Source organism: Uloborus diversus, chromosome 1 (assembly GCF_026930045.1).
Source record: "Uloborus diversus isolate 005 chromosome 1, Udiv.v.3.1, whole genome shotgun sequence".
In the NCBI taxonomy this organism is placed as follows: Eukaryota; Metazoa; Arthropoda; class Arachnida; order Araneae; family Uloboridae; genus Uloborus; species Uloborus diversus.
Window position 1 is genome coordinate 249462842 of NC_072731.1, and position 144179 is coordinate 249607020.

At 33.6% G+C, this 144179-nt stretch overlaps 1 protein-coding gene across 1 annotated transcript; it reads left to right on the forward strand.

Moving 5' to 3' along the window:
• Positions 1-2521: 2521 nt before the first annotated feature.
• On the forward strand, positions 2522-96117 carry LOC129234232 (endosome/lysosome-associated apoptosis and autophagy regulator family member 2-like). The gene is made up of 21 exons (XM_054868166.1): positions 2522-2788; positions 38379-38502; positions 39778-39985; positions 45313-45460; positions 59251-59340; positions 59462-59576; positions 64579-64728; positions 68366-68635; positions 69879-69983; positions 70547-70764; positions 71751-71818; positions 73706-73894; positions 74895-75128; positions 76190-76319; positions 79190-79299; positions 83278-83354; positions 83916-83958; positions 86730-86916; positions 88992-89206; positions 92047-92227; positions 95393-96117. Exons 1-21 carry the CDS (start codon positions 2684-2686, stop codon positions 95447-95449), a joined length of 3024 nt encoding a protein of 1007 aa, XP_054724141.1. The 5' UTR covers positions 2522-2683; the 3' UTR covers positions 95450-96117.
• Positions 96118-144179: the final 48062 nt, after the last annotated feature.

Below are 144179 nucleotides of genomic sequence, written 5' to 3' on the forward strand. Positions count from 1 at the left end.
CAATTTTATTGGGTCAACATCTAATCATTTAGAATAAACATAGTTCTTTTAAAAATTTGCAAAAAATTTTTACATTGCACTAGAAAACGTAGACGCATGTTTTTTGCACATGCTAAGTCTTTTCTGCAACCTCGCACATTTAGAGCCAGAAGAAAAACACCGAATGAAATTTTTGAAAACTGTTACTGGATTTATGTACTAGAAAGTATGCTGAATGAAATGATAGGTCACAATTAAGGCTTTGTGGAAAAAAAATTTCTGAGGTTGAGGTTGACATTTCTATGGAATGACCCTACTCTGAAAAACAAACTTTGGATGAAGAAAACACAAAAACTAGAGAAAGAAAGAAAAAAAAAACTTGTCAGAAATACAGAAAAAATGTAGGCTTATTTGATGATGAGGTAGAAAAAATTAAATGGGGAATCTGATATTTTATCACACCATGTATTGACATGTGCGAATATCTACCTACTGGGTTAGAAGAGTTACATCGGGGGGCCCTTGAACTTCCGATAAAATTTGCCGACAATCGTAATTTTTTTTATGTTGGATATGTTCGAATGGTGCTGATAACTTGTACACAGTAGCGGATCCAGACGATCCTGTTGGGAGGGCAATTGAGTAATGTATTATGGAGGGGGGGGGGGGGGTACTAATGAAAATAATTTTTAAAAAAAGTTTAAGAAATGAAGATGATATATTTTCTTTCGAATAATGTATATCGTTCAAAGAGTTGGAATGAAAATTAAAAGTGTTTCGAGTACCAAGAATAAAAAATTGAAAAAAAAAAAAAAAATCTACTAATATTCTGGATTTATTATCCAAATTAAACCCTTCAACTTTTGATTCGTTTGAGGGCTCGTCAAATATTTTCAGTAGCCATTTAGGTCCTCAACTGTACTCTTTTCCTTATAAAAGAATTGTTGCAGTATCAAAATGGCACCTCTTTTTACCAATTTTCGTTCCGAACCTAATGAAATACTAAAATTGCATTTGTAAATAAAATTTGAAGATAGTTATGGATTTGTTTGTTGATTCAGTTGTTTAATATTCGCGCATAAGTAGGAGTGTTTACAAGATCTCCCTCGAAAATGTTTGTTAGAAACGCCTTTTTAGACTATTTGATGGTTAATAAGAGAGGCTTGAAGATCCCCTTTTGAAACATTTTTGAAATTTAAGGGCATATTTTCGAAAACACAATTGTTTACTATCTTCGGTTTCTTGAAGGAAAAGGATGAGATTTAGGAATGCTCTCCAGTCGTTTTTTGATATTAGAGCTTCAAAAATGTAATTTTAGATATCTTTAGTGATGTTAAAAAGCTTTGGGTTCGGGGGAGTTTCCCCCGAAAAAAAATCGGAATTGAAGTCCTAAAAACGCAATTGTATGCCACCTTTATGACGTAGCAAAAGACATGGGGTTCAAAACTCCCCCCCCCCCCCGAAACTTTTCGATATTGGAGTTACAAGAAGGCTATTTTAGACGATCTTTCAATGATGTTGAAATATGAGGAAAGAAGAACATTGGAGCTCCTCTCCGGAATTTTTTCAAAATTGAAGTCCTGAAAACGCAGTTGTCAACCATTCCAACTTTTATGACGTAGTGGAAGAAACGGGATTTGCAACTTTACATCGAATAATTTAGCTTCAGAAATGTAATTTTAGTGGATCTTCATTCATGTTAGGGGAAGGGCTCGGGATCGGGGGCTCTCCCCCGGAATTGTTTCGGAATTGAAGTTCTAAAGACATAATTGAAGGCCCTTGTTACGACATTTTCGAAAAAGTTTTCGATTCCATTGATGTTTTCAAAATTAAAGCTCTAAAAATTCACAGTTTGGTGGAAGGGGGGTTGAGGGACTCTCCCCTGGAAAATCTTTGGAATTGAAGTCGTAAAAATACAATTGTAGGTGATTTTTTGTGATGTGTTGGGGGAGGGAGAGTTTGGTGACCTTTTCCTGGAATTTTTTCGAATTTACACACCTTTTTTTTGGGGGGGGCGACCGCCCCCCTCCCTTGTGGATGCGCCACAGCTTGTACATTAGTTTTTTGCGCAAAAGTAACACCATTTTGCCTGTTTTTATTTGTCCATCTTTACAACATGTTGCATCCGTTCCGAATAAAACTATTAAATTTTTGATAACAGCTCCTATACGAAAAGAAATGATATAACACGAAATCAATCTTTTTTGTGATCTGAAAATTATTATTTTTTAGATCATTTATTTATTTATTTATTTATTCATTCTTTTTTTTTTTTGCTTATTCTATCTATTTTAGTGACTAAAAGTAGTACTTTTGACTGAAGGAAACAACCCCAAACGAGAGATGCTTGTTAACGAATTGCTAAACGCGCAATTTATCTTTCCTTATCTGGGAGAAATGCAACAAAAACCCTCAATTTTAAATACAACATTTTCTCTTGCCAAAGCGCTCACGAGCCAAAAAGTCTTCCTCTCAACGCAGCAACTCCCTTTCACGGCAACCCTAACGGCCAATCTATGGCTCGAAACCATCGGTGTTCTCCACACACGGTCGGGGTTTCTCTCAAAACGGAACCGTGTGTCTTCTTTGCTCTCACAGTTTTATTTTATAAATATATCTCCCATTTTAGTAATCAAACTATCAAATATAAAGCGATGAATGATAAAATTGTCTTCATCGTATTTGTTTAAAAGAATCGTTTAAAATGTATCGCCTCTCGCAACGACCGAAAGAGCTGAATATCTTCTGTTGGCTTCTGTGCTTATTTCTGAAGCTTTGCAGTGCAGACGAATTGCCGACTTGTTTGCCGGTGAGTGGTATTTCTCCTAACATCTGCTTGGCTGTTAACACAATATTTTACTTCATAAACTCACAATTACTTTACTTTAATTATGATGTTGATGTATGGTTGCACACTATTGAAGTTCTTTCACCTTATGGTGGGTGTGCTATGGTGGCATTGCAGTTTAAATATTTTCCGTTTGAGTTAATATTTAAAAAAATTGACAATATGAAAGTATTAAATTGTACAGTATTTAAGAAAATATTCGCGGGGAAATTATCATAGCGAGGAGCATTTGATATGCTTTCAAAAGTTTTCGCCAAATAGTGAAAAAGAATCGCTCATCTGCTAGTCAAACGTTGCCAAAATCGATATTTTTGAAATTTAAAATGTAATTTTTTAACAAACCAAGCCATTGAACAAGACTGAAAGTTGCATTAAACTTGTTGAAATCCAAAAAATAATTTAATTATGCGATTAAAATGCAAAATAATGCGCCAAATTAAAAAAAAATCATTAACTAAGATATAACGTTCCATTAAAATGTAAATTTAAAGTATGAAAAGCGAAACATGCAGCAGGTATTTTATCGATGGAATTTTTTTCCGTCAATTTGGCATGTTCCATATTGCGATAATTTCTTCAAAGATATGGAGGAAAAAAAACTTTTATAACACCTTAAATCTGTCAGAAATATTTAGTTAGAAATATTAATCCAGAAGTCGACGTTCAGAATTTCATTTTGTAAACATAAATAATAATAGTACAAAAAAATGCGATTTTATGTATTTTAGTTTAAGTTATTTTCCCAATTATTAATTGCCACTATTTTTTCTGAAAAGGATACATACGTTTTATTTATGCTCTCATGAAAATTGAATGTCTCGAACGAATATTAATAATTACTGACGATTATTTTGAATTTTAATTTACACCATTGTACTTGTACTTTAAGTTAAGTAAACAAAATATTCTGATAGTGTTCTAATAAATTGTAATGAATTCATTTAGTGAGAGTATCAATTTTTAACTAATTTGAAGTTACATAAAATCAGGTTATTCATAAAATTTGCCAGTTTAGTTTGCAGTTCTGTTCAATTAAAACTTAAGTTTGAATTTTTCAACTTATTTACTTTACATATAGCAATTTCTATTTAAGGTAGTCACCAAAAATGAATCCAGCTCATAATCGTTAAAAAACCATGCATAATCTATAGTACTTAAAATCAGATAAAATTTAAGCCCATTACATAGTGATTAAAATACTGGAAAGCTTGCATCAAAGATAAACAATAATAACGATTTTATCACAATTTCGACAAAAATTACTGTTCAAAATTTTATTTGATACAGTTATTGATTTTTTAATCACTTCAAGCTTCATTCCCGTTTTAAAATTAAACTTATAAAGTAAACAAATATATTAATTTTATTTAGAAATTTTAAAAATTTTATATATTGCTCGTTTGGAAAAAAAGTGCCACAGTACGAAACTTTTATTTATTTATTTTTTTTGGGGGGGGGGGGGGCTTAAATAAGGCCTTTAAATGATGATATCTTCATTATAAAATAACAACAGATTTTTTGTTCTAATATTAACCACTGGAGAGCACGGCAAACTTACTTTTCTTAATGCAAATTGCCTGAAGAGTCCAACTTCAAATGCTTCTCCTGTAAAATTTCATTTCTTCCTATTGTGGCACTCTTCTTCCAAATGAGCGAAAAATGGAATCATTGGCATATAAAAATCCCTTTGATGACTACTTAGATTATAATGCTAGGCTTTATCGGAAATAAATAAGCGGGGGAGTTATCATGACCTTGAATATTTGGCGCATTTTTAAAACAATTCACAAAACTAGTTATAACAAGCTCGAAAAACGTTGCCAAAATCGATATTGCTGAAATGTAGAGTTTGATGTTGAAGCTTTGAGCGAAAAAAAGCCATTAAACAAGACTAAAAGCAACAGTAAAATCAAAAACGTTCCGTCTAACGGCTAAACTAAGCTATTCGCAACTCCAGAGCTCGAATACGCAACCTTGCGGTGATTAACAATACTACCGAAAAAGGTAAAACAGTCCACATTCCACCTGTTTTCTTTGAGGTAAATTACAGGCTTCAGACAGTTTGTGGTGTAATGTAATTTCAGAAGAATCGAAGAGAAAGCTTCCCAAAAAAACAATTAAAAAAATTGCTGTCATTCACAAAACATCAAAGCAAGTTATAAGTTACGGCATTTGTTTGTTTTACCTTTTTCATCCGCCATTAGACAGTGGCTGCAGCGCCCCCTATAGTTTATTGGAGTTGCGAATTAAAATGTAAAATGATGCAACAAATAAACAATTTAAAAAAAGAAAAGTCATTAACTCACAATGAAAAAATTTATAAAATGTACAGTTAGTATGAGGGGGTAGGCAATAATAGCCACAGCTTTTTCGGGCAATGGGCTTTTCGCCTATTTAGCACATTCCAAGTTATGATAAAACCTCCAAATAAACGCCTTAAACATGGCAGAAAACATAAATTAAAATTGGCTTTTGGCAGAATCCTTTTTATCGCCAAAATCTGAGACAGAAATGACTGAAATCAACTTTTTTAGTGGAGACGATACAATGAAAATCCAAACAATGGATTCTGTTGAGGCAATCCGAATCAAGGGAATGTACGTGCCAAAATAAAAGGAAGGATATAATAAGTACAAATGATATGAGAACCCCTCCCTTCCTCTCTGCTTAGGGGCAAGAGATAGTACGGTACTTTTCCGTTAAAAGTACGCCACTTGGTTTTTCGACTCGTTTATTTTCTACCTTGGCAACTATAGAAAAGTTGCTAATGCGGCTGGTGATAGCTATAAGTATATGGCAACCCATAGAATTTAGAAATTAAAGTTGTTGAATGCACCAACTGTGAAATTTTCAGTTTTCAATTTATATCGATAAATAAATTAAAATCACCAGAAATTAAAAAAAGAAAATTAATTTGAATTCTGAAATTTTGAATTCAAATTATGTTTTTCGCAATCACGAACTGAGACAGGACCCTACTCATTGAAGTTATTGTTTCTAGAAACGGCTCCTGTCCCCCCCAAGTCTGCCTCTCCTCCGGGGCGGTCACTTGTGCATAGTTGTGTGTGTGCGTAGACCTGTGTGTATGCACGTAGGCATGTGTGAGTGTATGTGTGTGAAGTCGTGTGTGTGTATGTGTGTGAGCGTGCGTATGTGTAGGACATGGACACATGACGCCTCCGACCAATAGAAGCGGATAGCTCAAAACCGGAGCAGCCGCGCCGCGCCGCCAGCAGAGGACGGTGGGTGGTGGTGCTGCAAAGGCTTCTGGTCCAAGTTGAAAAAGGCACGGACACCAAAAACGGTCATATGAGAACAATAAGCTATCGTGATTGCTCAAAAAAAAAAAAATGCCCTATGTGACGTAACTTTGACTGAAAAATACCGATAGTTCTACGCTAGTTCTAGTAACCCTCGTAGGTGATGATGCTATACAGAATGATTTAAAAAAAAAAATCAATGAAAGCCTATCCGGGATCTGAACTTTAAACGCATTTTACTCAAAACTATAAAAAGTCCTCCCTTTGCTTCTCACTGTCTCAATTTTACTATTTTTTAAAGTCATGTGCATAGGTCATCATTGGATGTCACTTATTCCGTTACTAAGGAATATATTTTAAGAAATGAGCTAAAGTTTCATACATGCTTAATGATTGACGCAATTTTACTTGTCATACTTCATTAATGTTCATCTTTCTTTGTTCTCATAGATATTTTGTCTACCTTGGAGAAATTACCAATTAAAGAGTGCAACACTTAACTAGTTTTCAGAATTTTTCTCTCTTCTAGCCAAAACAAAGCGCTTATCTGCTTTCAAAACCTTGCCAGAAACAACTTGATTTTAAATTAAATCTTAAACTTTTGAAGAAAACACGCTGATAAACAAGATTTAAAGCTACACTAAAATGGATAATAATTAGACAAATTATTAATTCGTTAATTATCAAAAGAAACCTTTATTTAATGCGAAAAGTATTCCATTCAAATGCAGAATAATCCGCCAACTTCAGATATCACGTCATTAAAAAACAAAAATACAACTCTTCCTCCCTTCAGTGGGTCGGTAAAATGAGAACCAAGCGTTCTTGGGAACTAAACACTAAAGGTTCCACGTTCGACCGATCACCTAACCGGAAACATCTGCTTTGCACCCCAGAATACTCGGTCACAAAAACAGAGATGACTCAACTGGCCTTGGCAACCATGGGCTGTTGCACCACTGAATTTAGTTTTAAAAACAAAAGAATTTCATTAAAATATTATGTATTAAAATCCAACTTCTCAAACGCAGAATGATAACAGCTACCTGTACGTATGTATGCATCTGTGTCATTCTAACTTCTTAAAAACGGTAGCAATTTGAGGTTCGAACCAGGTATCGAAAGATTCGTAATTTTTCGGGTTTCATGTTTAACTAACTTGCATCTTTGTAAGACTTTAATTAGCGGATTAATTAAAAACGTCGATTGTAGTAGCGTTTTCTCCCTTTCCAATTGACGGAAATTATTTCACCAAGAGGTTGCGGCATTTTCCTTCTCAGTTCTTCCTTTCTGTGAGACTGCTGGTATGTTCCCAATAACGAAAGGGAATTAAGTAGTGCAAGACCACATTGCTCAAAGCAAAAGCTTAAAATAATAATAATAATAATGAACTGTCGTGAGCTGATTCACCCTCAAACTCACCTGACATTGCACCATTTGGTTTCCCTTTATTCCGATCTACATGTGACGGGAAAAAAAAATTGAAAATTTGTCCGATATCCAAAATGTCATCTCCAGAGTTTTGTTGCTCAGAAACAGATTAATTTCTATCTAGCCAGGATTAAATATTTGTGCACTACACGACAAAAGCAGACGAGCGTAACTACATCGTTGATTAAAAATAAAAAATTTAGAAATGTATTTGCTTGAAAAAACGATATTACCTTTTAATCCCCCTAATAATAATATTTGTAATAATTAGTTTAATATTCCCATTCTGTATGATTTATTCATGCACCTTTTTTCTCCCCTTTTCGTCACCTGACACATAAGACGAGAAAACCTCACAAATTGATAAACAGGTGTACGGGTGCACGAGAACAGACAGACGAAATCACCTGCGTTTTTCTCATACGAGCCACACCCTTCGGCCCATTAGGAAGTTTTCCTAATGTTTAGCTTTTGTAGTAATTTGATTGCTGTCCATTGAAGTTTTATAAAAATGTCATGAAGAATTTTGTTTCTTGGCAGGAGATCAAAGAAAATCTCAAAAATATGCTTAGTCCTCTTTTTTTTTTTGAAATCCTTAAGAAAATCAGTTCCAAATTCAAATAAATCAATAAGTCAGTAAAAAATAATAAAAGCAACTTTAAAACATAATTAAGGGGAGAAATCTTAACTACCTTTGATAAAAAATAGCGAATTGTACAGAAAGTGCAAATTATTTTCATTCTCTCAACATAAGTTCTTTTGAAAAACATAATACATATTTTAAATCAGCGCAAAACGTAATATTTAAGTTGTGACAAAGTACTTGTACATAAATATTTTGTCGTATTGTACTCGAATCTTACACACATAATTCTACATAATACCAAAAAAAAGTGAATTTTTTATAGTCTATGGACAAGAAAGGGTATACTATAATTCTCTATTGGGTTACAAAATGATATGGACACCAAATTTTCCTCTCATTAAAAGCAATTAAAAGAAAACAATGCTACAAAGTAAGGTTTTCTTTCATGGAAAGCAATAATAGTGCAAAATGTTTGACTATAAATTTTATTTTTTCGAATATGTATTATCAGGGAAGCTAGAGTTCTTTTTACATAAAAGAGTAAAAATGCTCTTTGAAAACAGCGTTAAAAGTTGCAAACTTGCATGAAACTACATCCACGTGTTTCGTGGTTACAAGGAACTTCTTTTTCAATGCAAAATAAGTGAGCTTATGGATGAAAAGATAACACCTAAAAATATGTACAAATCATAAAATATTATTAAATTACAACAAGGACATGAAAATGACCGTTTCTGTGAAAATGTGACCCATTAAATATTTTAATTACAAAGAAATTTAAGTCTGTAATCGTGTGAGATGAGTACTGTGTCTTGGGCAGGAACAGGGCAAAGTTTTCTTTTGCTTTTTTTGTATTTTTTTTGTACAATCTTGCTCATTTGGTTTCCGCTGAAAAGAAAGCGAGAAAAAACGTCTACTTCCAACATTTCCCTATCGTTGGTATGAAGTCCCAAACGCGTTTCCTCAAATATCTCGGAAACTCATTTCTGCGCAGGAGTGCTCCCCTCCCCCCAAGCTCAATGGCGCGGATTGCTCCCCCCCCACACACAAAAGAAATTTCTCGATCCTCCTTCCCTTTTTTAGTTTTTATTTTATTTATTTTTTAAAATATTTTTATTTATTTATTTAATTTTTATTGTTGATATTATTTAATTAGAAAAGTTCTGTGCTACGCCAATGACATGCACACACACACACACAAACTAAAGAAATAAATGAAATAAAATAAAAACAGAATAAAAAATAATTTAAATTAAAAATAAATCAATCAATAATTTAAATCAATAATAAATCAATCAATAATTTAAATTAATAATAAATCAATCAATAATTTAAATTAAAAATAAATTAATAAATAAATTTGAATAAAGAATTAAAAATACCCATTCCCCCCCCCCCCAAAAAAAAAAAAACAAATTGATAGCACAACTTGCACCATAATCCCCCTCCCTCGTCGGCACCCCTGTTTTTGCAGATACTGCTGTTTACCTGCCCACGGCAGTAATGCTTAAGACCGGATAGTTTTAAATAATACGTAAGGTCTAGAAGAGTGGACTAGACTAAGGCCCCTATATATACGAGCCGACGCATCAGCTTAAGATTAGCCATTTTGGATCGGAGCGCGTGCTGGAATGGTTGTCTTCCTGGCGAGTTATCGCGTTTGGTGATTGTTCACTGTGAGCAATTATTAGCGGCAGGTGAATTGTTATTAAATAAAATATTATTTTCGTTAAATTTGGCGAAATCTGAAACTTTGCTGTAGTAACCCTAACATTGCAACAATGGAAAGTCCGATCCAAAATGGCTAAACTTAAGCTGATGCGTCGGCCTATCTATATAGCGGGGCTCTAGACTAGACTAAGACCCCTATATATACGAGCCGACGCATCATCTTAAGATTAGCTATTTTGGATCGGAACGCGTGCTGGAATGGTTGTCTTCCTGGCGAGTTATCGCGTTTGGTGATTGTTCACTGTGAGCAATTATTAGCGGCAGGTGAATTGTTATTAAATAAAATATTATTTTCGTTAAATTTGGCGAAATCTGAAACTTTGCTGTAGTAACCCTAACATTGCAACAATGGAAAGTCCGATCCAAAATGGCTAAACTTAAGCTGATGCGTCGGCCTATCTATATAGCGGGGCTCTAGACTAGACTAAGACCCCTATATATACGAGCCGACGCATCATCTTAAGATTAGCTATTTTGGATCGGAACGCGTGCTGGAATGGTTGTCTTCCTGGCGAGTTATCGCGTTTGGTGATTGTTCACTGTGAGCAATTATTAGCGGCAGGTGAATTGTTATTAAATAAAATATTAGTTTCGTTAAATTTGGCGAAATCTGAAACTTTGCTGTAGTAACCCTAACATTGCAACAATGGAAAGTCCGATCCAAAATGGCTAAACTTAAGCTGATGCGTCGGCCTATCTATATAGCGGGGCTCTAGACTAGACTAAGACCCCTATATATACGAGCCGACGCATCAGCTTAAGATTAGCCATTTTGGATCGGAGCGCGTGCTGGAATGGTTGTCTTCCTGGCGAGTTATCGCGTTTGGTGATTGTTCACTGTGAGCAATTATTAGCGGCAGGTGAATTGTTATTAAATAAAATATTAGTTTCGTTAAATTTGGCGAAATCTGGAACTTTGCTGTAGTAACCCTAACATTGCAACAATGGAAAGTCCGATCCAAAATGGCTAAACTTAAGCTGATGCGTCGGCCTATCTATATAGCGGGGCTCTAGACTAGACTAAGACCCCTATATATACGAGCCGACGCATCAGCTTAAGATTAGCCATTTTGGATCGGAGCGCGTGCTGGAATGGTTGTCTTCCTGGCGAGTTATCGCGTTTGGTGATTGTTCACTGTGAGCAATTATTAGCGGCAGGTGAATTGTTATTAAATAAAATATTAGTTTCGTTAAATTTGGCGAAATCTGGAACTTTGCTGTAGTAACCCTAACATTGCAACAATGGAAAGTCCGATCCAAAATGGCTAAACTTAACCTGATGCGTCGGCAAACGAAACGATCCCGGAAGACTGATTTTTCCTCTTTTCACATATAAACTAACACTTTTATGTACTTTACATGGAGTTTTGTCGCTGCGTAATGAGTGAAGAGGTTTTCGAACCGAATTTTTTTTATAGTCATGTTTTATGCGCCCTGTTACATATTTGTTCTATCAGCAGCTGTGGAAGTCGCGGAAGTAGCGACTCGAGCGACACATGCAAAGAAAAACCCTTGTCTGTGTGCACAGCTGTTTGTTCCAATTTATCGCCCATTGCAACGGGTGCTTTATCAGCCTCCGAGAGAGACGGGGGTGTGTTTTTGTCCCCAAACGATCAGTTAATGACTGGTAACTACAGGTGGTTCAGAGATAGGAAAATTAATGAGATGTTTTTATTGTTGAAATAAGGGCGTTTTTGTTATGAGGGTGATCTGCGAAAGCATGTTTTCAGGAGAGAAAAAAACATATGTGAGGAATTAGATTCACTATACAAGTAAAATGCTTAGAGGAAATGGTTTTTAGTAGATGACAAAATGCTGCTTTGACTTCGGCTATTGTAAAGTAAATTTAGTTTGCAATGTATTTATTTCTGAAATTGATATTTTGAACCGAACCTTTTGTTTCTTAACGTATACTTAACGTATACTTCTAACGTAAGACCATTTCCGCCACATATTGCACTGCCAAAAAAAAAAAAAAAAAATCAGATACTTTCCTGGAAAATAATGGACAGCTAATTTGCTTTTTACTTTCTTCTATATCTAATATATAGAAGAAAGTATTGGATTCGTGCAAATTTTCGAATTTCGAATTTTGACGAATTCGAACGTTTTGAGGTGTGCTGAGTCCATTTCGACTATTTTTGGAAAATGTCTGTCTGTCTGTGTGTGTGTATGTATGTGTGTGTGTCACGTCTGTGTGTGACCAGTTTTTTGTGGCCACTCTACAGCAAAAACTACCGCATGAAATCGAACGAAATTCGGTACACATATGTGCCGCTATGTGAACTTGTGCCCATTGGTTTTTGGCGCGAATTCCTCCAAGGGGGGGTGGAGCAATGGGACGTTTTTTGAGTTACGCGTGCTTGCTATTCCTCAGGAAGTAACTGGCGGAATCAAACAAAATTTGGTCCATATGTTGCCACTAACAGGAGCAGGTGCTGATTCAATTTTGGTGTCAATAGCTCAAACGGGGGTTGAGTTATAGAACGTTTTTTGTCGTCAATTGTGACTGCTGTATCTCAAGAAATAATAAACGGAATCAAACAAAAATTTTTTGACAAGTAGCCCTTAGTGGGGATAAGAGCTGAATTTATTTTGGTGTCAACAGCTAAAAAGGGGGGTAGCGCAATCGCCCGTTCTTTTTTTCCATTGTGAGTGCCCTATCTCGAGAAGTAATGCTACGTTCTGGTTGAAATTTGGAATATATGTGAGTCCATACGTAAACAGGCTTTGGTTCAATTTTGACACCAATCGCTCCAAGGGGTGTTTATTTATTTATTTATTTATTTTTTTGCGAATAAAAATAGTTTTATTAATGCAACAATAAGAAAGATAAATCGTAATAGATTGTCGTCTGCGTATTTCTCGTGATTTTAATTGTATGGAAATGATCGGAAATATTATCTCAATGATTTAAAATTTTTAATTGTTGCCATCTTATGTTTGTTAATAAATAAAATATTTGTAATTAATTCAAGTAAGGCTTTTAAAGTAACTTTCAATTTTCGCTCTTTGTTTTGTTTTTACAATAATTCAGACACTGGGATGGTCGTCAAGTTTTTGCATGTGTAATTTTGTTTTTGTTAGGAATATTGCTTCCTCGTCAAGCATGGGGAGGGATCAGAAAAAGGAAAAATATAGAAGAAAGTTTCGTGATGGCCACAACATACTAGTTTTTTAAATAGTAACATATCTGATAAAACAGGGGTGCCCCCCTAAGAACAAGGGCGCACATCCTCTAAATATTGTGAAGACCCCCCCCCCCCCCCCGATAACAAAAATAGCCCTCAAAATAACCCCCGTAAAAATTTCAATGGCGCAGTCTGCGACATGACCCCTCCCCCTAGGTAGGCACACCTGGATAAAAAAAAGGAAAGATTCTCAACAAAAGTCAAATGTTTCTGGAATGAACGAAAAAGCTCCCAAGAAAACTTAAACACGTCTATTGTAATAGCTTGGAACTTTCCTGACTTACCATGAAGGCTCCTCAGCAAATATGGCCGAAGCTAAGACAGAATTGCAAGCCTAACACTTTATGGGCCGGCGATTTTAGAAAAGCTGCAATGTCCAGTTCACCCTCATTTGGAGCTCAGTTAATCTGGAAAGGCCGTAGTTGAGCTGAAGGCAACACACTTAATAAAGACGCTGAGTATATTATGACACTGGTAGCTAAAAATATATTTCCCTAAATGAGGAGTCTGCATTAATGCAACTTGTAGGAATTCAGGAAACCTTTTCGCAAATATACTTGATTTTCAACTGGTGCTGGAGACCACGGAAATCTCGGAACGTTGCTCGGAAATAATCTGTGTTGTTTATGGAATTTTCTTATATGGTAAGCGCAGTAAATATAAACAATCACGTTTTCTTAAAAAAATATGTTGCTGATGTCTGAAATTTGAAATATCAATAACAGAAACTAAATGGCACCTGTAAAAGTAACAAAATTTTAGTGCAAAAAATGCCCAAGAGTGAGAAGAACATTTTAAATGTTCTAATCTCTTAATCTCTTTTTTGTTTCGAACCGATGCAAGATAGTTTTTTACAGAGATTGACGATGTAGAAAGAAATATCAAACTTGGTCCAACATTGGGTTTATGGAAATCTCGCCAAGTTCTGGCAGTATCGCCAAGCTGACACTGTATTGGTGGTTCACTTTCAATGCTAAGTTTGGCAAGATATCGCCAAGTGGTCGGCCACGTATGAAGTCAATTCCGCTTAATTACTTGCGCTTTATGATGGAAATTTACCTTCATCGCTCGAAATGAAATGTAACTTTAAAAAAATCTTAAGTTATTTAGCAAAAATGTAATCGCATTCATAATTTAAATAAAAATATTTGGGAAGATTTCGATAATTGTGAATCTGGCGATCTTTCTTCCTTGGCGTCAATTTTTGGCTCCAGCGCCTGCGCGAGAAGCATTTTTCTTTGCAAATCTAAACAAAGAAACCGGAAACATCTATTCTCATAGGGTTACAAAAAATCAGCAGGGTTACCAAAATAAAATTATTTACGCCAAAAATGAGACGACCGCGGCAGATTCCCAATTATCGAAATATCCCCAAATATTTAAATTATGGACAAACCTGTAATTCACTATTTTGACATAGGCGAAACGGCTCGCCACCGAGAAAATTCCGTAGCTGGTAATATACACAGAATTCATTCCCGATTCAATTTGAATGTTCAGAAATAAATAAATTCTATTAATTAAGAGTATTTGTAACTTGTGGCAAATGGAATAAATTGTGCTAGTTATATGATTTAGATTGAGGAAAGTATTTTAAAAATGGTTAAAAACATTTATAGCTCATGTTCAGAATATTTGAACAAATTTCAACTCGCGCAGAAAAATCAAGGCTTTTGATTAAGATATACAATAGTAATTTATGCAAATTCCTTTTGTCAGGAACAGTTTAAGAAAAAGAAATAAGGAAAAAAAAAAACTAAAACAAAAAAAAAATTTTATTTATAAAAGAAATTATATTTTTTATTATTTTTTCAAATTATATTGATTAAAAAAAAATTATATATTGTTCTTTTATAAAAAGATATATATTTTATTTTGCATTAAAATAAAACATATTTTCGTGTGGTCCACCCCTAATGTTATTTCATTCTTTGAAAACTCAAATTTTTTATTTTGCTGGTTTTTTACATAGAATTATATTTACTAATGGATAAAATTGAGGTGTTCCGAAGTGATAATTTGTTATTCGTTGTCTCATGGCGCCCACATACTTGTAATTACGATGATCTGAGCCTTTCCTCTATTTCCAGAAAGAAAAATGCTCTCTATAGCTTTTGTGTTTTTAACACCTGTTTTTATATGTAAAGAAATAGAGTAAAAGAAAAAGTATTTATGCGGGTTTCATCCCAATTAAAGTCACCTGTTCTCTTATCATGCTAAATACATGCTCCAATCTGTTGTATAATGGCGAAATCAAGGTTTAGGCCTAATGATTTTTTTCCCCTCTAGACAGGGGCGGCATTTCAGCATTTCATTTGGGGGGTCGAGTTTCTTAAATGTGTATTACCACAGTGTGGTACCAAACACACACATAAGCTAACAGGAAGTGGTCATAAAATCGCTTTAATATAAATAAAAATTAGTGTTTAGAAACAATCAAAATTTTGATTCATTTTCTAATAAGTTATCATGCAAAACATCTCGATACTAAAGTTTTTATAGCTTTTGGAAAAGTTTTAATACATGATTTTTGGAATTCGGAAGAGCAGGGAACATGTTACTAATCTATCAGTGCCCAGTGTCGTGCTGTTTTACCATTACAGCTAAATAGAAAAGTTTTTTTTTTTTTTGCCCATTGTGCTTCGAAATTAACCTCCTGAGAAATAAAAAAATCTTTCTCTACTGGCTGAGCTGATTGGAATAGTTAAAAAATAATTGAAGTAACTAAATTATGTATGAAAACACTTTTATATATTGCTCTTCAAAACCACCTAAGGCAACTTCAAAAATTGTGAGGGGCTTAATTTTTCATCATAGAATAATCTAGTCTCGTCGGCGGTTGCAGCTTCAATGAGATGTCATCTGCCTCCAGGTCTGTTCTTCACTATTCCAGACTGACGAAACTGCAGTCTCTGGATGTGATAACCGGTCAGTCGGTATATTGCTTGCAATTTTTCTTGCCTCATACTAAAAATTTTACTCATAATTGAAACATTTTATTTTACGTTTTCAAAATCCAATTCAGATAATATAGAGCCAACCATACAGAAAAATAATTATCATCAAATCTTGTGTTAATTTCATTCAAACTGAATCTATTACTTTATACAAAATATTAAAAATCAATCTTTGACTTCACATCATCATGTGGATTTTTGTCACCTTTTTTTTCCCCTCGCCTTTTTAAAATTAGCACGAAGGAAGAATGTTTTTTTTTTTTAAAGTTTCACGCTTGATTGAAATATACATCTACGTAAAATCTATTTTCAGTTTCAATTGTTTATTGAACTATGGTAGTATGGTGTACAGATCAATTGTAGATTGAACTGTGGCTTGAATAGTTCGAAAATTAAGGGTAGCGGATTGAAGATGTTTTGATAGAGTAAAGCATTTTTCAAAAACTTTCCTCAATACAAACAAATTGAATAAAAATTCAAACGAAGTCATGCATGCCAAAAAGGCATGAGCTTTTTCACCATCCAAAGAATCATTTTGCAATAATTCTTCCAGTTGTCAAATCACTGCTTTGAAGCTATAGAGAAATGTTTTTATGGTTTTACTCTTGAAGACCATCTTGCGTCACTCCAAGCGTGCATAATTATAGAGCCCCATAAAAGATATTTGTTGAAATGTTTTTTTTTATTTTTAAATTCAATAATTAAATGAATTTTTAAGAAGTTTCTATAAATGCATTGAGCAACTGAAACTTGTTTCTTCTAGCAGAAGAAAGCGATGAACACTCATTAAATGAATATACACTCAAAAGTGAGCGTTAAAGTGAATGTAAAATATCAAGGAATTTTCTTGTGAAAACCATAGAGCCATATCACTTTGCATGAGCTCCTCATATTGGACATACCATCGTTACACTGGGCACACAAGTATGAAATATTTAGCCTATATGAGGAAATGTCTTCTCCAGTTAAAATTAATTATGTTCCTTTATCAGTTTTCTATGTTCTGAAAAGGCCGGAAAATACTTGATGAATTTTTAAATCATCGTCCAAATAACGAAAAGGCAGTGGTTGCAGACCCGACTGCCGGAAATTTAATGAAGCACCGACCAACGAAAACACTTTTTCTAGTCTGAGAATGTGTCGAGTTTCATCAAATAGTTACTGAGAACAAGCAAGATTTTTTTTAAGGAACATTGATTTCCGACTTACATAAATTGAATTCACCCATTTTCTATCATTCAGCTGAAAAAATTTGGGGGTGCAACCGCCCCCTCTTGACCCCTCTATTTGCCGCCTCTGCCTCTAGACAAGGGGGCTCCGAAGCTCACCGACACCAGAAGATGAAGATTTTTTTCGCACTTATTTGGTTCACGAAGATTTAAATCGTCTGTCAGGGAGAGCCAGATAAAAATGCGCGTTACGAGTAAAAGAAAATGAAAATCCGAACCCTCCTTCCGCAGAATATTTAATTTAAGCGAACATCGCGTATTATAATTAAAACAATATAAAAACCCCACTCCCATTCGAAGAATTGATCAAAATACGCATAACAAAATAATTATTAAAAAAAAAAAAACGCTTGGTGGAGTGGTGTACCCCTCCCCGTAGTCCAAACTAACTTGCACTAAATTTCAGTGCGGCGAAGAAAAGTGCGCTCAAGTCATTTTAAACTACACTTTCCCATTTAGAAAAATGTTTCAACACTCAAATTTGTGAATGAAAGCTATATAATGATAAAAGATTCTCTACATGACTAATGATGAAAGATTCTCTACATTTTTCTTCATTTGAGAAGTCTTTTTCTTGGAATAATTGAAAACTACAGGAATACTTAAATTGTTCTTTCTGACCCATAAAAGTTATTTTGTCATTTTGAGTACATTATGAAAAGTGCTTAGTTTTTTTTTTTTTTTTTTTTTAATTCTGTTATTTAGCATTAAGGCAGTGCATCTTATGGCACTGAAACAGACATTAATATTTTCAAAAGATTTTTAAATCACGCAATTTGCTGCCTCCAAAATTAAATTGAATTTTTATTAAAATTAGTTTTTCATATCCGAGCACTGGTACACACTTTAAATTATCTTTTTTAGCATTAAAAGCACTAAAAGAGATATTCACACTTAAAAAAAATCTTTAATTTCAACTTCGGAAATTTGCCGCCCCTTAAATTTCTCGCCGTCGTAGGCTGACGCCTAGGTCGACTACCCCAGGAGCCATGCCGGGTCACAATACCTGCTTTTTAATTGTTACCAAATACAATGAAAGTGTTAGTAATTATAAAATTAATTTTGTTAATGAAGTCAACAAAGTAGTTTCAAGGCTAAACTTAAGTAATAGATTTGGGGATTTCGGGCGTTTGAAACTTGAGCAGAAAAAAAAAAAGTACAGGTTTCGAAACTTCATTCGAATGTACATTTCCTTGATTCAAGTCAATTCATCGGTTTAAAAAAGACTTTTAAAAACCTTTTTTCCCCCCACTATTATTCATGTTGAAAATTGTTTTGAAATTCAAGCATAAAACCTTGCAAATATTGAGAGTAGATTAGAGGTAAAAATACGCTATTATATCTTTATGCATTATACTTTTAACATCGAAGGTGAATACCGTTTCCTTTTTGTTTGTTTGTTTTTTAATAAGAATAGCTAAGATATAAATATGATTTAAATTTCAAAAAGTTTCACCTCAAATAAAGTTCAAATCTAAAAAAACTAAAATTATATATATATATATATATATATATATATATATATATATATATATATATATATATATATATATATATATATATATATATATATATATATATATATATATATATATATATATATATATATATATATATATATATATATATATATATATATATATATATAGTTTTTTTTTTTGAAATTTAACGGATATTTCTATAAGTTTTAGAATTAACCTCAATATATAAAGGTATTAAGATTAACTGCAATTTTTGAGTGTTATAATCAAGAAACCATAAACTAATTTTATTTCATGCTTTTTAATGCAAATCAAGCTTATAGAAAAATTCTTCAGATTTAAAAACCATTTTGATATTTCGAATGTTTTATACATTGAAACTTATTTTTGTTTTGTACTATGATGTACGTATATAAAACTATTGGTGCAATGTTTAAAAAAAAAGATGTTGTTAATTGAAGTACTTGCACTTCGGATCATACCTCTAAAATGCTTTGTACATAAAATAATTTATAAATAAAAATTCACAGAAATGTTCATTCCAATGGAACATCATTGTAAAAAAAAAAGGTATAATAACGTAATAACGTTTTTAAAAATTCTGACAAGGGGGTAAAAAAACAAATGTTTAGTGTAAACTATCTTTGAGCATGGTTAAAAATTATGGTTTTAGCGACAATAAGTCAATTCATCTTCTCCAAGTTTAGTTCCGAACCGGGGATAGGGAGAACGAAAGAAAGAAAAAGAATAACAGCAACTTGTTCCTGTTTCCTTGACGAGGGTTTCCTTATCAGCATCGCCGCAGACGACAATTTTGCTCAGGAAACTACTAAAAGAGAGAGGGGAAAAAATTTGGGTGCTGCCCGTGCTGCTCATATTTACTTCTAAGAAGCAGAGGAAAACTCTCACGTTTTATAACGGACACCTGTTAAAACGTAAAATTATTAATTTAGTCTTTTAATTCTGTTAGAATTATGCTTGAGAACATTTTTCACTTCAAGGAAAACATCTAAGAAACATTGAAATGTTTAAATAAAATCAAACTTACATTCTAAATTACGCTTTTTTTGTGGAGGGGGAGGGGGTGGGGGGAGGTCCGTGAACCAAGTTGCACCAACAGCAACAATAGATTTCCTTGACTTTTACACCATTTATTACACTTAAAATCAACTTGTCCTTCTAGCATGCCCAGTCGTTTATATTGTGACTAGCAAAAATACCCGGCGTTGCCTGGGTCAGTAATAATTGTTAGAAACAATCGCTACATTCATTCGTGATTAAAAATCGAGCTTCTTCCTTACCCATTAAAGTAAAATAAGTATAAAGAACGAAATAGTATTCAGTTAGAAACAAAAGCACGACATTTAAACATATAAAAATTTGAAGAATTTCCAAAATATTAACTAACAAAAACAAAGATCACTAAAAAAAACCGTGCACTTTATTTATTTAATTTAATAGTACACACAAAAAACAAAACACACACACAAAAAAAAAAAAAAAGGGAAACAAAAAAGAAAAAAAAACCCCTCTCTAATATGTTTTTCTAAGTGCAAAAAATAGTTTCCAAATATTTAAATGACTTTAAATTCATGTTTTCTCCAGAGAAACCTTGATTCAAAATTTTCATTATGATTACCATTAATATTGCTGTTGTAAGGCAACGAATTTTTGTAACAATGGATTTTATATTTCATCATTAATGGGGAAATGACATGAAATTTACTGTTTTCCATCATAACTTTTTAAAACTAAGTTTTTAGAAATAAATTATAGCCTAAGTTGCTTCCCGATAACTTAGCTATCTGTGGTGAAAAAATGGTTAAAATCGGTCAAGTAGCTTTGAAGATTACCCCGGACATCCTTACATACAGAAGTAGCCATTTATGTATATAGATTAAGCTCATTGATTTTTCACATTTAAGAGGGTTTTAAAGTTTAGTTAAACAAAAATTTGTGCCTGTGTATGTGCTGCTGATGTCTGGTTTTACTTAAGGTAAAAACAACTCGGTGAAAGTTAGAAAATATGTCCAAAAAATGTGAAGTAATTAATGTTTATGTAGTACTTAAATATTAAGATTGGTTGGTTGTATTAGATTTAATGGCGCAAGAGTCTTAATAGGCTATACTGTGCCAAATGGCGAAACATTAAGAAGTAAAGTTAGAAGCAGTAAAAGTTAATTATAATTGTTATAATTTTTTTAATTTAAAAAACAATCGAGTACATAATTGCCCCTCATGCATTGGTTAATATTAAAGTATCTTTTGCTATGGACATTTAATACTGCCAGCAAATTAAATATGCATACAGATGTGCCCCCCCTCCTTTTTTTTTTTGAGTTTTAGAAACGCGAAGTTCCATGCATAGAATTGATGTTCCTCATATCACTAATTAAAATTTATGAGCCCACTGTGGAAGTAGCGATATCAGGAGCAGAAAGCTTCTTCCATTTTCATGTAGAACTATGGGTGTAAACAATAAAGATAAAGTTCTTGCTCTTTAGTACGAGGCTGAAAATGCCTCTGCTATAAATAGCGAGATAAGGGAAAAGACGCAGTTTGTAAAAAGCAAGGTAAATTAAATTATTAACAGAAGTAAAAGCAACTAGCTTTTCCATCATCTTTTTCCAAGAGAACCTTTTTAAAGAAAACTAGGGGATGAGACAACATATGCATAATAGGGTGGTCCTTATTTATAAGGAAAAAAATTTTTTTTCGAATTTTTTAGAAATTATTTGCCAGAATGTACCTTTATATAAGACATGAAAATATAACAAATTTCAGCTCAATCGGTTAATATTAACACGTGCCGCATCGACGCTGAAGTTGTGAGATTCAATGTAAGGCAGTTATTACCTATAAGAACGACAATGTACGCTCGACTGTAAACATAAAATTACGCATTTTTTTTTAAATTTTAGTATAAAAACATACTAATTAAAATGAAAACGTAAAATAAAGATATAGTTTATCCTAATACTATATTTTTTATTTATTGAAATGATACATCCACTTCAGATACATATTTTGGATTTAAGTAAGCCTCCTTTTGTGGCGACTGGGAACTCTCTCCGGTACTCCTGAACAACCTGAATAAAAAAAATAATATTGAATGTGTTTTCTAAACCTAGCCTATATAATGTGTTCAAGAAAAAAATAACAAAAAATTAAATTTGTTTATACATACCTGTATCAAAAATTGTTTTTGATGTTCATTTTTCGTCATTTTTTCATTGTAATCCTCAATCAACTTGACTCCTCTTTCTGCAATATCATTTGTACATTTTAAGGTTGAAATGATATTTTTTCCTGTGCGATAATCCTCTCTGTTTTCCCAATTCAGCGGATCGTCCTGAAGAAATTCAACACAAATACCGAATCGTTTAAATAACTGAAGTGAATTGGCGGACAATAATTCAGTTGGTAGATCTTTTTAAACAAAATTTTGGACATCTCGGATTTGCAACGATAGTTTTTTCTCAATGACTTCTGTCTCTTCATTTTCTTCTTCTTTTTCATTCACAGTTTCTATGTTTTTACTTGCACATTCCATAATTTTTTGAGCCATTCTAATTTTTTCAACTCTCTCAATTCTATCGTCAAATATTGCCATGGCAGCACACTCTTCACTTAGATACCATAAATGGTTTAAAAATTTTGTTATTGCAATGGTTGCAATGTTTTCATTAATATTTTTAAATTTAACCAATTTTCTCAAAAAATATATATCATTTAGGGGAGCTCCTGTAGTATTCGTTGCTGAAAACCAGGCCTCTACATAACAGTATACAACGAAAACGCAAATTTCTGCATTCAGTTTGGAATTATCCTTTCTCATTTTCATTTGATCGCGAAATAAAAAAAGTTTTAAACAATAAATCGCTTTAGACATCCATCTCGCTAAATGATATGCACCGGGGGCCCTAAAACTCACATTTGTTTTATCTCCCAAAAAAATGAGCGTCAATTGCAAAAACTCTTTGTAGTCATCACGTGGTTGCTCTTCTGCAAGTTTCTGTTTCACAAAATAAATAATTTCGGGCGCTACATCTTTCAGTGCATTATAAACGGCTTCATCGCTGGTATAATCTAAAAATTTCATTTTATCAATATTCATCCAGTTTTCTTTAAGTGCTTTGAATTGAGCAATTTCAGGGCCGGATGTTACAATTGCTTTTGTCCTCGTGAATACACCAGCCAAAACGACCTCAAATATATGGTGTCGGCATGGAAGCCACAAAATATCTCGCCCTAACCTTTGTTGAAGCAGAACTGCAGCTCCTTTTATACGTCCAGTGTTTGATGCTGTAGTATCAAAACAAAAGGCTTGAATTTTTTCGGTTAAATTCCATTCATCAGTGATATGGAACACAGCAGAGCAAACTTCCGATCCTCCTGATGATGCAATTCCAGGTACTCCTAATAATTGTTCAAAATCTAAACCAACCGCGATCACAGGAAGCCGATCAATTTTCTCATTTTTTGTGATATCAGGCAATAATTTGGAATCCCAATGCACTTTAATAAAATTTGCATCATTTCCTACCGATTTTATTGATGAATATTTTATTTTCCGCAAAATCTCTCTATTTCTTTTGATAGACGATCTATTGAGAACAAACTCGGTGATATCTATATTAAGAGCTTCTAGGACGGCAGAAATAATATGCATTGCATCCCTGTCACTCACTTTACATTTGTCCAAGGCAGCGGCCAGGCGAGGTGTCATTAACATCTTTCGTCCTCTCTTGTTTGAAGATGGACCCTGTTGAGATTCCGATATGAAATATATGTCATCTTCACTGTTGTCTTGATTTATCACTTTTTTCTGTGAATCTTCGTGTTCTTTATCTTCCATTTCAAAATGTCCAATCGAACAACTAGAATTTTCCAACAAATCTTCTTTTCTTTTCAACTCTGCAGCTGTGCGTTCTTCTTTCCGCTTTTCCTTACGTAATAATTTGATATCTACTCCCAGCATACAACCTACTCTACCTTTCTCCCTTTGCTTAATTAAAAATTCTCTATCTTCGGCGATTTTAATCTCATTTAACGCATTTAAGGTGGCAATATCGAAAAGGTTGTCTAAAGCTTCTTTAAAATCATTTTCTTTTTCTCTCTGCCGTTCAGTATCTCTATTTTTAGATTTTTCTAAATTTCTGACATTATCGTACAAAGATTTTAATTTCGAAATACAGTTTGAACGGTTTTGAACTGGGATTCTTGCTTTTTTCCAAAAAACGACCACTTCATCAATAACTAAAGCACTGCTGTCATTAAGATTTAAATTTACCACTCTCATGTTATAAAAAAGTACACTCAAAACATCTCGTTTACATGGTAATTTACTACCGCAGATTTGATTTTTCATCACTCCAACTAGATAAATATTATTCCGCAAAGTGGACATTTCAGCACTTTTATCAATTACTTATATAGCACGTCTTTTCTTATGCACTTCAAGTACGAAACTAAAACGAATGTAGCATTGAACAAATAATATGTAAAAACAAAATTGACTTGTCGAGACTTGTAGTCGCGCTTGTAGCGAATTCGAACGCACTTGGCGCCGACTCGTCGTAGCATGTTAGACAGTCAGATGCATGAAACTTCAAGGCCAATGCGGCACGTGTTAATATTATCGGATTGAGCTGAAATTTTGTATTTTTAATGTTTTGGTGTAACTGAACAAAATTACAAATAATTTTGAAAAAATATGAACTTTCGAAAATAAGGACCACCCTAATGCATAATTATTACACTCTATCCCCTTTTAATTATTTTATTGAACTCAGTTAAATATGTTTTAATATCGCAAAAGCTTTCGGTTTGCAAATTTAAACGGTAATAATTTTTATTAGTCATCAAAAATTATGTGATATAAATGAAGTACTGTGCAATTGAAGTCGATTCTCTCATGTCAAGCTATTTTCTTTGAGGGACTCATGCACTTTTATTTCGTGCCATTTGGCGAGCATTGGCGACACATACCTTTCGATTAGCTTTAAATGCAATGCAGGGAGGGGACTTGAGGACAATATAAAAAGTTAGCTTTCAGATTTCTTCCCTAAATCCCCCCCCCCCTTCAAGCTTTCAATATCTAAACTCTGCACCTCATTTTGAATGTTTTTGCAATTGGAAGTAGGGGAGGGTGGCCCAAAGCGGGTAGGCCTTCGTATGCCCCCCCCCCATGGTGTGTAAACAGTGATGCATATATATGTCGTGTTTAGATGAACATCCACGAGTTTTAATCAGTACCAGCAAAGCAGCGGTGTAGCTGCATGGCGCAACCAGGCTTAAAATTTAAAAAATGATACATTTCTAAAAAAACATGAAGTTTTTTAACTTATGATTAGTCGAAGACCAGCTTTTTTTTTTTTTTTTGATTGTCAATAACATTACGTTATTCTGACACCATCCACCTACAAACTACGCTTGTCATTTCCATAGTTTCTTTTTTAAATTTAAGGTTATAATTATTGAAATAAAAAACGTGATTTCGGGCAAAGCGGATATAGGATTTAATCATGTACTTATTTACAATTTCTTGACACATGTGCTGATTTCGATTTTCTATTTCAATAGGATAAGTATGACATTAAAAAACTATTTTTTAGGATGGCAATTAATTAGTATATTAATTTAATCAGTTATTTCTTTATGTTTTATAAACAAATGTGCCGACTTTAAACTAGATAAGTACAACTTTTTTGTATATTTTTTTTTATAATGGCAGGTAGTTAGTCAATTATTTTAATAATTTATAACTTCGTATTTGATTGGCAAATGTAACAAATCACAATTAGTTAAGCTTACCCGCTTTGGGCTCCTTGATAGGTCAAAGCAGGTTTTTCAAATGTTTGTAAAGTTTGATAATATATAAATATAGGGTTTGAAATAATACAAAAGTCACTTTTTATTTTCAAGTTCAAGAATACCGCTCGGAAATAAATTATTTATTTCAAGAGATTTCTTAATTTTCACCATTTAGAGCAATAAAATACCAATACCAAAGTTCATATTTCTGTATTCTTTAGCAGCTGGTCCGAAACAAATATTTAAAGCTATCAAAGCAAAAATTAGTGCGAACTTCAATCGAAAATAGACTTTTTGAGCTAAGATTTTGTTCAATGAGAGAGGAAATTATGATAGAGATTATTAATTCTCTAATTTCGTGGTTTTAATTCTTAACGCGAAAACAAAAAACACACATTTTGGACCAAAGCCGTATATTTGAAGCAAGTTATCTACAGCGTCGGTCTTATTTACTTACTCTGATATTGGTCACGAGATATTATGGTAGAGAGGAATTTATCCTCCTGGATGTTTGCTGATAATAACAACCCTGTATTCGCGTGTGAAAATTTACAATAGCTACCTTACGCTTGCTAATCCAAACCTTAGGCTTCGTCTCGGAGAGTTCATATCTGAGGACATGAGAGTTGAACCAGATATCACCACAGAGTTGGTGTTTACTGCCGTGTGCAAGTAAACGGCAGTATCTGCAGAAATGAGTTTTCGAGATATTTGAAGAAACGCGTTTTGGGTTCAATACTAACAACAGGGACATGTTGGAATCGGACGTTTTTTTCGCGCCTTTTTTTAATCGGAAACCAAATAAGCGAGCTTGTACAATGAAGATAACGTACAATAGATGATAAAAATGCAAAAAATGAAAAATGGAAAGCAGTTACTGCTCTTTACCTGCACACGGCAGTTTAACACAAAGGGGGCTGTTGTGTATAGACCTGCGGAGTCGGAGTCGATCATTTTCCTCCGATTCCACAACTCTGCCCGGACGGCGTAGTGAGAGTCGGAGTTGGACTGAATTTGGGTGAATGAGTTGGAATCGGAATCATGATCGGATTCGAATGTTCTACAATTCCAGTACTTGAAGTCGGATTCGGTCATTTTTTCTCCGACTCCACAATTCTGCCAGGGCTGCGGAGTGCGAGTCGGAGTTAGACTGAGTTTGGGGTGAAGGAGTTGGAATCGGAATCAGGATCGCATTCGAATGCTCTACGATTTCAGTATCTGAAGTCGGAGTTGGTCATTTTTTCTCCGACTCCGCAATTCTGCCAGGGCTGCGGAGTGAGAGTCGGAGTTAGACTGACTTTGGGGTGAAGGAGTTGGAATCGGAATCAAGATCGGTTTCGAATGCTCTACAATTCCAGTATTTGAAGTCCCATTCGGTCATTTTTTCCCCGACTCCGCAACTCTGCCAGGGCTGCCGAGAGTTGGAGTTGAACTGAATTTGGGGGAAAGGAATCAGAACCGGAATCGAAATCGATTGCTCTAAAATTCCAGGAATTGGAACCTGTAATTTTTTTTCTCCAACTCCACAGCGCCCTGGTTATATATGTGCGCCCTGTATTAAATTGCTACATCAATAGAGCAACGCGAATACTATAGGCATTTTAATTTTCATTCATGGACACAGAGTAAAGAAATTTCTTTGCTCTATGTTCATGGATGCCATTTTCAGATTGTGTCATTAGCGTCACCTAATGTTTTTTTGGCAATATTGTATTAATGGATTAAAAGAAGTTGCTAAGATAAAAATAAATATAAATTTTGAATAGTTTTTTTTTTAATAATTTTTTCTTTATGTATAATTTCATTTTTGAGGGAGTGGATGAGAAGTATATATAAATCTAAGACAGCATGAAAAGTTTGCTCCTATGGAATAAATCTGCTGAGTGTTTCAGTAAATAATGCTTTTTTAGTGCTTTAAGATTAATTAAAACTAAAAAAAAAAAGGAAACATAGTTTTAATTACAAAATATACATTTTTATCTGCTTAGACAAAGAAGTTATCGGTTTTAAGCTTAAAATATTTGTGAGAATAAAAATAAAAAGCAATAAAACAACACAAATCCACAAACTAAGGTAAATCTAAATTATTTCTACTGAAGTACTGCAGTTGGCATAATTGTTGTTAGATGATGAAAGTTATAAATTGCTATCCTTCGCGCATGCACAGCGATAAATTAATTGCTTTAAGCCGTATTTTATCAAATTTTCAACATTTCAATTTCAAATTTTAGTATTATGCTTCTCTTGTATGCTGTCAAATTTTCTGAAAGTTTCGTAAGTTTTGATGAAAAACTTTGCGTGTTATGAGTCAAAACCTTTCGAGGAAAATTTGTAGTTTTGAAAGAAATGCTTATATTTTCATGAATATCAGTGATACCTTTTCAAAAGTGTGAAAAATGATTGTACATAGTAAGCTAACTATTTCCTGAAATTTACAGCTAATTTTGAGCTATTTCTTATGAATGATGACCAAAAAAACATTTTTGTTTTCCTCAATTTGTTACTGAGCCCCGAAACGCAAGGGTGGTTTAATTTTTATTGGAAGTTGACAGCTGGAGCATACCTGTTATGTGACAAAAGTTACAAAGCAATTTGTCTTTTATTTCTTGAGAAATCTTTAAAAATGTGAATTTTTGAAAGTGTCCCAATAATTTTGGTCATATAGTGTTCATGCAATAGAACGTCAAAAATCCGAACGTCGAAAATCCGAACGTCAAAAATCCGAAACGTCAAAAATCCATACGCACTTCCATGAAGTTTTAATGAATTTTTCTTTGTGCATATTCAGTAAACAGTGAGAGGTTTTTTTTTAAAACTTTTGCTAAAAAATGTAATTACTTATTGTAGCGTTATGTACTGTATTGTATTTTATGTACATACTTATTGTGTAATTTATTTGAGTAAATAATTTACAAAAGGTGCTTTTATGGTTATTTTCGAAAATTTGAACAGTTTGAAAGTCCGAAATACCTATGATGTCAATAAGTTCGGATTTTGGGCGTTGTACTGTGTATATATATTACAAAAAAACTTTTTTAAACATAAATAAGATATTCTTTGTGAGTATTAGTATTTTATGACTAAAGGTGACATAAGTTGAAGAAAAAGCGGCATGAGAGAGTAGGAATTACTTTACTCCTTCATAGATTTGAAGTTCTGATACAAGAGAAAAATCTTCGAAATCTTATTAAATCAGTGTTGGGAAACTAAGGGATAATAAAAGTTGGGAAAGTATCGGTCGAACGAAAAGAACATCTTTTACCTGGGCAAATGGACTCCGCTGCTGCAGCATATCGATTTTGGCAGGACCATACATTTTTACGGATTGTTGAACATAGCCAGATTTCTGCTTTCCTTTTCTATTTTAAGCCACCATGTCTGAGCTGGTGCCATAAAACATAAAGTGCCAAAAGATTGTTGAACCAATAATTTCTGTTTTATTTTAATATTTAATTGAAAATCCTCAGAGTTTCCGCTGCTATTTCCAACGAACCATAAACGAACTCTGTTAATAAATTTTATGACGTAAATGTTTTACGATGGTTTATACTTCAAGTAATAGATCATTTGTATCAATAAGAAAAAAACAATTAATGAAATAAAAATTTGTTACAGTGCCATGTTTTAAAAATGAATTAAAAAGTATAAAATAATTTCTATAAGCTTCATGCAGATTTAAAGCCCTATACACTTTCAGAATTTCTTATAGCTTGTCTGGAGAATTTGTGATTATAAGTTTTTAATAACTATCAAAATACTTGTGAGCATCAAAAGGAAAAAATGTGGGTTGAACGTAATAGACAATGGGGTTGTTTCCTTTAGTCAAAAGTAGTACTTTTAGTCACTAAAGTTGATAGAATGAGCGAAAAAAATAAAAATAAAATAAAATAAAATAAATACTTTCATTTTCTCAACATTTATTTTTAATTAATTTTGTAAAATGTCCGATTTTTCAGACAAGGAGTGGTCTTTATGACGTCACAAATGATGTACTTTGGCGCGCTTTCCACTGGGGCCCTGAATGTTTACGCTTGCTGTCTACCGCGATTCCAGGTTATGATAATTCAGAAGCGAATTGACTATTGTGCTCTTCGCTAATGGCATGAGTGAATGGGTTTCATCACTTGTAATGTCATGAGCAGAAACGTAAAAAAATGAAATTGAATCTCCGTACTTATTAAAATAATGGTTAAAAAAATAAAATAATAGTTTAAAAAACTAAAAAAACACGCTTTCGTAGCAAAATGAACTAAAAAGTGAAAAATAATTTTTGGATGATAGTACTTGACCAATCACTTAATTTTAATGTTATACAAAAAAGCGTGGGGTGCTGTCTATTTACATTTTTGTTTGGACAACAAATGGAAGAAATTCAAGACAACTGATAAGAAGCCCCCCCCCCCCACGCTCTTTTGTATTACATTAAGATTAAGTGATTGGTCAACTACTATCATCCAAAGATTATTTTTCACTTTTTAGTTCATTTTGATACGAAAGCGTGTTTTTTTAGTTTTTTGAACTATTATATTATTTTTCTGTTTTTTAGTCTTATTCTGGAGAAATATCAGGCGACGAAATTATTTATAAAACGAGTGCGAGGTAATATCTTAAAATTAAGACAAGGGCACCTCGATGGGAAGCTACTGTGAGTCATCGATGTATGTTTGCGGAAATCATATTTATATTACTTTGAAAATTTGAGATGCATTTGAATAAAAGTTTTGTTCAACAATGGTCTGATCAGCAATGAATTTCCAATTGAAGGCTCACCTAAATTTTGGCATGAAATTAGTTAAAAACAATTATATTTCATGTTCTAATTACCTTGGAACATTGGAACAAATTTTATCTGAAGCAGAAAAATTGAAGGTTTTTATAGATATTTTAAAATAATTTTTGCGAGCATTTTTTAATGTAATTTTTTTAATTTTTCCTTTCTCACATTGTTGGATTTATGCCAAAATATTGATTAAAATTGGAGGAAACTAACAATTAAAAGAGTTAATTAATTAATTTGATTATAGAATATTGCATTGTCATCGGGTCTGAGGTCGCGTGCCAAATTTCAAAAGAATCCGATCGCAGAAAGTGGGCGAAATTTGAGCTGCAAGATTCCGTTACAAGATACATACATACATACATACATACATTCATACATACATACATACATACATACAGGTGAAGCTAATAAAAACGTGTTAAAAAATATTAAACTTTGTCAAATTATTTAAAAATGGTCAAGTCCTATGTTTTTAAGCATGCTCTTTCGGGGAAAAAATATTTTTAAAATTTCGGAAACAACCCCATTGATGAATTTATAATTTAACTAACGATTTTATCGCTCTGCAAATAGTATAAACTTAGGTGTAAGATTTTTCATTGATAACCTGTCTTTATACTTATAGTTATACATTGTACATGCTTCTCATGTTGCCCAAGTGGAGTATTTTTAATGTGGAAATTTTAAAAAATGCCATTTATTTCTATGCGAATGAACTGGGAATACATAGATGATACCAGAGATGAGCTAAGCAGAAACAAAAAACACATATCTGCTAAAAAGTTGCCGTTCGATCTAACATTATATTTACGTACACAACCGTACACAATTTCCATCATTTACATTGAAAGTTTGCCACAATATTGAAATACGTATTGCATATGCAAATTGCTATAATGGGGTCGTTTCCAATATTTTAAAAGTATTTCTTTCTGAAAGAACATGCTTAAAAACATAGGATCTAACCATTTTAAAAATAATTTGTTTAAGTTTAGTATCTTAAAAAATTACTTAAATCGGTGATCTTGCATTGTTTACATTTCTTGCTGATGACATCATAAATGATGAAATGCCATTCTGCGTTGCAATTCACAGAGCGGGTATTCCCTCGTTGGGTATAGCTGATACATTTCTACTTTATTAATATGAAAAAACTTATGTGAACAAATGTGTTGAAATCATTATTTGATAAGAAAATAGTATTAGTATTACATGAAATTTTATTTTGGTACGCATTACTAATAACAGGTTTGCCAGACGTCTCAGTTTGACCTGGACGGTCCAGGTTTTCAGGCAAAACCACGGTGGCCCGACTGGTTTAGCTCAGTGTCCAGTAAATGATAAATTTGATTACATGCAACCAAAAAAGTCTAAAAATAATTAACTGCGATGGATTATTTAGAATAACAACTTATTCATTTATAGCATTGATTAGTAAAATTAGTATCGAAATAGTTCGTGAGAACTTTTACAACAAGATTAAAACCAAAAAAGACATTCTAAAAAATCCTAGCCAATGAAAAGTACATGTAAATATTGTTCTCCTATTTATTCCTCATTCAAAGTGTTTCTTTTTAATAAAGTAACTTATAAATATTAACGTGTAAGAAATAAAATGATGAAAATTTTCTGCTTATGTCATATATTATTGCCAATGGTTTAGGTTCATAATTGGTCGCGATTTACTCATAGCATTAAGAATAAACTTTGCTCTAAAACACTAAAAAACCAACAATCAGGGGCGAGCATCCTTCTGAATACTCGTGACGTTGGGGGGGGGGGGGTCATTTTGGTGGTCCTCGTTGAACATTTTAGGACACCAGCCGGCACGCCTAACTAATTACGAAAATGAGAAAAATCAAAATGTAAACTGTGTATCAACTATACCAATTTTTCCCTATGTTCTTCACTGTTCTCGTATATTACACTTCTTTGAAATAAATTTCACGTCTCTAATAAATGTCAAGGAGTGTTTTCTCGCTTTGAATGAAATCTCTAGCAATATTTCTGATTATAAGTATTACAAATATTCCGATCCACATTTATTTTCGGCAAAGACGAATGAATCGTGCCTAGGGCAAACACAACTTTGTATGAATCCGAAAGCAAAGCGGCGATCATTGTTTTGAATTCGAATGCTAGTAAACAGTAAACAGTTGGCGATGATCGTCTGACTCACATCCTTAGCGCACGTTCCACAAATATTCTTTTGTTTTCCATTGGTGCCATTTAAGGTTATCTCCCGTTTGAAGAACCTGGAAAGGATTTCAAACATGGGATTGGCCGTTTAAATCTTAGACCATGATCTTAGGTTTGAATTGCTCTTGACCTCCACACCGATTCTTCTTAAAACGTGCCACAAGTGACCAGTGGGCTGAAGGGAGGGGGGTTCTATTTGACTGTTGATCCAGAAACTTAACTACAAGGGTGATACATTACTTGTGCTAATACGTATATATAGCATTAACGCTGCTTCCCAAACTAAATGTTTCTTAAGTAAATGATTCGATAAAACTCGAATAAGGGTCCTTTTTCTTTTTTTTTTTCGAAAAAAAGAGCAAACTAAAAGAAAAACAGAGAGAGAGAGAGAGAGAAGAGGAATGTTCATATATATAATAGCGAATTCACTGATGGATTAACGCTAATGACGTCATCAGCAATGCAACTCGCGCCACGGCATGATAATTTGATATTATTTTTTGGTAATGTTTAACATGCAGGGAAAGGCTTTATTATGACAAGGCTGAACTCGATCCGGTAACTTAACTGTTTTACTGGTAAGACTGTCATTTCAGGGGAATGAAGAAACGAAAAAGTCGTGAACAATGAACGCTATCTGCTTGAGTTTAGGGTTAATCCATTGAAGTTAAGGCTAAAATTTCAACTATCAAAATATCACCAAACGGGCAATGGCTTCGTTCAAATGTAGAAACAATTTTCACCCGTTATACCTTGACGGGCGATTTTATAGTAATTAAATAATGGCCATTATTTTTACTATAAATAATACATGAAAAGAATATGTAATTTAAAAGGGAGTTTGTGCAACTCAACTATTTTAAGAAATATGACTTCACAGCGTCACAATATGTATCACAAGCTTTTAGTTTTTACTGTGCAATGAAATCATAACAATATTATTAATTATTTTCGTATAAATTATTTCTTGCAAAATTCAGCGTAAGCCATTTATATAAACCACGTAGTCAACTCAGTAAACGTAACTTCTGTAAAAGAAAAAGAAAAAGCAACGTCAGTTTATAAACTCATAGATCATATTGTTACCAACGTTCGTAAATTTTACAAGTTGTTATTTGTTATCGAAATTACTAGTGGTTATCAATTTCGCATCTTCCACGCATAGACGAAAATGTAGTCAAAATCATTCTTAAATTTCTTCTTACCCCCCCCCCACTCATGTTTACCTGAGGGAGTATTTTCACATATGAGTTATTAATCTTCGGTTAACCCAGTAGAGTAACCAAAATGGGGTCGTTTCCAAAATTTTAAAAGTATTTTTTTCTGAAAGAGCATGCTTAAAAACATAGAATCTGACCATTTTTTAAATAATTTCTTTAAGTTTAATATTTTAAAAAATTACTTAAATCGGTGCTCTTTTATCGTTTAACGCTTCTGCAGGTGACATCACAAATGATGAAATGCCATTCAATGTTGCCATTCACGGTCTAAAATATTTAATTCGTATCTTTACTCACGTGTATTGGCAACGATAGGGTTGATATCAAGCGTAGAGCGCAATTTTAATTCGCTGCTTGATTATCATAACGTGGAAACGCGATAGAAAGATGCGCCAAAGAGCATCATTTGTGACGTGATAAAGATCACGCTTTGTTTGAAGAATCGGACATTAAAAAAAATGATTAAAAAAATAACTGTTGGGAAAATGAAAGTATTTTCTGAGTCCATGTTTTTTTTTTTTTTGCTTATCCTATCAATTTCAGTGACAAAAAGTACTGCTTTTGACTGAAGAAAACAACCCCCTTATCTATTGAGTGGGGTTTATAAAAATTATACGTAGATATCGTATGCCAGACTGGCAATATAGCTCAAAATCAAGGGTCCAAAACATAAGCTCTTGAACCGTTGGTTTTAAGCTACTGGGTGTATCTCGCTGGTAATTAAGATAATTAGTAATGGATATAAATAGAATACATTGCAGTTAATTGCATCAATGGTAATTGGATCCATTCGGTCAGGGGTGCAATGAGAAGATGGGAGGTGAGGGAAAGCCCCCCCCCCCCTAGGGTTTTGGTTTTAACGGGTATCACCAATCCTGATACTTTATATTCATCAATAGAAAGTAAATGCTGATAGCTCTTGTGTATAGCATTGATAAGTAGTGAAGCTTGTAAACAATGTGAAAAGTAAAAGTTATTTGTCGCCAGTATTATTAACAATGTCTTCCCTTCAAGGAGCTTGAAATAGTATTTTTTGAGACACAACTTTTTTTTTCGATTTTGTATGTGATTGAAAAACTGAATCTTTTTGGTTTAAATTTAGAAAATTCACAGGAACAAGTCCCCGATCCCCCCCCCCCTTCCTGCATCCTCACCTGCGAAGAAAGCAGGCCCACAGGTAACCCCAGCCCTACCAAAGGTCACCAGGGCAGAGACTATCGCTTCTAAAAACTTTACAGGAAGCAGGACCTTTAGTTGGCGGTTTCCGTTCCTGACTTCTTCCCTCCCTCGAAGGGAAGAACGGAAGTTCTCTCTCTCAGCTTCCTCCGGCGCGCTGAGATCCTATTTCTTGGCGCGAGTCAGCCAGCTTGGCGACATTTCACGGAGGCCTTGCCCATTGAGAGTTGGCGGGGTTGTGCATGGAAATCGATTTATTAGTTTGTGACCAAGTGGTTTTCTAGCATGGCTGATACATAGTGAGGGGTGGTTGAAGCATTTGGAGGGGAGGAGCGGCGCTCCCTTTTGAGTATTGAAGTAAGTGATGTTGATTTTTCGCTGAGTGTATCATTTGCTCGTAGGCTACCAGCAAGTTGCTTGGCTTCGATTGAGCTCTGCTGACGATGAATTTATCGTTTTCTTGGAAGTTTTATTTTTGTTTTGAGTACATTTTTTTGGATAATTTCTCCTTGCTGAAGAAAAAACGCTGATAGTGGGGTCGTTTCCAAAATTTTAAAAAAATATTTTTTTTGAAAGAACATGCTTAAAAACATAGGATCTGACCATTTTTTAAATAATTTGTTTAAGTTTAATATTTAAAAAAAAAAAAAAAAACTTAAATCGGTGCGCTTTCATTGTTTAAAATGAAATCCGATGACATCACAAATGATGAAATGCCATTCAGCGTTGCCATTCACAGAGCAAAATATTTAATTCGCATCTTTACTCACGTGTATTGGCAACAATATGGTTGATAGCAAGCGTAGAGCGCAATTTTAATTCGCTTCTTGATTATCATAACGTGAAAACGCAGTAGAAAGATGCGCCAAAGAGCATCATTTGTGACGTCACCAAGACCACGCCTTGTTTGAAAAATCGGACGGTTTAAAAAATTAATTAAAAAATAACTGTTGGGAAAATGAAAGTATTTTATGGGTCCATGTTATTTTTTTTTGCTTAGTTTATTGATTTCAGTGACAAAAAGCACTACTTTTGACTGAAGGAAACAACCCCATTAATAATTTTCAATAAAAGATAAGAACTGGTCTTTGTTTTGATAAGACAGTCAAGAATAATAAATATCCGAAATTTATAGGCTTTAAACTATTTTTAAAAAAGAATTTTCCGAAGCAATATATTTAATCATTGAAAATTATAATTTTTTTGAAAATTTCCAAAAGGAGAAAATTTTTTTTATTTTTGGAAATGACTTGAAAAAAAAAAAAAAAAAAACCCTCGGGGAAAAAAAATACAAAAAGTACAATGCTTTTATTAAGTTTCGAGCAGTCAAGACATTCAGGACACACAATATCCGAAATGCATAGACTTAAATTATACTTTTTTAAGTACACTTTCTAAAACAATATGCTCCAACATTGAATGTTCTAAATTTTTTGAATGTTTCAAAATGAGAGAGAGAAAGAGAGAAACTCCTTGAATTTTAGGTGGAAACGTTTCTTTTCAAAGATTTCTATACTAGTGAAGAAGTTCATGTAGAACTTCTTATGCTTTTATTAAAGTTTCGACCAGTCAAAGAAATTGCTTCACTCTAAAAACGAGCTCAGAACTGTTATCTTTTCATTACTTGCAGCGAAAAACTGCCAACCAAAACAGCTTCATTAAATTTCAAAAACCTTCAACCTTTATCTCATCATGTTCATTTTTGATTTTTTCTTGTCTTAAGAGGGAAAAAATTGTGAAAATATTATTTGAAGTAACACATATCACGCATTTATTTTTGTAGGAAACATCAAATCATTCATATTTATAATTATATTGCGCATGTAAACAAGTTTAGACTTTATTAAGTGTGCATAAATTTTCTTATTATATGCATATCTGATATCAAAAAGGTAAATTTTGACAAAAAAAAAAAAGAAAGAAAACAATGAAATACCTCCTCAGTATGCATAAATTTGATTTTTACGAAGGAGTGCAAAGATCGCTTGCTACATATCTAAATCCGATTAGTAGTTAATGAAAATGTACTACAGGAAAAAAAAATAATTTAGAAAGAAACCATTAAACTGAAAATGCACTAAATCCTGTTTTTCCACCCCAAAATGATATATTTTCCCATTTCAATTATGTTTATGATAAAGCTTAAATCATACCACTGATGTATTCAGACGTGTATAACAATCCACAAAATTTGAAATTATATATCTTTTATATCGAATTTTTTGTGTTGAATCATTACTTGGAGAACAGCCGGCTTTGTTAACTCAGTTATACTTCAGAAATAAATTCTTTTGTCTTAAAAAGTCAAAATATAAAGAACTTAAAAACGCGGTCCCTCATAATACAATATGTTACGTCAAAGTTACAGGGACGTCCGTTCGAATCAAAACGGTCACAGTCATAAAGTGACATAATTTTAACGTCTCACAGGAGTCACGCTGTGACACATTTGCGACATATTTCTTGTGACGTCACTAAAACAATTAATTATTTGTAAATGGTCACTTTATGACGTTGCGAAAACGGTCCTGCAACTTCAGACCTGTGACGTCGCTACACACTGACATTTGTAAGTTGCTGCAACCTGTTCATGACTTAACAGTGACTTTTAATAACCGTCAGGTGACTGGGAACCTAATGTAACTGTGCTGCGGGTCACATTTTAGACACTGTTATTGTGGCGAAAAATTAAAAAAAAAAAGAAAAGAAAAAGCATGTGTTTTTAGGAAAGGAACAGTGTGCACAAATTTGCAGGTAACTGCAGACACGTGTTTCGGTGTTAAAGGAACCCTTTTTTTTAAAGCAAAAAGAATTGAGCTTAGGGGTGAAAAGATATCTGACAGAAGCCAAACAACTTTTCATCGTAGCTCACTTCTTCTGCTTTGCAAAAGGGATTAATTATAACCCCTAAACACGGTCTGCTGCTACTTGCAAATTTGGGCCCACTAATGTTGTATTGTTATCTTTTTCGTTTAAAGGTATTTGTTAAATTTTTACGTGCTTTTGGGATTTTTCATCCGATGCCTTTTCACCCATAAGTACGTAGACTCCTGGGGGGGGGGAGTCTAGTTGTGCACCTCCCCTTTTGGTTGAATTCGGATGTTTCTGAAGGGGTCTTTTGCCCCTTTTGGGGGGGAAATCATTGTTAATTTCGATGTAAACTCAAGTGGTCTTACAATTTGGCGGACACTTGGCGATATATCGCCAGTCTTTTGGTCGCCAAGTTTTGTCGACAAATTTGGCGATCTTTTTTTTTAATATCCGGTTTCAATTTGGCCACTGTTGGTGATATTTAGAGAGTAAACTATTGAACCACATTAAAATTGCCAATAATGGGGAAATGACATTTAATTAGAGTAAAAAGAAGTCATGTGATGCACACATCAGCTCGTTTAAAGACATTTTTTGCTTTTTTATCATCGTTGTCTTTGTTTTTACTTGGTGATGCTGGTTTGAATCGATAATTGCATTAACTCTACCTCATTTCTTTGCAGCGTGACTACCACTATGAATTCACAGAATGTGATGAAAGTGGCGGAAGGTGGCGTGTCTCGGTGCCTAAGCCCCTGACTTGTGTGGGAGGAGCTCCCAACCCCCCGACCAGAGTCAACGATTGCCGTAAGTACTAACATTAGTCTGCAGTTTACATTCAAGGAATATTTATTCATACTATCAATCACTGTAAAAATAATTCAGAAACGTTCCTGGGAAAATAATGGGCAGCTAATGTGCCCAATTCCTTCCAGTTTAACATATCTTGTAAAATAAAAGAACCTTTTCCGCTAAGAGTGTCTGTAATGTTCCTGAAATTATCCTTGAATTTTTCTAAGTGAAACAGATATATATCCGGTTAAAGGCTGTCATGTTTCTGGAACCTTCAGAGAAAACTGAAGTTGTAACTTAACTTGAGTTTTCTTTGAAGTAAGTGAGTATGAAATAACTTAAACTTGAGTTTAGTTAAGTTAGTATTAAATAATAGCTTGGCGCCTTCCTCATTTACCAAGAAAGCTCCACAAGCATTATTACAACCATGGCCAAAGTTAAGGCAGAATTGCAAGTAAGAGCCAATCATCTCACTTGCTTGCAATTTCGATAGAAAGACCTTATCTCAAGCTAGGTGACCCCTAAGAATCATCCCCTTTTTGGGGGGAGGATCTACTAAGCTAGGGAAAAAGGCTCATTATTAATTTGATTGATTTACTAATTTTTTGAGCCGCCTGCCTTGTCTAGTGGTCAGAGAAGTCTGACTGCGATGAGGTGGTCCCGGGTTCAAATCCCGGCTCGAGCATGGATGTACTTTCTCTCTCTTGTCCTTTCTTCGTGTGAATGTGTTGTTATGCTGTGAATGGTTGCCTATAAACGGGTCCCTCTGACATATGTGTACTGTGGAAGTTAGACTTCACACCAAATTACGGTACAGTTGGAAAAGTGAAGCAGCGCACCCCAAATTGCCAGCCTAGCTGGCACACAACAACAACAACTTATGTTTTCAAGATGTTATCCACTTCTGGTGTACGTACGAGTATATCCACTATAGATGCACTGACCTTATAGTAATCAGAGATATTTATTACTCATCTTTCCCTGCCTGCAATCAACTATTATTATTATTATCTTTACCGGTTTGCTGATTTCGTATATTTAACTCCTCAAAAAATGTCAAGTAGAGTTTTCACTCTTTGAAAAAAATCCCTAGCTATATCTCTGACTGAAATTGTATTTTCTATCTTATTACTCGTAACACCATTTTAGGTTTCAACCACTTTTCTCTTTTACTACAATCTGTCTTCTCATCTCCCGCTCTTATTTCCCCGAGAACCATATATCTACTGCCTTATCAAACCCGAAAAAAAAAAAAAAAAAGTTAATGAAAGTGTATTTTCTTTTTTTCAGGAATATCATGTGATGCGGGTACTTATTTCAATCGTTCCACCCTAGAGTGTGTGTCATGTCCTCCAGGAACTTATTCCTTGGGTGGTGGCGTCAAGTTCGATTCCTGGGACCGATTGCCCCTCGGATTTCATGTCAATCTCGAGTCCTTCGAGAGCAGCTTTCGATTGCTACATAATTATGTTACGGAAGCTGGTGCCAACTGTTCCGAGTGAGTATCCATCCACTATATATATATATAATATTAAAATCTGTTCGCGTCCGTCCGTCTGTCTGTCTGTCTGAAGATCGGTCTTCTCGAGAATCGCTGCGAATCGAGAGTCAAACGAGATACCGATCAATTCGTTTTACCGAAATTTTCCAAAGAAAACAATAGGACCAATCTCGTAATTGTGCGACTTTAATTAGCGAAGATATTAATTAAAACGTTAATTAACATAACGTTATTCAGGAATTTTTATTTTTTTCCTGTTGCCATTTTGCATATGTGTGAGCAAGTAAAATTCTAATAATTGTTTTAAAAGAGATTTTTTTGGCTGCTGTCCAAATCTTAAAACAACGTTTCCATCTAGAATTTCATTTTAAATTAGTTTAAAATTGGTTGCCCTTTTCAGACATAGCCTTTATTTTATCGTCTGTCCTTTTTTTTATTTTTTACATTCAACGTTCTTAACTCTTTTCAGCATATGAAAGTTGTTTCTTTAGCTATGTTTATTGATTGTATTTTGGTACACTTAGGATGTGCGACTAATTATGTTTATTTTGTTGGACTTTTTCCCGTCACATGGGTGAATTTTCGAATTGTAGTAACTCTCTTTTTCCTTCCTGTTTCTATTTTTAAAATACAGTTTATATCGTTAAAAGAACATGTTAAATTAAGATTGTTTGGATTTCTTTGTGAAACAGAGTTGAACAAAAAAGATTGTTTTTAATAATTTTAACTAAAGCTAAATTGGAATCTGATGACTTGGTATTGAATTAATGCTTATTGGTAGTTATTTAGTCTTGGTGCTTTAGTTTCACGTAATCAACCAAAAAGTATGTGTCATTCTATGTAAAAAGCTGATTGTAATTGTACATAAATAGTTCAGGTATAGTCTATCAGATGTAATTCATTTTAACGTGAGCACAGATTATAGTTGATAATGCATATATTTTCATCCTTTGTGCTAATTGAAAATGCTCATAACTTGTATCATTGATAACTATGATTAACGTTAAAGAGATTTTTGACAAAAATATGCTCTACTGGTGTTTTGCAAACCTTGCATTACGCTTATTTATTTACTACTTAGCGCTTTAGAAACTGATGTCAGAGTAATACAAAAACATCAGTTGGACATCTCTTTCATTTTTTAAGTAGCCCTTGCAACGCCGGGCACGCAGCTAGTAATTAATAAAATTCGACGTAGTTACTAATTATTTATGATATATCTAGGCAAATGTATTTGAAGTATATAATGAGCACTGTCAGAAAATAAAAGTAAAAAATCTAAACTTTGTTTTCAACAAATTCGTGCTTGACTAAAATAATTGTCTGAACTAAAGAAGAGGACTTACACACTGGGGAGCAGCCAGAATGTTTTGTGACCGGGGGAGGAGGTCACAACATACCAGAACTTTCTTATTGTGGGGGTTGGAATTTTACGATTTCTACATGTACCTAATTAAAATACGTACTAGGATTGTCAACATGGCATAAAACCAAAAGAGGTGGTTTAACCCCTAATCGGCCTTTTCTCGGTGCTCACCTGGTACTAAATGCTATTTACGATCAAATGAGCTTTCACGAACATAAAATGCAGTTTTCAATTTTTTAAAATAAATTATTTAAGTAATGGAAAATTTATAAAAGCGAAGAAATGTTTGCTCATTACAGACCGAAAAACGATTACACCCATGAAATAATTTTGCTCTTTTGTGATCGATTTCTATGTTTTCAAATTTAGGTTATGAAAAAATTCCTATTTATCAGATTCCAAATTCTTTTCATATGAGCTTAATCTTATATATTAAACTAGCTGCGTTGCCCGGCTTTGCCCGGTCTACCTTGAAAATAAAAATTGCGTCAAGTGACATATATTCAACAGTCAGCGTAAAAAATAAATAAAAAAAAACATCATGATTTCTCTTCCAAACAATGACGACATATATTAAATACTTTTAAGAAATTAAATCCAGAGACGGTTTAAAATGCGTAACCATGGAAACACAAAATGAAATAAGTTTAAGGAATTAAAATGCGAAAGAAAATTGTTCAGAATTTGAATGGAATCGAAATTTCTTAAACTTGATGTAAAAAGGCTTGTAACTTTTTTTCCTTTCGAGATAAAAGCTTATTTTTTCGACCATAGGTCGAGTTAGATCTGAAGTAAAAAAAGTCGCTTTTTCCAATGGCGTCAAAAAGAAAGCTCTGGGACAATTCCTTCCCTTTTTATTGATTTATTTAATGGAGAAAGTAGTGCCTAAATTTCAGCTAAGCCTGAAATAATTCTAGCCAAAAACGCAAATAACTTCCACCGTAATGAAGTTAGAGCATTGAAACAAATTGCGTAGAACGCGGAAAATTCTACCCTTTCTAACGATATGTAATATTAATATGTGCATGTAATTTTTCACCCCCATATTTGAGAATTTAAATGAAAATTGGACGTAAATTGGAATAAAAAAAAGAACTATTCATCGAATTTTATTCGAACTGGTCTGCAAGCCTTTTCAGGACTTAAAGGAACTGTGAAAATTTCAGCGCAATCGGCCGGGTAGTTCTCGAGTTTTGCGAGTTCAAACACACAGACGCTTTTTGGGGACTTTATTTTATACTATGTAGAGATTTTCATTAACGCACTAGCTGTACCCGACGCGTGTTACTACGCCAACGAAAAAATACATCAATATACTGATTTTCATGACAATCGGTTGAACGGGGCAGAAGTTGCTACTCTGCAGTGCCACCTGGTGGCGAGTGGCTTCAATGAGCATATTATGCACCTTCTCCGTGGAAAAATACATATATATAGCAATTTTCATAATAATCGGTCCAGGTATCAAGTGAAGCCGTGACTATACTCAAATTTTGTACTCACGCAGTTTGCAAGATCAATCAATGGCTGAAAATATCAAATAGAAAAAGTTTTAAATCCCACCGTTGCATGAAAAGCCATAAAACAATAAAGAAAGAACTTATTTGTTCAAACTCAAGAAAAATGGCAACAGCTAACTTCTTATCAATGAGATCTTTCACGCGAATTAATTTCTGCAGCCGATAATTTTATTCGTATTTATCCAATGGATTGTGACTTAAATTGAAATAAAAAAGGAACTATCGATCGGATTTTTTCCGAACTGGTCTATAAACATTCCCAGTACCAAAAATAACAAACGGTGAAAGTTTCAGCCAAATCTGCCGGGTAGTTTTTGAGTTCATGGCTGACATACAGACAAATATATATAGATGATACATTCCGATCGTTCTGGAATTTTCTACGGTTTTAAGAACAACAAAATGAAGTTTATTTATCTGGATTTCTGTAACTAGATTCGTAACTGTAAATCTTTTGAAAAATCGCACCTTCTTCATAAATATAGCATAACTAAAGCTTTGACACGGGAAAGAAAATAAGTCAAAAATTCCGAATTTTTTAAGAGATATAAAAATATTCAAAACAATCCTTCCATAAATTGTTTGTTGATGGAAAAAATACTCTAAAAATGTTTCATAAGTAAGGTTGAATTCAGCCAGTATATAATTTTCATAGATTTCAAGACACAAAATGCATGTGCTATTAGGAAGAAGCAAACAAGAAGAAAACGTTTTTTGACTTACTCTTCTTTCCATGTCAAGGCCTAAATTTTTTTCTAGTATCTACCTTTTCTTATAGGAGTTACAGTTACTGTGGTTGTAAAAGACCTATTCCGCTGTCAGTAGAAGTCAAATGATTCTTTCATTTACAGTGCTGGTAAAATAATTGCATCACCCTCGCATTTTCACAACAATGGGATTATGTGAGAAGTTTTGGTCGACTGATTAATGATGAATGTATGTGAAATTCTGCAAAACTGAAACAAACATTTAACAGCAGGAATCCGATCATTGTTTACGTAGATCGGGGCTGTTTCCGGGCCAAGGCAAACTGCTGACCCCATGCTCATTTTTCCATCTCTGAACCTGCGTGTGAGTTTAGAGAAAAAAATTACTTAACCCCCTGTCAATTTAAGTCTAACGGCAGGATAAAAGATTTAAATTGTTACTTGCCAGTTTTGCCTTATGGCCACGGAGCAGAATCATCCAGGAAAATGAAGTTTGGAACTGAAGTAAAGTGATCCCAGATATTAGGAAGCAATTTCTCCTCCAAAATGCCAACATACACCTGAGCGTTTACTGTTCCTTGCACAAAGTGAAGCCCACCAACTCCTTGATCAGAAATCCATCCCCAAATCTTCTGGGATACGGGATGCTTGACTGTGTGTTGAATGCAGTTGGGATGATATTCCTCTCCTTTGCGGTGCGGGTGATGCAATTTTTTTTTTACCACCACTGTATTTGTACTTCATTTCGCAGTTGCCAGGGAGCTATTCCGTCGTCAGTATGGCATCGTTTCATTACTGACATAGTTCATTCGTTTAACAAAATACTGACATAATTCAATTCAATTTTTGACAATATACTGACATAATTCATTCGTTAATGCGATCCAGTTATTAAGAAGCTACTCCGCTGTCAGTAGAAATCGAATGATACTGATGTTCATTCATTTGTAACATATTTCGCATAGTTGTCAAGGGGTTATTCCTCTGTCAGTAGAACTAGAACGTTTCTTTCATTCCTTTGTGATACATTTTGCAGTTGTTTAGGAGTTATTCCGCTGTCAGTAGAAGTTGAATGCTATTGACGTTCATTTGTGGTACATTTTGCAGTTGTTAAGGAGCTACTCCGCTATCAGTAGAAGTCAAATAATACTGAAGTTCATTCAGTTGTAAGAAGTTTCGCAGTTCTAACGGTTGGTGAGTAATCTGTTGTTGCTTTGCCAATATGGTAACAGTCAAGACTTGTTCATAAACGAAAAAAAAAAAAAAAAAACCCCACTAATATAAAAGAAACATTAGTATATAAATTAAAGTTTCCTCACGAATTGCATCATCTCAGAAACAATCATACTTACTTTTATGGAGTTGATAGAATAACTATTTTTACTAAAATAATTACTTACCACAGGGGTGCCGCCCCCCTAAGGGCAAAGCCGCACCCCCCTCAATATCGTGGAGACCCCCCAAAAGCAAGAGCCCTCCCGAAAGATAAAATACCCGTCAAAACTCCCCTCTAAAAATTTCAATGGCGCTGTCTGCGCTATGACCCCCCCCCTAGGGGGCACCCCTGCTTACCATACATGAGAAATCTAGATTTCTATTTATCACAAAGCTTTTGTGAAGCATTTGTCTTAGATCTGTTTTTGCTATTACCAGTTATCTCTACGATTTCTGTAACTCATTTTTCTTTGTTGACGCTTAAACATGTTTAACAACAAAACTCTTTCATTCTAGATATGGTTGGAAGTCACAGAAATCCTTCATTTCCTCTCGCGGAGGTCCCTGTGCAGCGACTTTGACATACTCGGTCAAGTTAGTGAAACCTGGAGTGCTGTCTTATACTTACCAATATACAGATCCGTCTATTTTGTTCAACTTCGAGGTAAAAGAAAATTTTGCTTTGCGAAAAAAAAAAAAAAATTTCGATTTTTAACCAGATCTTGTCTTCAAAAATTCTAACTTCAGAAAAACTTGCAAATTCTTTCACTAATTTTTACTTTCTTCTATATCTAATATATAGAAGAAAGTATTGGATTCGTGCAAATTTTCGAATTTCGAATTTTGACGGATTTGAACGTTTTGAGGTGTGCTGAGTCCATTTCGACTATTTTTGGAAAATGTCTGTGTGTGTGTGTGTGTGTATGTGTGTGTGTGTGTGTGTGTGTGTGTGTGTGTGTGTGTCACGTCTGTGTGTGACCAGTTTTTTGTGGCCGCTCTACAGCAAAAACTACCACATGAAATCAAACGAAATTTGGTACACATATGTGCCCCTATGTGAACTTGTGCCCATTGGTTTTTGGCGCGAATTCCTCCAAGGGGGGTGGAGCAATGGGACGTTTTTTGAGTTACGTGTGCTTGCTATTCCTCAGGAAGTAACTGACGGAATCAAACAAAATTTGGTCCATATGTTGCCATTAATAGGAACAGGTGCTGATTCAATTTTGGTGTCAATAAATCAAACGGGGGTTGAGCTATAGAACGTTTTTTGTCGTCAATTGTGACTGCTGTATCTCAAAAAATAATGAACGGAATGAAAGAAAAATTTATCGGCAAGTAGCCCTTAGTGGGTATAAGAGCTGATTTTATTTTAGTGTCAACAGCTAAAAAGGGGATAGCGCAATAACCCGTTCTTTTTTTCCATTGTGAGTGCCCTATCTCAAGAAGTAATGCTACGTTCTGGTTGAAATTTGGAATTTTTGTGAATCCATATGTAAACAGGCTTTGGCTCAATTTTGACGCCAATCGCTACAAGAGGTGTTGATTTTTTTTGAGCAATCACGATTGCTTATTGTTCTCACTTGACCGTCCTTGATGTTCCGGTTCCTTTTTCTGCTTGGACCAGGGCCTCTTCAGCACCACCGCCCGCCGTCCTCCAGGCGCGGCTGTCCCCCGGTCCTGAGCTATCGGTTTCTCCTGGTCGGAGGCGTCCATGTCCTACACACACACATACACACACTCATGCCTGCACACAGACACAAACACACATGCCTACATACACACACAAACGAACGCCTACAAGCACACGCGCGTACACAACACTCACTCACACACATGCATACATACACTTACACACGCACCCACAAACACACACATGCGCCTACACAAACACACACGCGCATACACACGCTCGTGATTGCGAAAAACATAACTTGAATTTAAGATGCCAAAAATTCAAATTAATATAATTTTTTTTAAATTTATTTTTTTCTTTCTTTTTTTTTTGAACAATCACGATTGCTTGTTGCTTTTATTTGACGGTTTTTGGCTTGCTATCATTTTATTTTCCCACTAGCACCCGCCGCACCATCACCGTCGACCGGCTCCTCACGATGCTGCTCCTATAGCGAAAGCCGTCTCCAGGTTGCATCCATGTCCTACACACACGCGCATACATACACAACTACACACACGCACATACATACACAACTACACACACGCACACATACACACACACAAACACACACATCTACACACACATACACACACACGCATATATACAGACACCTACACATACATACACATACACACAACTATCCACACATTCATGCCTGAACACAGACACAAACACATATGCCTACACACACATACACATACCCCCCCCCACACACACATTCATATACACAACTACCCACACACTTATGCCAGCACACAGACACATACACATACCGCCTACACACAAACACACATACCCCCCCACACACAAACACACATACAACCCACCACAAACACACACGCCTACATACACACACTCGTGATTGCGAAAAATATAATTTGAATTCAAGATGTCAAAATTCAATTTTTTTTTTTAATTTTTTTTTTTTTTTTTTGCGAATAAAAATAGCTTTATTAATGCAACAATAAGAAAGATAAATCGTAATAGATTGTCGTCTGCGTATTTCTCGTGATTTTAATTGTATGGAAATGATCATTGAGAAGGAATACTAATGGAGGGAGCCATAGCAAATGTCTCAGTGATATAAGCTTGGGACCCAATGTTTCCCAGGTCAGGTGACTTGTTTGGCTGGGAAGTTGTCGCGTTTTGGCACGCAATCGCTCTTTTGGCATTAAATAATAAACGACGCGACGGCGCTTATTATGAAGTCGGGGCTACAAATCAGAGCAACTCTGGCTCCAACTCCTTTACCGCATAATAATAAATAATAAATAATTAACGGATACAAATACAGACCTATCATTAAAACTCCCTCTCCCCACTTCTTTCCGGATTTTAAGATATAATGTAACTGCATTTTTCATTTATTTTGATGTTCATTTCCTGAAATGACGGGCATGTACAAATAGTTTAAAGTGTTCTGTTATTGACAGAAAACTTATGGATTCATATGTATTGTAATCAATGTTTTGAAATGATTTCATACGCAGGCATACTAGTATTTAAATTGAAACATAATAAAATAATAGTTTAAAAACTAAAAAAAAACACGCTTTCGTAGCAAAATAAACTAAAAAGTGAAAAATAATCTTTGGATGATAGTAGTTGACCAATCACTTAATTTTAATGTAATACAAAAAAGCGTGGGGTGCTGTCTATTTATATTTTGCTTGGACAACAAATTGAAGAAATTCAAGACAACTGATAAGAAGCCCCCCACGCTTTTTAGTATTACATTAAAATTAAGTGATTGGTCAACTACTATCATCCAAAGATTATTTTTCACTTTTTAGTTTATTTTGCTACGAAAGCGTGTTTTTTTTAGTTTTTAAACTATTATTTTATTTTTCTGTTTTTTAGTCTTATGTTGGAGAATTATCAGGCAAAATTGCAATTACTTCTTTTCGTAAAAGTCTTAGTTGGGACTTAATTGACGAAATTATTCATAAAACGAGTGCGAATTAAGACAAGGGCACCCCGATGGAAAGCTACTGTGAGTCATTGATGTATGTTTGCGGGAATCATATTTATATTACTTTGAAAATTTGAGATGCATTTGAATAACAGTTTTGTTCAACAATGGTCTGATCAGCAATGAATTTCCAATTGAAGGCTCACCTAAATTTTGGCATGAAATTGGTTAAAAACAATTATATTTCATGTTCTAATTACCTTGGAATATTGGAACAAATTTTGCCTGATGCAGAAAAATTAAAGGTTTTCGTAGATATTTTTAAATAATTTTTGCGAGTATTTTTTAATGTATTTTTTTAATTTTTCCCTTTTCACATTGTTGAATTTATGCCAAAATATTGATTATAATTGGAGGAAGCTAACAATTAAAAGAGTTAATTAATTAATTTGATTATAGAATATTGCATTGTCATCGGGTCTGAGGTCACGTGCCAAATTTCAAAAGAATCCGATCGCAGGAAGTGGGCGAAATTTGAGCTGCAAGATTCCGTTACAAGATACATACATACATACATACATACATACATACAGGTGAAGCTAATAAAAGCGTGTTAAAAAATGGCAAATCTTTATTCTTGCGCATCTGCTGTTCACAGGAGCTTGGCGAGAAGATACTCGCCAACAAAGCAAATGTACACAAAATGCTTAAGAGCCATTAAAATAATTACTAGTTAAGTAAAAAGTGTTTTTATGGAACTAAAATGTTATTTGCACTCAAGATATACAATGTTTTATAACTTTTATAGATAAAATAAGTACAAAAATTTAAAAATTAGAGGCAACTGTGGAATATGTACACGTTGAATGCATATAAATGTTATTTTTTCTTTATTCAGAAGTAAAAAACATTCGTACATGCTAGGGAAAAGTTACTGGACCTCCTGGTGTGGCTTTTTCCTCACAGTTTACAATGCTAGAATACTGCACCATTACTATAAATCTAATTTTTCCCTTCTACAGTTAAAGGTTGTTATCATGCATGGCTGCAGCTAATGAAAACTTCTTCAGCGGTTACGGTCAAGTCGAAATTGCTCCCGTACTGTTGCCGTATCAGGATAGTAGGGTTGCACTCTCTCCATCTATTCCTTCTCAATGGAAATGATCGGAAATATTATCTCAATGTTTTAAAAAATTTTAACTGTTGCCATCTTATGTTTGTTAACAAATAAAATATTTGTAATTAATTCAAACAAGGCTTTTAAAATAACTTTCAATTTTCGCTCTTTGCTTTGCTTTTGCAATAATTCAGACATTGGGATGGTCTTCAAGTTTTTGCATGTGTAATTTTGTTTTTGATGGGAATATTGCTTCCTCGTCAAGCATGGGGAGAGATCAGAAAAAAAAAGAAAAATATAGAAGAAAGTTATGTGATGGCCACAACATACTAGTTGTGGTATAGTATTGTGAAATAATTCCCATGGAAGTGTAAGACTCTTTTCTTTACTTTAATGCTTGATGTTTCAAACAGGGTGAACGATTTGCTTTTGTATACATCAACATATGTGATAGTTTTTAGAAGACTAAATACGTAACTTACTTGTTACATAATATAAATCAATATCTGTACTGAAAAATGAAACGTAAGTGCTTATATATTTATTTAAATTGAGTTGTTATACTTAGGTGAGCTGTCAGGTTAAGCAGTCGGTTGAAGTTGTGAAGTATTGTATTGTAAAACTTGGTGTATGTAACAAATATTTTTCAAGTGGAATATGCTTGTAAAAGTAAAGATGTTGTAGTAGGTTAAGTTTCTTTTAGTGCGCAACTTGATTTTTGGTGTGCTCAAAATTAAGCGAAATTAAATACAGAGGAGTAAACTTGTAGAAAAATTGTCTTCATAAGGTATGAATGATACTGCCGAAGGGACGTTTCAAAGATTAGTGACATTAGTTTCAACCTTCTTCGCCGCTAATGTTATAAAAACGGAGATAAGTCGCTAGAGCACAGAAACTTAAGTTTATTGAGGATATCCTCTACTGTTGTAACCTAAATTTGAAAAGCTCAATCACCAAAAAGCATATATTGCTCGTTTGGAAGAAGCGTGCCACAATACGAAAAAATGAAATTTTACAGGAGAAGCGTTTGAAGGTTAACTCTTCAGGAAATTTGCTGTGCTCTCCAGTGGTTAATATTAGAACAAAAAATCTTTCATTATTTTCCAAAGAAAATAACGTTGTTTAAAGCTCTTTAAGCAAAAAAAAAAAAAAAAAGAAAACTAAAAATTTCGTTTTGTGGCACTCTTCTAAACGAGCGATATGAGAATTATGATTAGATTTATATATTGCTTTATATCAGTGGTGCGTAACCTTTTGATTTTACCTGAGGGCCGCATCTCATATTTAAATGAATCGCGCGAGCCTGAACACATATTAAATTAAAATGTATTTAAATATCTTTAAATAACATGGGAAAACGTGAAAAATTGAAGAAAACTAACAAATTAGTAATCGCTATTATCGTTACTACATACATATAAATTTAGTATGCATACTAAATTTATTGATGCAAAGTATCCGTTTATTTCTTAGACACCAATTTCTGTCTATTTGTCGTCAAGTTTCCAACAATTATTCGTAATACCGGATGAAGATGATGTGTTCTTTTGTAAAGTTCCAGAATATATATTTTTCGATTCATAACATTAAATATAACAACGGGCTCTTGGATCAGCTTCGTGGGACACATACGGCCCGCAAAACGTTCGTTGGGCACCACTGCTTTCTATGATTTAACTGAGGCATTTTTTTAGAATCTGTGTCAGTTTTTAGAGTGCATAAAAGTGATTTTTTTTTTATTTGAGAGAAAATTATATGGCGGGTGAAACAAGCCGTTATTAAACAACAGGGAAGTTTTATGGGAAATCTAAATTCGCAAATCCAGCGCTCGAATACGCTACCTTGCGGTGATTTACAAAATTAAAGAAAAGGGTAAAACATTGCATCCACGTGTGTCTGTTGGTAAACATAGGCAGTTTGTTATGAGTATTTATTGACGCATTCGATGTGTCTTAGATTGCTTTCAGCAACAGAAATTGTTTCCTCCCGTAATGGTATTCTCGAGCTTCTCAGAAGAATGCTAGTTTTCATTATTTTCCTCTAAAAAGTGAGTTGATTCTCGTAAATGGCGAAATCCTAAACACAAGAAAACTCTGGATTAACAAACTTCGCATTTGCATGAAGTTATCAACGAATATGCTCGTCTGTTCGGTGCTTTTTTTTTTTTTTTTTTGATAGAGGATAATGTTATACCTGGTAAATTTTTTTATTGTTTTGTGTGAATTTGTAAGAATATGGAGTTTTTTTTCCCTTAAGCTCGAAAGAAGGATTTAATAACATTAGCGGAAGAATTCGCGCTTTCATCTCCGCCTAGTTTAAAAATAATTAATTTAACTAACCTTATTTTACTGCAGCATTTGGTTGGAATGAACAGTATGCAAAATATTTTCTTAAATATATTATCGTGGAACGAAATGAAAAATGTTCAACCGAGAAAGAAATTTGAAGCAAAAACAGAAGCCGAGGATTTTCATCGCCAACTTTTATTTACTGTTTTCATTCTCAGCTGAAGAGTTTCACCAAAATTCGTGTAGGGTTCTAGTTTTAGTATTGTGCGAGCAAAGAACCCATGGCGAGATTTTGCATGTCAGTTAAACTATTTTAATTTTTTATCATGAGTGGAACGAAATGGTGGAAAGATTACAGAATTCGATAAGTTAAACGAAATAATGGTAGATTAATTAAAAAGAAAACTACCACCATATATCCGTGAGAATTTTGTTGATGATTTGCATAGTATGACAGAATTAAATCATAATTCAGAAATTAGAAACACACGAAACAGAAAAATTTTAAATTAACCGATTCGGCAATTTGAGAAAAATAACTCGGTTACAAATGCAAAACAATTAGTGCTAGTCAAGCAAGACAAATAAGTATCATCTTCTTTTGATAATAATTTGTAATGCAATACAATTGAATGATCAAGCATCGATTGTTATTCTTGTCAGTCTTATGGCCACATTGTAAATGTAGTTTCATCAAGAATTGATAAATATCGAACTCAACATCGTGGAAATGGCTGCTTAGAACTATGAACTACGTAATTTGCATTAATTTCTGACGTTTAGTGATGCTTCTTGAATTCTCATTTCTTTCTACGTGAACCAGAATATCCACTTTAAAAATCAATTTAGAAAAAAAAAAAAAAAAAAAAAACCCCAAAAGAATCTTGCATAGAAACAAAAATTATTAGGCTTATTATCATTTTCTGCGCTACGGCATGCGTTTGTTTTACCTTTTTCATCCGCCATTAGACGGTGGCTGCAGTGCCCCCTATAGTTTGTTGGAGTTGCGAATAGCAATTTAGCATAAGTTTTGATTAACAATTCGATTATGGAAACAGCAGGACAGATGAGAAATATTTACAAAACGAGAAAATGATGTTCAAGAACTAAAGTTGTATTCAGTTAGTTAATAGTGTGTAGCTCAGAGGCACAACCAAAATTTTTAACGGTGGAGAAGGGGCAATAATAGTCTTTACATGAATATATATGTAACTAGGGGTATACCCTAGTATGTAAAATACTAGGGTTTGAAATATGGCTTTGATAAAACTGTGTGTAGATTTTTGTAATTAATGATTACGTTTGTGCACACTTGGAATTTATAAAACTGAATTGAATACCATTGGTCTTCATAGTATATTTGATCGCAATTTCGCCGAATGTAATTGACATACTTTAAATTTAATATTGTTCAATGAATAAAACGTTTCAAACTTAGAATATTGAAAATTTAATATGGGTGGAAACTTTTCGAATTTTATACAAGTGAATTCTGCCGTATTAAATAGCAATACACTGATTCACGCATGAAGCCAAAAATTTATTCTTCTGTTAAAAAAAAGCATTATCCCTATGTTCATTACATCAATGAATGTACCTACGTTGAAAAGGTGTTTCCTCAAAAAGGATTTCAATCGAAAATGGACACAACTTATTCCAATCGTCCCGGAAAATAATTAGTTTTGTAATAAACAAACAAGGGTAGACCAATGAGAGAATGAACACACCTCAATAAAAAGGCAGCTCTATTTTTTAAAATTAATGTTTAAAAGGTTTCTTCTGAGAAAAGTTTTCAACAGTAACTTCCTTCTTAGAATATAGCTTTAAAACGTTGTCTTTGTCCAATGGTTATGCATGATCTTTTACTAAGTTGTTATTTCTTTTTTTAATTAAATCTCCCCAAAAAACTGAACTAGTTTGATATTAACTGTCTCAAGCATCACAAAGCAGTTCACCAATGCTTTCGAGATTTTACTGAAATAAACAGGTCCACAAAGAATCTCTACTAATAATAAAGCTGAAAGTCTGTCTGTCTGGATGTCTGTGCCGCGCATAGCGCCCAGACCATTCGGCCGATTTTCATGAAATTTGGCACAAATTAGTTTGTAGCATGGAGGTGTGCACCTCGAAGCAATTTTTCGAAAATTCGACTTTTTTCTTTTTTTTTATTAAAATTTTAAGAAAATTTTACCGAGCAAATTATCCCAACATGGACGAATAAATTACCGAATTATCATAACGTGGAACCGTAACATTGACGAGCAAATTAATACAGCATATTGGCGAGAAATTCATCATCCATTCATTATTTAAATATACAAGCGAACCAAATGACCTTTTAATTTTCTACTACGGGCAAAGCCATGCGGGTACCACTAGTCCAGAATAAAAAAGGTATAGCGCAATTTATACACCCATCCGATAACGAGAGCCGCAATCCTCCGTCAGCAAAGATCCTCTCCAATGGCAGCTGCGTGATTGTCAGAAGAAGATCTACAATTTGGGAATTTGTATGGATTAGCGTTTTACTGAATGACTTTACGATTTTAATCCTGTTTTTTCATGAAAAATATTTTAGAGACGTTGTTAACTATTCCACTGGTATTAGCTAAATAGGACTGTAAGTAGGACCTACTTTTTGATCTGCCCTTAGATGTTACACCAAAAACCAACAGCTTCCCGATTAATTAGTTTAACTCTTGCAAAGTATAAGAAGCTGCTTATAATTATTTAGCTTTTGGAATTCTACTTATTAATTTCTTTGCCACTGCACAATAGCAGTTATTAAGTTTTACAACTTTTAGATTTTGTACTTTTTGTATTTTTTGTTACTAAAAATATTTTTATTGCTGTTTTTTGTCTGCCAATATTCTTCATTTCGCATTGTTTACATCTTGCATGAACTTCACTTTTTTAAAAAAGCACTTACCTTTGGCAGAGCACATTAAATGCATCTTCATTTAAAAAAAAAATTTTGTATTTGTACTGAGCGATTTGACAATGGGGGTCATTTCTAAAATTTTAAAAGTATTTTTCTCTGAAAGAGCATGCTTAAAAATATAGGATCTGACCATTTTTTGATAAATTTGTTTACGCTTAATATTTAAAAAAAATTACTTGTATCGGAGCGCTTTCATTGTTTACGGTTTCTGCCGATGACATCACAAATGATGAAATGCCATGAATGATCAGTGTTGCCATTAACAGTGCAAAATAGTTAATTCGTATCTTTACTCACGTGTATTGGCAACGGTTGGGTTGATAGCAAGCGTAGAGCGTAATATTTAATTCTCTTCTTGATTATCATAACGTGGAAACATAGTAGAAAGATGCGCCGAATTTCCTAATTTCTGATGTCATCAAGATCACGCCTTGTTTGAAAAATCGGACATTTAAAAAAATTAATTAAAAGAAAACTGTTAGGAAAATAAAAGTATTTTCTGGGTCCATGTTATTTTTTTTGCTCATTCTATCCATTTCAATGATTAAAAGTAGTACTTTTGACTGAAGGAAACCATCCCATTGTTTTTGCTGTTAAATGAAAATTAGATTTCCAAAGTGCCTTTAAAAATGGTCTTTGAAAAAAAATTTGTTTATTTGAATTGGATGCATGAATTAATGCATTAAAAATGTAAGCATAATCATTTAGTAGGTAAGGATGCCTTTTCTCTCCTAATCAGGGCCGATCCTAGGGTGTCGGCCGCCCTTGTGCAAAGACCTAATGTGCCGCCCTATAAGAGTAATTTGCATATTTTGACTCATCTTTAACGTCCATATAAATCTTTCTTCAAATTTCTATACCAAGTTCTAATTTAAAAAAAAGAACGGAAGAATGATGAACTTATAAAAAGGAAGAAAAGTTTTATAATAAGAAACTCCTTAGGTAATATTTATATCTTTGAAGAAAGTAATAGATACCAAAATTTACTAATCTTAAAAACGCATTTTATAGTCTTTCTTCGGTGACATCAGAGGAAGGACAGGGGGGGGGGGGGGCAATCAGGGAAGGGGGGAATTACTCCGAGAAAATTATCGAAATTGGCGTATGAAAAATAGTTTTAGTTAATCTTTGGTTGTGTTCGGTTGCAAGGACAAAAGAGTCGGGTATACTCAAGGTGCATGGAGAAATTTTCGAAATTGACGTCAAATATCGCAATTTTAGGAACTTTTTCGAAACTTCAGGAGATAGTAATGTTGAAGTTCTTTCCTAAAATTCTTCCCAAATTGAAATCAGTTTGAAGCCTTCTTTTGTGACCGTAGCGTAGGACGGATCGGCGCTCTTTCCGAAAATTTTCCAATACAGTAAAACCTGTAAAGTTGACCACCTTTGTAAGTTGACCACCTGTCTATGTTGACCGCTTTTGTCAGGAACGGAATTAGTCCTATCTCATATAATAAAGGTAAACCTCTGTAACTTGACCACCTCTCTATCTTGACCACCTGTCTATCTTGACCACTAATGTACGCCAAATTTGGTTTGAAGTATTGTAAAAAACCCTTTCTAAGTTGACCACTTGGTTTATTTTTTTAAACTTTCTCTACAAAATTGTTTTATTATTTTATTTATTTATTTATTATTATTATTATTCTGATAGCTTTCCAAAAATGTTTTTAATGCTTTGATGAGAGACTAGCATTTTACTAACTAACCAGCAGCATAAAGCTTATGCTGCTCTTCATTCTCCAAACTTGTTTTTCATTTGTTGTTCTATTTGAGATAGTTTTTTGTACTCTGTTCAATGAAAATTAGGTGTCAGTAAAAAAGTTCAAAGTCTTTTCTTTTAGTTCCAATATGTTGTGGCAATACAGGAATTGTGCTAAAAAGAGCAGGCCAGGATCTATACATTTCGGGTCCCCTGCAACAAAATATGTAGGGGCCCTCCTTAGTGGCCAGCAGTGTCTATTTGTAAAGTGAATAAGTTCTAGTGCTTTTTTTTTCTTCAATTTCTAGGGCCCCTTTACGGACGCGGGCCCCTTGCTCTGCGGGTACGCAGATCTGGGCCTGCTAATGAGTAAAGTGACATGTTTCTGGTGCAAGGGATTAAGAGATAGGACATTTTAATTTTGCCTTTATGAACTGGGAGAGTCGCGCTTACTGCTCTTTGTGCTATAATTTGTACAAAAAAGGCTTGAAAAAGAAAGTTAGTTGAACTTGAGATTAATAAAAAGTATGCAATATTATATTAAAATTAATTGAAAATGGAAAAAGCCAGAGAAAATTAGTCGGCACATATGGAATTTCTAAAACTACAGTGTCTAATATAGTTAAATACAAGGAAAAAATAACAAAATTATTTGAATAATATTTTTAATTACTGTTTTACATTCAATGATGTTAAACAATGAAAGTGAGTTGAACAGAAAGAATAAGGGTGAATTACTCAAAAAATGAAAACATGGTGCTAGAAATGACAAAAAAAACATTACCGCCCTTTATAAGTTGACCACCTGTCTAAGTTGACCACCAAAGTACTGCACCGCGAGTGGTCAACTTACACAGGTTTCACTGTACTAAGTTTTAAGCACGCAATTTTGGGTTACCTTTGTTGACGTTGCTAGAGGGAGGGAGATTCAATCGTCTCCCATTGAAGGTTTTCGAAATTGAAGTTCAAAACGCAAATTTATGCTGTTTTGGTGATGGTAGGGGATCTGGCGGCTTTCCTCCTGTAATTTCTCGGCACTATTGTTTCAAAAACCCATTTTTGGCTATGTTTGAAAACGATAGGGGAAACGTGGAAATATTCCGAACCGAAATATTTTTTAGAACTAAAATACATTATAGGCTATTTTTTAGAAGGAAGGGTTTTGAGACTCCAAACGGATGTTTCTAAAAGCGCAATTTTATACTATTTTTGGTGATGTTAATGGTACTGGGAAGCATCGGCGGATCTTACGGATATTTTTCGATATTAATATCTGAAAAATACAACTATACACTTTTGTCCACCTTACCTCGACGATTGATGAGTATGCACTAGCGCGGCAAAAAGTTACATAAGCCAAGCAGTTCTCCTCCGGAATTCTTTAGAAATATGAGTCCCAAAATCGTACTTTAAGCATTGTTTGATAACGATGGGACTAAGAGCGGGCGGGTGTTCAGTATGCCCTCACGAACTGCTTTTAGAAACTGAAGTCAATTTCAGGCTAATGTAGGCAGGAAGGATTCTGTGGCTCCACGGAACCGTCTAAAAACGAAATTAGGAGGTATAGTTGGAGAAAATTAGTTTGGAAATTAGTTCGGAAAAAATAGTTTGGAGAAAAGCGGGATCCGGGGTCCTTCCCCGAAAGTTCTTGAAACTAATGTCTGAAAAACGCAATTTTAGTTTGTTTTTCAATAAATTAAATGAGAGGGGATGGGATTAGAGGCTTCTCTAAAGACACTAACTGAGACTGTCTTTATTGGTAAGTGCAAAAAGTCCATCGTAAAAATTTCGAAAAAGAAATCCGAAAAATGTCATTAAGCAATTTTTGATGACATTAGGAAAGATGAATTTTGATGACATCTATCCTCTAAAAACACATTTTAGATTTCGGAGCCAACATTTTTAGGCTATGTTTGATTAAGTTAAGGTGGAAGGGGTGAATCAGAGACTTAATTGGGTGCTTAAGGTCGGTGGTTCAACCAGAAAAATGTTCCGAAATTGAAGTCTTAGAAACGCAATTTTAAACCTTCTTTAGTCTCGTCAAGGAGGTCATGGCATCATTTCGGATCTTCATTTAAACTTACTACCCGGAGCAAGAGCCCTGTCCTCCTACCTGATCTGAAACCGGGCAGTTCATTCGGGATTTTAATTAGAAAAAATTGCCGTAAAGGGGGAAAATTACAAAATTTTAGTTTGTCATTCATATATGTTTGACTCTCAAATGAGTCGCAATTTTTTACTTTCTTCCCACGCATCCACGATTATTGAAAACAGATTTTGTTGTTTGAAATGCTTATGATGAGAGTATCTAATCAGTATAGCTTTTTTTTATATACATAAAAAAATGTCTTCATTGTTTAGGTCTATAAACGCTTGGGAGGTAAACATTAGTGGCCGCCCTCGGTGCTCCTTTTAGAAGGCACCCTTTCATGCTTCAGGAGGGGACCATTTTCCTCATTTTCCCTCCCCTGTATCCATGCCTGATTACCGGTTCTGTCACAAATTTTGCAACCAAATGAAGCATGTGTGCAAAGAATAAATATTAATGGACAATGAACTAAGACATTGGTCCCAAACATTCTATTTTTCTTAAACTGTGCTATATGCTGCCGGGAAATCGACACTTAATTTGATAATTGAACATTTAAAATTTAGCAGATTTATTCAACTTATTATAAGTGATCTTGTGAGAAATTCTTGAGTAATGTTTGTTTATTATAAGAACTACATGATGCAGCCTGCGGCCGCCCTTGTGCGGTGCACACTCTGCACACCTGCTAGGATCGGCCCTGCTCCTAATCACTTATATTCTTATTCAGGCACAAAATGATCAATGCCAGTCTATCGAGGATGTTGAGAAGTACAAATGGCCAAGGACAACAGAAGAAGCTAAGTGGAGGACTTCGACGGTAAGGAATATCGTTATGTGGTACAACAATAATATTTTTGACACGATTATAACTTTAATTTTTTATTTAATTACTAGTTTAAATTACTTGATTAAATTAACCTATATGTTATTTTTTTTAGGTTCAACTGAAAGCAGGCCTTAACGTTCTTTACTGGAAAACGGTAGGAATGAGTTTTTCGGATACGAAAGTTCGGAAATCGAAGCCAGTCCGTATCAAGAAAATTGAAATTAGTGGTAAATATCATACGCATTTTGTAATTTGACAACGAATAATCTATTTTAAAAACAATCCACGGAAACCTCTATTAAATGATAGAATGATGGAATTAGTTTTCCTTCAGTTAAGAGATAAAATTACATGTTTCTCGTTCTAATTACTCTTTAATGACCCATGTAAAGGTGATGTCATTTCCTTCAGAATCAGCGTTGAGTAGCAACGTGTGTGATGATATCGCACGCACGTGATAATACGTTTCCTTCAAGCGAAACTTAAATGTAATATGATATAATAGTGGTACCCGCATGGCTTTGCCCGTAATAGAAAAATTAAAAGGTTTTTTTTGGTTTGCCTGTATTTACAAATAATGTGTGGTGAATTTTCTTGCCAATTGGCTTGTACCCTTGTTACGGTTCCACGTTATGATAATTTCGTATCTCGCCAATTGGCTTGTGCCCATGTTACGGTTCCACGTTATGATAATTTTGTAATTTACTCGTCCATCTTATGATATTTTTGTTCTTAAAATTTGAATTAAAAAAAAAAAACACATCGAATTTTCGAAAAATCGCTTCGAGGTGCACACTCCCATGCTACAAACTAACATATTCTATAATTTGTTACTTGAACGTTGTGGAATTGTGCAAATTTTTCATTTGCATGGATACAAGAAATTTGCATCTGTTTGTAATTTGAATTATGCACCTTCTCCCTGTAACATTTTGCATTATTAACGTAAAACATCCCTCTGGCTCAAAAGCAAGTAAATATTGTAACAAAACTTTGTAATCACACCTGGCATAAACACTGCTATGTTCTCGGTTTCAGACTCTCGGCAAAAGCGCGTCTTTTCCTATGGGGTCGAGTCGGGTTGAACTGTCCCTGTGGCCCCATTTGTCCGAGTCATTTTGAGCATCTAAAACTGGTAAACTGCAAACGCGGTAGGCACCGGGGGCTTCGGGGTGCAATGCGATGCAATGCTACAAACTAACTTTGTGTCAAATTTCATGAAAATCTGCCGAACGGCCTAGGCGCCATGCGCGTCACAGAGATCCTGACAGACAAAGATCCGGACAGAGAGAGATCCTGACAGACAAAGATCCGGACAGAGAAAGATCCTGAAAAAGAGGGTTCCGGACAGAGAGACTTTCAGCTTTATTATTAGTAATAATGATTATGCGTTTTGGGTAGTTTTCTGAGGTCAAATTTTAAATAACATTGAATGTGATATGTGTTATCGATTAACTAATCGATACACTGTAAAAAAAATTCGGAAACGTTTCTGAGCATATCGTGCAGCTGCGGTTCATGAAATTTTCGAAAACGTTTCTGAGTATTTCGGAATTCTCTTTCTGTAATGTCCGGAAACGTGTCTGAGTATTTCGGAATCCTCTTTCTGTAATGTCCAGAAACGTGTCTGAGTATTTCGGAATCCTTTTTCCATAATTTTCAGAAACGTTTCTGAGTATTTCGGAATCCTCTTTCCGTAATTTCCAGAAATGTTTCTGAGTATTCTGTGCAGCTGTGGTTCATGAAAGTTTCGAAAACGTTTCCGAGTATTTCGGAATTCTTCAAACAATTTTCAAAAACGTTTCCGAGAATTTCGGAATCCTTTTTCCGTGATTTTTTCTAAAATATAATTCTTTATTATAGTATTGCATACCATATCAGTTTCAATTCTTTCATATCTATGAGCAATAATATAAGCAATTTTAGGATCATTCGTGGATTTTTTTTTTTTTTTTTTTGGAATTTCTAATGACAAATAGCATGGTTAACAGCATAATATATGCACAGTTATAAATTTTTGAAAAATTATGAAATAATCTACTAGTTTCACTCCTAATCACAAAATCGTCGGGGAATTGGAGTGGGGGTACCTTCTGAAAAGTGGGGATTGTTTGTTAAACAATCTTAAACTTCAGTTTTTCTCTCAATATTTTCAAGACAAAACTATCAACATATTATATTTTTAATGCAGAACTTAAAAACATATCTTGTATCAAACTTGATAGCTTTTATCTTCGGATAAAATTTGACAGGACTTACCTACCCTTCGCGTTCCGGAATTCGTTCACCTCAAATCAATTTCTCTGACGAACAAAGTGTACCGAAAAGTACCAACAGAGAAATTGATGAATTTAAATATGACACCAAGTCCCCCTGCTGGAACCATTCGGGTTGATTCTTCTGTTCTTGCCCTTTTCCAGCTCATCACAAATATAAATACTTATTCAAAATAGGTTACTGATTTTATTTTTACAGTGTGTGCAAAATGCATTATATATTTTATTTATTAAAACATTGAACTCTATTACATGATTTTTCCATTTCATATATACGAGAATACCCCCCCCCCCCCACCATAAGAGTGATGATGCACCCATAAAATGCTATGAAGCGCCCCCCCCCCCTTGAAAAAGCAACATCATATACATTATAAATCAAAGTATCATATACATTATAAATCAAAGTATCATATAAATTATAAGTCAAATACTTTAATATGGTGTAAAAATACAAAATTATTTTATTAAGTCTTTTTTTTTTTTTTTTTTTTTTTGCTTTTGGTAAAATTGAGGCTCGTAAAACGAAAAAAATGAAGACACTTTTAAATATATATATGTATCTATTTGTTAAATAAATTAATACACATTTAACTAATTTAAAGCGTTTCGCTGATGCAAATATTTAAAGAGATATCGTCATTTAGATAATACTGAAGCACAATGTTCCTAATTACAAGAGATAGTTTTTTTTTTACTTCATACAATCTAGCTACACTGTTTACAAGAGAATGAAAACATGCAACCTTAAAGACGAACTATCAAACCTGACAATTTGCATATTGTAACATTTAATTCATAATGCTTGATACATAAATGTTCAGCCAAATATTAACTGAGATTGACACATAAAAACAAAGTACACAATAACACTTATTTAAATTTTTTTATAATCTTCAATTCATAAATTTTACAGAATAAAACTAGACACACTTGCACTTTAAATATGTGTTCTATGTAATGTAAAATATTTTCAAATTGCAATAGTTCACAACGAAAAAATGATACTGAAGAAAATAGTTTTTTTTTAACGAGATTTATATGAACTAAATCTCTTTTAAAGTAATAGAGTTGCAAAGCGACTTACCTATTCGTCGGTGGTGGTCTTTTGCAGGCTTTGGTCACCAAAAAGGTGATTTTTATGACAGAATAAAATTCTGCCAACAAAAATTACCCATTTGGTAGAAAGAAGAAAAGTACCCAAGAAAAAAGTAAATTACCTACACAAGTTATGCGACGCAATGAATTTACATGGCGTCCTCTAGGCAGTTATTTGGTTTTTAATTTCAGTTTGTATTCCTTCCGCGAGCATGCGTCGAGAATTTGCACTTCGTACTTAAAAATAAGTGACATAGCTTCAAATTCAATCTCATGACGATACATAAGCAAGAAAATATATTACTTTAAAATTATCTTCAGTGAATTCATGCGAGGAACAAAACTTCTACTAATTCCCTTGATGAGTGTTACTTCGCATACATGAGTCAGCACTTGTTTTCATTGCGTGCTTTCGAAAGTTTCAGTTTAGATTTGCTGCTGGACTATAAAATTGCCGTGTAATCTGCGCATGCGTCGACTCTTACTTTCTTGCTAAACGGGAAACGTTTTTGATTATAGCAGAAAACTGCGGAGGGCGTACGAATCTGTGTATTACGGAAAACTTTTTTGTATATTCAGAGAGTTTTCCGAGATTTTTTACAGTGTAGTGATCGAAAAAGCCCAGATGATACTTTGTAATCTTGAAACATCTGGCTTTATAGAAACATTCAACAATGAATTATTTATAATATGAAACTCCAATAATTTAGATCATGCATTTTTGTGCCTTTTTGCTAAATCTCGACTCAGATTGTATATGTTATTCAACCAGTTCAATCAAATATACTATTTTTATCACGTAAATACTTTTTGGAAAAATGTATTCTTTCATTTGAGGGCATTTCAATTGAGATATTTAATATACTATTACCAGAATATTTCCTTATGAACAGTGGTGAACTCACCATTGTACTAATTTCTCTCCTAGTGTTTTCATAAAGTAAAGAATGTAAACTGGAAACCCATTTTGTCTCAAGTATTCTTAGAAAATGTTGAATTTATAAGATAAACTCATAACATAAATAACAAACATGGGACGATATAAATAAAAATGTTTTAGAGCTGTTATTGATTAAGGATTAAAAACAGGCAGAAGTTTATGTTTTTGTAGGATATTACTGGTAGAAGTGGAAGAAATAAACGGATTTTGTTAGACTTTTAAGCCAAACTTGTCTCCAAGTTGGCGACAAAACTTGGCAACCGAAAGACTGGCGATATATCGCCAAGTGTCCACCAAATTATAGCACCACTTGAGTATACATCGAAATTAACAATGTTTCCCCCCCCCCTCAAAAAGGCAAAAGACCCCTTTAGATACAACCGAATGCAACCAAAAGGGGGGGGGGGGTGCACAACTAGACCTCCCGCACCAGGAGTCTACGTACAAAATTTCAACATTCTAGGACATACCATTCTTGAGTTATGCGAACGCACATACGTACATACAGACGTCACGAGAAAATTCGTTCTAATTAACTCGGGAATCGTATTAAGGTCGATTTTTGAGTGAAATTTTTTTCGCGAATACAATACTCCTTTTTTGTAAATGGAAGTTGAAAAAAAGGGGGTGGGGGAGCGACCTTTACTAAGAAGAACGAATTGCATGAATTCCTTGTAAAATTTTAATTAAATTTTTCAGAAAAAATACACAAGATTATGAAAAGAAATCACAAAGTTATAAGGAGAAAACCTTATAAGCTCTTATTATTGTTTTTTTTTAAGATTTTTCTCTGCTGTGGTTCGCCAGACCAGAGTTTTTAAACATCTTCTATATACTACAGTTCTGAAAAACAATTTCACGGCGCCATTTCTATAGAATGTGAATTATATTTAATAACGTTTTTTTTCTTTTCAGGTGTGGCCTACACTTCCGAATGTTCGCCGTGTGCTCCCGGATCTTACAGCAGCCTGGGATCGAAGCTCTGCACTCCATGTCCCGAGAACACGTACTCAGAGAAAGGGGCTTCGGACTGTGCCCCTTGTGACCCCATCACTCAATACGCACGTAAGTTCCCAGAGAACCGGCCCTTCTTGACCCGGAAAATATGGGTAAAAGTTGAAAAGTCTGAAAAACAATGATTTTTAATGGTTCTTGTATCCGAAAAAAAAAAATAAATAAAATTAATGAATATAATAATTTTATTATAGTAGTAACAATAATAATAATGACAATAGCCAAAAATATAATAATATTGATAATAATAATACTGATGATGATGGTGGTAAAAATAATAAATCATTATTATTTAGCAATAATAATATGAAAGCAATAATAATAATAATAATAATAGCTATGGTGATAATAATAATAATAGTAATAATAATAAGAACGGTGATAATAATAATAATAATAACAACAACAACAATAATAATACTGACGATGATGATAAATATCATAATAATCATAATAGCAATAATAGTAATACTAATAACAACTAATAATAATAGTCAAATAATAATAATTATTATTAGTACTATTATTATTTTTGTCACCATTATTATTATTATTGCTATCTTTATTATTATTGTCACCGTCACTATTATTGTTATTATTGTTATTATTTTTAAAAAATGAATGTTAAAAATAAAATAAAACGTGAAAATAGGCTGAGTTTTTTGCAAGATATCATTATAGCTGGAAAAGGCAAATTTATTCAATATTTCAAACTAACATCAGGACATGAAAAATTTGAAATATAGGCTATTTTGTTTGCGATTTGTTCTTTTATAAAATGCTATGTTCATTTAGCGAAAAAAAATTAATTAAACAAAGTGAAACAGAATAAAATATTTATGAAAACAATTAATATATATTTAAAAAAAAACAGTTAAAATATATTTAAAAAAATAAATACAAATGGATAAAATAAATAAAGGAATAGAAATGGGAAAAATGAATAAAAAAATAAAATAAATGAATAAATATAAGAATTTAAAAAAAACTTTTAAACTAACTGTAGCCCCCAGAATCTTTCCCAGATATACAGGTATCTCAACATGTAGTCCTTCTTCTCGCTTGCTGCAAATCTTGCAGACATTAACGACTATGACGGGAAATTCGAAGTTAGCCTCATCCATTCTTAATGCATAGTTAGGATAATGCAAGAAGTTAATGGATTACTTTCAACAAAATCGATACCGCCCGTCTCTTTTATCTGGAAACTCAGGTCGGCCATGTTAATGCTCAAATCTAATGATTTCCAAAAGTCACAAAGTAAAATTAGTTTTAGTGAACTGTTTCAGTTGAATGTAATATTAGCAACTTTTTGCTCATGCTGTTATTTATTTATTTATTTTTTAACAAAAATCTAGATTTTTCTTAAACTAAAATTTTAACGTATATTATTAGTTTTTATTATACAGTGAAACCTGTGTAAGTTGGCCACTTTCGGTGCTCTTCTTCAGTGGTCAACTTAGATGGTCAACTTTACAGGTTTTACTGTATTTTTTATGTCGTTGGTGGTTGAGACAAGCTCTTGATCGTTCCCCAAAACGAAATAAATAGTATTAATTAGTTAGTTATGTTAGTAAATAACTTAAAGTATATCAATTACATTATATTAATTAGTTAGTCCCTTCCCCTGATGGTTGCAACTGGATGTCAAAAAAGGACTCTTTACGCGTTTTTTGCGACAAATATATGAAAATTTTAATTTGTTTTTGTGTCAAGAAATTCCCTCCTTGACATCGGTCAATATCAATTTCCATTGTTAATACGTCTCGGCCTTTCTGCAAGTTTTACCGACCCCCCAACACTTTTCTATAATTTTATTCTACTCAAAGAAATTTCGTAATTGTGAAAGATTCCTTCGGTGCCGTTATTATTTATTGCATTGAGTTATCACTATAACCAAGTTTGATTTTAGTTACTAAAAACATATATACAGAATTTACTAAGCGTGCAAGGAAATTATCTACTGCCCGCATTATATTTTTTTCGTAACGTAGTCTTAGAAGACTTCAATGAATGACTTTAAAATGTTATTCATTTAATAACCTTACAGTCAAAATTAAATGTTTTCCGTCCTTACCCTGGACATTTGTTTAGCACATTAAATGAGGGGAATTATCGTATCCTGGTATATTGAGGCTCGGATAAATTGAGCTATGACCTTGGTAATGTTCATGTCTGTTTGGGATAATAGGGAAGAGTAATTGGAGTTGTGAGTTGAGTTGGGTTACTTTCGTAGGAGTTTTGCAGAAGTATTCCAATTCAAATCTGCATCAATAAAAAGTCCCTTTTTTACTGAACTCCCTAAAAGGGTTGTAAATTTTGTCAACGTCATAACTCAACTTATCATAGCCATACTACATACACTGACAAGTGTTCAGAAATTTTGGCCAAACAAATCAAAACAAAAAGTTTATCTACTAGTCAAACGTTTCCGAATGAAATGTAATTGAAATTTGAAATAAATGCTTATTTTTTGCTCTAAAAACCCATTAAACAAGACTAAAAGTTAAATTAAAATGAAAAACAATCCACAAAGTACCTAAATTGCACCAATTTAAAATCAAAATACGACGCCAATTGAAAAGAACAAGCCAATAACTCACATGAAAAGTCCCATTCAAACGAAACATTACAGTATCAGGGACAAAAATTGGCAACAACAATTTCAGTTAAATATTTTTTTTTACCAATTTCGCATGTTCCTCGTTATGATCATTCTCCCATTAATTCCTTGTGGTGCAAGAGCCCATGAGTGCCAGACCTACGTCATAGTATAGAAGCACAAATTTTTTTTTTTTGCGTATGGACATCACAGCAGGTAAGAAAGGTCCGCTATTAATTAAGCTGAGTCGCGCTGGCTTTGGCAGGAAAAGGGTAACAAAGGTGAGCGTAAAATTGCTGCAAAAAGCTAAACATCGTAAATTCATTCCATGTCACGTGACCAGATGGTCCCCATCCATCCATCTCTGATTTGGAAGACGTTCTACAAAGGTGCAGACATGCCTTTGAAACTAACCTACGCAAATTTTCAGCTTCCAAGACACAAATTATGAGGATCAGAGATGCCTCAAAAAGAAAAGAAAAAGTAGGCTCCAAATATAGCCTCCAATGGGGAAACTGTGCCGAATATGGCAATTCGTTTTGCAAAACTGATCCGCCATTTTGGAGCACCCTTCTTTTCGATCCTAGATCCTCAGGATTTGGATCTTGGAAGCTGAAAATTTGTACAGGTGAGTTTCAAAAGCATGTCTGCACCTCTATAAAATTTCGTTCAAATCGGAGATGGTCGGGTGGAGACGATGGGGTCACTTGACATGGAATGACTCAGTTTTTGACGCAACTTTGCTACATGTTTCCTGCCAAAGCCAGCGTGACTCAGTTTAAATAATAGCGTAATAGCGAACCTTTCTTATCTGCTGTGATGTCCTTACGCAGAAAAATTTTGGACCTTTATGCTATGATGTAGGTCTGGCACTCATGAGCACTCTAATGGCACGAGTTCTCAAATTAATAATATTTTACAATTTTTTTTGTATGTTTGAACTTGTCTACTTCTTTCATTGCACTACTTCTTTCATTGCACTACTTCTTTCTTTGCGGTTAACATACTTCTTTCTAATGCTTTGGAACTACAAATGTTAAATATCCCTGTTGGTAAGGTCACTTACAATTCTATTCCATCTTGCAGCAAAGGGTTCAGCAACTTGCATGGAACGTCCTCCCTGCACCAAACAGGACTATTACGAGATGCGCACGCCCTGCGACAGCATGAAACTCACGCAAATCATCTACAAGTGGATGGAGCCGAAGATCTGCCGAGATGATGTTCCGGGGTCCGTGTCGCTGCCCATCTCGACCGACCGGACTCCGTGTCCACCTTGCAATCCGGGAATGGAATACGCCAACGAATCCATGTGCGCTTTTTGCGAGAAAGATCACTTCTCTGATGGATCAGCACGTAAGTGGAGTGCTTTATTATAGTACAGCTCAGGATTGTTCGCGTTCGTCCTTGGACGCGTCCACTTCAAAACCGGTAGAAAACAAGAGAAGCATGTGTTGTTGTAATTCCCCAAACCAAAAATGTCGCTCAACAGGCTGCTTATTAAAGTATACGCGAATTGATTAAAAGATTTGTTGCTCTTTACAAGTTAAAACTAGTAGCTTTGAGTGCTTCGCTCTTATTACAGAAAAATACATTCTAGGATGTTGAGTGTATGTTAACTGCTCATTCGAAGACAGTCACTGCTAGAACACAACCAGTGAGGTGTTTTCCCCTTCATTTTTGATTTACGTACGCATGAACTGAACATCAATAGTTGTCATTAATTCTTAAGTCTAAAGATACAAGCAACGATAAAATTAAAAAATTTTTAAAACACCCGACTGAGTCGTTACTGTAGAATCAGGAGGGAAAATTGAAAATCCTTTTAAATTCCTTATATTATTCAAAATCCATGTCAAGTATTTTATTTGCTATTGAATAGAAACTGGCAACAGATAAAATTTTTAAATCATTGCGTTTTATTTCCTTGCCGGCCAACAATGAATTCGGTTATCAATCGCGTGAATAAAGGCTTAGCCGTTATTAAAATCTGCTTTAAAAAAACGTTATAATTCGAATTCTTTGAAACATGGAAGTTCCAAACACATTCTATCAGACGTGGAAAAAAAAATTTCTTTATCTTGGTATTAAGTTAAAATTTTTTTAACTATGTTTTCACTGCAAAAATGGCGAAACACCTTTTAGACGTTTTTAATTAATATCTTCGTTAATTAATGTCATCCAAAGATGCAACCTAGCTAAGAACACTCTCGATCAACTCTCCTTTCGAACAAAATATTTTTTTCTAAGTTGGTCCATCCGTTTAGGCGCTAGTGTCCCACAGACAGACACACAGATACACAGACACGTCAAACTTATAACCCCCTTTCTTTGTGTGTCGGGGGTTAAAAACTATGCTTTAAGTTAATGATGTTAAATAACTGTTATTCAAAGTACAATTTGCACTGCACATTGTTTTAAACGTTGAGCGATGAAATTTGTTTATACTCAATTAACTTTCAGCAGTTACTTCAGTCATCACTAAAAAGTATTTATTTTCTACTGTATTTGAATATCATTAAACATGACAATGAAGAAAAAGCCTCCTTTTGTTTGAATTTAATTTTCTTTTCACTTATGCTACATTGTTTTGTTACAGCTTGCAAGACCTGTCCCCCTTCCACTGCTCCAAACTACGGCCTCTTCTTCAAATGGTGGCCAGAGATTCCACCTGGGGTGTATTCTCGTTGTATGAGCTTAGAAGGTATAAGTTTTTATTGGCAGTTCAAGTTCTTCTTACCCTAAATACTAGTAATTTTTCTCAACAAATCTAATAGGGGCTGGTAAAAAACCGAAAATGCTCCACTAAAATTTATTTTTTTAGTTAGTTAATTAATGTTCAACATTTTGTAATGTGTAGGTGAATATTTTATTGTCTTTTGTCCGAGTTTAAAAGGCGCATTTTCCACTGAATAGAGACAGTTTAGATTCGGGAGATTTTATGTCTTTACTCTTTGACATTCAGACGGCCACCTGAATATCAACTTCTTTAAGTTTTTTGTATTTAAAGATAATGATTTGTAGGTGTTGCGGTCTGGACTCTACGGTCCCGCTCGAAACACGTACAAATCGTTATTTTTTAGTGCAAAATTTTCTCTTAGAAACTTGATGTTTCATACTATGACATAAAATGATACTTAGATTCAAATATTACAACTCAAAGCTTAAGTTGAAAATTCCGGAAATAAAGTGCAAATATATGACTAAAAATATCACACACTTGAAAATGGAGTAAACAGTTAACTGAAGTACATATTATCTTTTTAGAAGGTGGTTGCATGTCGAATTCGGTGTGGCAGCCTGCCGGAGACCATATTCGAACCACATCCGGGCAAGGATTGGACTCGTACCTAATTCTGTCTTTGGAAGTCCCCGGATTCCGAACCAAAGAGAGACTCATCAACGGCCAAGCCGTGGAAATTGGAACAGTCAGCTTCACCTTTGAGCTTGTGTGCTCCCAGGCCTGCACATTTGTTTTTATGATGGTGAGCATCCACGTACAATGATTTTTTGCATCAAGTTTTTCTTGATAAAGATATGAGCACACATTAGGACAATTTCACGAAAAAGTCAACCGCTTGTCCCGCACGTGACGGTTTGTATATTTCATTAAAAAGTAGTTAGTAATTGTAAAGGGTAATGACGAAATTTTTTGTTTACGAAATCACACATAAGTTTGTAATTTATTAAGCAGAAAAATTTTTTTTGAATTATTCTTTTAATTGACATGTATGAGGCGTCACGTGCGGGACAAGTTGACCATTTTTATGGGAATAACTTATTATTGTTTAAAAAAAATCTAGTCACGGCTAATTTGCTTTAGGTGGTTTGTAATTACTCAAGGAAAAACTCGTGTTCAAATTCTTTGAATTTCTCACTTACTTCTTATCATTCGTAGGTGTTCACTTTATATATTAGAATCAATTTAAACTGTATTCAAACTAGTTTAGCTATATTAAAAGAGGTGTTTTTAAAATTATTTCTTGTAAATACATCGCCGTAGCGAAAATCGAAAACGGGGGTCCTTTAAGTCAAAAACGGATTTAAAAAAAATAAATTATCTTCATTAAAATATCTAAATCTAATCCAAATTTTCACTATAATTATTTTCATCATGCATTATTTTCATGGAAATCACAATTTGTAGAACATAATAGATATTAAGCTTATAAATATCAAATCTTTTTTAATCGTCACATTTGATGTTTAATCCTGCCATTGTTGTCATATTAATATATCCCAAAAATTTTTTAACTTTCTGTGATGCCGCACAAGCAAATGTTTGTAATATGGGGGGCATTTGCAGAATTTTCAGTTAAACTCTAACGAACTCGTTAGAGTAAAAATACTTTAATTATTATGTACTCTTATACCATTAAATAATTTTATCCTACTTTGCTTAAGCTGTAATGAAACATAAAAATGTTTCATGTCACATCTTTCCATGTGTCTCATGATTTCTTTGCTTCAGGGCTCAAACCGTAAACCAGTTACAGAAATTCAAAGCTGGAGTGGAAGGACAGAAAAACAACATTTCAGGTAATATGGAGTACAAAACTATTTTCTTGAAAGGCCCAAGTTTATCTACTAAATCTAGTTGCGTACTTACCATTTAACAGAGAGGATAAACTCAAAACGGACAGTCTTCGAAAAAAGGTAATATAATTTACTGCTCTTATACTGCACAGGGCTGAAGATTGAATGACAGAGCTTCTTCAATTTTGAGCATAATTATTGCAGTCTCAGTTTTCAATCGTTATTGATTTACAGATTTATGATATAGTGCGACCCTTACGAAGGGGCACCTGCCAATCATGTGCGGTTTGCCATATTTATCAGTTTAACAGTCTTTTGGCGATATGAATGCATTCTTTCATTACGTTTTATGAAAGCGGAACGAATTATTTAACTATCGTCTGTAAAATTGATTTATATTAATTTCGATTGCAGTCAATATCTTGAAACTTCATTTTTTATTTGTCGCTTGTTAATTGATATTGGTTGATGTTTATTATTATTGTAAAGAATATCAAATGTAATTTTTAAGATTGATACGTTAGGGTTTCAGAATAAGTTTATTACATCAACCGTATGTTTATGTAATGATAAGATGTTTATTACATCAACCGTATGTTTATGTAATGATAAAATGTTTATTACATCAACCATAAGTAATATCAAACGCATTTTTTAGGGTTATTCGTTAGGATTTCAGAATAAGTTTAACATGTTTTCATTATGTGATTATTTATTATCGAATTGTTCAAGCTTCAGCTATAACCAATTTCCGTTGGCGGAAATTTAAAAATGATTGGTTTTGAGTTCTTTAAAGCAATCCTATTTTACGATTCGTTTTTTCTAAAATCTAACGCCTCTTCATGAAAAAGAACGCTTCTAAAACGAGGCATGGTCAAGTGTCAACTTCCTACGGTCGGATAATACTCACATTATTATGATTACACACTTTCAGATAAAACACCAATGCGAAGAAACTTCAAAATTGCTGACAGTGAGAGAGCTCTGAAACTATTTTCGTACTTTTAGCTAATATTATTACGATCGTACACCGAACACCTATTCCTAAGCGAAAGGAAAACTTTTTTGGAAAACACAAGACATTAAAATTTTCAGAAGAAATTTATTTTCTGCATCAGAAATAGTATGATTACGCAATGAATTAGTGTTATTACAAAATCCACATATAAATAATGAGCGATGATCGAGTAACCCGCTTGTTCAACAATGAAACTCGCGCCATGCCATGATAATTTGGTAATGTGTTTTGGTAATGTTTGATATGTAGGGAAAGGCTTTATTGTGACAAGACTGAATTTGATCCTGAAACCAAGGGCGTCCATATGAGGGAAAGTGGGGGCTCAAGCCCCCTGCCCCTTTGAAATTAAAACTTCTTTGCTTTTAGTACTTTTTTCTTTGCAAAAATGTAAAAACATTTCTTCTCCAGCAATTAATGAATTAGTTATTAAAAATATCAAATTTTAATAACTCTGATCTGCACTGAAATCGGTTTCTATAAGGAAAATATCTGAGTCCCCCCTTAAAATTTTGCATAAAGGCGCCCTTGCCTGTAACTTAAATGTTTTACTGGTAACACTGTCATTTCAGGGGAATGAAGAAATGAAAAAGCGGAGCGGTCAACTATGAACGCTATCTACTGGAGTTTAGAGTTAATCCACTGGAGTCAGGGTTAAAATTTCAACTATCAAAATATCACCATACATGCGATTGCTTCCTTCAAATATAAAAGCAAATTTCACCCGTCATACCTTGACGGGCGACTTTCTAGAATAATTACACAATGCATCACACTCGTTTCTAATCCACACATATGTTTCAAAACTGCCTAATTTTCATTTTATGATTGTGTTATGAATGATCAGTTTCTTAATCGGAATCTTATCTTTTCAGCTACGATGTGACTGTGGATGATGCGTACACATTCAACTGGGTGTTCCAGAAGCTCGCAATAGGGGACAACGTCACCAACCAGGCCATTCAGAACGACGTTGCGAAGATCTACGACATTACGGTGCTGAACACTATCTCTGGAGGTGCATCGGAATGTCAGCCTTGTCCGCAAGGCACCGAGACACAAGGGTAAACTAACTCTATTTTCTCTTGTCTCTCAAAACAATTCGTTCATGTCAACGCTTATAAGATTACAGATATGCACTTTACTTAGCACTAGTTCATCTTTTTAGCGTAATTCGTTTTTATGCCATTCAGCTCTTTGAGCTAAGCTGCCCTGTTTGGTTATTTGCATAACCACATTTGAGGCAGCAAGAAGCAAAGGGATGTAAGTGGACTTGATAAAGTTTCGAGTAAAACGCGTTTAATCTTCAGATCCTAGGTAAGCTTTCATTGAAAATGTTTTCTAAATTTTGACAATTACTCCCCTTTGCTTCTCTCTGTCTCTTTTGATGGCGGTGAGAAAATTATTTAAATTGATGTTTATGTCTCTGTACATTTAGTTATATTAATCTTATCTATCTATCTTTGAATCTATTTATATGTGTCTCTCTATGTATCCATCTATCCCTGTTTTTATCTCATCTTTCTGCATTTATACTTCTCTTAATTTCAAGAACACTTTTTTAGATCTGTCAAAGTATATCCAATAATATCTCTTTAATTCTCCTTAATAAATAAGTTTATATTTGGATGCCTGAATTGCCAAATCGATTTTCTCCACTTTTTAAAAAAATCCTCATTTTTGCTTTAATAGTGCTTTATCAATGCTTAGCATCGGAATTGAATTTATATTAAAGTGTTGGTTCAGTACATTTCTGACCATGTGATGGCAGAAAATGCAACACAAGGGCCTATTCACTCCTACGGATAACACTAGCTTCTTCATAAGTTTTCTCGATCAACTAGACTCTTTTTCAGTGTTAAAAATTCATGATTTTATGGATGCACCATACGCATAATGTGTCTTAATCCGCTTCTCGCTCTTTTGGCTAACAGTGAACTATAAAGACTAGGGCCCAGGCTCCCTCATAGTAGAAAAAATAAATTCAATTGATGATGATGATTGATTTATTGATGGACGTTATTTGTTTGCTCTCCATAAGATCCATAATCGATTTTTCTTCAGATTGTTGAACCGCTGTATTCCCTGCCCGCCTGGTCATTACTTAAAGGATTCCGAAAATCTGGAGTGCTTTCCCTGTCCTTACAACACTTATTTGTGGAAGGCCATGCCTCAAGGTGCCGAATCCTGCCGGTCATGTGGTCCCGGACTCAGGAGCGAAGACGGACAACGCTGTTACAGCGATTGCAGGATTTATCTTTATGACGGGACGTTTTTCGATCTCACAACACTTCCACCGTAAGTTTGTTTATCAATGTTCATGTTCAATTAAAGAAGAAAATCATGTACTTTGTAAAAGCTTCAACTCTTTTTTTTTAAATTAATTGTTTTAATTTTTTTATTGACGTTAGTGTAAGTTTATGATTCGGATTGCCTAAAATACATCAGGACGATGATCACATTTCGTATTAACTATTACAGTCAAATCCTGTTTTATCAAAGCCCGTTACAGCAAAAATCTCGTTTCAGCGACTTATATAATCTCCAACTAAAATCAAATAGGAACAATGTTTACGTTCGTAATATCGATGTAATGACATTTCGTTGCAGTGAAGTGGGGGTTTACGCCCCCCTAAAAATTAGAACTTCCTTGCTTTTAGTACTTTTTTTTTTTTTTGCGAAAATGTAGAAACATTCTTCTCCAGCCATTAATGAATAAGTTATTAAAAATGTCAAATTTTACGAACTCTAATCTACACTGAAATCGGTTTCGATGGGGAAAATATCTGAGCCCCCTCTTAAAATTTTGCATATGGTCGTCTATGCAAATCGTTATTAGAATTGGTTCATTTTAACAGAGGAGACTCTGGTGGTGCACCTGCTATTTGTAAATTAATCATCTGTTGTATTTAAAAATAATTATTTAACAGTTTATTTTTGTCTGTAACGTTTTATATTGATATACGCTTTTTAGTTTAATTGTCGTCTGCCATATTTATTGTTTTTTTGGAATGACAACGCTAAAAAAATTTAAACTGCATAGCTAGGACGTTTTGATGGAGTATGAATGTTCCTTTTCTCGTAAGTTCTAGGCGTATAATATTATTTCAATTTTATATAAATATGTAATTAAAAGTCCGTTTTTATAAAAACTGTAGAATTTGATTCTATTTACTAAAAAGATGAAAATTATTTACTTTTAAATTCAAAGAAGTGGAATAGAAGAAACAAGTAATGTAGAAACTTTCCACGTGAAAAAAAAATAAATAAAATAATTATAATAATAATAAAAAAAACAGCTATGGATTGTTTTCTAATCTTTCAACAACATACAATTTTCTTGAAACTATTTCTTTTAGGTATACTGAAGTGAGAAGCAGTCCACTTTTTACAGCCAGCGGTACTCAATATTTTCATGTCTTTAATATCTCCTTGTGTGGGCAGAATGGGAAACCAACGGCCATCTGTAGAAACAATGTTACCTATCACGTAAGTAATATATCCAGGAAACTTACCTACCTATTTAAAAACCAGCTTTAATTCTGTACGAAACTATCCATAAAAGATTGTAGCATCAAGACATAAAAATGTTACAAAGGCGTACAAATTTGTGAGGAAAAATAAATGATTTTGAATTAAACGAAAAGATACTATCAGACACGCTCCCACCTTAATCATCACTAATTTTCGCAAGAATAAAAATGTTTAACTTAAGAAATACTGTGGAAAATAAACAGATATTCTCTCAATTTGTACATATTTGTGAAACTTTTTTGATAAACAGCAATCTTGGAAAACAGATGAAACGTGCAGAAATTTTTGGAGCAAACAATATAGTATAACAAGACTTTTTTTTATTGTTGAAGTATAATAATACAATAATATATATTGCTAAAGAATTCATTTTTTCCTTTTTCAAATTCTAAAAAACAATTTGCAGTAAATTGTTTCCATCAAAAATATTTTAAATTCAGATAATGTACTTATATTGTAAATATGAGCAAACTTCTTTTGCGAGGAGGTTTTAACTAGTGGTACCCGCCCGGCTTTGCCCGCAGTAGAAAATTAAAAGGTCATTTGGTTCACTTGTGTATTTACAAATAATGGATGGTGAATTTCTCACCAATTTGCTCGCCCATGTTACAGTTCCACGTTATGATGATTTGATCGATAAAATGTTCTTAAAATTTTAATAGAAAAAGAACAAAAACGAATTTTTGAACAATGGCTTCGAGGTGCACATCCCCATGCTAAAAACTAATTTTGTGCCAAATTTCATGAAAATCGGTCGAACGGTCTAGGCGCCATGCGCGTCACAGAAATCCGGACAGACATAGATCTGGACATCCAGACAGAGAGAGATCCAGATATCCAAACAGAGAGGCTTTCTGCTTTATTACTAGTAAAGATTCAACTCATTCCATGGTAAACTTATTTTAGTGTGTTAGTTTAACTTTAAAGTACAGTAAATCACCAATCATCAAACCTGTTCGGAGAAGTAACTTCAGTTACGTATCTTTCGATTGTAAAAAGAATGAAATTATCTATTTTAATTATAGACTAGTGGTACCCGCACGGCTTTGCCCGTAATAGAAAATTAAAAGGTCTTTTTTTTTGCCTGTATATTTACAAATAATGTATGGTGAATTTTCTCGCCAATTGGCTTGTGCCCATGTTACAGTTCCATGTTATGATAATTTCGTAATTTACTCGTCCATTTTATGATGGTTTTGTTCTTCAAATTGGAATAGAAAAAGAACCACATCGAATTTTCGAAAAATCGCTTCGAGGTGCACACCCCCTTGCTACAAACTAACTTTGTGCCAAATTTCATGAAAATCTGCCGAACGGTCTAGGCGCTATGCGCGTCACATACATCCTGACAGGCAGAGGGACTTTCAGCTTTAATTTTAGTAAAGATAAAGATAAAAAAAAATTCAGGTTATCATCAAAGTTAGCTGTGAATAGGTAAATTTTCAAGACACTGTACGGACAATTTTCTTTCACTCGTTATCTAGTCTTAGTACTGTCAGCCTTTAACTTGATTTAACACCTATATTCAAGTTTTATCTTTCTTTTAATTGTGTGAAGGTTTTCAATTTTGTATGCTAAGTCTTAAAAAATATTGATAAAAAAAAGAAGAGGGGAAGGAGACATTATGTTCTGAAAATCGGACAGTTCAGATAATTTGAGCTGGGATAGTTGGCATCTTACTGCACTATCACAGCTTAATCCTATTGTTCTCATTTTACTACTGAGAATGATCATCCCTCTTGGGAGCTTCAACTATCACTTTAATGAACACTAATTGGTGTAGAAGCACTTATTTTTTTGCGAAAATGAAGATGTCAGCGATTTCGCCAGCTAAAAATTTCGCGATTTTGAAATGGTGAAAACAAAAAGATGAAAATTCTGCCCCGAAAATTCTTTTCGCTAGGTTTAAATTTTCGCGATTGCGACTGGCTCGAGAAAATTAAAACCTCGCGGAAGTAAGTGCTTTTGCAGTATCAAATATTTTTAATAGTTACTGTTAATACAATTTTTTTTCAAAATATCTGAAATTCAAGCAAACACTCGTACAGAAAAATGTGGTTTTGTTATTATGTTGAATATAACTGTATCAGCGCAATTTTCTTGTAGCATGTTAGATGTATATTGTACATTCTGAAAGCACCATTACTCACCTCTATCAAGTTTTTTTTCTCAATGATAACTTTAAAGAGACAAGTTTCTCTTTCTTTCTTTAATATCTTACATTGTAGTGCTGCCTTCATGCCCGTTCAGCTTTTACTTTATGCACAATTCAGTCTGTAATAAATTTGCTTTATTTTAGCGATGGTAAAACGTTATGTTCAAAACACTAACAGAACCACGTTAGGTGTCAAAATTAGTATGCGTAAACGTGCCCCTTGTCCGGGGCAACCGACTTGGACTCAAAAAAAATTTTTTTAATGGTTAAAAGTACAAACTGAGCAACAACTGAATATTCCAATTATGATTCCATTAACTGCTTCTTAAAACCGCAATGTCTAAAATTTCCTAAGTTAAAGCACAAAATTTAGAAAAATCATTGAAAAAAATCCGCATAAACGTGCCTCGGTCTATCTTACTGTTAATCAAAAATGTTTTCAAACGTGTGAAATTCACACAAACACCCATACAAAGAAATGTGTTTTTGTTATTATGTTGAATATTACAACCGTATCAGCGCAATTGTCTTGAGGCATGATATGCAAAATCTAAAATCACCACCACTGAACTTCTCTTGCTCTTTCTATCAAGTTCTTTTTCTCAATGATAACTTTAAAGAGACAGGTTTTCCTTTCGCTCTTTAATACTTGTTATGTTTTTTCTTTCAGTCTCTGGATCCACAGACGGAGGAAATGGTGAGCTCCTTTGTGTGTAGAGCAACGATCGTTCCATCGCAAAATGGAGCCGGCAGCGTGCCCCTCGTCACGCAATCAGTCAGGTAAAATAAAATCCATCCCTCAGAGCAATTATTACTAAGTATCATAGATAGATTTCGAGTTTTTTTTAGCAATGAAAGAGAATTATTTTTATAAGTTCATAGCAATAAGTATCGATTTACTATAAGGTGCAAACAAGATCTAATAGCTTATTCTTGCTAATTGAAGCAGTGAGAAGCAAAGGGATGTAAGTGAACTATTTAAAGTTTCGAGTAAATCGCGTTTAAAGTTCATGTCCTAGGTAGGGTTTCATTTACATTTTTTTCTAAATCATGCTGCACAGCAGCACATACTAGGGCTACTAGTACTATTTCTGGCCCCAAAGCTGAGGAGAGGTTCTCCTATCATTTGTACTGGTTATCTCCAAGTTGTTCATTTTGTCACTTACATTCCTTTGCTTCTCACTGCTTCAACTGTTACTTGATTATTTGGTAGTCAAAATAAAGAATATCTCAAATCACCCAAAGAGAACTACTTTTAGTTCGTACTTTTTTCAATTTTATATCATGTAACATACTTTTCAATGTAAAAAAAAATATGCAAAAAAAAAAAAAAAAAAAAAAACTGAATAGTTTTAAGCAGTTAATTACCGTCCTTAAGCCAGGACTAATGCAGAACTACATGAAATATACCGACAACCCAGTTATCATATCCAGATACTGCAGTTTTGTCCTTGTTATCAGCCTCTGGAATAGTGAACAATCAAGCTGGAGGCAGATGTCAGCTCGGTCAGAAACTGCAGTATCTATGTGTGATTTTAACGTGTGCTATTTCAACGTTATGTACTTTATAAATGAAAGTCATATAACAAGTTCTTACCTGCTATATCCCCGTGCTTCTGTGTCTGGATGTCTTTTCCGGGGGGCAAGAAGTTCGTAACTGTCCTAAGTTCTTATGCGTATATGTTCCGTGGTGAGTCCAGCGATGAAGCCTAATTATCTACTAATACATACTTTAATGAACGATTAAGCACTAAAAAACACATTAAATTAATTCACACGTACACATAGCACATCTCTACATAATATAAAATGAAGTCTCCAAAAAGCGTCTGTGTGTTTGAACTCGCAAAACTCGAGAACTACCCGGCGATTTTGCTGAAATTTTCACAATTTGTTCCTTTAAGTTCTGAGAAGGTTTGCAGGCCAGTTCTAAAAGAATTCGATGAATAGTTCATTTTTTATTCCAATTTAGGCCCAATTTTCACGTAAATTCTCGAATATGGGAGTGAAAAATTACTTGCACATATTAATATTACATATCGTTAGAAAGAGTAGAATTTCCCGCGTACTACACAATTTGTTTCGATGCTCTAACTTACTTACGGCGGGAGTTATTTACATTTTTAGCTCGAATTTGTTTAAGCTTACCTGAAATTTAGGCACTACTTTCTTCATTAGATCCATCAATAAAAAGCAAAGGAATTGTCCCACAATTTTCTTTTTGACAGCATTCAAAAGAGCTTTTTTTTACTCCAGATCTAACTCGACCTACGGTCGAAAGTTTAACCCCTATCTCCATTACAAAAAAAGTTACAAGCGAATTAAATGTAGTTCAAAAATCTGTTCTCTATTCAAGTTTTTAACCATTTTAGTTTGCGTTTCCACGGTAACGCTTTTTGAATCCATTGTTTATTTCCATCTTTCTTATTTTCAATTCTTAAAATTATTTTATTTTGTGTTTCCACGATTACGACTTTTTTTATCCATCGATCTATTTTGTTTTAATTTCTTAAATGTATTTTAATATCTGTCGTCATTGTTTGGAGGGGAAATTTTGCATGATGTTTTTTTTTTCTTAATTATGCCTGATTGTTGAATATACGTCACTTGACAAAATTTTTGTTTTCAAAGTAGACCGGGCAAGCCGGGCAATGCAGCTAATTAAATACAAATACAAAAGTGACGACCAGCAACAGGCTCTGGGCCCAGCTAGACTGGTCCTAGTCAATTTAAAATCCCCAGTAAAGATCAATGGCCCTCTTAAAACTATCTACTCCCTTGCTCATTACCACCTCTTCTGGTAAACTGTTCCAAGGTTCCACTACCCTGCTAAAATAATCATTTTTCCTAACACCAGTATTAGCCTGAGATTTAAATAGCTTAAAACAATCACCCCTTGTCCAGTTTTCAGTGCTAAACTTCATCCCTGTAACATCTTTCATTTTAATAAATTTAAACAACTGAATCATGTCCCCTCGGTCTCTTCTTTGCTCAAGGCTGTACATTTTTAGCCTTCTAAGCCTGGAATCATAGTCTAAGTGAGAAAGTCCATTTATTAGCCTTGTAGCTCGCCTTTGAACCCTTTCCAATACATTAATGTCTTTCTTAAGATAAGGAGACCAAAACTGAACAGCATACTCCAAATGAGGTCTTACCAAACTTCTATATAAGGGCAGAAGAACTTCTTTAGATTTGTTTGAAATAGATCTATTGATAAACCCAAGCATCTTATTGGCCTTGTTACTAGCAATGCTGCACTTTTGGCTAAACTTTAAATCCTGACTTATTAAGACCCCCAGATCAGTAACTTTGTCTGCCTGACTAATGACTGAACCTTGCAAATAATAACTTGTACACTTATTTCCATGCCCTAAATGTAGCACTTGACATTTCCCAACATTAACAGCCATACCCCATTTATCAGCCCACTCCGTAATATGATCTAGATCCTCTTGCAGCTGTTTTGCTTGTTCTTCATTTTCTACAATCCCCATAACTTTGACATCATCAGCAAAACAATTCATGTTCCCAGAAATATTTTTGTGAATATCGTTCATAAAAACAATGAACAAAACAGGCCCTAACACTGATCCTTGAGGAACCCCGCTTAAAACCTCACTCCAATTAGAATAATTTCCCCCTTACAACTACCCTTTGTTTCCTTCCGGTTAGCCAGTTTTTTACCCAAATGAAAGTTTTCCCTCCTATTCCTATATCAGCTAATTTGCAAGTAGAGCAACATGCGGTACCTTATCGAAAGCTTTTTGAAAATCAATGTAAACAACATCTACAGGCTTCTTTTATTCATGGTAACTTTGTCATAGAAATGTAATAAATTAGTTGCGCAAGATTTACCTTTCCTGAAACCGTACTGAAAACTAGTCAATAGATTATTAGTCTCTAGAAAATTTACTATCTTAATTTTTATCAATGTTTCAAAAATTTTGCAAACCACAGAAGTTAGACTCACAGGTCTATAATTTCCCGCACTCCCTTTAGACCCTTTCTTGAAGAGCGGTGTAATGTTAGCCAGCTTCCAGTCCTCTGGCACTGTCCCCGAGTTATAAGAAGCATTGAAAACATTTACGATTACATCCGCTAATTCCTCCGCACATTCAACTAAAATTTTTGGATAAATATTATCAGGTCCCGGAGCCTTAGTCTCTTTAATTTTTTTCAAATGAAGTAAAACGTCATCCCTGGAAAATACAAAGTCCTCAAGCTGTACTATAGCTTGTGGATAGAATATCGAAAAGACTGATGGAATCAAGTTCCAGACTAATGTCCTATTCTCATGAAATCAAGTTTCTATTTCATGTCTATTTTCTATAAAATCAAGTTTCATAATGCCGAGCTTTCTCGCTCGTCCGCGAGAGGGCGCTTCAGCAGTTCGCAAAGGGGAGATCGCTTTCGCAACAGTGATAACTAGGCTGTCGGTACATTTCATGTAGTTCTGCCTTTACCCTGGCGATAACTTACTGCTTAATACCCAAGCCTTGCCTTCATCTGACGAATTGAATCGCACCATGGCTGCCGATTCTCGCTCATGAGCTAAACTTACTTTAACTACCAGTTTGTTGCCACTCTCAGCTTCAATGAGAGAATATCTGCCTCCAGCTCGGTTATTCACTGTTCGAGACTTGATGAGTCTATGATAAGGACTAAACTGCAGTCTCTGGATGTGATAACCGGACTGTGGGGAGATTGCATGAATGTAGTTTGCCAAAATTTTAATTAAATTGCTAATTTTTATTACAGTTTAGGGGATAATTTGATTGGCATAACCACCAAGCACAAGTTGGAGAAAATAAAGGTGGCTGAAGAATTCATAAGAAGTAAGTCAGTTGATAATTTGTCAGTTAATAACAAGTAAAGTGAATCTATTTAAAACAAAAAACATAAAGTGAGTCTGCCATTTTTATATGAGGCTGTTTTTAGATGTATCGAAAAACTAAATTTTCATTGATTAAGCAAACCATGAAATCTATGTCAAAAATGATTTTTTTTTTTAATGACCAAGTAATAAAAATAACTGTTCGCATCGCCTGAGGACTTAGTTATTTTTATTACTTGATTTGAAAATGAGCATTAAAACTGATTTTCAATTTGTACTCGAAATGCATCATGTTTTTCACATTTATGAATAAATAGTTTCATTGAACCCAAGCAATATTCACAAAACTAAAGAAGCAAAATAGTCCGTTATTTAAAGCTCTTCTATTACTATTATTGTTTTATTACTTTGTTTATTTTTTTGGTTCTAGCAACTGATTTAATGCAAAAATTTCGTCATCCTGGCTCGAGATTGCGACCAATGAATTCAGTATTTATTTCTTTTCAGCAATTAAAGTATTTGTAGGCTGCTTATTTCGTTAATGTAGTTTATTCTTTTTCAGATGAAGGACAATCTGATATTCACTTCTTTTACACGTCTTCTGAGTAAGTAACTTCTCTTGCATCAAAATACTTTGTCTAGTCAGATTTGTTTTTTCTTCTTCTTCAGGTAAAATGTAAACATCAATAATGGGGTCGTTTCCAATATTTTAAAAGTATTTTTTTGAAAGAACATGCTTAAAAACATAGGATCTCACCATTTTTTTAAAATAATTTGCTTAAGTTTAATATTTTTTAAAAATTACTTAAATCGGTGATCTTTCATTGTTTACATTTCTCGCCGATGACATCACAAATGATGAAATGCCATTCAGTGTTGCCATTTTTTTACAGAGCAAAATATTTAATTCGCATCTTGACTCACGTGTATTGGCAACGATATGGTTGATAGCAAGCGTAGAGCGCAATTTTAATTCGCTTCTTGATTGTCATAACGTGGAAACGCGGAAGAAAGATGCGCCAAAAAGCATCATTTGTGACGTCATCTAGACCACGCCTTGTTTGAAAAATCGGACATTTAAAAAAATTAATTAAAAAATAACTGTTGGGAAAATGAAAGAATTTTCTGGGTCCATGTTATTTTCTTTTTTTTTGCTTATTCTATCAATTTCAGTGAGTAAAAGTACTACTTTTGACTGAAGGAAACAATCTCATTGCGCCCTTTTCCCATTAATGGTGTCTCAGAAAAAAAAATCTGTAAAATAAATGCTCTTTCGTTTTGATGTGCCCTATATGGGAAAAGCTCGCGTAACGGAACCCAAGTTTCGAATGAGAATTACAATGTAGCAACTCTTGATATGGGAATTGTTAAAATATGTGGCCGGATCAAATATAATTGTTCACGATTCAACACATTATAATGTGAAATTTTCGGAAATCTCTCCTTTATGACTTGGAAAAAATACTTATTAGGGTAACGGTACCAGTAACCACAAGGCAGTGGTGGAAGGTTTATGAACGGCCACCACGAGATCAGCTGATGTTTCATGTTCACTTGAATTTAATGAGGCTTTAGTTCTAAAACGAGCTGATGTGTGCCTCATATGACTTCCTTTTACTCCAATCTCCTGTCATTTTCCTTTTATTGGTAATTTTAATGTGATTCAATAGTTTACTCTCTAAATATCGCCAACAGTTGCCTAATTAAAACCAGATTTAAAAAAAAAATTAAATCGCCAAATTTGTTGCCAAGTTGGTGACAAAACTTGGCGATCAAAAGACTGGCGATATATCACCAAGTGTCCGCCAAATTGTAACACCACTTGAGTTTACATAGAAATTAACAATGATTTCCCCTCCCCCAAAAGGGCCAAAAGATCCCCTTAGACACACCCGAATGCAACCAAAAAGAGAGGTGCACAACTAGACCCCACTAGGAGTCTACGCACCAAATTTCAACTTTCTAGGACATACCGTTCTTGAGTTATGCGACATACATACGTACATGCAGACGTCACGAGAAAACTCGTTGTAATTAACTCGGGGATCATTAAAATGGATATTTCAGGCATCTATACGTTCTTAAGTACATATGTACGTGTGGTCGGGTCGAAAAAAAACTCAACATTCATTAGGGGGTGAGCAAAATGGAAATTAAGATCGATTTTTGAGTAAAAATTTTTTTGTGAATACAGTACTCCCTTTTTTGTAAAAGGAAGTAAATAAAGAAATTTTGCTTATCTTGAAGAGAAAAGGGAATTTTGTCTATTACCCATCATTTCCTCGTCCTATCTGTTACTGGATATCATCAGATTAAAGTCTGATATCCGTCTGATTTTTCGGTGTCTGTTACCGGAGGTAGGCCCTTTGTTTAAGGGGTCTAAGGACTTTTAAACTTCAAAATTTTCGATTTTCTGGAAAAAATATATGTTATGCACAGTTTAACTCTGAACAATTTGATACCTTATTTATTACTATACGCCAAAAACCTTTCGAGTAATTGTAAAAATGCCTAAACTTTCCCCATAGAGATTTATGTTAACAGTAGCTGTTTAAGCCTCTTTTTCTCAGGTGCCGGTTTCTTCGGTTTTCTCGTTTTGCGCGCATGATATCTCAGAAAGTTTCTTATATATGTCCGTAAAACTTTTAATGTATGTTTATCTGGTTTATATTTATGACCTGAACCTAAATTTATTTATTTTTCTAAAATTATTTATTTATTTTTTTGAAATTTGGTAAGTTAATATCGAAAATTTCCAAAATTTTGGGTAAAAAAATATGTATTTTTAAATATTAACTTTAATTTTTTAGTTGAAATTCAGGTTCCGATCGTTAAGATGTATCAGACAAATATGCATGAAAAGTTTTACGGAAATAAATAAAAAAATTTTTTGAAATATCATGCGCGCAAAACGAGAAAATTGAAGAAATCGGCACCTGAGAAAAAGAGGCTTAAACAGCTGTTGTTAACATAAATCTCTACGGGGAAAGTTTAGGCATTTTTACAATAACTCGAAAAGTTTTTGGCGTATGGTAATAAATAAGGTATCAAATTGTTCAGAATAAAATTATGCATAACATATATTTTTTTCCAGAAAATCGAAAATTCTGAAGATTAAAGGTCCTTAGACCCCTTAAAAGTGAGCAAATAAAAATAAAATTATCTAATTCAGAGGATCAAGAAGCAGCCAAACGTTAGATGAGATGTAGTTGCATGAGAGAAAAATAATTTTGAAAGTCTAAATGCATTAAAAGGCTCAGAAAATTGAGTTGATCTGAAAGCGATGTCTTAAGCATGTCTATTACTGGTGCCGTTACAGTATGTTGAAACAGTCAAGATATGATTTTTTACTCCCTAAACCTTATTCTTGATCTAGGAAAACCCAAGCCTGCAGTGAAGGTCGCAGCACCACTCTAACCCTTCGCTGTGATAGCAACTTGGAAGGAAATGGAATCATCTCTCCTCCCTCCTCCTGCTCCGACGGAACTTGCGACGGATGCAACTTTCACTTTCTCTGGAGGACTCGTCTTGCTTGTCGAGTTTGCACTGAGAGCGACTACCAGGTGACAAGCAACTTTTTGTTTCTTTTCTTTTCTAGCTATTTACCTTTTTCTCTGGCTATTCTTTTATCCCCACCTTTATGTTTTCCTTAATTTTTCTTCAAAAGTAAAGGAATAAGTGTGTGTGTCCGTGACTAAAGCAACTTAAGTCACGTGTTCATTCGATTGATGCATTCGAAGCGTTATTTACAGAATTCGAATTTTCTCTTTTGTTCATTCCAATTTTAAGCAAACTTTGTACTTTAATTTACTTATCAGAAGAATAAAAATGCTTGTGCTGACTTTTTTTATAACAATCAAAAACGGTTATTTTGCTGCAAAGGATGAAATTTGTTCCAATCGCAGGCGATTAATAAAGTCGGTGTTTTTTTTTTTGTTTTTTTTAAATCTCTCTTTATGCAATTTTATCTTCTAATAATTGATTTTAGCACTCATTTTGAATTTTTTTTAATTTAACTTTTGATTCTTTTTTCTTTTAACGACACAAAATAAATTCTTCAATAAAAGTGCTATTTTACCTGAACTTTTAGAGCAAGCTGGTTATTTTCAACTGAAAAATTTCAGTGTCAGTCAAGATTGTTATAATTGGGGAGGGAGGTGGAAGATTTAAGAACTGTTGGCGTATTCTGATGTAGAATTCAAAGAAAATGTTGAAACTATGATGAAACTGTTATCTTTAGTGCAATGGGAATTTTTGGAGACTGTATCCTTGTTTTATTGGGAATTTTTAGGATCTGATATCACTGTTTTAATGGGGATTATGAGGCATTAATATCTTTATTCTGACCGAAATTTTCGGGGACTGTTGACGTTAGTTATGTTATTTAAAAAGGTGATTTTAAGAAATAGTGTAATGACTTGTTCTTATTTAAGAATTTTCCCCTTATCCTGAGAGTGACATATTGTGGGGATATTGACCACATTTCAATGGATCTTTTATGTGTCGTTCTCCGTTTTGAAGCGTGATTTTTTAGGATTTTTCCCTTTATTCTAAAGGGTATTTCAAAAGATCGATGTACTTGTTCCAATGGGAATTTCAAGGAACTGTTTTCCTCTTATTGATTGTTGAAAACATTTCAATGGGGATGTTCAGAAAATTGTTGGGCAGAAGACCCATCAATAAATGAAGGGGTAAATTTATTGTTAAATAATTTAATTTAAAATATAAAATAGACTAACATAATGTCCTAAATTTTTAAAGTGTTGCTGTTTTATAAATAAACTAGCAAAAATACCCGGCGTTGCCTGGGTCAGAAATAAATGTAAGAAACAATCGCTACTTCCTTTCGTTTTCTGTTTTGACTGAAAAAACTCAAAACATATCACTTTGACGTGATTAAAAATCGAGCTTCTTCCTTAACCATTAAAGTAAAATAGCAATAAGTATAAAGAACGAACGAATATTCATTTAGAAACGAAAGCACGAATTTAAGCATATAAAAATTTGAAGAATTTCCAAAATATGAACTAACAAAAACAATGATCACTGAAAAAACCGTGCGCTTTATTTAATTAAATAGTACACACTCAAAAGAAAAAAAAAGCTCTCTACTATGTTTCTTTAAGGATGCAAAAAGTAGAGTTTCCAAATGTTTAAACGACTTTAAACTCACGTCTGCCCCGGAGAAGCCTTGATTCAAAAATTTCATTATGATTATTTTTATTATTGCTGTGTTAGGCAACGAATTTTTGTAACAATGGGTTTTATATTCGCAACTTCAAAGTTCGAATACGCTACCTTGCGGTGATTACCAATACTAAAGAAAAAGATAAAACATTCCATTCCACGAGTTTTTTTTATTGTAAATTTGCGGCTTCAAGCACTTTGTGGTGTTGCGAATTTAATTATTTAATGGGGAAATTATATGAAATTTACTGTTTTCCACCATAACTTTTTACAGTTAAGTTTTTAAGGAATAAATTACAGCCTAAGTTGTTCCCCGATTATGTAGATATCTATGGTGAAAATATAGTTAAAATCCCTCCAGTAGTTTTGAAGTTTACTCCGGACATCCGGACAGATATTAGTCCTTTATGTATAAAGATATATTCATACATTATCTTCTGTTTTCCTACAGATCGTTCGCGGGGAATGCAAACACGGCGTGCAGATAGTGCATTACATCTCACCTCAAGGTTGCATCTTGCCAGACGGATCGTCTGAAGGAGCCTTCCGCCGCAAGGTGGCCTGCACGGTCCTCCCCAGAGAATTGCAGCTGGTGATCGGAGCTGGTTTCGGGCTTGGTATTCTGCTCTTCGTGCTAGTCCTCTACTTCTGGAAGAAGAACAGGAAGTGAGTTTGAGTATCGTTTGAAGAAATCGTAGCCTTTAAATGTTTTTCATGAAACTGGAATTTTATGAACGCCAACACTTTTAAGGAGCGAGAACGTCAATATGTGCAAGAGAGAGAGAAAGAGAGAGTCGTACTGCTGTGGGCTGGTAAAGGGCAGTAATTGCACATCTTTCAGTTCTTACTTTTTGTATTTTTGTCATCTATAGTACGTCAGCTTTATTGTGCAAGCTTGTTTATTTGGTTTTCGCTATTGAGAAGGGATAAAATAGGGAGTGGAGACTTTCATTCGGAAAGCAATACCCCAAGTCACGTGATAAATTTGAAAGCAAAGCATTGGAAGAAATCAGGTTTCTTTGGCTGTTTCACGAGAAACGTGTAAACCAGTAGTCGTTGTTGAGTCACGTGACTTGGGGTCTTTGGATCAGCTTTTGCTAAGCCAATAATTGAACTTGCTCCCTGCATTTACTAATTCCTGCTCTAAGGTTTCCGCTGTTAAAAAAAAAGAAGAAAAAAGTCTATTTCCAATATTTCCCCCTTTGTTAGTGTTGGATCCAAAAACGCATTTCTTCAAATACCTCGAAAAATCTTTTCTGCAGATACTGCCGTTTACCTGCCTACGGCAGTATACAATGACGCACCAATATCACTGAACAGGGAAACTGTAACAAAAATTGAACACCACCTCCGTAATTATAATTTTGCTGTTGCATTACAAGAAAAAGATTTTGCTGCAATTTTTTATTTGAAGATAATTTTTAGCTATTCACATTGCAATACGTTTGTGGAGAATACTCGTTCACAAAATGATGTCACGCTTTGAGAGAGCTATCAAAGTGTGACAGTTTGTGAAAAGGGGAGGCAGATGATAGCAGGGAGTAGGACATCACTTTTTAATAAAAATAATAGCTGCGTCGCCCGGCTTTGCACGGTCTACCTCAAAAATAAAAGTTATGTCAAGTGACGCGTGTTTAACACTCAGGCTTGGGCAAAAAAAAAAAAAAAAATCAGTTAAAATTTTGCGGCAGATTGAGGAAAAATAACCAAAAAGTAAACATTTTAAATCCCCCGATTACAGGAAAAGTCTTTAAAACAAAAGCCAGAATTTTGCTTGATCATATTCAAAAAAAAAAAAAAGGCAACAGATCTTTCGTTTCAGTGACTTTCTTCTCGCTATACATTTTAATAATTACGCATTTTGGCGGAAAGTTGAGATGAGGCTCAGAATAATAAGTTGAATGGAGGAAAGCCTTCGAAAAATAGGGATTTTATGTCGAAATCTCAATATCATAATTAATAGTTTTTAATTGATATATTCAGTAATTATTATCGGAGGATTATGTTTATTAACCAAACATAAAGACGGGAAAATTATGAATCCATCTATACCTGGTTTGATGGACAGTTTACTGGCGTTCGGGAGAAGTAACTCGAACATATATACATAGATACATAGGTACATATACATAGATACGCTTAGTTTTTTAATTATATAAGATGTTTATGACAAATAGCGTGACACACACACATGTGACAAGAAGAGGGAGAGGGGTTACGTAAGTGGGACACTTTCGGACAAAGGGGGCGAGGTGTCAAATAAATAGAGAAAAAAAGTGACTTCATTTATAAACAGCTTTAAACTACGAGCTGTGAAGATGAACTACGAGGACTGCGAAAAAAACTTTACATACATCATATCAAATGTTGGTTGTAAATTTTTGTTTGACTTTGTTGTGAATATTTGATATGATATTTAGAATTTTCAACAAAGTTGGGGACATTACATGAAATTAATAATTGTAACGCCTCTACAAGCGATTTCACGCATTGAAAATCGGAAAACGGCCCAAGAGTGTTGTAGTCGAGCGTATTTTCACGGTTTGTATTTTAACAAATATTTAGCATCGTGGGAAATGAAAAGCAAAAGCATTTGGAATTTTTAGAACATTACATTTGAACGTTTCTTTTTATTTTCTTTTAATTTTTTTGAAACTCAAAACGTGAATAATTCTAAAATGTTAATAAGATGTAAAAGATCATTTTTTATTTCTAAAGACTATTTCTATAAGCTTGGTTCGCATTAAAGAATATTAAATGAAACAAGTTTATGATTTCCCAATTACAACACCCAAAAATTGAAGTTATGGTCTTAATATCTTTACATTTAAATTCATTCTAAAGCAGCTAATAACCTCTAAATCATAGGCGCCTGTTGCATAAAAAAAAGTGGGAAGGGGGGAGGTAAAAATAAGTGTGAGGGTTGCGTGCCCTTGATGCTGATTTTTATTAATTTATATTTTATGCATTTGTTTATTTATTTTTCTAATATTGGGCTGTATTATTGGACAAAGAAAATATAATAACAAAAAGGCTACTTATGTTTTTCACAGTAGCGTAACTAGGGGTTGGCAGGAGTGGCTGTCACCAGGGGCGCTGCAGCCAGGTGCGGCATTTTGACTGATTTAAAAAAAAAGAGTTTTTTTTTAAATTTACCATTGAATTTAAAAAATGCTTTAAAAAAAACTCGCAAGAAAAAGAGTTAGAGGGGGTGTATATAATCTACTGAGAAGGAACATTGGGCATCATTGAAAACAATTCTGAAAAATAAAATAAGAAAAAAAAAATACAATGCTGCCTCCTATTTGTCAAATCAATTGATCAAAATGTTCCAAAAAAAAAAATTTTTTTTTTGAGAGGTCACAGTGATTTCCGGTGACTTCCCATATGACTCCCACCTGGAGGGGCGCAATTTCTTTAGTTCGCCAGTGGCGCTATACCCCATAGTTACGCTACTGATTTTTCATGAACTATTCAGCATGCCTAATGACTTTTATACGATATAGGTTGGAGTTTAAATACATGAAGCTGGTGCAGTCGAGCTCCTCGAAAGATTGCGAATTGCCGGCAGCCGAAAGCTGCGCCATTGATGAAGACGAAGAGGAGCACTTCGACAGCGTAGCTTTCAGTGACAAGAAAAAGGGCATCCTTGGGAAATTCAGGACGATACGCGTCGGCAACAACAAGGTGAGACAACAGTATTTCGACTAAACTGATTGCGGGTCAGGGTTCGCCGATATATATCGGTCGATATATATCATGATATATATCACGATATATATCCGATATTTTGAAAATTTCATGATATTTTGATATTTTCGGTATTTATTTTTTCAACTACGGTATTTTCGATATAAAAAGTATATTAATCATAGTAATATTGTTCATTGTTCATTTCTTATTAAAAATAACCAAGAAGTTATATACTATATTTTTATGATGTATTAATACATCAATAATGTAACAAAGTAATTCAATAGTCCTTTTTTATTTGTATTTTATATTCATTAGTAACGTAACAATTTGAATTCATGTTAAAAGTGCCTAATTAAATATTAAACATAGCTCAGAAAAAAAGAAAATCTCTTATGACTCTGCACCGACTAATGCAAGTTATTTATTTTTGATGAATCATATAACTGTAAAAGTAGCGAACAGAAGAAAAATGAGTAAAACAGCTAATGCTAAATTAACTCCATTAAAATTGATAGAAATGTTAAATGAAATATTAGATATACATAATGAAAGAAACTTTAATTTTAAGTCTACATTTTGTGCGTCAGTTTGTGCTAATTTAAAATATCGGATATATATCAAAATATCTGATATATATCAAAATACGGGATATTTTCGATAATATCATGATATTTTCGAACCCTGTTGCGGGTAAAATTCTGTATTTTCATATCTGTATCGACCAAAATGTAACTCGCATTTCAGTGGAAGTTTTCGCAATTTCATGCTTGTATTTGCCCAGGCTTGAATGTTAGAAACATAAAAGGATTATGTTTACTACACTATGATTTAATCAGTCTGAAGAAACACTCATTCTTGTGTTCGTACCCAATGTACATTAGTAGTAGTCCAAATAAATTAGTAGTTAGTCATCCATGATAGTCCAGAAAGATTTAATGATTTACCCGAATGTTACAATATGATGCAGTATTAAGTCTTTCTTCTGGAAGTTTTAGTAAACCTTCACTAATGTGGCATCCGTGAGATGTACAAAATAATATATTAAAAAATATATGTACATTCGTTGAAATATGAACAATGACAACGAGACAAGAAAAATCTTGCTGCATTTATTTAAATCTTATTAAAAGAAAACAGTTTTATTTTGCTTTGTATCTACTACCCTTTTAATTCTTCAAGAAAGTTGAAAAATAAGATTTATCTCGAATGTCCGTTAAGCATTAGAAAACGTGTGTGCCTGTTCTTTTCATCCACTTAATTCAATTATTATTGGATGCATTAATCAGCTACTAGAACACTAGTGAAGAACAAAACGTGCATCCGCTCCTAAAAAACGACTCAAACTATCTTTCAAGTTTTCAAACTGGTACTCTACTGAATATTTGTTTTGTTCTAAAAAAATCACTGCATATATTCCACGACCAATCTGTTGGTCATTCACAAAAAGCTTAAATCCTTAACCACAAAAAAAAGTCTGTAGCGGTTTATCCTTTTTCTTACGTTATGATTTTTTTTAAAGCAGGCATTACATTTTAGTACTTGCTATTGGTGCATGATTCTGCTGCGCAATGACGTGGGCAGAGCTGCAAGCGGCAATAGCAATGGTTTTGAAGGATTTAACGAAAAATTCAATCTTTTAGCTATTTCCGAAGTGATATCTTTTTCTGAAATGCTTATTATTCGCATGCATTTGATATTGCAAATATTGTTTTGATGTAACATGCTTGCTGGATTTTGAGTTTTTGATTGGCTGATGTGTCCCAGGTATATAAGTGGGAATCTGAAACGGAGGCACTCGAAGGATCGTGGACACCTGCCAACTGAAGACGATGTTAGGGTCACTCCGAATTGCCGTCCATTTTCGAGGTACTTGATCATCAGCCTTATCACGCTTCTCAATCCCTTTCACTTCTTTTCTGGTCTAGCCTTTGCTTCTTAAAAATGCCATAAAAGCAGGAAGGTTTAGACATAGGCAGTGGCACTGAAAAATTAAATCTGTATGAATACAGAGAATGGTAAGTTTATATGAACTTTGAGATATGCATAAGGAAACGCGAAGTGGCAAGGTCAAGAGTTATAAATATAATTAGAGGAATAACCAACTCTGAACAATGCGGGTTAATTTGTACCCCTTCACGTTTTTTGTACATATGACTACAAAATAAAATGTAGCAGACCCAGTGCTGTACTTTGCTGAAAAGGTTGTGATATCAGTCTTCTATGCTTTGTTTTATAAAATGAGTTGGCAACATTGTGCACCTTTCACTGTATCATCCAATAGTTTTGAAGTGACGGTTTAGAATTTATTTTTGAATGCTTATTAAAAGTTGCTGAACACACTTTTTAATCATAATTTTCCGTGTTTCATGATCAACCATATAAATCTTATGATGATAAATAAAAATAGGGCAGGCGAATTTAAAAAAAAAAATTCTAGCTCAAAGTTGCACAACTATAATACTTTTACTAAAAATAATTAACCGAAAAATGATTTTTTAATTAATTAATAATTAAATATTAAACCCGTGTTTTCTTGTATGTAGATTGATTTTAATATCAGCTCTTTACTTCGTTCTTTTATTCTACATCTTTCATTCTTATGTATGTGATACTTCTCTTTAAATTTATCGTCTGCTGTGCTTTCCATTTATTATTTTTCAATTTATTATCGTTGGCAATGTTTTATATTCTTTTTGCATTATTTATTTTAACTATCGTCTGCGTTATTTATTGTTTATTTGTAATTGCAACGACAAATGAAATGATGTAGACAGTAAAGTTGAACTGTTCAAAGATGAAATGTCAATGTTATTTTTTTCGCCCGTTGTAGGTGGAAAATATCATTTTATAGTTTACATAAATATGTAATTAAAAGTCTCTTTTCATAAAAAGTTTAAGAATTTGATTTTTAAGTATGCAGAAATTTATTTATTTTAAAATTCGAAAGAGTGGAATCGAAGAAACAGTATGTTTTAATCCCTATTCTCTTAATATCCTTTTTTTTCTGTTTTCATTGGGACTGTTCATTCTTGATAATTCATTTTTAATTGAAGGCATATTAAATTGAAGGTGTTTCCATTTGAATCTTCATATGGATATTTTCTGTACAAAAATTGAGGTTTCACTAAAAAATGTCTTCGTTTTGTTGTTTTGCAGGAAAAACATTACAGGACTGTATACTTAGAAGAAGGTCACATGGAAAATGAGACCTGAAGTAGAACCGATGTTGTTGTTGCAGAAATAATTATTTTTTTGCGTTTTATATGAATTGTGATCTGGACTTTAAAGAATTATTGTAAAAAAAAGTTATTTTACTTAATGATTTTGTTTAAGAAGACTTTAATATACTTAATTCCATAGTAAAAATAGGTTATTTTTAATCGGGAACAAAAAAAAAAGTCAATGTTACTCGTCCAAAGTATTATATTTCATTACAGAAAATATAAGCACAGCCGCAAGGATGTTTTTTCATTATTGATGTCTTAGTGAATTAGAAGATCAAAGTACATTTTAGATATTAACATGTAATTACAGTGTCTAATTTGTAGCATGTGCAAGTTGATTTTCATCATGTTTTGCATTCAAAATTGAAGACATATTTTCTTCTGTATAATTGAAAACTTTAACATGATAATGAAATAATTTATAATTAATTTTGCTGTCTGTAAAATGAAATATAATTGTGGTTAAAATTTTATCAGATTTTTCTTAATTGCTTTCATTTGATTGTAATTTAATGTGATGTGTGTGAATCAAATAAATATTAATACTATCGTATACAGTTAATTTTTTTCAAAGCTTTATTCTTGTTTTTATAGAACTACATGACTTTGAATTTACGTACTTATTCTCTGTCATTTGTTTTCATATGCATAGGCATTCACATTTTCATGAACTATCACTGCTGAATTTTTTCTATATTATTTGTTCTTAATATCAATTTGTGTTATGTTTTATTATTTCTAATTTGATGGTGGTAACAAATATAGTCTTGCGAATACAAACATCAAACAATTATTAATTTTAGAAGTCAAAATATCGTGAATAGTCTTAGAAAGTCTTTCTGTTTCTCGTGAAATAAATGTAAAAATAAGATAATGTAAACATAATTTGATTATTATTTGGGATTAACTTTTGGAATAGGTGAAACATAGACTCAAAGTACGCATACTGTCAGGGGCGCCCCAAACTAAAACTTTTGAGAGGGAGGAAATTTTAAAATTGACGAATGAAAAGCAGAATTTTAATGATAAAATATGAACATCGAATCATTAAGTTTTTTTTTTTTTAACTTGCAATTTTGTGTAATACTATCTCTAAATTTTCCGAACCGTTAGACAAAGTTTGCCGAATAAGGAAATTTTTGGGAGGTCACAGAGACCTCTCATCGGGCCCCCTGCGTACTAATTTGCCTTATAAACATACTTTGTGATCTCTTCAATCTCTTTAATTCTGCTATTTTTCAGGAAATGGTTTTACCCTGAAATTTACGCCCCTACTACTCAAATTATTACTTGCTGTAGGAAAAAATATTTTTCTGTAAAGAATGTTAAATAATAATGTATTTAACTCATGTAGTGTAATATTTTGTTTTTTTAAACTTTTATGTGTTCAAAATAGGTGTTTAACTATGTGACTGAAATATTTACTTGTGTCAGTACCAGCAACCTTTGTGTAAAGCAGCTGTATTGCTCCACTCCGGTCACACTGGGCAACAAAGGAATAACGTTCCAGGGAAATATAAAGATAATGTTTGGTATGACCTCAGAGTCACACTGTGAGCATTAGAGGGTTAATTTATAATTTTTATATAGATAAGTTTTTGTTGTTTTTTTCTTTTTATACAATCATTGTACATTAAGAAATTGAAAAAACATAAAACTACCCTAGCGTTGCTGCAAAATCCTTGAATTAAAATTGTATTTTAAATTTTAAAGAAAGAGTTACAAGGAGATTTATTGTAGAACTTACTAGTCATACTTTTATGTCGATTAATAAAAGTCACTGGAGTTCTAAAAAATCAACCAATCTGGTGTCAAACATTTCAAATCTGGAAAATCAGAATTCATTATATAATTTTTTACAAAATAAAATGTACAATGTAACCTTTGTTTGAAGATTCAATTTGAAATCCTAATCGAATGAGAAGTATTACTTGTGAAACATCTGAAAACCACTATCTTTACATTTTAACTAATGAACTTCTGAAATTATTGCTTAAGTACTTTTAAAGACAAATACTTTTAGTGAAATTCATAATTACCAATAAATTGTGTGTACCAAACGTATTTTTTTTTGTGCTTAATGTCATTTTAAAATTTCTTGATATTTAATCACATAAATTATTGATTTAAGGCTTTAGTCAATTGAAAGCACTTATCATTATTTTAAATGTTGAAATTAAAATATCAAAACATGTTGATCTATTTCTATATTGATTGAATTTTAAAATACTATTCGTATAGTTCTATATCCGTTGAAATATAATCCTAGAAGCTATGTTTGAAATATAGATGGCATATTTGTTCTCAGATGTATATAATAAGTGCTATTGGACACAGTTTAAAAGCACCTACTAAAATTCCTTAGCTGTTTGGTTGAGGCTGCTGAGCCAAACTGTAGAAAAATCTGTTTAAAAGTAAGGAGCTATGTTTGGATCTTTGTAAATAATCTCTTCACTTTAATTCACACAAAATTTCTAGATTTTTCTTTTTTATTAGAATGGACGAAGAACGAAATTTTCTTCTTAAAAAAAAGAACATTTTTTACTTCTAAATGACTTACGAGTATTATTTTAAACAACTAATTTTATTTTCTTAAGATTGAACTGAATTCTCATTTTTACTAAAGTCATTGAAACATTTCTTTTGAAAATCGTTTGCAACTCACAAAATACTCTCACGCCTTGTTTCGCAGTTCTAGAGCTTAAACACGCTACCTTGCGGTGATTTAAGAAACTAGGGAAAGAAGTTGAGCATTTAAATGTTTCGCGGATAAGGCAAATGTCTCATTTGACGGATCATATCCTATGTAAGCGGATCAGTCTTCGTTTTATCTCTTTCAGTAACCATTGGTCAGAGACTACAGCGCCTTCTATAGCTAATTTGAATTGCAATTTTAAAAATACCACCATGATATATGCAAAGAAAAAGTTTCTGGAATAATCATCACAATGATAAATGTAAACAAATCATGAGACATACATTTGTAGACGCTTGAGTCTTAAACACATTCACATAGAGTACACATTCTCGTGTTATAAATGAAGTTATGCTAAGCTATATGAGAAAGGCATTTTTACATTTGTATATTATTTCGTTTAGTTAATCTAATGACTGTTGTGTATATACTGTTGTTGTATATTTGTAAAAAGCGCTTGGAAGCTTTTACTAGGGTGAGTGGCTCTAGTCAGTATAAGTAGTGAATTTGTTTATGCATTTTTTTTTTTTGTATTATATGTTTGGTGATTAATTTTAGTTGCAAGTACTGCTTTATTTGAAAATGCATCTTTGTTCTTGAATCATTATTATTATTATTATTTTCTTCCTTTGAGACGTTGTAAATTTTTATTCCATAATAAATTATTCTATCTGGGTATTGATTGTTTTATATGTGTTTTAATGGGACATTCTGGTACAGAATAAGAGCGCTATTTAGGTAATCTCCACTTTTTTTTTGAGCAATCACGATTGCTTATTTCTTTTATTTGACTGTTTTGATGTGCTATCATTTTATTTTCCCGCCATCACCCTCTGCAGCATCACCGTCGACCGGCTCCTCACGATGCTGCTCCTCTAGCGAAAGCCGTCTCCAGATTGCGTCAATATCCTACACTTACACGCATACATGCACGCACGTACAAACAAACACATACACACACATACATACACCAACACACAAACACACACACACGCATACATACAGACACCTACACATACACACCTACACACAACTACCCACACACTCATGCCTGCACACAGATACAAACACTTATGCCTACACACATACACATTCCCCCTCCCTACCACAAACACTCATACACACAACTACCCACATACTCATACCTGCACAGACACAAACACACACGCCTACATACACACACACACACTCGTGATTGCGAAAAACATAATTTGAATTCCAGATGTCAAAATTCAAATTAATTTTTTTTCTGTTAAATTCAAATGTACTGTTAATTTTTTTAGTTTCATCACTTTAGTTTCATCATTTTATTTAGTTGGTTTACATTTGCAGTATGAATATTAAAAATAACAGTAAATAATTCTTCAGATAATGTTACAGTAGAACGTCATTAATCGGGACCAATAGGGGATTCAAGTCGTCCAAATTCATGAGAGTATGGATTAAACCACCACCTCCTGTACTGAAGGCCACCGGACTGGTTACCTTAAATGAGCGTTGTCGTACTAGAAAAACACCGAGTCAAAAGCCAGAGATCTTTTTGGCCGTTTAGCGCTCTCAACACTCGCTAACGCGTGCGCCAATCTCAAATTAAGTTTCGAATTCTATGCCATTTTTTTTTTCACTAATACCACTCTACAGCAGAGTTCACTCGTGAATTTAGAAAATCTCCTTTTTAAAGTTAAACTAATTCTTAAACTATAAAGGCATTTTACTAATCTTACACTGTAATGTAGAATAAAAAAGAAATGAAAATCTTTGAACTTTAACAATCTATAATAGATGTAATTTACAACATAAGAACAGGTAAGAATTTCGTTTTCTTTTTCAAGCCATCAATGGCTCGTTCTTTCTCGAAAATTAAATTTTTGCAAAGAAAGAAATATTTACAGAAAATTTTAGATATTTTTTTACATTTTAGTTAAAGAAATTATGATCAATTTTTTTGTCGTCATTTCAATAATTTTAATAGAATGCAGCTACTAAATTCACGAAAATTTGTAAGAATAAAGCGAAAAACTTGTTTTAGTTGATTGGGAAAGATGTCGCCCAAGGAACGTAAACAAGAAGAAAATATTTCATTAACAACTGACTTTATTTTCAATATATTGCTTCCTTTTTCGCATCATATTCATTTGATTACTTTGTGTTGTAGATAGTGACGCATGATTTACATTAGTTCTCATGTATCTTTTTATATTTATGCAGAACACATTATTCAATTATACATTTTTTAGAATACTCTATTCGCAACTCCAATAAACTATAGGGGGCGCTTTATCCACTGTCTAATGGCGGATGAAAAAAGGTAAAACAAACGCATTCCGTAACTTATGACTTGCTTTGACGCTTAGTGAATGACAGTTATTTTTCATCGTGTTTGGGGGAAGCTTTCTTTTCTATTCTTCTGAAATTACATTACATCATAAACTGTCTGAAGCCTGTAATTTACCCCAAAGAAATCACGTGGAATGGAATGTTTTACCTTTTTCTTTAGTATTGTTAAATACCGCAAGGTAGCGTATTCGAGCGCTGGAGTTGCGAATTGTAATAGCCATTGTGTTACTAAGAAACTTCTACGATAGCCGATTTTTCATTTATGTTTATTTCGTTATAATATTGATAATTAATACATTATTTTTCGAATCTAACAAGACTCTTTAAAAATTATGCAGATATGATACAATGCATTGAAAATTTTGGTTGCTGTCATCTTGTTATTCCCTGCATTCTTTCTTATGTATTTGCTCAATTTAAAGAACGCAAGAGCGTTAACTTAGAAAATAAACTTTTGATTTGTTCTTTTGATCTATGTTAATATTTTTGGTGAACTAATGTTCTCAAAATAATAGTTTTTACGATATTACTAGTATTTTACGGGACTTAAAAACAAAGCGAAATCTCCTCTCCCTTGGCCTTTTTCGGTCACTTGACGAAACCAGTGATTGGGCTTTCTATATAGGAGGTGGTGATTAAACACAATAGCATATAAGTTGATCCGATTTTCATAAACAAACTACTATACAGATAAAAATTTGTATTTTGAGCTAGGAGTATGAAATATAAAACTGCATAACGGAAAATTTCAAAAATACAAAAATAGAAAATACGGCCCATTAAAGATACGTTATTGTGTTAACTCGCCCTTTATTTATACAGTACGTACATCTAAATGGCTCTCCGGATTAAGTAAAATCCGGTTTAATAGGGTGCGGATTAATGATGGTTTACTGTACTTTCATTAGCTACAAGACTCGGTTGTACGTGCTATCTAATAGCGATGGTAGTGTTTATACATTTTTTTAACCACTTCTATGATCATCACAACCAGATTTTTTTAAGATGAAATTTATTTTTTTTAGAATAGTTTTCAGTATTTTTTTTATAAAGATTTCCTTTTTCGTTAACAAATGCCTTTAAGAGCTGCAAAAATCGAAAAAGATTGACATGTCTTATATGAAATATTCTCAAATTTATAATTTTATCTGAAGTTAGAACAAAAACGGAAATAATTAAAATTTTCTAATGGGACTATGAGTGTTAATTTTATCAGTGGATGACTGAGCCTTGTACCAAACATTCCAATCTGTCGTCTCGGATGACTTTGTAGAGTAATCATTTATTCATTTTATACCATACATGCATACATATAAGTAAGATCTTTTATATAAATAGATAAGTTAAAAAAAATTGATTTTATACTTTTTTTTAACTAAACGAATAATTGTCATTCCAATCCTCTCCACGTTGTCAAATAACGAGGTTTCTCTTGCTTTTGATTTTTGTGATTTATTTATTTATTTGGGAGGGGGTGGAATTTAAATCTACTTCTCGCAGAGAATTTGTATGCATCACAAGATCAAAGACAAAAATTAACAATTCGTGGAATGTGAGTTTTTTTTACTTCCTTTTACATACTAATGGAAACATTGTAATTGCGATTTTTTTTTTTCACTTAAACTTCAGCCTAACTGTCCATTTTATTTACTTCAAATGAATTTTGAGTAATTTTTCGGCACATCCGCACGTCCCTTTGTACCTAAGGAGATCTGAAAGATCCATTTTGATCATCCCTAACTTAGTTATCACGAACACATTTTATCATTTTTTTTCTGTACTGTAAACATTCCATTTTACAGTAATATTTACCATAAAAATTTCCTGAATTTCTAACAGTGTAGGAGAAAGGGAGTGCAAACGTGAACACGAAACACACCTAAACATGACACGTTTTACGAAGATAACTTCAAGCACAAAATCATGGAAAATTCTCAAGTAATTGTAGTACCAGTCCTACCTCTTGGCCAAACCTTTAGAGCAACATTTCTCAATTTGTGGAACTCTTTTGAATGTCGACTTTTTTCGTGAAACCCCTGTTTTTTCCTCAATAGTATAGTTTGCATGCAACATTTTAGAAGTGGTTTAATTTCAATAAAAACAAATTTTTTTGTTTAAAAAATATTTTTCGACTTGAAAAAAGTAATCTTAAACATAACGCAAATTTCTTGAAACGAGTCTATAACTCGTTTGAAACAAAATTTTAAAATTTTAATTTTAATGATATGAGTGACACCCATTTTTTACTGTGACAGATAAATAATTAATACCAGGCTTTATGGATGAAAGTTGCATTATGTATTTTCTTGCCGACACGTAAGTTGAAAAAAAAAATTTAATTGTACCAGAATTTCACTGAACGGCAAAATATTAAATTTCTGGTTCAAGGAAGGATGAAGTGTCATTTCAGTAAAAAAGTTGAATTCTAGAGCTGACATAATTGAACGCCATACATTGAGAATAAATGACTTTTTAACTCACTCAATGACTTCTTAACTCGCTAAATGACTTTTTAACTCACTTCTGATATTTTTTCAGCAATTCAATCAGAAAATATTCATTCAATACCTCACTTAAACTTTTTTTTTTTTTAAGTGCCTAATTTGAACACTTTGAAAAAAAGAAAAGAAAAATTGCAAGTTCCGTGGAACTCTTCCGTGATTCCCATGGAATTCCACGTTACACAATCTAAGAAAGGCTTTTATAGAGCAATGAACCAGTCAGCCAGTTTATGTTTCTGTGGTGACAATGTCTTTGTTTTAGCAGGTGTTGTATATTTTTTTTCATCTTAGTCTTACTTCATGTGAAAACATATTTCAAACTAACTAATAGGTGAAACGTAACTATTGCAAACTATTGCATGAACATTCAAGTAAATTTACAACAATTTTTAAATTATTTTATTAATTACTAGTGGCACCCGCACGGCTTTGCCCGTAGTAGAAAATTAAAAGGTCTTTTGGTTCGCCTGTATATTTACAAATAATGTATGATGAATTTCTCGCCAATTGGCTTGCCCATGTTACGGTTCCACGTTATGATAACTTGGTAATTTTATGATAATGTTGCTCGGGAAAATGTTCTTAAAATTGGAATAGAAAAAGAACAAAATCAAATTTTCGAAAAATCGTCTTGAGGTGCACACGCCCATGCTGCAAACTAATTTTGTGCCAAATTTCATGAAAATGGGCCGAACAGTCTAGGTGCTAATACGTTACAGAGATCCTGACAGACAGAGAGAGATCCGAACAGAGAGACTTTTAGCTTTATTATTTGTAAAGATAAAGATGCTTCATAATTCAAAGTTATTTCCAGAATCAGGTCTAAGTCAAAATGTAATGTTTCGTCATGGGTTTTAAAAAGAAACTTGGAGTAACAACAACAGGAAATTGAATTATTAGTGTTTGTTGAAATAAGGCCATGATTTGGTCAAGATTTAAAAGTATCTAATATTGAGTGTTTTTCACGAAAGCAATCAAAAGAAACAATATAATCAACCAAGACAGAATAGATTTTTCTACCGTGGTAGGAAATGAATTGAACTGACATTTGTCACAATTTTGTAAATAGAAATTGAAAGTGGGATTTATAGAGGGATTTTAGGGTTACATTTTACTCATAGCGTTGCGTTAAAAAATACGTAGCGATTATTAAATTCGTTGAGAAAATTATATAACACTTGAAATATCCCAAACATGAATATTTCATAAATTTCGATTGCGTACGAAAATAAATAAATAAACGGTTTTAAATTCAAATATGGTTCGGTTCGTGTTTACTTTGAGAATTCTGAGATTATCCATTGATTTGAGTTTTCTGCAATAGATGGCACTGCAAGCTGAAAAGGGCATGAAATTTATGTTTTGATTCATTTACATCAGTGGTTTAGATACTCGTCTTCTAAGTATTGTGTGCAATCTTTCCCCGAAATGGTACAGATTCACAAACGAACAATTTACTAATAAATTTAGAATTACTAGAAGACTTAAAAAGTTTATTCTGATAGGTTAGTTCTCAAGTTCTTCTGTCGGAAGTAGGAGGATGAATGAATAAGAATTAATGTTTAGTTTGAAAGTTCAATGCCTTCGAATTGTACAAAATGAAAGTTTAATTGAAAAAAACTGGTTCACCAATAAAGAGAGGTGCGTTATTAGTTTGCCTTATTTTTGTGATCGTTTTTAACAGTTTTGTAATAATTTGGCGAAATAGAAAGGAAAATATAAACATAATCATGTGTTCTAAATTAACGAAATATTGTTGAGTATTAATATCATTTGAACCTGTCATTAAAAAGAAAACACACACACACACACATTTTCTTGAATTATTGCTATCACCAAAATTCTACCACTTTCCTTTTGTTTCCCTTTGCTTGTGATGTTTCAATTGAAATTAATTGATTTTACTGCGAAATATAAATTAAAGTATATCAGTAATTCGCAATGCTTTCAATTACTATAATGAGTTGGCCTAATCAACTATTAAGCCCACTTCGATGCTTCGGGATCTATTTGTCTGAATATCATGCATTAACATGATTTCTCAATGTTACATTGTTATCTTGTGAACTGCGAATTAACTCAGAGAAAAATAACTTTTTTTTTTCAGTTGTTAACAGAAGAATAATAAATTCATTTCGAATTACACAAGCATTCTATGAAAATGCTACATAAAAACAGTAATAATAATTAAAAAAATTTCGAAATATCTTACATAATTATAGAATACAGATAAAACAGCAATCACTTCTTCAAATGTAGAAACTTCATAAGGACCCGAAACACATGAGTAGAACGTTCTAGTTGTTTTTAACCGACTTCAAATAAAAAGGAGGTTATGATTTTTATTTGAAAGCTTTTATGTGTGTTTTCGAATTATTCCAACATTACTGGACCGATTTGAATTTTTTTTTTTTTTTTTGTTTGGAAGGGTATACTTCCCAGATGGTCCCATTGTAATTTGGTCTGGATCTGATAAGGGGTCTCGGAGAAAACCAAGAAACTTTAAATTTCATACGTCATGGTCACGTGGTGTTGCTGTGATCGGTGTATTTTCACACCTAAGGTTTTGACTTTCTCTTAAACGATATTTAATTCTCGAGGCACATGGATGATTAATTTTCTCAATTTTTTATTATAGGTGTTACTAATGTATTTATTACTGCGTAGCAAAGCAGTATATTAAATATATTTTGCTACTTTAATAGTTGAATCAATTACCTTAATATTTTATTTACTAATAAAATAAAATATTACTAATATTTACTAATAAATATTTACTAATAAATATTTACTAATAAAATAAAAAAAATATTTACTAATAAAATATTAAGGTACTAAAATATAAAGTTCTTTATTTAATATTCCAATTTTGAAATATATTTAGTGTTCAATTGAAGGGGAATTGAATACAGAACACTCCTCCCACACGATTTAATTTACATTCTTTAATAATATACATTAAAACTGTGTATGATTTCTGAAGTTTGACCAATATTCTGGATTTACTATTTCACGATGCCGCCAGTTCAATTTGAAATTAGGGTTATATTAATTAGCAGGCTTCAAAAAAAGGAGGAGGTGCTGAATTCGTCGGATTTGTTTTTCCTCTGTACAATGTTCCGTAAATAATCGAAGACACCTGTACCCAGGGGCGTGCACAGGGAGGGGGGAGGGACACCTGTTGGCGCTGCCCGAGCCTCGAGGGAGCCCAATATTTTTGTAACTAACGGTGAAATATAGGGGTAAACAATATGGAGAGGGGCCCGGAAAAGTCATTTGTGATTGGCTCCAAAATTTCTGTGCACGCCCCTGCCTGTACCGATAAGGAAAAGTCTTTTTTTTGTTTGAAACAGCATAGTTCCTCGGCGATCTAATGTTAATCAAGTTCAGATTTGATGAAATTGAGGGAACTCTTCGAATACCATACTCACATTTAAATCGATTTGTACTTTATTAACTTTGTATATCGTCTCACTTAGTGAACCGGTTTTTATGCTTTTTTTTTTTTTTTTTTTAGTGGTGATTTTGTTTAGGGGTGATCTAACTTAGGTTCCAAATTTTTGATTTACCCCTAATCCTTTGATTAACCCCCTATTTGTTCTTTAGGGAAAAGTTAAGGGTAAAACAATAAATTTCATGCAATTTCCCTCACAAACGATTAAATGTAAAACCCATTGATAAACAAAGGCCATAATATAAACAAACCATATAAACAAAGATTTATACTTTCTTTACTAAAAATATATACTATTAAGTGTAATGATAATGAAAATTTTGAATTAAGGATTCTCTGAAGCAAACATAAAATTCATTCTAGTGGAATTTTTAATTTTCATCTATAGTGGGACCATGTGAAGAAACATGCGACTTTTGTCACGAGTTACATGACACTAATTGCGAAACATAAATTACAATTTACAGTATTACAGTTCTAAAATTTACAATTTTACAAATTTAAACTTAAAGCGATTTCGTTTTTTTTTAGTGACTCGCTTTTTTTTAGTGAGTTTGCTTTCAGAAAGCAAACTTTGATAAAGTTGAACAAATGATGAAGACAATTTTTTTTTGTACATAGTTACGCATTTGAAAAAGCCTTTCTTCACAGTCGTCGGAAGTCTCCGAGACGCTCGCCGTGTTATTTACAACACTAAAAAGCAAAAAATAAATTACTTTTAAATAAAAAAAAAAAACCGCCTTCAAAAAATACCCAGGAACTAAAAAGCAAAAAATAACTGATTACACTTACATTCTATTTCCTACCCAAATATAGAAATGAAATTTATTTTACAATTCCTGTACAAAAATCAACTAAACTAAACACCGAATTATAAAATAAACATTGATTTAAATTACTATACGATGAATTATTTTAAATACCTAACTAATTATATACGATTTCTTAATTTTTAATAACCTTAAGTTGAGGCCTCCTATAAACTACTACCTAACGTAACTGAGTAGGTTTAGTTTTAAAGACTAATTTCGCGTATAGTTAAATTAGTGTTTAATTCAGGATTTGGTGGGTTATCAGTTACGTTATGTAGTTGTTTATAAAGGCCCCGACTTCAAAAGGTTATTAAAAATTCAGAGATCGTATATAATTAGTTAGGTATTTAAAATAATTCATCGTATAGTAATTTAAATCAGTGTTTATTTTATAATTCGGTGTTGAGTTTAGTTGATTTTTGTACTGGAATTGTAAAATAAATTTCATTTATATGTTTGAGTAAGAAATAGAATGTAAGTGTAATCAGTTATTTTTTGCTTTTTAGTTCCTGGGCATTTTTTGAAGGCGGTTTTTTTTATTTAAAAGTAATTTATTGAGAAGAATAAATGTAATGTTTGTATTTATTGTTCGTTGCACAATTAGTATTAACTAACTATTAACTTTACCGTACAATATTAAGGTAATTAAAACTTAAACTAATCAAATTTTGTAAATTCATAACAAATTAATAACCCGATGTCAAAATATTCAGTTCTGATTGTTTTTTTTCCTCAGATTTCTACAAATTATTTTTTTACTTTTCGAATTCCAGCCATTTCACTACATGTAAAAGTATTTTTTCGGCAACCGCTATTACACTCCCAAAAAACTATCCACACAGTGACAGAATAAATCTCAACATTTAAAGGCGAGCTGTGAAGTAGGTCATGAGACGCATTTAAAATGCCAGACGATAAATTTTTCAATCTCTGATTTGGCATTGTGTCAAAATTTGCCTCTAAATACGACCGGCTGCTAAAATCGAATTTCTCCATGGTGTTTTTCCATGGGATGGTAAGAGCAAAAATGGTGTAAGGTCTTTTTTGGGTGTTAAAATCAAACTGACCTCTGAATGCAGGAATGCCTACCAGGGGATAAAGATACAGACTGCCCAGGGACTCCACGAACTTAAATTTTTGGGAGGGCGAAAATTCTCAGTTTGCCGCATGGAACTCCAGATTTTGCAGAATGATGATAGTTTTGCCAAATAAAACTCTAAATTTCGCCAAATTACGTTAATTTCGCTGAATGGAACTCCAAATTTTGTCGACTAGAGCTCCAAATTCCGTCCAATTCTGATAATTTTCTCGTATTGTCGGATGAAATTTGCCGAAAGAGGAAATCTTTGTGAGGTCACAGAGATCCAGGCCTTTGAGTGTACCATTGAAATTTTCAAGAAAGGTGAATTTTTAAGCGTGTATTTCTCTTCTTTTTTTGGGGTGGAGGAGGGCGAGAGGAGGGACTCTTTTTGGGATTTTATGGTAACTGGGGGGGGGGGGGGGAATTCACCATTGCTTTGGGAGGATTGGATGAAGACCCCTTCATTCGAACTATCGAGAGAGCTCGTGCTGCTTCAGAAGTCCTACGGTTTCCACAACTTTGGAAACAGGTTGTACACATTGCTGGTTGGTGACTCTATTGAAGGACAGTAAACCTTGGTGACACGTATCACTTTTGTATTACGTGTAAATAAATAATTGCGACTAATGTTCAAAAGTTCAAAGCCCTCGTATGTACACTGAGAACATTTGGCATCGCAAAAATCAACCTATAGTTTTTTTTTTTTTTATAATTCAAAAAGTTTTCTAATCGTTTCGCTTTGAAGCGATACTCATATTTTGTTAGTAGTCGAAATATTTCTGTAGTTGCAAGGATTTTTCTTGAAGTTTAACCACCTGAAATTCTCTGTTTTCAAAACTATAAACTCAGTTTTTGAGGAAACATAGTTTTGTTGCATGTTGACTTGTTTCAATTTCAATAACATAACAATGAATTAATCTTAACCCATTATACTTATTCTAACACCTTTATAATGATATCACATATTTTTGGCCTCTTAATGGAAAAATAAAATTTTAGTTGATTTGTAAACGAAAAATTTCAGGATAAATCCTGATTTTTTTGTGCAGATAGTGAAAATAAATCATTTAAACTAACTATCTCACTAACCCTCTTTTTACTTCCTTTTACAAAAGAGGAAGTATTGTATTCGCAAAAAAAATTTCACTCAAAAATCGGCCTTAATTTCCATTTTTCTCACCCCGAATGAATGTTGAATTTTTTTTCGACCCAACCACACGTGGATATATGCCTAGGAACCAACAGACACCCGAAATATCCATTTTGACGACCCCCGAGTTAATTACAACGACTTTTCTCGTGACGTCCGTATGTACGCATGTATGTGCGTATGTGTGTATGTGTTTATGTATCTGGCATAACTCAAAAACGGTATGTCCTAGAAAGTTGAAATTTGGCACGTAGCCTCCTTGTGAGGCCTAGTTGTACACCTTCTCTTTTGGATGCATTCGGATGTTCTTAAGGGGGTCTTTTGCTCCTTTTTTGGTGGAAATCATTGTTAATTTCGATGTAGACTGAAGTGGTAATATAATGTGTCGGACACTTGGCGATATATCGCCAGTCTTTTGGTCGCCAAGTTTTGTCTTCAACTTGGCGACAAATTTGGCGGTTTTTTTTTTTTTAATTTTAACTCTGGTTTCAATTCGGGCACTGTTGGTGATATTTAGAGGGTTAACAATTGAATCACATTAAAATTGCCAATAATGGGGAAATGACATTAAATTGGAATAAAAGGAAGTCATGTAATTCACACATCAGCTCATTTTTGAGGAATAACGAGAAAAGTAGTATTAAGGGAGTATTCTAGTCTAGAGGCTTAATTTTAAGGTGATTTTACAGGCGTAATAGAAAACGAGCTGATGTGTGCATCACATGACTTCCTTTTACTCCAATTTAATGTCATTTTCTCAGTATTGGCAGTTTTAATATGATTAAATAGTTTACTCTCTAAATATCACCAACAGTGACTAAATTGAAACCAGATTTAAATTTTTTCTTTTTTAATCGCCAAATTTGTTGCCAAGTTGGCGACAAAACTTGGCGACCGAAAGACGGGCGATATATCGCCAAGTGTCCGCCAAATTATAACACCACTTGAGTTTACATCGAAATGAACAATGATTTCCCCCCAAAAAGGAGCAAAAGGCCCCCTTCGGAGCATACGAATGCAACCAAAAAAGAAGGTGCACAACTAGACTACACTAGGAGTCTACGTAACAAATTTCAACTTTCTAGGACATTCCGTTCTTGAGTTATGCGACATACATACACACATACACACATAGGGGAGACCGGGGCAAGATGACTATGCTAACAATTTTTGTGGTTTATTAATTTATTTTTAAGGATAGTAAAATTAATTTTACATGAGCTGTTAGAGTAGTCCTTTGTAGTAGTAAATGTATTATCATTTAATTTTTCAAATAAAAATAACGAAGGATATTTTTATTTTTTCATAACCTTAACAAATCGTCATCTTGCCCCAGTACTAGGGCAAGATGACAACGTTGAAAAAGGTTAAAAGGTTGAACATATTTTATGTTTTGAATATGTTACCTAGTTTTACAAATGATAACTGATTTTACATCTTACTAAGTATCAAATTAATTGTAATGCATTGTAGCGTAATGTCCAAGTGTTAAGTTGTGCAGCTAACAATAGACACAAATAAAAATATCATTTTCACGATTGAAACATTCCTCATGCCACCACTCTTGGATTTTACAACTCTGGATCTATTCTTCTGCTGGAGGGTCACAAAATTCCACTTTCCAAGCAAGGCATCCTAGAACACTATTCTTTGAATTTGATGCAACTGCATTGCTTGGCATGAATACGGGCCCACAGTAATAGATTTGGGCCTACAGGAACTTGGTCTGAGTTTTTTTTTTTTACTCCCTTTTTAGCTTCACGAGCTTATTTTTCTTTTTTTTCTTCCGCTTTTCTCCTTGTTCTGACATTTCTTTGATGGGTGCGCTTGTAAGAATGTTTGAGTTTCAGTTTTTGTTTTCTCGAATTGTGTTGCTTTAGGCAATGCATTGAAATCAAAAACACTAATATGCTTCTTTGGTGTATCGGAATCAGCATTGCCATAATTTCTGCTTCGTCTGGAAGGTTTATATGTTGGTTTTCTACTCTCAAGGTCTGAGGATTAGCACTATTATTCTCAGTTTTAGAGCCAACAACGTCATAGTCCGCTAAACACAAGAAAATTATGAGACTCGATGCCTCATTCTTTAAACCTTTTATCGGCATTTCCAACTATAGCTGCTTTGAAGTAAGCGGTGCTCAAAAGCTCACCAATATTTTTTTCCTGTGATAATTTGTCCTTGACCATAAAGTTGTCACATGCTTGGCTATAGTAGGTTTTTAATGGGCAGAAAAATGACGCATTAGGAGCTAGAGATGATGCGATGTGTGGGGTGGCAACCCAGCGTGATAATGTTTTTTCACTGCAGTATAAGATAGCCTGCAAATCTATGTGAGATTTATGATTGTCAATAATTAACAGAGCAGAAGATTCTTTGCTTGGTTTAATTCATTCAACTAGTCATTTGGTCAACTAGTTTATAAATAGCCCCTGGTCACCCGCTTTCGAACGATACCTCCCTTATTCAATGCGCCCTTTAGCCCCAGAGGAGAAGCGCAAGGTCGCGTGGACAAACGCACAGCGTTTACAGGAATTTAATCAAGTGGACAACATAGTTAGTTTAATAAATTCCGAAACAAGGGCAATAGGCAAGCTCTTCATCTTGCCCCGTGTTGCTACCCGTCATCTTGCCCCAGATTGCCTGTTTGAACGGATTCTTCTCCATTGCCATAAAAAAAGGCGATAAATTAACATTTTTTCATGGTAATAGGTAGTATTTAAACTAAGTTACTCATAAATACTCAAGAGACGCGATATATCCTATATGTATATGCAGCAGAGCTTATTTACACATGCATAAAAGTTATACCGTGGCAACAGTAAACAATCAGAGCTTCATAACTAACACAAATATGGCGATTTCAGCGTCTCTATACTATTGCTGAACGAACATCGGATATGAGAGCCAGTAGCATGCAGTTGATGCAGTTACCTAGTTTAAAACGGAAAAATTAAGACATTCGTCATCTTGCCCGGCTCGTCATCTTGCCCCGGTCTCCCCTACGCACGTACGCACATGCATACACACATACACACATACGCACGTACGCACATACATACGTACATACAGTCGTCACGAGAAAACTCGTTGTAATTAACTCGGGGACCGTCAAAATGGATATTTCGGGTGTCTGTACGTTCCTAAGGCACATGTCCACGTGTGGTCGGGTTAAAAAAAAAAAAAAAAACCTCAACATTCATTTTGGGGTGAGCAAAATGGAAAATAAAGCCGATTTTTGGGTGAAAATTTTTTCGCGAATACAATACTTCCTTTTTTGTAAAAGGAAGTAAAAACGAAAATTCAGAAAAAGGAAGTTTAGAAACGTGTTTTGGAGTTGCAAGGAATCTTCTTTGCAATGCAAAAACTAACAGATGTAAAAACACCCAACAAAAGCTAAGGTAAAAGCTGTATGTAGTAATGACAACAACGATTGTTGATTTGTTGTTTTCTTCACTTTTTCACGTTTTCCCATGTTATTTAAAGAGATTTAAATACATTTTAATTTAATACGTGTTCAGGCTCGCGAGATTCATTTTAAGGGGGTAGAGGCTTGATTTTAGGGTGATTTTATTGGCGTCATAGAAAAAAAATACATCAGCTAATTTCACTATCCATTTTTATCAGTTTTTTTATTAATACTTTAAAAGTTAAAAATGTGTAATAGTTGAAAAAAAAAATCAAAATTGTAGTTGAAGGAGGCTGGCAAAGTGCGGACTCTAAAAAAAGGGAGGTGGGTCTCCTGGTTGACGTGATTCCAATATTACAGGTGATCTGAAACATAAAGTCAAGGTTAATTCTTATTAAGCAAGGAGGTGGAATTGTCTGGACGTAACCGATTTCAAAATATTTTTTTCTCCCAGAATGGCGTCTTTTTGAAGAAAAAAGTTCATTTTTTGGCTCCGTTTTTGAACTGTGGTATTTTTTAAAAAATAATAAAAATCCAAAATTTTAAAAACCCCTAAGTAGGGACAATTTTGATAGTACTAAGAAAGTCTGTACCCAATTTCAAGTAAATCGGTGTATTAGAACTTGAGATATCTTGTCAACCGTATCGAAAAAATTAGTTTCGAGAAAAAACGCTTTTAAAGTTTACAGTATCATTTCAGCAAAAGAGTTTATTTCAACAAAATTAACTGTAACTCCAAAAATAATTTGAATTTCCATAAATCCTCTTAGAAACTTATTCTTGAAGGTCTAAACTCTGAGGATATGATGGAAAAAAAATTCAATTTTTTTGAATTTCTAGATTAGAATACCCCCTTAAGAATAATTTTCAACAAAAACTGATTTGACGACGAATTATATTTTAAGACATCATATACTATAACTATATTATTTAGCTCATTAAATCTTGATTTGATAATTATCAATTAGTATATAAGGTAGGTGCGGGTATTAAGGCCTGTCGGGTAATAAGGCCTAAACAGCGAAAATATAATTTAAAATGGTTGTGACCGCTCAAAAACGCTATCGTAGATAGTTTACACTCCCAGATGGCACCTCAAACTGGTCGCAACGCCATGCTCAGTTGTTTTGACCAGCGAGCCCAGATTCATTTTCACGGAACGCTTGTAAGACACGAATAATAAAAAATCGTCAGATTGAAATTTAAGTAATTTTTGTAATATCATACTTTTATGCATAGTTTTGCGCTACAGTTATCTGTCGTGAATGCTTCTATCGATATTTCATGTCTGAGGGAAATAATATGATCGAATTATTGTACTTTTTTGTATTTTTTTAAATTCGACGTCAGCGGCTAATAAGGCCTACGAAAGTTGACCGTAGGCCTTATTATACTCCTTTTTTTTGTAACGTAGTTTTTCAGCTGTGCATCTTATTTTGAACCTTTCTCAACATGGTATGAGTGTTTATTAGTAATTGCGGCTGTTTACGACTTGGTTCAATCTTATTTTAGTGCCTACATCACGATGCCCCCCAAACGAGCACTGTGGTCTGATAATGACTTAGTGTCGGCTGTCCAAGCAGTAAGAGGAGGTATGCTGAGCTCATATAAAGCAGCTGTGAGGTATAATGTTCCCAGGAGAACCATTAGAAACCATCTCCAGACCGGAAGTTTGAAAAAAACACTTGGTAGAAAATCTATTCTCAGTGATGACCAGGAAGCTGATCTTGTCATCAGAATTTTGAGGTTTGCTGAAGTAGGGTTGCCTGTGACACCACATATTCTCCGACGCTTGGTTTATAAATTTGGGAGCTTAATAACATAAAGCATAATTTTAATAAACTTGCTAAAGTTGCTGGTAAAGATTGGTTTAAAGCATTTATGAAAAGACACCCGGAAATATCTAGACGAAAAGCTCAATTTATGAACCCGGCCAGAACTCAAAAGCTTAACAAATTTATCGTTAATGATCACTTTAACAGACTGAATGAAATTTATTATAATCTGGACTTGAGAAGTCATCCTGAAAGAATATACAACATGGATGAGAAAGGCTGCCGTCTCACAATTCACCACCAGCAGACTGTTTTGGCAAAGAAGGGGACTAAAAGAGTGCATTTACAGTCTTCGGAACACGCCGAAAGTGTCACAATAGCTGGATGTGTAAATGCATTTGGTACTGCTATACCACCAATGATAATATTTAAAGGCAAACGGTTGAAGACAGAATTATATGACAATTTGCCACCGGGTTCTTTGGTAGAAAAATCTACAAAGGGTTATATGGCTAATGAACTTTTTACAGAATTTCTAAAGCACCTATCTAGATTTAAAAGTGCAGGAAAGTCCCTTTTAATATTTGATGGAGCGGCTTGTCACCTAGACTTAACAATCGTTGAAGTCGCCGATTCTCTCGATATATCATTATACGGTTTACCTTCGAACACCACTCATATACTCCAACCCCTTGATAAAGCCGTCTATCGATCATTTGAACACCACTGGGATGCAGAAGTTTTATCATTTATGGAACGAATCCCAAACAAAAAGCTCACCAAGGCACCGTTTAATGTTATTCTTTCAAATGTCTGGTCTAAATGCGTGACACATAGAAACATTACAAGCGGCTTTAAAGCCACTGGTTTGTATCCATTGAATCCACAGGCTATTTCAGAAACAGCTTTTGCTCCGTCTGTATTAACAGAAATTCCAGCTCCCGAAGCTGACAAATTTCAAGAAAAAAATTCGCAACCTCGCACCTCCCTCACGCCAATAACCCCAAGGCCTTCCACATCGGCAGCACAAGATGAAATAATTAATAGTACCAAAAACAAACTTCCTGGAACGACGTATGGCATGGTTTACGGTTCTAGTTCGGACGATGAAGAGGACAATGTACCACTAGCCCAACTAAAAAAAAAAGCATTTCAGGAGCTTATGCGTACTCCAGTAAAAAATACTGAAAAAACATCAATTTTAAGAAGATAATCTATTAATTATCGAGGAATAAAAAGTCACCAAAGAAACTGTTTGAAGAATATAGAAAAGAGAAAAAAGCAAAAAATGACGTCAACCTTCAAAGAAAGACGATAAAAAAATACCAAAAAAAAAACGATGCTAATTGGTACTGTCACGCTTGTGAGGAGGATAAAATGATCGACTAAGGCCCTATTCAAAATGCAACAGGTGGTATCATGAACAATGCGTCTGTTTGACAGCCGATGACGAAGATATTTTTGAGTGCCCTGACGGCTGTTATTTTTTATTGAGCAATCACGATTGCTTATTGCTTTCATTTGACTGTCTTTGGCGTTGTGGTTCCTTTTTCAGCTTGGACCAGGGCTGCAGCACCACTGTCCCCCGAAATCCACCTTTGCTGGGCGGTGGCGTCCATGTCCCACACACACGAACGCCTACACACACACACACGAACGCCTACACAGACACACACACACACACGAACTCCTACACGCACGTACACAACACTCACTCACACACATGCATACATACACTTACGCACCCACACACATGCGCCTACACAAACACACACGCTCGTGATTGCGAAAAACATAATTTGAATTCAAGATGCCAAAAATTTAAATTAATTTTTTCATTTTTTTTTTTTTTTTGTTATTTTGAAGATTTTCAGCATGAGTAATGCTTAAGGATATTACAAATGATTTCAATTACCAATGTTAATAGCTTATTTTGATTATTTACGAGTGTTAAAATATTAGGCCTTATTACCCTACCGTAGTATAATAAGGCCTAATTGCAAGGTTTTTTTAAATAATTAATTTTATGTTTGTTTTCGGCAAGAAAGACCGTTTTTTGTTATTTTCGTGTAGTAATTGAATGGTACTTTAATTAAATTTGCAATTTGCTGATTCGGATCCTTTTCTTCCCATTTTATTCCAAATCTCCCTTAGGTAGGCCTTATTACCTGCACCTACCTTAGTTATTTTTAACAGGTTTTTAACATGTATCAGTGTATGTTTGAATCTTAAACTTGTGTTTTAGTTAATTAGGTTGTGTTTTGTGAATTTAATCTGAAATGCCGGTGGTAGAAATGCCGGAAATGCATTGAAATTTAGCATTTTTTTTTTTTTTTTTTTTTTGCAATTTTTATTGAGTAGAATCTTTACTAATAGTAAAGCTGAATGTCCCATAGTCAGTCAGGATCTCTGTGACACGCATAGCGCCTAGACCGTTCGACCGATTTTCATGAAATTTGGCACAAAGTTAGTTTGTAGCATGGGGGTGTGCACCTCGAAGAGATTTTTCAAAAATTCGATGTGGTTCTTTTTTATTAAAATTTTAAGAATAAAACTATCATAAGATGAACGAGTAAATTACGAAATTATCATAACGTGGAACCGTAACATGGGTACAAGCCGATTGGCAAAAAAAATTCACCATACATTATTTGTAAATATACAGGCGAACCAAAAGACCTTTTAATTTTTCTATTACGGGCAAAGCCGTGCGGATACCACTATTTTAGAATAAATGTTTAACACTGTATTTTATCTCTGAGCATTAAAAGCTTTGTTTGTTTGTTTTTTTTTTGTTTTTTTTTTTTTCCTTTCTCAATTATTCATCGGTCTAGTGCGTTATTTGTTTGCATGACCTTAGATAGGTAGGTCACGGTTAGAAAGCGAGAAACTCAGCAAGCACGTATGCACCTGACGCATTGAAAACAAATAACAGCTTTGGATACTAAAAAGAAAATGACACTGTGCTCAAACAATATTACTTTGCGGTTGAATGACATAGCTTTTGCCCATCCATACTTGTGATTTGTTCAAATAATATTGAATGCATGCTTCAAAGCCGAGGAAAATTAATTTTTAAACTGTGAATTAAAATAATAAATTTATGCATGCTTTCCATCGGAGATAAGTTTAAAACCTGAAATTTTGCTCTCTTAATCAGACCGCAAGCTTTTTTTTTTTAATATTTATTTTTTTAATTGAACATTTATAACAAAAAGCATCTGAAATCTTTCAGTTTCAAAATTTTTTATTCTATTAAAAATTAAAAAAAACTTCTTATGTGAGGGCTTTGAAATTCTAATCCGAAACCTTTTCGTGTGAAAAAAAAAGTAGTGTACAGTACCCGCCACTAATAAAATCACTGGATTATAAAACCAGCCGCTTTTAAAAATCAAGTCTGGAAGAACAGAATCATTGCAATACCAAAACATGTTAAAACCATCTTTTAATAAAACCACTATCGCCGTTTTATAAAATCAAACTTTTGGACATCATATGTAAAAAAATGTTAAAGAAGCACCAAGAAGTGAAGGAATTGTTCTCAGAAGATGAAGAATTCTCAGAGTCAAATTTGCCTCTTCAATAGATGTCAGAAAACTCTTGATAATGTACGATGCACTTTAGAGCAAAGAGGAAAATATAAATTTGAACGTTACAAAACACTTTGTAAACTCTCCAACGATATTGAATCTTTGCTCTCCCAATTATGTTAAGCACAAACAACAATACGCCTATATTTTCATATCCTTGTGCAAATAATAAAAGAATATATACCTCATGTTTAATTAAAATGATAACTGTATTTTGAAATATTTAAAACAGAAATAAATGAAGTAATTCAATTCATTTTTAGAGTATTTAAACTTCAAAACCTTCCATTTTTTGAATGTAGAGGTAAACCGGTTAATAAAATCAGCCGCTTTATAAAATCATATGTCCTCAGAACGAATGTGATTTTAATAAGCGGCGGACACTGTACTTACAATCTAACTTCAAACACTGATACACTAAGTAACTTCCTTTGTTTACGACTTATCTCGTTGAAGACTCATTTTCAGCAAAAGAAGAGCGTAAACTTTTCCTGGTACCAAGCTTTATACTTGTCGCAACCTACGCTGTTAGAAGTTATGCAAATATTTTCGCTAATTTTCAAATACAAAGTAAATTAATTGATTATTCTAAACAGTATGATAACTATATTCAGTAAATTACCGCCCATTAGCCAGGGCTAAAGCAGAAATACATGAATACACCGCCAGCTCAGTCATTTCCAGCCGAGTACTGTAGTTTCGTGCTTATTAGCACTCATCAGCCCGGCAAAGGAAAGTGACCGAGCTGAAGATGGAAAACCTCTTAAGGAAGCCAAGAGTGCCAAGCGAACTGGTAGCTAATATAGAAATTAGCAGACGAAGATGAGTGACCGAAGCAATGGTACGGTTCAACTCGAAGAGTTGCTTCTTCGAGTTGAACCGATCGTCTTCGAGTTAAACGGAATCATTGCATCGGTCACTCATCTGGTCTGCTAATTTCTATATTAGCTACCAGTTTGTTTGGCACTCTTGGCTTCCTTAAGAGGTTTTCCATCTTCAGCTCGGTCACTTTCCTATGCCGGACTGATGAGTGCTAATAAGAACGAAACTGCAGTCCTCGACTGGAAATGACTGAGCTGGTGGTGTATTTCAAGTATGATAGCAGGATAATTAGTCACTGTTGGTTATCTGTTTCGTCTTTATTGCCAATATTCTGCGTTGTAGTGCCGGCTGGTACCGGTAAATACAGCTTTGCGTAAATACTGGTGCCGGTAAATACAGCTTTGCGCACTCTCACTTGAATCTTTTGAAATCTTCCGTTCTTTCATTACTTTAAATTGAAAATCGTTCCTTATTCTCTGCTGAAGGAATACAACAACGCCCTTATTTCGATGAGTAATTGATTTCGATCGTTGTCAACATCATCTATACTGGTTCATTGTATTTTGCGTCGGTTAAAATCAAAGTGATCCACTTTGATTTTAACCGACATTCCCATTCTTTTAAATTGTTAAAACAAACGAAATGTATTGAAAATTTATAAAAAAAAAATAAAATTAGAAAATGTTAAAAAAAGATAAGTTTTACTGGAAAAGAGTTAAAGAAAACAGAAATTGAAGTCAAACATTTTTCAAGTAAAAAAATAAATAAATAAAATTAGTTTGAGACAAATGCAGTCTAGACAGAAATAAGAAAGACAACAAAATTCAGACGGGCAAAAAATACATAAAAGGAAATGATTTGAATTCATAAAATCAATGACAGAAATAAAAGAAAACTGAAATATTTTTTATCAGTTAATCTGAGGTTTTATTTTTCACAGAGGTACGGTTTCATAAGTGGACATTTAATCGAATAAGATTACAAGTGCTAAGAATATATCGGATGATCAAAATAAAATTCTAGAATTTTATGTATGTTGGCAGTGTAGAGGTAAATGAATGAACTCTCGTGCTTGTTTCAAATTCAAACGAAGTCGTTGAATTCAAACGAAGTCTAGATTAATTTACATTTTCCTCAAAAAGTTTTGTTCTTAATATTCGGTTCAAGACGTCAAGGTGTGATTTAGTGTGTGCCAGTTTCTACTTTTAGCTCAAAAACTGAGAGTATACAAATTCATAAATTTATGTGTTTGCCCCTTTTGATATGTACATTAGCTTGGTTCAAAGAAACTTTTTTTCAGCTAGAGTCCAGGACACCACCTATTTTTTTTAGACTAATAGTATTATGCTGAAAAAGTTTTAGCTTCTTACTCAAATTTTAAGAGGGTGCTCAATGACCCCTCCATTTAACATTAGCCGTAGCACAGAAAATTTTTCAAATTTAGAAACATTTAATTTCCCCAACTGCTTTTTTTTTGTAAATAATATTTTTTTTGCAATGTAAACGCATATTACTCGTGTATTTTATAATATGTAACATTGTTTTTTCAGTTCAATGTATTTTTTTTAAACTCCCCTCCCCATACTGATGAATATTGGGGATGGGGGTTGAGCACACTCTTTCAGTTAAAATAGGAAGCTAAACGTCTTCCAGTATATTGCTATCCACTAGTCTAAAAATATTGATAGGTGTCCTAGTGTCTAGGAGAACCTTTTTTTACATGTATTTTTGAACTACCCTAATGTACATGTACAACACGCAGCTAAAAACACTTAAAAAAATATTCTCCTAAAAGTTCAAAATAGTTACCTTGTTGTGGATGAGTTTTATCGAAAGAGAGTCTTTTCTTGAAGCTTTTTTTTTTCAGGCAGCACTTCTAGTTTCATATTTTTTCGTTGTTGCTGCTGCTGCTGTATTTGTTGCTGCATTTGTGCTTGAGTCTGGGCATGAGCTAGCTGAACAGCAGATTAGTGTAAGCCAAAGACAGTAACTTCTTTTCATTTCCACAGTTTTGTTAAATACTAGTGGTACCCGCACGGCTTTGCCCGTAGTTAAAAATTAAAAGGTCATACGGTTCGCCTGTATTTTTACATTTAATTAAAAATGGATGACGAATTTCTCGCCAATTGGCTATGTTTATTCGCTCTCCCATTCCACGTCATGATAACTTCGTAATTTACTCGTCCATTTCATGATAGTTTTGTTCTTAAAATTGAAATAGAAAAAGAACCACATCGAATTTTCGAAAAATCGTTTCGATGTGCACACCCCCCATGTTACAAACTAACTTTGTGCCAAATTTCATGAAAATCGGCTGAACGGTCTAGGCGCTATGCGCGTCACAGAGATCCGGACATCCAGACAGAGAGACTTTCATCTTTATTATTAGTAAAGATTTCATGAAAATCGGCCGAACAGTCCAGGCGCTATGCGCGTCACAGAGATCCAGACATCCAGACATCCTCCTGACATCCAGACAGACTTTCATCTTTATTATTAGTAAAGATTTCATGAAAATTTGCCGAACAGACCAGGCGCAATGCGCGTAAAAGAGATCCAGACATCCAGACATCCTCCTGACATCCAGACAGAGAGACTTTCATCTTTATTATTAGTAAAGTTTTCATGAAAATCGGCCGAACAGTCCAGGCGCTATGCGCGTCACAGAGATCCAGACATCCAGACATCCTCCTGACATCCAGACAGAGAGACTTTCTTCTTTATTATTAGTAAAGATTTCATGAAAATCGGTCGAACAGTCTAGGCGCTATGCGCGTCACAGAGATCCAGACATCCTCCTGACATCCAGACAGAGAGACTTTCTTCTTTATTATTAGTAAAGATTTCATGAAAATCGGCCGAACAGTCCAGGTGCAATGCGCGTAAAAGACATCCAGACATCCTCCTGACATCCAGATAGAGAGAGACTTTCAGCTTTATCATTAGTAAAGATAAAGAAGATGGGACTCAGCTACAGGCGTCCCTCGTATAACACGGTACTTCTGCAACACGGTTTCGATATTACACGGTATGAAACTTGAATTCATAAATACACGATTTTTATGTAACATGAATTTTAAAAGAAAGAATTCTTTTTTTTTTGTTCAATACACTGTTAAAAAATGTATGATAACAACTCTAACACGTTTTTGCTTTGTTTTTATGAAACTTTTACGAAAAATTGTTTGTCTTCCGCTCAAAAGTTTTGTTTCCCCGTATAACACTAACTTTCAACTTTTAAATACATACTTGATTTTTCTCATCATTGTTCTAAAAGCAAAAAGTGAATATTATTTTTTTTCCAATGCATTGTAAGAAAATTTGCAACTCCAATAAACTATAGGAGCGCTGCAGCCACTGTCTAATGGCGGATGAAAAAAGTAAAACAAACAAATGCTGTAACTTATAACTTGCTTTGAAGATTAGTGAATGACAGTAATTTGTCATTGTATTTGTAGGAAGCTTTCTTTTCTATTGTTCTGAAATTACATTACACTGTAAACTATCTGAAGTCTGTATTTACCCCGAAGAAAACACGTGGAATGGAATGTTTTACCTTTTTCGATAGTAGTGTTAATCACCGCAAGGTGGCGTATTCGATCACTGGGGATGCGAATAACATCAGGATTAAACATAAGCTAAATTTGCCAAACGATAAATGAAGAATTTAGTCGAAACAAAATATGAAATAAAATAAATAGAATGATTCTATTTATTTTATTCGCAACTCCAACGAACTATAGGGGGCACTGAAGTCACTGTCTAATGGCGGAATTGAAAACTACAACAAACGCACATGGTAACGAAGAAAATGCTGAAAGTGTTGTGATTTTTGTTCGTACGTATGATTTTTTCGCTTTATTCTTTTAAAATTAATTTTCAAAGTCTTGTGGATATTCTGGCCCACGTAGAAAGAAATGAGAATTCAAGAAGCATTACTAAACGTCAAAGATTCATGCAAACTACGTAGTTCGTAGTTCTAAGCAGCTATTTCCACGATGTTGAATTCGATATTTATCAATTCTTGATAAAACTAAATAATATAACTGTGGCCTGACAAGAATAACAATTAATGATAGAAAATTCAATGTGACATTACAAATTGTTATCGAAAGAAGATGATACTTTTTTGCCTTGCTTGGCTAGCGCTTATTTTTTTTTCCATTTGTAGTTGAGTTATTTCTCTCGAATTCCCGAATCGGTTCATTTAAAAAATTTTCTGTTTCGATTTTTCTAATTTCTGAGTTACGATTTAATTGTGTCATGTTATGCAAATCATCAACAAAATTCTCACGGATATATGGTGGTAGTTTTCTTTTCAGTTGATTGACCATTATTTCCTTTCACTTATCGAATTCTGTAATCTTACTACCATTTTATTCCACTCATGATAAAAATTAAAAATGGTTTAACTAAAAACGCGAAATCTCGCCAAGGCTACTTTGCTCGCACAATACTAAAAATTAATAACCCTAAACAAATTTGGCGAAACCTTTCAGCTGAGAATAAAAGGAATAAAGTAAATTCTTTCTCGGTTATTCATTTTGTTCTACGATAATATATTCAAGAAAATATTTTGCATACTGTCCATTCCAACTAAATGCTGCTGTAAAATATGGTAAGTTTAATTAATTTAAGATTAAAAAAAACCCCATATTCTTACAAATTCATACAAAACAATAAAAAATTTTACCTGGTATAACGTTATCCAATTTTGTTAATCCAGAGTTTTCTTGTTTACGCTTCCACCATTTAATACTTTTTTGAAAGAAATAAGGAAAACTAACATTATTTTGAGAAGCTCGAGAATACTACTAAGGGACGAATTAATTTCTGTTGTTGAAGGCGTTCTTAGACATGTTGAATGCGTTACTCAGAACAAACTGACCGCGTTTACGTCAACAGACACACGTGATGCGCAACGTGGCAATGTTTTAGGTGCAGACGCAGTTTTATAAATCACCGCAAGGTAGCGTATTCGAGCGCTGGAGTTCCGAATTTCAAATTTTGTTTTGTTGTTGTTGCTCAGACGAACTTTTTTGCTGCAGAAAAGAGCTGATATTTTTTCAATTAGAATGCGTTTTGTTCTTAGTATAGAAAGAAAAGTGGATTAAGTTTCTTCCTGTTGTGCATAACAGTTTTCATTTAAGGTATGTGAAATGATTAAGTTTTATCGTTTATAACAACTCTTATTTTTAAATCAGTGGGTCTTTGTATGTTCTGGTTGCCAGTTTTCGTTGATATGTTCTATTGAGCCGAAATTTCATCTATTATAAAATTTGCACTTAATGTATGTTTTTGATATAACACGGTACACATTCCTTGATTTACGTTATTTCAAGGTCTCGTGTAACACGGTTTCAATATAACACGAAACATATTGACATAATTTTTAATATGTACGTGATTAATTAGGTTAAAATATGAGTTAAAAAAATTTATAAAAAAAAGTCTCGTATATTACGGTTTCGATACGACACGGAACGAATTAACAGTGTTATACGAGGGATACCCCTGTAACCCTGTAATTGATATTTTAAAATAAGGGTGGCAGGAGGGAGAATCGCGGGTTGATGAAAAAAACACTAGTTGATCATTGTTTAACCCATTAAAAGAATATATTCGAATTTTGTACTTCAATCAAAACTAGATAACACCATTGATTCTCAACAGTATTATTAAACAAACTGATGTGTGCATCACATGACTTCCTTTTACACCAATTTAATGTCATCTCCTCATTAGTGGCAATTTTAAAGTGATTCAATAATTTACTTTCTTAATTTGATCAACAGTGGCCAAATTGAAACAGATTTAAAAAAAAAGTTGGCGGCAGAACTTGGCGACCAAAAGCCTGGCGATATATTGTCAAGTGTCCACCAAATTATAACACCACTTGAGTTTACATCGAAATTAACAATGATTTACCCCCAAAAAGGGGCAAAAGATCCCTTTAGAAACACCCGAATGCAACCAAAAGGAGAGGTGCACAACTAGACCCCACTAGGAATCTACGTACCAAATTTCAACTTTCTAGGACTTACTGTTCTTGAGTTATGCGACATACATACGCACATACGTACATACAGACGTCACGAGAAAATTCGTTGTAGTTAACTCGGGAATCGTCATTATGGATATTTCGCGTGTCTATACGTTCTTAGGCACTTATCCACGTGTGGTCGAGTCGAAAAAAAAAAAAAAAACTCAATATTCATTCGAGGGTGAGTAAAATGGAAATTAAGGCCGATTTTTGAGAGAAATTTTTTTCACGAATACAATACTTCCTTTTTTGTGAAAGTAAGTAAAAAATGATAGTAATAACGATAATATATTAATTTCTCTCTCAATTCTTTCCCTCATTTCTTGATCAATGTCCTTGATTTACCCATCTTTTTAAAGCTTATCGTGCCGGCTAACGACGAAAAATCCACTCACTTTCTAAAAATATGTTTTTTACGTCCAAAAAAACCTGTTTAAAAGCACCGGATTGAGTTTTTCGGTTAAATTTATAAGTTTACTTTGTGCTATATAACTGACAGAGCTGAGGGCTCAATCGATAGAGGGTTCGGCTGTTAACCAGCTGTACTGAAGTTCTGGTCCCGGCTTGACGATCTGCCGGCACCGAAAAATTAGACCATTTTCACGTATTGCATACACTTAACGTACGATAAATAACAGAAGTGAAGTAATAAAATATATGAGACGGGAACGCTCCTGCTGTTGCGAAAACTTGATGCAACCTGTAGCTAAATTGACTTTTAATCATAAGTTTTTGTTTTTATTTTTATTTATTTATTTTTTTAAAGCATTGGTTCCGCTCAGAATACTAAAGCATAATGTGAGCATACATAAAAGTATAAGGTTTAAGATTTCAGACTTGAAGCTAATTCTTTTTTGCGCAGAAAAAATATTTTTTTCTTTGTATGCTGAAATGCGATTCTTCTAACGACGGTTTTTTGACCTTTTCATTGCCATTAAAAAATCGAATAGAGGCGTCCCTCGTATAACACGGTACTTCTACAACACGGTGTCGATGTTACACGGTACCAAATCTGCGATTATTATAACACGGTTTCGATGTTACACGGTGCGAAATTTGAACTTAATACGTCATGGTTTTGATATAACTCGAATGTTATGTTTATAAAAAAATAGAACTTCTCATTTATGTTTAATAAATTCTGTTAATGATTGATAACTCTAATAAGTTTTCACTTCGTTTTTATGAAACTTGGTTTCGATACAACACGGTACACATCCCATGATTTACATTATTTCTAAATCTCGTATAACACGGTTTCGATATTACACGGTACATCTCAACCTGATTTTTCTCATGCACATACATAATTAGTAATAACCAGTTTTTCTCAACACTAGTGCGGCAAACTGGCACCGTCGGAAAATTTGTGGTCTTCGTAAGTTTTTATCAATTGAAAAAAAAAAAAATAAAAAAATTGATTAAATAAATAAATAAATATCAATAGATACTTTTTTCACTATTTTTTTTCGTTTATGTTTTTGATAATTTTTCAAAATTTTCCGTCATTCTTCCCAAAAGGTTTCTTTACTAATCCTCATATATATCATAGTCAATTATCGAGTAACGCTCCTGACGTCATCAACAAGGAAACTCGCTCCACGGCATGATAATTTGATAATATGTTTTGGTAATGTTTAACATGTTAATGTAAGGAAAGGCTTTATTGTGACAAGGCTGAACTGGATCCAGTAACTTAACTGTTTTACTGGTAAGATTGTGTCATTTTAGGGGAATGAAGAAACGAGAAAGTGGTCAACAATAAAAGCTGTGCACGGACTGGGTTAAGTCACTGGAGTTAAGGTTAAAATTTCAACCATCAAACTATCACCAAACAGGCAATTGCTTCGTTCAAATGTAGAAACAATTTTCACCCGTCATATCTTGACGGGCTATTTTCTAGTTAATAATAGTTGCAATAATTCTTTATCTTAACATTTAAATATTGTAATTGATTAATATAGAAAATTTTACAATTAACTCATGAAACGGATCCACAATACTTTTTAGTTTTACAGTACAGTAGTTTTATTTATTTATTTATTTATTTTGGTTGTGTGTATAAAAAAAATCATTGAAAAATTTTTACTGGGTCGCAGGTCAAAAAAGTGAAAAATGCTGGGTTAGAGGAAGTCATTTGAAATTACTAGGTCTCTTTCACATTTTATATTCTCCAAGTTTTTATAGAACTTAAGATTTCAAGTCGTTAAAAATGTTTTAATGTTAAAAAAAAAAAAAAAATCACTCATGTTAGTATTATCTTATTGTATATTTTCGAATATGAACTTGAGAAATATTTCAGTTTTGTCTTATTTGACTAATTTGATGCATCGGTAAATTTTGAAATCAGTATTAGGAGCTGTTTAATCCGGACAAATTGGAACTGGAATAAGTGCGAACAATCAAATCGTTCGAATCATAGAACACAGGACATATTTTACTTTTCACATGTCCTGTACGCATAACAACAGCTTAAATGTGGCTATTATGGATCATAAGTGCCACAAGTAAGAGAGAGAAGAGCTTTGCATTGTAGAATATTGTTTATTTAATTAAAACTATACATATATATATATATATATATATATATATATATAGAATATCAAGAGTATTATAGTAGGAAATAAAACGATACCAATAAACACAGACGATACAATTCAGTACCAGACTACGGTGCATGATAAGTTAATCATGCAAAGTTTTCAAAATTAAAAAAAAGTCGATCACTTTCTTCTGAACGAAAGATGAAGGTTTTTTTTTTTTTTTTTTTTTTTTTTGGCTGCTGAGACTCGAATTTGGGAGCATGAATTTCATTTTGGCGGCTTTCGGACTGTAGAGCGGCCGGATTACTGGGGCTCGGATTTAAGAGGTTCTTTTGCATTCAGTTTGGAAATACGGAGAAGAGAAAATATTATTTCATTCACTTCTCGGGACAGTGTTTTATATCTTATGCCAAAAAATATTTGTTTTCCCTAATCCATTTGTTTCATCTGTCGAATTCTTAGATAGCTAATGATCGCAAATCTTCAACTCGTGTGAGCAGCACGCGTTGGAGCATGCGCAAACGTCATGAGACAACTATCAATCGTAATGAGTTTTTGTTTCTCTTGCCTCGGAAGGAAGAATGGCGTCCTTCTTGTTATTCAAGAAGCAATTTGCCACGCTTTCTGGACATTTACGGTACAGAGCCCTTTTGACAGATGACATTTGTTTGTTTGCTTCTGCGTTGTTTAGGAACCTGGCGTTTTGTCGCCGATAATATGTCACGAGAAAAAATTGTGTAACGGTCATGTGTTCTGGAAGACTTTCGTGTTATAAGCGAATGTGTAATTACTCTAGAGGTACCTGTCACGAAATGAACATCTTTAGCAAATGATTGTGTTTTAAATGTAATACTTAAAAAAACAAAATTTCTTATAAAAATAATTCAAGATGTTATAAAAATAAAAAATAGAAACTGAAAGTAAAAGAACTTTATTGTTACTTAATAGATGAGCAGCGATAGACCTACTGCGAACCAACTGAAACTTATCATCTGAGCCGAGGCCTTCGAGATAGGAAGGCCATCCAACTAGCAAATGACGTCATCGTTAGTCGATCCACAATGATATTGGGAAGTGAGCTCTTCGATTAGTATTTTGGTTTAATTAAACTATTTGGTTTATTTATTATTGTCTTCTATTATTTTAGTAGCATTAAAACTTCTACTTTTTCATTAGAAAACATAAAAAGGAACCAATAATCATACATTAAAAAATACACTGAGCTTAATTCATAGTATTTCACATAAAAACATTTATAAGTCTTACAAAGTATTCAAATAACTAAACACGATTTTATTTTACAATCTTGTAAAAACGAAGTGATAAATAAACAGTTTTATTTTTCATTTGAAAATTTTTTTAACACTAATCGCATTTTAACTACTCGTATATTGTATTGAAACATTAAGTCTTAAGAAGTATTCAAATAAATAGATGAACTTTCATTTTACAATTACATCAAAACAAAAAATAATTTTACCATTGTATTTGAATAAGAATAAAATGAAATTTTAAAATATAAATAAACATTTTTACTAAAGTAAACGGGGAATATAACTGCAATACGTTTCAAAGACATAACATCAACTTAAAATACATAATACCAGATTATTAATGTTAACTTAGCTTAGCAAATTTATACTTTTAAAAAGACATGAATGTTTGGGTGCCATCCCCCAAAGTAAACGGTGCCCTACCTCCTTCAATTATGAAAACTTCAAGAAAAATACCCTATAAACATCTTCCCCATCTCCCTTAAAATTTCAAGGGCACAGTTATTTATAACTATAGCCGTTGAAAAGCTATCATTATTATGAGACTATGATTCCTACCCCTCCCCCCTTCGGTGGGCACTCTCGAAAAGTTACACAGGAATTCAACTTTAAAAACGTTAAGTAAAGAATGAATTATACAAGATCATGAATACTGTATGTTGTACATCAAAAAATGTATTCAATATCAAAGCAGCCTTTTTTTTTGGAATTTGGCTACTTTTCCATTTTTAGCTTTTTCTGATGCTAATGATTCTTGTGTGTGTGTGGGGGGGGGGGGGCTTTAATAGTTCATCATTTTAGGCTTTTGAAAAATTATTTTAAAGAGCATTAATTGATGACAAAGTAACCTTTTTCAAAAAACTTCTCATAGAATGACCATTTTAACAACTTTCTTCAATACTTAAAACTTCATATATGTTAAATTTAGATCAACATTTTTCTGAGTAGGCTCTTTTAGGAATTCAGTGTGACATTATTGTGACAGGGGGAAGGGAAAGGATAACAAGAAGTGTGACATCACGCGTTGTTTATAACAATATGCTCATGCTGAACAGCGTTACATGTAACAAGGAGGGAGGGGGGGGGGGATTTGTTCAAAATTTTGCAACATCCTTTATGGACAGCCCCTTAATTCAATTTATATTACAATTTCAGAGTTCCTGAAAGCTTATTAACAAAAAACCCCAAGGAGTTCAAAATTATATAGTTCAAGACATTTTGCCTTTTTTAAGCATAACAAACAATCATAGAGCATTTGGCAAAAACACGTTGTGTATCCACTGCTCAAAAGTAATCTTTCGCAAGCCCAGAAATCATGAATACCGTTAACTCAACCACAATTTGTACATAAATATCTTAAAACTTAAAGACAACAGTGCAAAAAAAAACATATTTTTTTTTAGTTTGCGCACAGAACCAGCTTGTTTGAATAACATTGCAGGGGCGTAGTTGGGGGAAAATGTTTAAGTATCGAACCCACGACCTCCGGCGTTCAAAGCTAATCTTCCTACCTCAGAACTACGGAAGCCCATCAAGGAATGTTTTTTGATCAAAATAACACATGCTAGCGTATGAAACAATTTAATCGAAACCGAAAATATAAGATTAGTTCAGTTAAAAGCCTGTTTCAAAAAACTTGTTTACATATTAACTGAATATCAACACCAAGTTACGTTGCTTCTGATAGCAACAAGTATATTCGCAGAAAATTTTGACATATGTATATTGTCAGCTTGGAAAATCCATTTCGAATAAATGCGTGTACAAGGTTGAAAAAATAAAGAAATAAAAAGTTGCAAGTTAACCGTTTCAAATATTAAAGCAGTATGCTGAAATTACAAATTACAGACAAAGATATCAGAAAGGAAACTGACAATTGTTTGTGTAATGGAGGAAAAGTTAAGTAACCTTAACTGCATGAATTCTAATGGATAAAATGTTAATTTATTTATCTGAGAAAAGTACTTACCTCCGAACTTTAAAATTTATTCCATGAGGCGCCCGATTTTTTTCTTCGCATGCAGGTTGTTCGGTAGCGCAAATCGCTGACTCACTCAGCAGACACTCAGACACTTACAAGACTAATTATATATATATATATATATATATATATATATATATATATATATATATATATATATATATATATATATATATTTAATTGCCTCTACATTCCGGTACGTTTAAAGGATGAGATAAATTCAAGAGTATTGTGTTCAAGAATGTGCATCCGAAGTTACATATTTCCTATTTCATCTATTTCAACCAGAGCAAGCAGCACTCTATTTGCTTGAAACTGCACTGCTTTCAAAGTTTCGCGCCAAGTTCAAAGATCGACGACTGGTGGCGTAACGAAGCGGGGGGGAGGGGAGTTGTCTGGTCTGTTATCACGTGGGTCTCGTCTGAGCTTACTGTTTGACCACGGATTGTATGTAATTTGGCAATCGGCCAAGGAATGACGATTCTATTTGAATGAATCTAGCAGGAGAGAAGGAAAAATAGCGATGGGGTATTGATACACGCGTTTTATGATGTCACTAATGTGCCTTATTCATTTATTAAATACTCTAAAACAAAATGAGGGGAAACGAAAATAGTTACTATGGAAACAACAAAAAAAGAAAAAAAAATGTTTTCATGTCGTTCGGGAATGGAAAAGCAAAATGGTAAGCTCAAAACTATGTTGTGGATAAATAAATCAATTAATTTTTATAGCGAGAATATACATCGAATATACTTTAGGTTAAAAAAATATTGCCGTGAGCAAATTTTCATTTTTACAAAACTGGGGCTAAATAATATAGAGGCAAAAGTGTACTTCCATAACAAACCAACTAATAACCCTATAAACTAATAGATGCGTCCATTTCTGCCTATAAACCGGATATTAGCCTTTCCAATTAATCGATGGTCAAAAAGTAATTATCGTCCACGACATTTATTTCAATTGAAATTTTAGTAAGCTTCTTTGGGTAACAACACTTAATATAATCTGGACAGACGGAACATTTTGCTGATTTTATCAAACAGTAAACGAAAAAAAAAAGGAACCTTAACTGGAATTAGCAGTTAAGGAAGAAATATAGAAAAATATTTTCAATTATAGTAAATCATTATCTTTTAAATGAGCTTACAATTTTAACAATAGAACTCATAATAAATATTCAATTACAAGGGAAAAAAATTAGAAATATGCTATTTAACAGAAAAGCATTAAGATTGTATGTATGTACAGTGCAGTAAGCTTGTATGCATAAATGAAAAGGGGAGGGGGGAATGGGACGTTTTTATCATTGACAGTTTGGCGAAAAGCGTGTCTACTAATTGATTGAAATTCTTTAAATTTTCAATGTAGAGTTTCTTTTTTTTTCTTTTACATACTCTTTCTGTCATAGGAAACGTTTGACGCATAAAATAGTTATATTTCTTACATTTAAAATACAGAGTACTAGAAAGAAATTTATAATTTGGTTTAGTTGTGTATTGCTTCTAGTCGAAAAGAAGAGAAAGAAAAAAAAAACTGCTCTAAAGAATTTAAATACAGAGTTTTAACAGTTTACTATCTTAAAAATAATATTTCAAATACATCTCAAAATGTGCAACTATGATAATAAATAATATTTCATTATAATTAAAATAAATTTTATTAACAGACTAAAAAAGAGCTTCAAGGCGTGGACGCAGTTATTCCAGAATAAAATATAATTTTGTTCCTAGACATTCATTTAAAAAAAAAAAAAATCTAATCAAATGTAAGAAAAACACGAAGATTTTTTCAAACCAATATTAAGATTTTTCTTTTTCTTCTAAGCAGCACGATATTTTATACTTATTTCTGCTCGCAACCTTGTAGACTAGAACAGTTTTTAGTTAAAATACATGATTCATGTCGTACTACTCTACCAGCCGTTTGGACTAAATAATAAGAATTGATTTCCCCTTTAGTTTAGTCGGATAGCGACTAAACGATCCTTTTCCCTAAATGACTAAACGCTAGTCGAGATTTGTATGTACAACATGCTTCATCATATCTAATAGTTCAATATGGAGACACTTGTAGTTAAATTAATAAATATATCTTTCTTTCTAATGCGTACTGTGTTAGACTATTTAGTCTTTTGATGACCTACAGTGCTGGTAAAAAAATTGCATCACCCTTGCACTTTCAGAAACAATGGGAGTATGTGAGAAGTTTTGGTCGACCGATTAACGATGAATGTACGTGAAATTCTGCAAAACTTAAGAAATAAACATTTAACAGCAGGAATTCGATAATTGTTTACGCAGATCGGGGATGTTTCCGCGGCAAGGTAAACTGCTGACCCCATGCTCATTTTTCCATTTCTGAACCTGTGTGTGAGTTTAGAGAAAAAAAAATTACTTAACCCCATGTCAATTTAAGTCTAATGGCAGGATAAAGGTTTCTAAATTGTTACTTACCAGTTTTGCCCTATGGCACGGAGCAGAATCATCCTGGAAAATGACGTTTGGAGCTGAAGTAAAGTGATAGTAGGAAGCAATTTCTCCTCCACAAAACGCCAATATACAACTGAGCGTTTACTGTTCCTTGCACAAAGCGAAGCCCACCGACTCCTTGATCAGAAATACATCCCCAAATCATCTGGGATACGGGATGCTTGACTGTGTGTTGAATGCAGTCGGGATGATATTCCACTCCTTTGCGGCGCGGGTGATGCATTATTTTCTTACCACCACTGTAGTACCATCCCCTGACACGGCATCCAGTTTCTCATGTACCACCATTAAGGCGTGAATGTCAATGGCACTGATAAATTTGAAGTCCATTTTCCCTCCAGATGGAGGCACCTAGGCTCTCTTCAATGCGAAATTGTAGTGAGTATTTATTTTACCGAGCGCATTCAAAGCCAAACCCACGGGGGTATACCCACGGGGTCTTTAATTTGTCCCGTAATCGTACGACGGAACTGACGATTTTCTGCACCTCGAAAACCCCACGACTGGTAATGAACACAATTAAGAAAGATTAACGTAATAATTACTCTTCGTTGATTGGATGGGCAAGCTGGACCAATAAATCAGTCACAGATCTAAAATTTAATTCGGAACGGATTCCTCAGTAAACAGCCGTCCAACCCAATCCAATAGATTAACATTTAATATTTTATCAGCTAAGCAGAGTTCCCTTCGAATCCATAGTTGCTCTAAAACAGAAGGAAAGAGTTAATGTTCTTCCCGTGAACGTGATTTTCGAACATTTCTGGCAAAAATGAAAGATACGCCTCGGAAAAAGTTCCGGAAAAAATATCGAAACATATCAAACTTATTGAAAAAGAAAGAATGAACTGTTCTTCGTGAACTCTTTTTTCTTTTCTTCTGCAAAATGAGAACCAGTGAGCTGCTCTCAGATGTTCTGATTAAAACTTTTTCAACGATAATGTGTTCCAAAAATATCCAGGGTTATGTTTCAGGAAGATTTGAATTTCACAGTTCGTATGGATTTATTGATTTGACCCTTTTATGATACTAAGAAGTTTCTTGAAACAGTAGTTGTATTCTTTTGGGGGAAAACAATAAGATGGAGTAAGGCAGATTTTCATTCCTGTATTCAGGGGGGGCACCGAACTTAAATTTTTTGGAAGACGGAAATTCTCATTTTGCCGAATGGAACTCAAATTTCGCCTGATGACAATAATTGGGTCGATTCCAAAATTTCTAAAGTTTTTTTTTTTTTTATCTGAAAGAGAATGCTTAAAACATACGATTTAACAATTTTTTAAATAATTTGACTAAGTTCAACATTTTTAACAATTATTTTAATCATTGCGCAGATTCAATTTCCTTTTTTGCGCTTCTGCGCATGATATCACAAGTGATAAAATGCCATTCATTGATGCCATTAGCGCAGAGCGAAATATTTAATTCGTTTCTTTACTTACATGTACCGGCAACGATATGGTTGATAGCAAGTGTAGAACACAATATTTAATTCGCTTCTTAATTATCACTAGTTTTCGCCCAGTGGTCGAAATTCGATCATGTTCATTACTGAATATTCGAGAAAACTTGGGGGAATTTTCCTGTTTCTAACATTTTAATTTTTACTCTTATACATTCGTTTACTGTATATCTGGGAACATATAATTTTTACATGTACTCACAATACGAAAAAGTAATAATGTATTATAATTTTGCTTTCTGTATGAAGGACGGCATAGCCTATTAAAGCTTTTGCCCCCCCCCCCCCCCCAAAAAAAAGAAAAAAAACAATGGAACCAAATTTTTTTGCATGTTAATCTCAAAATAAATGAAGAAAGGGGATATTTCGATTATTGGGAAATTGGCGCGACCGTCAGATTTCTTGGCGGGAATAAGTATAGCATGTTGCCTTGTGATAACCCTATATATTTTTCTCTACTATTTGTTTACGTATGCAAAGGAAAAACATTTCTCGCTCCGGTATTGGTGCTAAAAAATTGAAGCCAATGGATAAAAATCGCTAATTTCCCAATTATCAAAATCCACTCGAATGAAATGAAATAATACCGCAAAACTCAGTTTATACGTAAAACTTCTGTATAAAAAAAACCTCTTATTAAAAGTCGACTATCATCGATTAACCTACCTTGACCTTTGCCATTAGAAGTGTAAAATTTTGAACAGTCAAATGAACCAACCCTACTTGCTGCATTAAAAAGTATCCACTCAAAAGCACAGGACATCGCATTAACAGTAAAATTTTAAAAAGTTTGTCTTGGTATTTTTTTTATGGTTAAGGGCCGTGCATAACTGATATCACACTTTTTTTTCGACATATTTGAACCCTCCCCCCCCCCTTTGTCACAAAGTTTCACACTTCACTATACCCCTTCTCTCTTTGGCATATGTTACGCTGTTTTTCATAAACATTCTTATTGGAAAAAAACGCGATGTCACATTCTCCCCATGTATGTCTCTTTTGTAATTTTTTCCTTTCCCTTGGAACTTTTTTTTTTTTTTTTTTTTTGCATGTAGTTTTGAACCACCCGAGTGTTCATATTACAAGGTGTTCAGAGTACAGAGATGTCAGTCTATGCTAAGTCTATGAAGTTTCACCGGGACCATCAAAACGCGTTCAGAATACCGGGTTTTTCACATTAGGGAGTGTTCAGATAGAGAAAGTCCACTAAATGTTTTGCGCATAAAGAGAGAGTAGCCTATATTTACCGATAATCTGCTTTAAATTATCTACCAATTATTTAGCTAAATTATCTACCGATACTTTATAGATTATGTACCGATAATCTATAAAGCTTGAGGTTCAAATGTAACAACTATTTTAAACAAGTAAGTTGCGGAAAAAAAAGCTTTTAAAAACGCTTTTAAACTAATGACTTGACTGAAATCGAAGCAATCTTCGAAAACCTGAATTTTTTGAAAAGTTTCAACTGCGTTAACATCAACTGTATACTTGCTTAGTTAAGCCTTAAAATTAGTTTTTAACTTTATTAAAAAAATTTACTTTGTAATTACTATTTTTTATAGAATATTTTATAATAATAAAAAACTATTATTATTGTGTTTTGGCAACGACTAAAGAAACGAGTCGGTAGGTCTTATGATAGAGAAAGAAATAGTTTTAAAACGTATTAAACATATTTTTTTTTAAACATTGAAGCATTTGCCATTTTCAACTCAGTCTATGATTATGCATGGAAAATATACGTATAAATATATTCTTCTCAAACACCTCTTTCACGCCCTGAACGTCTCGCAAAAATGAGTGAAATTTCGTTCACTCAATTCTATACATTTTTTTTGCACTCATATAAACCCCTTCTGACAGGTTTCACACCGGGTTCTATCGATCAACCTATCAAAAAACTCCGGCCACTCGAAAACATCTAAATCTTTTTTCGCCATTTTCGAAGGTTTCCTTCCGACCATGGGAAGAATAGGGATTTTCAAATACGACGGGGGTGACAGCTGGAAAGGCTGAGTAAAACGTGCTGACATATTTGGGTTGTAGACGTTGTGACAAGCGTCGTAGTCACTGCAAGTCATGTTATTCAGTTTGGAACAGCATAAAAAAACATTAAAAAAAAAAAAAACTACTCATCTAGGAAAACGTTGAGCCACAAAAAATTTCACTATTTTAAACTTATATTTTAATAACTTTATTATGTTTGTTTGTATAACACCGAGCATGGCCGCACTTGATTCGCTTACGCTTATAGGCAGTGACAATCACTGAAATTTATGGCAACAAAGAGGGCGCAACAAGCAATCCCTGTTTTCCATTTTTACAATCAAAATTTCCAATCCCTGTCCAATAACAAATAAACAAACTTTGAAACCTTGCCGTTGATTGGTGGTTACCCAGGATTGGGTTCAGCTCCTCTTGCGGTGAAAATGGGCGACGTATGAAGTTTCGCATTTTTCTAGAATTTCAAGAGCAGATCATTTTAGGCTACTAGTCGCATCGGTTTAATACAGAAAAGTCATAAATTGTCTAGGCCCTTAAGCGTAAGCGAATCAAGTGCGGCCATGCACGGAGGAAACGCTCCTAAAGTACAATAAAACCTGTGAAGTTGACCACCCTTGTAAGTTGATAACCTTTCTAAGTTGACCGCTATTTTCAGGCACTGAATTAGATCTGTATCATATAATTCAACCTCTATAAGTTGACCACCTGCGATGAGAGTTTTGGTCATTAGAATTGAAAAAGATTAGTTTGGTTGACATATTTTGAGTATTGAGAGAAGAGAAAAACACTTTAGAGATTTTATGAAATTAAATGTAAGTTATTGAGTTTTATTTTGAGAAAGTTTCGAGTTTTGAGCATTAGTTAGTCAAAGTTGGCATGAAATTATGCCTTGTGTAAATATTGTCTTGTTATGTGCTGTGTCCTGTGAATAAATGTGTTTGTGCGATATGTGTTTCGAAGGTACTGATTTTAAGTCCGATTAGAGATTTTCGGATAACGCTGTTAAAAATGAACCGAGTTGACTACCTACTACTGTTTGACCACGGATTGTATGTAATCTGGCAATCTGCCAAATAAAATAAGGGAAAACAAAAGTAGTTACCATGGAAACAACAAAAATAAAATAAAATATTTTCATTTCGTTCAGGAATGTAAAAGCAAAATGGTAAGCTGAAAATCTTCGTTGTGAATAAATAAATCAATTAACTTTTGCCGTGAGAATATAAATCGAATATACTTTAGATTTAAAAAATGTTGCTGTGAGCAAATTTTCATTTTTACAAAACTAAGGCTAAATAATGTAGATGCAAAAGTGCACATCTGAAACAAACCAATTAACACCCCTATAAACTAACAGATACGTCCATTTCCACCTATAAACCGGATATTAGCCTTTCCATTTAATCGATGGTCAGACAGTATCGTATATCAGTATATCAGTATACTACACAGACAACTCGTGTGTAGAGCGAACGCTTGGCAATGTCGTGATGAGTTGCATCAACTTCAAAAGTCGATTCAGCCTGTTATATATAACCTGTTGAAAAATATACCTGATATTAGCATGCAGCAGCAGCATTTGCAACATTCGATTAGCAACTGTTTCAACTAAATTTAGGCAATCGTCAGTATTACCTATTAAAGAATATCAAATATTAGCCAGCAGCAATAACATTTGCAACCCATTCTGTAAGTAACTCCTTTCAAATACATTTCACTATTCCGCAGTATAACCTGTTGAAAAATATACCAAATATTTTCCTGCAGTAGTAACAGTCGCAATATTCTCTTAGCAATGGGGTTGTTTCCTTCAGTCAAGGTAGTACTTTTTGTCACTGAAATTGATAGAATAAGCAAAAAAAAAAAAAAAAATAATAATAATAACATGGACTCAGAAAATACTTTCATATTCCCAACAGTTATTTTTTAATTAATGTTTTAAAATGTCCGATTTTTGAAACATGGCGTTGTCTTGATGAAGTCACAAATGATGCACTTTGGCGCATCTTTCTTCCGCGATTCCACGTTATGATAACCAAGAAGCGAATTAAAATTCCTATTCCTATTCAGAGTCACAACTGACTACAACTGTATTTATGTCGAGGAATGCATACTAAGTGCCTTGCCTCCATTATTTTATATACCTATAGATGGCAGCACCATCACCGGATCGAACAGTTAATGAGAATTTAGAACTAGTCCAGGAGCTAATAGCCACCTGGTGCTAGCACCCCCAGAGGTATCGTTTCACTTGGAGGACATTGAGACCACGAGCATATTTAACGTCGCCCAGTCCCCTTTAATGACGACGGTGGGTCTTCGACCATCGAGGTTCGAACCCAGGACCCTCCGGCCCCGAATCCGACACTCTACCGATCGGGCTACCACGGCCCCGAATTAAAATTGCGCTCTACGCTTGCTATCAACCCTATCGTTGCCAATACACGTGAGTAAAGATGCGAATTAAATATTTTGCTCTGTGAATGGCAACACTGAATGGCATTTCATCATTTGTGATGTCACCGGACAGAAGCATAAACATTAAAAGCGCGCCGATTTAAGTAATTTTTTAAAAATATTAAACTTAAACGAATTATTTTAAAAATTTTCAGATCCTTTGTTTTTAAACATGCTCTTTCAGAAAAAAAAACTTTTAAAATTTTGGAAACGACCCCATTGTTTCAAATAAATTCCTCATTTTTTGGTAAGAGAAAATTAAATGTCTACATTATATTAAACATAGGTACGTTGCTAGAAACTTTTCGGCTTGTTTTAAGTGCTGTTTATCGATTTATATCTTCACCTACACGTGGGAAATTTTCGATATGTTTTAAAGTGCTTAAAATCCAATGCATTTGTGCACTCGATCCGTTAAGTATATTGTACCAACGGTGAAAATAAAATCTGAAATCTTGATTCGAAAATGCTTTTTGAAATGAATGAAATTTAATACCAAAAATATATCTGTAGCTTCACTTATTATTCTCATTACCTCCCACATTTTTAGCGTGCTTTCCGTAAAAGTAAAACAAAGAAGAAAAAAGCATGAAAGAAGGTTTAATGCATCTTTAAAATATCGCAAAAATAAATAAATAACTAAAATAACATAAAGCAAAAAAAAATATATTTTTTAAATAAATAAAAAATAAAAATAAGAACACAATGAAATAAGTATCAAAAAATTCAAAATAGGGAAATGAGATGAAGAATATGTGTGTCTGTCGGTGTGTCTGTCAGTCGGTCTGCCTATTAATGATAACAAACATTTAGCGTATTGAGGTTGCTTTCTTCAGTCAAAAGTACTACTTCTAGTCACTGAAATTGATAGAATAAGCAAAAAAAAAAAAAAAAAATCATGGTCCCAGAAAATACTTTTATTTTTCCAACAGTTATTTGTTAATTAATTTTTTTAAATGTCCGGTTTTTCAAACGAGTCGTGGTCTTTATGACGTCACAAATGATGCACTTTGGTGCATCTTTCTACCGCGTTTCCACGTTATGATAATCAAGAAGCGAATTAAATATTGCGCTCTACGCTTGCTATCAACCAAATCGTTGCCAATATACGTGAGTAAAGATGCGAATTAAATATTTTGCTCTGTGAATGGCAACACTGAATGGCATTTCATCATTTGTGATGTCATCGACAGAAGCGTAAACAATAAAGCGAACCGATTAAAGTAATTTTTTAAAAATATTAACCTTAAAGAAATTATTTAAAAAATGGTCAGATCCTATGTATTTAAGCATGCTCTTTCAGAAAAATATACTTTAAAATTTTGGAAACAACCCCATTGGCTGAGTAATACCAGCTAACACCACTGAATATATACATATATATATACACTAGCAAAAATACCCGGCGTTGCCTGGGTCAGTAATAATTGTGAGATACTATCTCTACTTTCATTCGTTTTCTGTTTTAACTGAAAGAACTCAAAACACACTACTTTGACGTGATTAAAAATCGAGCTTCTTCCTTACCTATAAAAGTAAAATAGCAATAAGTATAAGGAACGAAATAGTATTCAGTTAGAAACAAAAGCACGACATTTAAGTATATAAAAATTTGAAGAATTTTCAAAATATGAACTAACAAAAACAAAGATCACTAAAACAACCGCTCGCGTAATTTATTTAAATTAAATAGTACACACCCACACACACACACACAAAAAAAAAAAAAAAAAAACCTGTATATCATATTTCTCTAAGTGTGCAAAAAGTAGAGTTTCCAAACATTTAAATGACTTTAAACTTATATTTGCTAGAAGCTTTGATTCAAAATTTTCATTATGATTACTATTAATATTACTGTTGTAAGGCAACGAATTTTTGTAACAATGGGTTTTATATTTAATCATTTAATGGGGAAATTACACGGAATTAACTGTTTTCCATCATAATTTTTTTAAACTAAGTTTTTTAGAAATAAATTATAGCCTATGTTGCTTCCTGATAATGTAGCTGTCTGTGGTGGTGAGAAAATGGTTAAAATCGGTCCAGTAGTTTTGAAGCTTACCCCGGACATACTTACATACAGAAGTAGCAATTTATGTATATAGATTATATATATGAGGATAAAAATCCTAAGAAAGCAATAAATGTCATGTTTGCTCCAGAAAAGCTTTGATTCAAAATTTTCATTATAATTTCTATTAATATTGCTGTTGCAAGGCAACGAATTTTTGTAACAATGGGATTTATATTTAATCACTTAATGGGGAAATTACACGAAATTTACTGTTTTCCATCACAACTTTTTTAAACTAAGTTTTTTAGAAATAATATTATAGCCTATGTTGCTTCCTGATAATGTAGCTATCTATGGTGAAAAAATGATTAAAATCGGTCCAGTAGTTTTGAAGCTTATCCCGCACATACATACATACATACAGAAGTAGCCATTTATGCATATAGATTATATATATGAGGATAAAAATCCTAATAAAGCAATAAATGTCATGTTTGCTCCAGAAAAGCTTTGATTCAAAATTTTCATTATGATTACTATTAATATTGCTGTTGCAAGGCAACGAATTTTTGTAACAATTTTTTTTATATTTAATCATTTAATGGGGAAATTACACGAAATTTACTGTTTTCCATCATAACTTTTTTAAACTAAGTTGTTTAGAAATAATATTGTAGCCTATGTTGCTTCCTGATAATGTAGCTATATATGGTGAAAAAATGGTTAAAATCGGTCCAGTAGTTTTGAAGCTTATCCCGGACATACATACGTACAGAAGTAGCTATTTATGTATATAGATTGCAGAGAACTTCTGTCAACAAAGGCGCCTTCATGCAGTCAATTCTCATTTTGAAAGGTTTTGAATTATCCGGTGGTGAGGAACGTATTCTAACTTTTGGAATGGAAAAAATTTGGGTTAGAAAAGGAAAATGTACAATGAGCTGAAAAATCAGTCAAATTTCAGCCAAATTAAAACCATGAATGGAATGCAATGCATCTCTCAAAAGTAAAAAAAAAAAAAAAATATTTAGAATCATTGCCATTGTATCGATGTTTTTCCTTAAAAATACGAGGGTTGTTTTTTTTTTTTCAAGCTCCGTTTGGCTATTAAAAAAAAAAAAAAAACTGGGTGAATGTGCAAAAAAGGTTTTACTATCAAAACTAAGGTACACATAATCACCTTGACGATTTAGGCATTCGTCGTACCTGTGCACAAGCTTTTCTATACCCTCCTTATAGAATGCTGCCACCAGTGACTGAAAGTGATTTTTGACGGTGTCTTTGAGTTCCGACAGACTTGCGTCCCTGACCCCCTTCATGATGCACATTAGCTCAGTCCTCTTTAAAATTTCGGCACCAATTACGAACAACACCAGCAGTCATTAAGTTGTCTCCATATACACGACTTATTCTTCGATGAATTTCCGCTGCCTTGTTACCTTCTGCTTGCAAGAAACGAATAACACTTTTCTCAATTCACATTTGGCGGAGACTCGATAGAGACAGCCATGTTTTCGTGTCTGTAGCTCAACAAGAAATGGCAGATTACACTCGACAGTAACTGAGTGTTTGGACAGGGGTATGTGCAGTATCCTAGTACGCAAATCAGTCACCTGCCGCCTTCCTGGCTTTCCTACTGTGAAAACAAAGCTTGAAAAAAAAAAAAAAAATAAATAAAATAATTTGAATTTTGACATTTTGAATTTAAATTATGTTTTTCGCAATCACGAGTGTGTGTGTGTAGGCGTGTGTGTTTGTGTGTGGGGGTATGTGTGTTTGTGTAGGGGGTATGTGTATGTGTGTGTAGGCATGTGTGTTTGTGTCTGTGTGCTGGCATAAGTGTGTGGGCAGTTGAGTATATGAATGTGTGTGTGGGGGGGGGGTATGAGTATGTGTGTGTAGGCATATGTGTTTGTGTCTGCGTGCAGGCATGAATGTGTGGGTAGTTGTGTGTATGTGTTTGTGTATGTGTGTGTATGTGATTGTTTGTGTGTGTATGTGATTGTTTGTGTGTGTTTGTGTGTGTGTGTGCGTGCGTGTGTAGTTGTATATGTATGCGCGTGTGTGTAGGACATGGATGCAACCTGGAGACGGCTTTCGCTATAGGAGCAGCATCGTGAGGACCCGGTCGACGGTGACGGTGCAGAGGGTGGTTTTTTTGAAAATAAAATGATAGGACATCAAAACAGTCAAGTGAGAGCAATAAGCAATCGTATTGCTCAAAAAAAAAAAAAAAAAAAAACCCAACCTACGTATAATTTTGTGTTTTCAAATTTTTTGGTGTATTGAAAGAAATATTTCCTTTTTGACGTAAAGAAAAGTTGAAAAACTTTAAAACCAAAAGCTCTGGAAGCAGAGCCGTATTTTTATATTAAGATACGAAAATTTTCAAAGTTTCTGAAATCACTCTTTTACAGAGTTCAATGCATTGTTGTTTTTGCTCAGCTTCCCCCCCCCCCTCTCTCATGAAACGGTAGCATGTAGAAAGTAGCTGCACAACTTCAAACTCTTCACAGATAAAAACGTCACGGATGAAAATTAAAAGCGATCTTATCCAGATTCGCGAAAAACGTGCCAGATATGAAAATCGATGGGAAAAAAAAAGTTTCCAACAACAAAGAAAAAAACTAAAGATCTGAAATAGAAGAGATATGCTAATAGCACTGAACTGCTGTTTTTATCTTCCTCCTTCGTTTCGCTCGTCCCTGCAGATTATCTGCTCGAACTGAAGTGAAGAACGGTGATTTTTTTTTTCTTTTCTTCTTCCTCAACTACAACTTATACTTCACATGATGATAGAGCTTTGGCTAAAATTT

Bases quoted from the DNA above. Each gene is read 5' to 3' on its own strand.
- LOC129234232 (XM_054868166.1), top strand. From the start codon at position 2,684: ATGTATCGCCTCTCGCAACGACCGAAAGAGCTGAATATCTTCTGTTGG. The intron at 45,461-59,250 runs GTAAAAGAAAAT...ATTCTTATTCAG, and splicing joins CTATTTTGTTCAACTTCGAG to GCACAAAATGATCAATGCCA. The intron at 70,765-71,750 runs GTGAGCATCCAC...TCTTTGCTTCAG, and splicing joins GCACATTTGTTTTTATGATG to GGCTCAAACCGTAAACCAGT.